Source organism: Amblyomma americanum, chromosome 3 (assembly GCF_052857255.1).
Source record: "Amblyomma americanum isolate KBUSLIRL-KWMA chromosome 3, ASM5285725v1, whole genome shotgun sequence".
Classification (NCBI taxonomy): Eukaryota; Metazoa; Arthropoda; class Arachnida; order Ixodida; family Ixodidae; genus Amblyomma; species Amblyomma americanum.
The window spans coordinates 101,378,734-101,505,288 of record NC_135499.1 but is presented as its reverse complement, the minus strand read 5'-3'; the positions used below and the strand labels follow the sequence as shown (position 1 = coordinate 101,505,288).

The 126,555-nt window shown below is 47.6% G+C and overlaps 2 protein-coding genes across 2 annotated transcripts; both read right to left on the bottom strand.

Annotated features, from left to right (window-relative positions):
- Positions 1 to 65,784: 65,784 nt before the first annotated feature.
- Positions 65,785 to 98,325, bottom strand: LOC144123933 (uncharacterized). Its single transcript, XM_077656644.1, has 16 exons — positions 98,013 to 98,325; positions 96,541 to 96,831; positions 94,281 to 94,562; positions 92,303 to 92,495; positions 90,626 to 90,795; positions 89,257 to 89,365; positions 86,380 to 86,712; positions 85,116 to 85,393; positions 77,138 to 77,404; positions 76,083 to 76,373; positions 74,829 to 75,110; positions 72,798 to 72,990; positions 71,528 to 71,697; positions 70,495 to 70,603; positions 69,074 to 69,406; positions 65,785 to 66,479 (listed from the first exon to the last, which is right to left on the bottom strand). The coding sequence occupies exons 1-16, from the start codon at positions 98,180 to 98,182 to the stop codon at positions 66,198 to 66,200; spliced, it is 3,753 nt and encodes a 1,250-aa protein (XP_077512770.1). The 5' UTR covers positions 98,183 to 98,325; the 3' UTR covers positions 65,785 to 66,197.
- A 6,985-nt stretch (positions 98,326 to 105,310) lies between these two features.
- LOC144123177 (kelch-like protein 10) lies at positions 105,311 to 121,106 on the bottom strand. The gene is made up of 8 exons (XM_077656057.1): positions 120,798 to 121,106; positions 119,718 to 120,008; positions 118,029 to 118,310; positions 115,581 to 115,773; positions 112,867 to 113,036; positions 108,609 to 108,717; positions 107,564 to 107,896; positions 105,311 to 106,246 (listed from the first exon to the last, which is right to left on the bottom strand). The coding sequence occupies exons 1-8, from the start codon at positions 120,989 to 120,991 to the stop codon at positions 105,965 to 105,967; spliced, it is 1,854 nt and encodes a 617-aa protein (XP_077512183.1). The 5' UTR covers positions 120,992 to 121,106; the 3' UTR covers positions 105,311 to 105,964.
- Positions 121,107 to 126,555: the final 5,449 nt, after the last annotated feature.

The following is a 126,555-nucleotide window of genomic DNA, read 5'->3' as shown; positions in this document are numbered from 1 at the left end:
TTCTGGAGCATTTGTCGACTGTAATGAGTCCGGCAGGTAGACGTTTTCCAAAACGGGGCGGACCTGGTGGTGTATACTGAATCGGCTAAGCATAGTCTGGCAAAGTCGGTAAGGATATTGCTCCCGCACTTTTGACTAATATAATATTCTCGTGGTAACCTAAACCTATATAGCTCACTAACTTCGAGTATACTGAACTGTTTAAAAAGCTGAGAAGTAGTTTGCAGGTATGGTACGTTAGCAATAATGCGTAGGAATTTCTTTTTTGTTAGTAGTAACTTTTCTGCATTACCCTCTGTGGTTGTGCCCCATACTAGAAATGAATAATTTAGGTAGAATGCGAACAGAGACCTGTATATTATTAACTTCACGCTCTTAGGTAAAAGACACCTGTTTCAATTTACTATCCCTATCGTACTGCTCACTCTGTTCAACACAAAATTTACATGGTCTTCCCACTGCAAGTGTCCTGAAAAGTGTACTCCAATAACTTTAACGCACTGCATACTTTCAATCTTTGAAGATTTAAATATTATGTCAGTCATCATGGCCTAGTGTTTTAGGGTAAATTGTGTTATCCTCACGCGGATTTTGCTACGCTCATATCTCCGGTCACCGGTGGCAGGTCATGGGCCAGATCATGCGCTACAGCACAGCCTTTGTATTAAGCTTCCATGTCCTGCCATGTTTTAACATTATGCATGGTTTTATTTCTAACAATTTACTTACTCAAACTTAAAGACAGGTCGCAAAGTCATATTATTACTCAGAAAGTTTACAAGTCCAGCTTCCTTCGAGAAAAATTTTCGAATATTGGAATATTGTAAGGCACTGTTATAAAAATATTGAAGGCAATAGCCCATTCTTTCCATGCGAGCAAAATATTCCTTTTAATGTTTTTTTTTCTCCGTCGCTTGATAGAGTACTTAAAACTGCCATAGAGAACTAATGGGCAACGTTTTTGACGAAAGCAAAAACGTTAATTGCAAAAAATGCAAGCCTGCCGAGTGGAGATCTGCGAATATATTGGTTGTTAAAGTGCGTCTTAGAATATATTAAAAAACTGAGTTCATTGAGTTTGAGTTTGAAATTGAGTTTGTCCAGAATTTTTTGGTTTGAGGTGTGCTTGCCAAGTGCTTACTCTATCGTGCAGGAACCGATCATAAGCATAATTTGGCAATACTTAATGAACTACTCTATTACTCTATTTAAATCTGTAACGTAACAAAAGGACTTCCTTACCAGCACTGCTTACAAGACCGGCCATGATGACGACGTAAGTCAAATAAACCTGATTCCGTCTTTATAGCGGAGGTTTGTCATAACGCCTTTCACTTTATGATACGATCATGTAGAGTTGCGCAGATTTCGTTCAATAAAACACGACGTAAGTCGTTTTACTTGCAACGTATATGTGCAATATGCAGACACGGCTGTGCTGCCTATGAAGTTGATAGAGAAGCTAACGGCTGGATGTCTAATGCAACTCACTTTTAACTGTGTTAAATTAATTTCCTGGTGTTGGGTAGATAGATAAAGATAATTACACTCAGAAAAATTATGTCATTGTGTAAAACCCGTTCTTTTCGTCATTATTGCGCGAACTAATAAGGATAGCACATTTGACTTCGGTATATCTGTCTATGAAACAAACCCTGATTCAATTTTGTTGTTTTTTTTTCAAAAACAGCAATTGTAATTACGCTGCTTGTTCTGTGTTCTTTTTTAAAAGAAGCCGTAGTATGGGCGAAAATCCTTCCGTGTTCATCCCTTCTGTGCCTACTATATTGTTAGCAAGTGAAAATTTTCAACCAGTTGTTGCGTCCGTAACTCTTAGCACACATGGAATAAAGGCATCTGCTGAGTGACGTTGCGGTCAAGAAGGCGAGTTGATAAGATGATGAAGGTTTGACGTCGTGCGACTAAGACACGTGTTAAAAAAATAAAATCTAACCTTAAAATTGTGCTCCTGTAACACCGTTATTCTAAACGAAGTACTTAATCCTTTATATTCAGGCATCTTTGAAAGGAAAAGCCATCATATTTTTTTTATGATGGACGCCACTCATCTTAACCTGCCACAAAGACACCTCAGAGGACTTTGAGAATCACGCCTTTCTGTTCAAAGGCTTGCACATGGAGCTAAAGGGCACATATTCGGAGCCGCTGCCGCGAGGTGCATTATGTCTAAAGGGTGCTGTCGGAGACATTTGGAGGCCAAAGGAGCAACTTTCAAGAAAGCTGTAGTCTCATCGAAACTAAGTGGAGGAGGTAACGAGAGAAAATACACCTCCTGTTTAGAAATGACGAAATAGAGAAATAAATATCCGACTAAAAATATTTTAGAATGCTTTGTGCGCATAAAAATCTCACCGAATTTCAAATTTTCTTCCCCTTCGCCACCCAGCGTTCATGGGCCCTCATTTCCTCAGTAAATTCATTCATTCATTCATTCATTCATTCATTCATTCATTCATTCATTCATTCATTCATTCATTCATTCAATCAGTCAGTCAGTTATTTAAAAGGTTATCTTGATTTAATGATTGGGTAGGTTTTCATTTTTCAACCGCCTATTTAGGCTGTTAAAGTTAAGCTCCATCATTATGTGCCCAGATTTACCAGGACCACAAACAAAATCTTTGGTTGCCGACCGAAGGGGCTGTCAGCAGCTTGGTTATGGAATCCGTGATGAATTGAATTCCTCGGCTCCATGAATAAAGAAAACACTATGCTTCTATTTTGAAACTTTCACTTCTGACACTTTCAAAAGAGTGACTAGTGCCAAATGTTAATGCCCGTTCAACCACGTATTGAGCCTGGGTCAGAGCACCTTTCAAATTTCCCTTCCTTGGTGAAATGAGGCTTCGCTGCTTGAGAGCCCTTACATGGCACCGTGTGACAGAGCTATAAATGAGACTAGCTCCTCGTGTAAACTGAATGTCCGCGCAACTTAAAACATATATGTAGTGGATTGTGTACAGCTAGTGTAATTTTGAAGGCATTCAATTTAGTAGCGAAACTTTAGGACTCCATGGTGCGAATGGCAACGGTCCTCCGTAAAACGTTGGTACGGAAGCATGAACTTCTCCTGAGTGGCCCTCGAAGTCCTCCACAGCAGGTATTTTCATTTCCCTTTCGCTTCCCTTTCTTCATCTCTCTGTCCTCCTGTCGGGCTCCGCGGGAAGTGGAGTAACAGAGGTGCCCCAGGCATAAAAAACTGTAGGGGACATTTAAGCTCCTACTTTAGAATATGACGCGATAGCTTCAATGGGTTAAGCCTCATATCTGCGGAATTGGTCATTCTCCACTTTGCATTCATAGATCACTGGGAGTCCTCATAGCAATCCTGGTGCATCGGTGCCGCGGTTAAGCGATGCGCCACTGCCCTTGCAGGCGGGTGTTTCACACAAAGCCACCGGCTGGGCTTGTGAGATCCGGGTATCGCTTCCCGAGCGACCACTGGGGATTTCCACGGGAAATTTATGCGCACACCATCGCCGCCGAAGACGATGACGACACCGAGATTTCCGCTTAATGGCACCCTTAGTGCTGTCGCATAAAAATCTGCCCTAAGTACTGCATTTGAAACACAAGAGATGTCTGAAACATGATTCAGAAAATGAAGTCCTTGAAATACAAAAATGAAGAAGGCCTTGTTACGACTCATAAACATGGCCACTTCTGTAACTCCTGTGGTACAATTAGGGATTTTTCAGAATAGTCTCTCGCCGACTATATCCTCGATCCGAAATTCGTCTACCTTAAGGAGGAGGAGGAGGAAGAAGACAAAAGGCAGGGAGGTTAACCGAAAGAATAATCGGTTTGCTACCGTACGCGGGGAGAAAGGGGTGGGGGGAAGCACAGCAGTGCACTTCATGCAAATGTCTTGCATAGTATTCACAGTGAAACACCCTCACAGGTGCTCCGTCCTCGAAGCGTTCTTTCCATGTGCTGTAATGCGGCGTCGTGGGCCCCTCCTGGGCGGTGACATAAGAACAACAGTTAACAATACGCCATCATCCGTTCAAATTGCGCAGCGGAAGAAGGCGCACTGGGTAAGTTCCTAATCGCAGCATGGTGCTACCCGATGCAACAAAGTGAGGAAGCTGGAAAGATGCCCCGACTGCGGCATGCGGGGATCTCTCCTCGATTCCTACAATATTCATCCAGCTAGATTTACCGCCGCCGACTTGGCAACTCCTGCACGGAGTGCCTGCCGCAAGCCCCGGTCGTAAAGAGCCCGTTAGCAGAGTTTCAGAGGAATGCTTTGAGTGCCCAACAAGTTGTACTCACCTAGTCTATTGTCATCCATTAGAGGACGTCCAGCGAGAAGTTAGCGGCGTCTTCCTTAAATATTCCATTTGCACCGCCGTATGCTCTTCAACGTTAGCGATAACTTCGAACGCCACGCTAAGCTTACTCCGGTATTTACGGCGAAAAACATCGCCGATAATTGTCGGCGGGCGTTCCACGAGCATTGCCGACTTCGGTCTCGTATAATCGAATTAATGATTGATATTTACGGCGCGTCAGCGGAAAATTGCGGAGCACGCAAAACGGTGGTGGGTGTTGGGGTGTTCTGCAGTCCTTGAGGGCTGCCATCGCACGCGGGAAAAACAACATTGCGACCATAATAACACTTCCGCGACGCTCAACACGTTTACAACTCCGTTCTCAGCCCTGTCATGTTCCTTTAGTGTGGAGTCGCAATGTTTACAGCATGCTCTTTCCTCACTCCTTTCCGATGCTTTTGCCAGCAGCACCGACAAAGAAGGCAAAGATAACAGCGCGGTCTTCCATTCTTCCCCTCTGTATGCGCTTTCGACGCCGCTTAGGTGATACGCCTGTTAGCCGCAAAGCTCCGAAAGCAAACTATCCTCGAATCTCACATTCTTCCTTGCAGGGGTCTGAAAACAAACGTCTCGACGACTGAACTTCACGCGTATCAACCTCCGCGAAAGCCACGACACGTGCACCCGACAGCGACAGTTGTTGAGAAGCCACCAGACCTCGAGACCATCGCATGCAAAGCGACGACTGCTGCTGAGACGTCGACATGTGCAAAAGCGCCCATCGGAGAGAGAGAGGAGAAAAGATGGCTCGCCGTGCCTTTTGGGCGCGTGTCGGAAAGGAGAGAACGCACCCACAGGAAAGGTAAGCGGGTGGCGGAGGAGGGGAAGGAAGGACGGCGAAGGAGCAGGCACGCAACGGAGGACGAGTGAGGGGCGGAATACATCTTAGTTTGCACGTCGGAGCCGTAAATAATTCGCGCCGGCGCGTCTTCGCCGTCTCGCGCCCATAAAACAGAGTTAGCTGCCGCTGCCACCGCCTCAACGCTACGCCAGGTTGCGAGCGGAGCTGAGCGGCGGTAAGGAAGAGGGCGGTGGGTGGCACGGCTGAAAATGCAACTTCAAGGGGGTGGCATACGCCAGCGGGCTTCTTTTCCTTCACCCTTCCCTTGCCGTTCGCTCCTTTCTCTTTCCAGCAACGAGCTACTCCTTCTCTCTAACCGGAATGCGAAAAAAAAAGCATTTAAAAAGACGTCCGCGGATACGTGCCTACACAGACTTCTCATTCGACATTTCACGTCTTCGGCGACGATATGCTTACGAAATCGGCGCCCTCCTCCGCCCTCCTGGTCCGAACAAAACAAAGAATAACGTATAAACAAAACACAAGGCAAAAAATGCGCCGACAAGCAAACCCGACGTGTTAGTAAAGAACATATGCACCCGCACAAGCATCTGGAGATCGGCTTATTGCTTTCTTTTTGTTTTCTTTAGACGCGTAGTGCAGGGTCGCAGAAGTCTAACAACCGCCGGTTACAGCTACCGGAAGGTTTCAGTGGCGGCAAGAGTGGAAGAGAAGCGTCGTTAATTTTTTATTGCAGCGCACGTTGCACAAAGATCTGCATGTTTTCTCCGTCTCACAAGGAAGGCGAGTGCGGGAGCTTTGAGTTCCCTCTTGACCGACTTACGCGCAGCTACATGGGCTCCGGGAAACTTCTCTCACGGTGCGAGGAGACTCGTAGCACGCGCCACCTGGTTGTCGGTCCGCGCTTTAAGTGCAGCGGCGTGATCGCCGACGTGCGAGGTGGCGAGCGGGAACAGGGCAACGGAACGAACATAAGTGGCATGGCGTTTGGAGCCGTACCACCACTTTGTTGCCATCTGACTATCGTAGATATGCATAGCGCAGTTTCAGCACAGGCAAACCGAGAACTATTTTGTTATTCGTTCGTACGTGAGAGCTGTCATTGGTTTTTTTTTTTTGTCTTGACGCTTCGTGTGCTTCACTGACTGCCTGGTACGTGCGCTCCCAACGTGGCCAGAAGAATATCTTATTCCACTACACGGCAGCGCACCGTAACGATTCAGCTTTGCTCGCGTCTGTTTAGTTCGGCGATATAGTCTTTTTTTTGCATGACCACTAAATTCAAGGACAATTTTTACCTTGTACATGGCACTCTTGGCTCCTAGGTGGTCTTAGGCCAGAAATAATAATATCGCTTTCTACGGCAATCACAAGAATGATCTGGATATTTGAAAGTAGGTTAACCCCGCCAGCGGTATTTTCAGAGGCTTTTGCGGGGCTACTCGTTAAGCTTCGAAGGAAATTGGCGTTGGCAAGTGATTCTTTGTCCCTCCTACGGTTCTATCTTTCTTTGATGGCAGCGCTAAATAATGCGGCTTTGCGTTCGCTTTCTTGCAGCATTGTAAAAGAACTGGGATCATCTCCTAATATCCGGGCCCATGATTGTGATAATTTGATATCATTCATATCATTCATTTCGGCCTTTAAAACCCGCATATCATGCAGAGATTTTATTGTACCTTCCCACGATGTGTAACTAGGACGTTCTACACTCTATAGTTCTGAACTATGCTCAGCTCGGTGGCGAAATACTGACTTGCTCAAGAAAGAATTTCAAATTCCGGTATAGGCAAAGCAGAAGACAAACAAACAAGGAATAGCGACATCTAGCGTGACTCAGCGCTGAGTGCAATTTAAAAGAATGTTTTTATGAAGCAACCCCCTCTATTGACCTTACAAGTTCGTGTTTGTTTCTTTTCCCTTTGTTTGCTGTCCCAATATCGGCTACTGTGTTCTGTTCAGCCCAGTACAGTTCTCTTCTTCAGAAGGCTCATAGAAAGGGCAAAATAGGTTGTTCTTTAAGGGAGTCCCCGGCAACCACCGCAGTAAATCGCAAGAAAAAGACTTGCACTCCGCGAACGGTTGCTCGTAAAAGCTTAACGCGAGCTTCATTCAACCGCACAAGGCAACTTGCGCAGCGGTCTAGACGAGCGAAGAGAAGCTCTTGTACCCTCTCTCGTTTGACCGACCTTATTGCCCGCTTTACCATTCCTTTTTTTATTATTTTTACTCCTCCAACGCTGCCTGTCAGGAGATGTATTCGGGGTGCCCTTTCACAACCAACGCTCGGCTGTTCCGGACGAGTTGTTTCCCCGCTCCAAAGGGGACCTTGATTTTCAAACGAATCAGCCGTTCAGACGCTTTCGACAAGCTCCTCTACAGGCGCTGAAATATGAGCCCAGCCCCGGCCAGTCTGTCTCCCTGACGCGTTGCACAAACTGGCACTCCTCGCTCACTCTCTCTTTTTTTCACTCTTCTTCTCAGTCTTGTCTAAACGAGGAGCACGCCGCGCGGGAGGCAGGAGCACCAAAGGAGTGGCCTCACTCCGGTTTCACACTCACTCCAGTTGCGGTGGCAAAGCTCGAACTACATGAGCGATGCTTGGCGCATACAGCAGTTTAACCTTGACAGTTTGGGTTGTTTCCAGAGGCTGGCATTTCTGCGAAAGATTAGATCGGAGTGCCCCATGCCTCTGCGTATCCCTTATTCGGGGCCGTTATTATTCCGCGGTCATATTTGTTTGTTCTTTCAGCAGCCCAATAGCGCTCCGATTCATGATGCCATGCTGGGGAGAGCATCTGGCGACTGGCAGTGACGGAATAAGATAGATTCAGCCGGCGTCGCCTTTGACGTTCTCCAATACAAAATCCAGCACTGCGCCGAGTATGCATACGGCTGCCGCTATAAGCCCAGAGAACAACGGAGTTAGCGTTGCCTAAGATCGTAATGCAAACTCTGTGAGCCTGACTACTCTATGTTTGTTAGCTAACAGCTGCTGAAATATTTGCCTCCAAAGATACCTTGATTACGACCTCCTTTTTCCGGTGTTTCAAAACCTCGATACTCCTGATCATCATCCAGAAGGGCAGTAGCAAACGGTTTTTGACAACGCATGCGCAGAGTGCCCACGCTAGGCTAGAACGTGCGGAACGTTCCCCGTGGATTCAAGAAACAAAGATCTGACTGCACGTGCTATGTCCAACGCAATATCTTTTTTTGCATCACTTTTTGCTTGTGTGACGTGTACGCGACTATTACTACTTTGCAGTGACATTTCTGACGTTGGTTCCTTCTCTTTTCAATGCACTGCGTAACGATACGAACCCGCCTGTTGGGCTCAGCGCATCAGCTGTACGTAGCTGAATTTAGTGTTAGCGTTACAAGATGAGCCATGAAAGCCTTTCGCTGGCCGTTTGATAACGCAATAAATGTCTGCAGCGCAAAAAAAAAAATCGGAATGAATCAAGAAATACAGCTAGTCGCATAAAACGCCATGTGCATTTGTTGGCTACAGGAACGCGTCTTCCAAGCCCACAAACGAATGAATAATTAAGGATTAATTCGTGGGAACACGATAAACGCAGCAGAATAAAGTACCTCTATAGAAATCGAACAATTCACTGCGGTCCTACAAAGCGAGCTGCCCCGTTTTTCCCTTTTTTTAACGGTCCTCTCAAAAGATTCGAAAAAAAATTGCATAAAACAGAGCGGCAGCCCTGAGCAGGGAAGCTTTTCCAGGCTTAAAGCCAATTCAAGGTAAACGAAAATGAGGTAAACGCTAAAAAGAAAGAAGCGGATTAAAGGAAAATGTATTGTGCGCAATGAGGTAAAAAATACATAACAATATACGAGCTCAGAGTCAAAATCGCCATACCGCCGTTCGGGATGGAACCAGAAAGAAAAAATACAGAAAAAAACAGGATTTAGGGTAGAGAACCCCAGGCAATGCAGGAAGGGGACAAAAGACGGCCGGCGGTAGGGGCAGAACAATAAATAATAGAGAAGCAAAACATGGGCACGAGAAGCAAAGAACAGCGGTAATATGACAAAAGCAAATCGAGGAGGGAAATAATTACCTAGCAAAGGATGTTAGTGGAAAAAACATAAAGATGACAACAAAGTAGTGCAAAAGAGCGTATAAGAAGACAGCGATTGCAGAGACAAAGAGGCGTGAAGAAAATAAAAAAAGGAATAAAACAGACAGACATTCAAAAAGGGTCATATAGACTCCACAGGAAAGAAACTCGATGTGCTGTAGGTATATGAAATGAAAAAAAAAAAGACAGGACAATTAGGTAGGGACATGACAGAAGTTCAAAGAAATCGAAAGAATCAAGCAAAAAGAGAAAAATACATTTGTCAGGAACAAAAGAGAGAAGAAGCAGACTGAGGAGGAAAGTTGTTATTCAGTAAGAATTCGCAAGAACGAAAAATAGCGCCGAAAAAGCGAACCCGGCAATCCCAATTACGGCACTGTGAAAATACGACAACCGGCCGATTAACAAATTACGCTAAAATGACGTGCAAGAACGAGGAGTATAAGAACACAAATGAAAAAAGAAGACGTAAAGGAAAAGAAGTTGCGAAGATGGCGCGAAATACTTCACATTTTGAAAATACAAGAAAACACGCACCTAAAAGGGGAAGGGTGTACCAAAAGTAACTAAAGCACACAAAATACAAGAAGAGAATCTGAAGTGAAAAAAAAGGAACGATGACAGCGGAATGTAAAAGGAGAACTCAAGTAAAAGGAGAACTCAAATACGGGAACAAAAGAGAAACAAACACGACAGGACCGGCACCAACTTACAAGTGAATTTTATTTCGTGTAAAACCTGCCTTTTTGCAAGCCAACACGGCGTAACAACCGTGAAATCACGCATTCGCAAAGTCACGAAGCTAGCACACGCCGTACAACAGATCACTGAAAGAGATCTAGTACATGAAGCACAATAAGTAACCACGTAACATATTTTATCACGGCCATGCGGAAGAAAAAGCCAAAAGACGTGAAGAAAAATATAACAAACAGCTCTACACAAGTATGAAAATCAAACGATCATGACCACGCAAACCCTTAACAACCGAAAACTCTACAACCGCATGAGGAGTGATACCAGATGACCAACAAGAAACGTGGAAAAAAAAGTGCAGAATGAAGATTAAGACCGAAGCCGCGTCAAGTGTAGAAAAGGGCAAAGGCGTGATGAGTGCAAAAACCTTTAACAATCAGAACCGCTCGACCAGTAACCATATGAATGATATCCGATGACCAACAAGAAACATGAAAAAAGGGAAAAAAGTGAAAAACAGGCTCGGACCAAAGTCTGCCTCAAAGGCACTAAAGGTGCCCATGTTGAAGACTGTGAGTGACACATCAGTAGAGAGCACGTCCAGTGCATAGATATCAAGGGCTTATAATGCTATTACCTTGGCGAGCAGCTGTACAACGAAAACGGGTCATGGAAAGACACTACCCATGCAGGAGGAATGCACCGCGTCCCAGCAGGGCAGATTCATTACTACACCGCAGTCATGGCGCATCTCACGGAGCGCGAAGAAAGCATACCCAAAGAAGTCATGCTCTACACAGAATCCCTGAGCCACTAAATGTGGCGATAATAGTAGGTTATTTGCAGGGCCCTCCGTCGATGCCGTCCATACAAATTATGGAGGAAAAAAATGTCAGCTTATATGTGTACTTAGGCCATATGCGGATATGTGCGCTAGCATGATGTGCTTCGGTGCTGCGCTGCTCAGCTTGGTTAAGATTGTTGCTTGTGTGGAAACTATTTTTTCATGCAAATGTGAAGAAGAACATGGCGGCACCTGCCATAGCACCTGCTTTGGGCCGCTGCACCAGTGCTCACCTGCTCACCGACAAAACCTTGGCAAGTAAGCCACCCGGTGGGCAGGTGAGCAGTGGCACTGCAGGTGTTATGGCAGGTGCGGCCATCGATGGGACTTGGTTTGCTTGGATTGGGTTGCCACCCAAGTTGCTCTTTTCAAGCACCCTCTCACGATTAAATGGACTGCCACCTGAAACGGTGTGCAGGTTGCCCATCGGTTTTCTAAGGCCGTCTTAACTGCTCGAAGGAAAGACATTAAAAACGAATTTGCTACGCATCGGAAGAACGCACCATTAGCTTCAATCTTTTCATGAGAGTGCCTCACAATATTCCAATATTCGAAAATGTGCGCTCAAAAGTGCCGCACATGAGCATAAGAACGCCGGGTCCCCGCTGGTTCAAATAAACAGCACCGGTAGAGAGCTCGCCTCAACACAGTGTACAGACCACACAATGTGCGATGCAGTTGCGGCCGGTCCGAGGGGCAAACCTTCGAAGCTCCAAGATTTGCTGGAACAAACTCGATCAACCAGCCGGCCCTGTCTTTAAGAGAGGAAAGAGAAAAACCAACACCGCTCCATAATTACCATTGCTCTAAGTAGACTCTTCAATTCGCGAATAAGGTATAACTAAGCCGGCAACGAGGGTGTAGTGTAAAAGCGCTGGCTGGAAATTTAAAACGACGCAGAAATTGATAACGTTCAAGAGCTGCTCAGAGAAGTGCAGCGCTCCGGGTGCGTCGCCTCTGTTCGCGGGAGACACGTCGTTAGGAAAAAAGGGAGGGGGGAGCCTGCCGGTGCCTTGTTTCTCGAGAAACAATTCTTTCTTTGATAGGGCCTGCAGCTCTTGAACGACGATTCATAAAATACAGAAAAAAAATGCGACAAAGAAGACCGATACGTACTGGGGAAGACAGAGGTGGTGTTGTGACGGAGGACCGTGGCGTTTTATTTACCGAAGGGCCATGATGAATGGCTGTTTCACCGGGATGCGTTCCGGAGGAAAGTGGGGGAGGAGGGTGGGAGCCGAGAGTTAGTCCTCTCTCTATATCTCTTTCAGTGTGCGCAGCTCCTCCCTCTCTGTGCAGGTGGAAAGGCCGTGGTAGTTCCGTCGGGTGGTGACGCTGCTGAGTGGTGTCGACTCCAGGCAAGCGCTTTCGGGAGCCAGTTTGTTCGGACACGCTATCATTAACCGCCGCGCTCTGGTTCCCTAAGGTGTCTGGTCTCTGCCGCAACCATCTTGAGCCCGCTGTTAACAAAGCGCAAAATGTCTCAATTTACGAGTCTTCCTGACTTTCCACAATTTCTTGACTTGCTATTCGAAAGACCCGCGTCCTCTTTCATTCCTTTCATCGTGCTGTGAATTATCGTGTAAATTACGTTTCATGTACGTATCGCGTTTGTTTGCAGTTGCGTGCTTGCAGACAGAAAGATGACCCGGAAGCTCTCCTCATAAGAGTTAAGGTTTGTCTGGAGTAATTCCAGTCTTCAGTTTTCCTTTCTTAATTTCGTGCTGAACAATGTCTTCAGTAAGGTTGAAAGGTGTGCTTAGCTTGAAACGGAATCCCTACGACGCGGCTCACGAGTCGACGATGAAGACTAATTCCAGATGTGCAGGCGTTCCACCTTTGTCGTGATGCGACTGTTTCGATTACTGTTGTTTACCGTTTTTTTATCGTGTTTCCTGTTTCGCATCATGGTGTTTCACCCGGCCACAGTATTTCAGGAACGAGTGGTTTATTTGGAAATTTATGAGGCAGCCAAAAGAACAGGAATGGTCATTCTACTTTCGTATTTGGCGTACTCATAACTTCTGGAGAAGCACATATTTTCAACGGGAAGATATTTATCAATGCAATTTTCTCGTACATTATATGATTGCGCCACAACAATCAATATATCCACAGATCTCTACAACGGCACGATGGTGTTTTTCTGCTCTTTATTGTCAAATACAAACCCCATTGTTTTTTATGGCACTCTTAACTACTCGGTGGGAGCGCAAGACGAGCATTAAAAGTAATTTGCTACGCATTGGAAAATTGGATCATTCCTATCAATATATTCGTAAGAGTATCTTACAATATTCCACAGTTGCCTAACAATAACTGCCAAAAACTCACCCCATTCGTTTCTATCGTAGTCTTGACTGCTCGGTGCAAGCGCAGGACGAGTTTTTTTGCTACGCTTCAGAAGGTTACACCATTTCCATGAATTTGTTCATTACGGCGATAGCTTAAAATATTCCGCAGTTGCCTCACAATTAAAACTGATGTCCACAATAGCTGGACTTCTAGATTTTTTTGGTTCCTATTTCGCGGCTATTTTGAGCATACATTGCATTAGCTGCAGCACTCTGTACCCCCATCAAGAGGGCGCAGGGTACCCCACTCCTACAGGTTAGAATAGAACCAAAGTAATATAACTCAGGATCCCTTGTGGATGAAAATAAACTATTGCGTACGAAAACGCTCAATTCTGCCAGCTTCCTTCCTTCACTACCACTGGATTCCCTATTCGATTCTACAAAATGCCTACGGAGCAGAACGGTTTTCTTCATTTATTTTTCAACGTGCAAGCTGTCGAAACTAATATAAATGCACACGTGCTCATACTGTGTCATGCTCGAAATTTGCATTCACAATATTGCTTGTGCATTTCGCTTTTACATTTATCGCCTTTCTATTGCCTCTTTGAATTTGCTTTTCCCTTGGGCTTTTGGTGAGTGGGTGGTTCTGGAAGGTGGAGGTTGGTGTCGGTGGATGGTGGGCCGTTTGTGACGGCTAGTAGATGGGCGGTGTGTTTTTCCGGTGGTTGCACCTCCTGGTGCGCACCGTAGGGTACCCCGGATGGTGCCCGGAAGGTGGAGAATTCACCAGACAGACCGATGGGCAGACAACGGGTTTTTTCACCGAATGAGAATTACAATGCTAACAGAGTAAAAATAACTAACATCCGAGTTTTCCCATCTCTTGTTTTTAATCCGATGGCATTAGAGTTGTCGCCACACCAAGACCTCACCGATGTCCGAGACAAAATTTCCTGTTTGGTCGAAGGAGGTCACGTGGCAGTCTGACATCATCAAAACTTGCCCACTCTGACAGATGGCAATCGGTCCACCGGAATAATAGGTACCGTGACCTTATGAAGTCAATACGACTTGCCCACCAGATTGCGAGCAACCTGCCCACCATGGCACATGAGGATTAAATAAATGATTGGGGACGTCACCTTATGACGTCATCCCAACGTATTCACGGTGGCAGGTGACAACCGGCCCACCGGACTGAGATGTCACTTGACCTTGTGGCCTCATCTGTCCATTAAGCTGTGTAACAGAAGTGGACCGGTTGAGTGCTGATGAGTGTCTGAGGAGAAACCCTGAAATTCATAAGAAATTGGCACGGACATAATAAACTAGCAACAATGAACATCTTCAATGCTATGGCATTCCACTCTTAACAAAACCAGTCAAAAGACGGAACACACACGACGACTGGCGCACACCATTTGTCGTGTGTGTTCCGTCTTTTGACTGGGTTTTTTTTTCCAGAACATGTACCAACTGACCCAGATTTCAACTCTACCACTCTCAACAAGTCCACGATTGTTGGACATAAATTTCATTTGTGAGGCAGGTCTTTTATATTGTTAGGCACTGTTATGGAAATATTAAAGGTAATGGTCAAATGTTCCGATGCGCAGCAAAATCGTTCTTGTAAACTTTCTCCATCGATCACATCGAATAATCGAGACTGCGATAGAAAACCGGAGGGGCATGTTTTCGAGGCTCGCAAAAAATGGCAATATAAAGAAAATGCAAGCTTTCCGAGCGGCGATCTGTGGGTATATTGATTGTTACAGTGAAATCTTACGCGATTTATGAAAACATTGCATTCATAAACTATTTCCCGTTGAAATATACCGTTGTCCACAATTTCGGGGTATGGGAGCACTAAGTGTCCCCCAAGTGTTTTTTTTTGTCATGATTAGGTTGCAGTTGATATGAAGACAGTTTCACTGGTTGTGGATGCGCCTATCCTCCTTCTACATCAAGCAGTTCGATCTTTTTCTGAAGCAGTCACTATTTAAGACGCTAAAAAGCAGGAGAAGAAAAAAAAGGCGACATGCACGCAGCGACAAAAGCTGTGGTTGTTCCGACTGCCTTCCATTTCGAGTGGCTACCGATTATTACCCGTGCTCGAATAGGTCGCCTTCCATTGCGACGCAACCCTTATGTCTTCTCTGCGTACAGCGGTCGCATTTCTGGCAACCGCCTGAGGTAGAGTCATGCTCACTTGTTTGTTTTGTTTGTTTTGCTGTAGTTGGGATTTTATTCCTACAAGCTGTCTTCCTGCTTGCGGCGCCTTGTCCCCATATCAAATAAGGCTTCTATTTTTGACAGTGACGAATACACAAAGCAAAAACAAGTTACAAAATAATTTTCAAAGTACTCTGATATCTTCCAGATAGGAATTTTTGAGTGATGATGCCCCATCTTTTAAGTAACTCCAAGCAAAGTAGTCCAGAGGTGTCATGTCAGACGACCTGGATGGCCATTTCACGGGCATTGGCCGTCGTATACGCCTTTGTGGAAATTTTGGGGGCGCGTTACTGCTGAGACAACAAATCAGTGACCCTGGTGAGCAGTAGATCAGAAAGATCAGTGCTCTGCTGTCAGCTTTCGGTCGCAAAAATATATCCGAACAAAACGCTTTCGAGAAATTTGCACGAAACACTGAGCGGTCATTTGAATGAAGTGGGAGTTTTACACCTCAAAGATGCACGTGGTAGCGGAAGGCTCCCGATAACTTCGACCACTTAAGCTTTTTTTGCGTGCACTGACATTGCACAGCACGCGGGCGTTTTGCATTTCCCTTCCATCCAAACAGTGCTGCCGGCGCAAGGATTTTGTCCTGTCACTAGTAAATAAGACAGGAGCTTCGACTTCGCTGATTATAGGGGATCAATTTTAACTTTATGGGGCGTCTTATAGGTGGCGCTCGGGTTTAATTTTGGCTAATATTGGCTTCGTTTTGGCGCTGATAGAACACTCCCGCCGTGCCGGCGGGTTTGTGGCACCGGACGCTTCCGCCTCAATTTCTGAAAGCGCGCGCATGCGCCGTGGCATGCTTCGTGGTTGTCTAGTTCGTAGCGCAGAACTGGCGCGTCGCCTGCGTGTCCTGCGCCGCTGGTCGCCACAGCAGTGGTTTGCGGCAGTGTCGACAGGTGACTTGTTAATGTGGTTATATCTGCAAGGACGATAGTGAAGAGGGGAAAGCGTGCACAGAGCCGCGTAGGCGAGCGATGGGGAGCGGAGGGAGAGAGTAGAGAGCAACGCTTAGTGCCGGACGCCCACTGGACGTTCGGGTAGCAAAATAGCGCCGGCCGAATGCTTTGAACCGTGGAACAGCACGGGGTTCCTGTCTATCTTACTCAGTGACAGCTACAACGGGATCTCCAGCCGCTCTCCAAAGTTACTTAACGACAGTAGTGAGTCCGGACGACCACTGATACTGGCGCTGCCCTTGGAAATGGCAATGAGGATTCGACTCCTTCCAGTAGCGAGCAGAGGGTTTGTTTATTCGTGCGTTTTGCCAAACCACCATTGCTAAAGAATTATGTGTCGTTTTACAAGTGTACAGGTGTACAAGAATGCAATTGAAAAAATCACTCTGGTTTCCAGGGTCTCATGACCCCGTATATTTATTCAGCTGCACATGAAGTGAATGGAGGCGGTGCTTCAGCAGTGTGCGCCACTCTGACGACTTTGACTCTCCAGAATCTTACCTCACGCTTGTTTGGAAGCCCAGAGAGAATAATGATAATATTCGTTTCGCTATACAAAGCCAAGACAGCACACCTGCTCCGCGTCATTGTAAAGCTGCCTGTATGTCCCAGAGTCTTGTAGGTTACTACAATTGTCGTCGGACTGGGTCGCCTTCTTGGATGGCGTTGCCGCAGGCTGTCTGCAGCATGCCAGCTGTTTCGATGCGATGTTTGCACAACCAAAGCCACGCGTGCTTTCTCTCAATTAAAAATGTCATATCTGCTGTGAAAAACAACTTCGTCTACTGTCTCAAATAACTGGCATCACGATTACAGAAAGCAAGTCATTTCTTACCACTGCCTAAAGTGTTCAGGATCATCTAAACGAAGCGACGATGCCACAGCCGTGGCCACAGCAAACATCCCCCGCTGACCGAATCATCCATTTTCTTTTCTTTCTCCGTGACTAATGAAACTCGTGGAATTTGCGTTTTTCGAGCTTGAATCTCTTGATCGCGGTCGGTGAATTTTGCTGTGTCACGCGCGCGGATTGGCTGGCGCGGACGCCGCAACCACCGCCGCCATATCTGCCTACAGCGGCATATCGGCCTACAACGATCGAGAGCAGCCCGGTGGCGGTGCGCGCATGTGCTTATAACGCGCGTTTATTTGTATTTCGTGGGCATTATTTAGAGGTGGAAAAAAGGGCGCACATGAAGCTGACTATTGCAAAATATTGAGCCGGGGCTTCTAAAGGTGCTCTCCAGTTTTCCTAATTATATTAACTGCCCGCAGCTAATATTCCTTTCATGTATGAAATCATTCCCAATAAACTGATAAACTGGTCGTGAAACGAAAAACTGCATTCCATGCGTAATGCGACTGCCAACAATACGAAACCGATTTTGCTCGCTGCACTCCTTAACTTTCATTTATTTACTCTTCAGCTCAAGTTAGCTGGTACACCCGGTGTGGAATACAAAATACAAAAATAGTCATTTCATTTGCAGTTCAAGTACATGAGCTCCACAGATAGTTGCAGTACTATAGGCAAGGTTAGGAAAGATGCGTCGATTGTCGGCTCCAACGGGCTCAAGAGAGCGCAGGCTGCACGAATATTTTAAGATGCGCCTTGTCCAGAGTAAACAGAATTTCAATTTCTGAACAAACACACTGGGACATTCAACATCTATACTTCCGTGTGGCTACCTGTCGCACTCTTCTATATCCAACCAACAAGAAAAAAGTCTTTGTGTCGCAACACCATACAAACATCTCAAGACTCGAGGTATGGCTGCTCTTAAGCGAATGCTCATAATGGAAACTGAGGTATTTTTTTATGTATGTTGATATGATCATAGTACAAGAGCAAAAGAGGTTTCACGGCTGACACACACGCGGACAACCAGACAGTGATTGGGTTCCTCCACGCCCGCACATGTAGGTGGTGTTCACAGTGCAAGGGTATTCTGGGCGGGTGAAAAGAAGGACCATGTATTGCACCACTAGCGAGGGATATGCACGGTGGCGCTATTAACAACTGGATCTCTTGTGCTTCTTGTCTCGCAGACGTGATACTTAATGTAAAAAAGGACTCAGAAATATCATTGAGTAACGTAGTTTAGGCAGGAAATAAAAAAAAAAGACGGCAGAGGCACTTAAGACTGCTTACGTGTCAGAAGGCGTGAGACCGCCTGCTCACTTTGAGAACGCAGTCGCCGCGCGCTGCGTCGTGATATAACCCGATGCTACGTAGCTGGAAATTCTACATCTACATGGCTCTGCGTAGCCGCCTCCGCGACGCCACCGCACTCCTTCTGAGCTGCGCGCTAACTTCGTGAGGGCAGTCGCCCCCATTCCCCACCAGCTGCCGCATCGGGTTGCATTCGGATGTGCCGACCTTCTGCATGAGGACATTCTCAACTTTACATTAATACATCCCTGTTGGTGAGTTCTCATACCACTCCAGGAGCAGTGGTTAAGCGGTGTGCCACTGCCCTGCGTTGGCAGGTGTTGCATCTGTGGGGTTTGCGCGATCAAGGCTAGATTTCTCGAGCAACCTCACACAACCAGTAATTAAATTAACCGCCACCTGCCTCCTTGCATGAGGACTTCATCTTCTATGAGTACCATAGAGCGTTAACACACACATAAACTGCTTTTCGCTCAATTGGGCAAATAAGGCTTGCGCCTTAAAAGAGCAGATAAGGATAGTGAGGTGTTTGAAGTGTGCATCAAATTTTCGACGTTTGGTAATCGAATCGAGCTCTGACATCTCATTTAATGTCTGATAGCTTCTCGAACAACACAGCTACATTAGCCACACTCAATAAGGCTCGGACATTTATCATTGCAAGGTTCAGTTTTTAATGGTGGCCTGTTAGGAGCCAGAGATTCTTAGCACCCTGCTCTGCGTCACAGATCTGACCACTGATTGGTCAGTTGCTGTCCAGACACTGGGCTTTAAGCGCCGCGGCTTAAACGGTGTATTCATGTAGGAGGTTGTGAGAAAGCGCTACACCATAATGTCGAAGTCCTGTTCTGAAGAGGGGTGTCGTGTTTTTAGTTCTTCCCTCAGTGAGTCTTTCTAGTGTAGTTGAAGCTTAAACTAACATTGCCTCACTGGTCCTCGCTTCTGTTCTCCAAGACCGTGCAGCACCCCCAGCGGGAACTCGGTGTTTTCTGTTTTGTTTGTCTTTTGTTGGTGTAGAAATCTGGTGGCTGCGAGATCCGAAACTCGGGCCTCCTGCCCACCAGGCGGATGCTTTATGTCCTGGTGAACGCAAAGTTTCTATTTGGCTAGGACTAAGGCCCCTACTCATCGATTTCGCGGATATTTGTCTGAATCCTGTTTGACCTTGAAAACTGAGCCTCGAACCGAAACAGTCTTTTTTACTTGCCAATAGTCAATAAATTTATTTTTGTAAGTTCAACTGAAAGGTTTTCTGGCTAAAAGTTGACTGTCCAACTTGACTGTGGCCAGGAAACCTCTACATGGAGTAGCAACGGGAGGTACAGGAACTTGTCAAAACAGTCGCACATACAGTAGTTAAACTATAAAAAAAACATTTCACACATGTGCATACTGACAATAAAAGTCTCTTGACTAAATGGAACAAACAAACAAAACCTCAAACTGTTATACACATGTTTAAAATAAATATTAGCATCAAGGAAGTACAACTTAGCAATCTGCAAGTGGTCACGCAAAACCACATTTCAACATAATATTTTTGCTTCTCAGTTTTGGTGCATCCCGTTGCAGGTTTATACGTCTTTGGAACATTGGGAAGGTTAAAAGACAACATTTGGAGCTTATAATTACTGCCAAAATGAGTTCTCACACTGTCTCACGCGCTTTTCGTAAGCCTTTATTGTCTCCGAAGCAAAAGTGGCGATGCAGAGACTCGGCTTCGAAGTCGCGCCTTTTGGGTTGAAGTCAGCGTAAACAGCTCCCAATGCGCCCGCGTGATGAAGAAAAGGCAGGCACTGCAGCGCGCAGTCAGAATTTAAGACAAGAGGCATCAAGAGCCACTCTCGTAAATTGCGCTCCCGTAAGGGCGCCATAAACGCCTCTCGAGGGGCCTCCTTAGCTGCTTCCACTTTACGGTGCCGTCGACCCCTCTCTGCTCGTCTCCTGCGATCAGGGTCAGTCAGGGTCACTCGTGCAGATGAACTCTTCCACGCAGAGTACGCTCTCGTACTCTGCTCACCATTGTCTCGAGCCAAGAATGGCGAAAGCGTTTCGCAAGTGAACCCCCGTTGTGTCTGCAGACCATTCCCTGTCACTTGTGCACAGGCGAAATTTGTAAGATGTCGCGAAAAACCCGCTGAACAGCATTTATTTTCTCTTCGTGTCATGCATTAAACCGTAACATACATTCGTTCACGCGTAAAACGACATTGCTTGGTTTCATGCGCTAGCTGTCTTAGTTGCTGACGTACTCTCGAGTATACTCTGCGACAATTAAGGGTATTATCGGCGCCTGGAGCTGTTGGTCTTGATCGTAACGGACGCGTGATGACGAATTTGTCGAAATCGTGCTTGTGAGAATTTTCTACATAGGTTGAACCCTTGACCTCCAGTTTTGCGTCAGGTAAAACTGTGCTGCTTTGAAGAGGAGGACCCGCCGATTTAACGCCAAACACCGCAGTCTACATTCAGTAGGTTTCAAGGCCTGTATAGGGCGCCTCCAGCCGTGAAATGTAGTGGACAACTGAATGACAATAGGTACCCCACAGCGTCACTGCAATCGTTCAGTAATGGGCTTTCTAACTCAAAATTTTCTTCTTGTGCACCACATTTTTTTATGAGGCGCATCGAACTCACTGATATTGACTTATGTATCGCACGTCTCGATAAACGCAGAAGTGCTTCAAGAAAGTAAATGTGATGCCCAACGCCGCATATCATAGCTATCACAGAACCCGGCAGGTTCATTTAGAATATATATGGACAATCGGGCTAATAAAACTGCTTCTTCCGAACTTGGGGTCCTATTTAGCAGAGGCTGGAATTAATTATGGCGCAACATTGGTAGCTTTTGGACATCTGGTGCTGCTGAGGACCGGCTGGCGGATTCTATTCACAGTCACGTGGACCGCTTATTGTAACGAAGCGTGCTTCCGGGCCGAGACTAGATAGCCGCATTGAAGAAGTGGACCAGCTGGCGTCGATGAGATGCATTGATCAACTTGATTTATTAATGATAGGTCCGAATCATTAGCTAAACTTACACACTGAGGCAAAGTATCTGAGGTCACATTGCAAAACAGTCAGTCATACCCATGGGCGTGCAGTATCTCTCGAGCGGAGGTCCGGAGCTGCAGCCGGAAGGCAGCCGTTCCTCTCTCGAGCTCTCTTGGCGTTGAAAGACCCGCTCTTAAATATACTTCACTAGCTTTCTGGCGACCCTTCTTTCGACCAATCAAAAAAGCCGTTACCGGAGCCAACCAGAGGAGCTCCGACAGCATTCTGGGGACCTTTTTGGGACCAATTAGACCAATCAGGAAAGTCGTTACCGGAACCAATGAGAAGCCATCATTTCAAAACATGCCGACAGCAAGCACATACACTTAATCAAACCAAAATCCGCACGAAACATCCAGCGGCGCCAGCTCGCACCTTTGTAAGAGTAGAGACGGAATGCGCGTGCGCTTTTGTATGTGTGTTGTGAGCCAACCATGCGACACGGACACCTACTAACCAAACGCATAGCGCGGAACACGGGCCAGGGAGACCCTGCACTGCAAGACCGAGGAAACGGCGCCAGAACGCGACCGAGGATCCACAACCAAACACCGACTCCGCAACCTGATCCGACCGCTCGCAGCGAACGGACGTTGGGGAAGCATGTGGGGTACTCAACGGGGGAGCCGTGTCTTCTTCTAACCAAGAAGGACGCAACTGACCGAAAAGAGATGGCACCAAAGACGCACTCTGCTCGTCGCTTGCCGCCTCCAGAAATTGGCGCGCAAAACTTTGAAATTCGCTATTTGACAATATGCATGCGGACAAAGTAAACTCACACGCGTTTTCTGCGATGCCAGTGCACGTTAGAGAGCCACTGGTGGTCGAAATTTCGATCCCTCCGCATTGTAACGTGCTCATACTCAAATCACACCTTCGGCGCACAAAACATGGTGCACACTAAAGTTTACGATTACATTAACAAAACGCCAGCCAGACTGCCAGGCACTAACACTCCAGGCAAGCATGATTCGACGAAGTGTATTTTTTATTCTAAGCTGGTCGAGTGCTAAAAACTTTTCAGTTGGCATTTAAGCTACAGAACCTCTCATCAGCAGCACAAAAACTATGCCTGAACTAAGATCAAGCGAAAATGCTGCAGTATGTGGCGGTCAGACAATTCCCACAATGTAAGGTTACTTCTATACTGCGCAGCCAAAAAACATTTGATTGGCTTCCACGCTTCATGAGAAAACCGTGGAACGTTCATCATTTGCAGCAGCATACTTCAGTCTCTAAGCTAATAACTTACTAAAATAGCTGCTTTTAGAACAAGAGCTTCTTTTCTTCAACAACATATTTGGCGTCTTTCAGATTTAGCCATGAAATAACATTGTTTCCCTTAAAAAATCATGCCAGAAAGAGGCATGTCGCTGTGTTACCTATGGAACACCGCTTTTAATCCAAATATGTGACGCTTTCAAAATACGGTACTTGATAACCACGGTATCCGACCTGCTCATGACTACAGCTCCAATGTCCATTGCCTGCCTCGCGCAATAGATGGTCTCCGCGAGAACCAGAAGGCTCTTTGTGTTACGGTTCATATCACTGTCGAAGAACCTGTCATCTTATTCAGACTGCTGAATCAAGCGAGAAGCGTTCACAAGGAATAAATATCGCACATTACGAGAGAAGCGGTGTGCCGAAAGCCACTTGCCGGTCTTCGCCGCTACAGTCATCCTCACCGACATAAGCGCCCCTTCGCCGCGCGGAGGTGCGTCCGCCTGTTAACTCACGAATATATAGACGCGAGCCACAAATTCCCACTCTAAATGCAAGTGGCGTCGGCGCTTAAGCTTATTGCTTTGATCGCTGCAGTGTTCATGTAATGCACTCCATTGCAACTTAGCAGACACGTATCGAAAGATCCAGTTTACTTCGTAATATGTCGAAAATAAATTACCAAAACACTGAAGTTCAGGATTATTATACAGGAACACGTTTAGATACCTGTTAAGTAAGTATTTTTAACAGTTTTCGTCACGCCTTCCTGCCCATACAGGCACACTCAGAACTCTTCACACAAGCTCCAAATGGAAGGACCTGCATCCAGATCAGGGACAAGGACTACAAACAAACAAAACAGCTGAATCGTCAATTGGCAAGAGTGTTGTTTTAGTGCCTTGGTTAAGGTGAAGACGTTAAGCCCAAGAAAAGCGTTCAACACTCCATTCTATCCGCTCGGCCACCCTTGGTTCAGGCACCGCAGCCAGCGATGAAACTCTCCTCTGTCGCCTTTGGCGCGGTTTCGGCCATTTTGGGAGAAGGTCTTGCGGAACCAACGTGTACGCTGTAGATGAAAACGCTTCATAACGGAGCGAATATTCCGTTGAGGAACGGCCTCCGAGCCATAAATCGTGAGCGGAATATGAAACGCCTTTTAAGCCCTTGCCTCTCCTGTCCTCTTCCCACTCCATAGGCCGTGCGCCGGAGGTCCTCGTCTCGTTCTGTGCACTTGCTTCGGTGAACTCGCCCATTGTGGGTGTTGGTTTTTTCGTCTTGTTTCATTGTTTCGGGACTTTTTTTTTATACTGTTTTTCTAACCTCCGCTCTACTGTCGAATTCTGCTTATGAGAAACAGTCCAACTTGGCGTGTTTGCCTTTTCCTTAGCTGCCGCCGGAGGGTTTTGCTCTCGTTTCACAAGAAACAACGACTGGAATGGGCAAATAAAAGCGAAAGCGATTCCCATAACCTTCTCTCCGTAGAAGTGAATGGAGAGGGGAGTGAGAGGAAGGGGGCTGGAGAATCAGAAGAAAGGAAACGTAGAGGATTTATTCTTTTCGAGTTCGGTGTCCGGACCGATATATGGAACCACTCCGAGGCCGTTTCTCGATTTCTGAGGAAATAACGCCTCCGTAGCCGACGCCTCTGGCGCCCCGACAGGGCAGGGACTATGAGGTCACGAAGAAAGCGTCGCGTGGGGTTTTTTTCGTTTCTCTGCGTTGTTTTTTTTTTTTGGTTGCTCTTACTTTTCGGCCTCTGTTCCTTGCGTGTTACACAGTTTTTGAGAGCGAACAGAACACGTCGTTAAATTGTTTCACTTACTTGCGCGCGAGTATTTTACCTTTGTTTTTCATTGTTTTAATTTTCTTCGGTCTAAAACCGTGCTGCTGAGGACATACTAGAAAGTTTGGTTATCCTTTCTGCTTCAGTGTACCTAGATTTTCCCGAGTTTATTTTTGTTGGATGTTGCTTGCTTTTAGTTTACAGACTTATGCCTCCGCTTAAAGACATGCTCCATGATGCGGTGCCCGAATCTACATTGAAATGAAAGCCCAGTCTTTATATGTGAGGTGTGCACAAGCTCTGTGCATGGACATGCTTTGCATTCGCGACGATTCCGCCGGCAGCAAAGATCCGACGTCAGCAACCACATAACTTACAACAATCATGTTGAGACCGCCAAGATGACCATCAAAGCACACTCAACTGAAGACTTTGCCTACTTCAACGGTGGGTGGCGGAAATGAGTTTCAAACATAACGGCACGCTTTGAAGAAATCGCTGTCGAATGAATGAATGAATGAATGAATGAATGAATGAATGAATGAATGAAAATCTTTATTGTTAAGGAGGATTCTTGCGGCGTAGGTCGGGCCCTCAGTCCAGGGCCCCAGTGGTCTTTGCAGTCTTTCGAGGCCTGTCGATCAGCTTGAGCTGTTGTTCAGGCTTCGAGCAAGACAGCGCACCCTCCCACTGCTCTGGTGTTTGTGTGTTGTTTATTAGCGCTGCCTGCGTTTTCTGACAGCCCAATGCAACGTCATAAAGTTGATCACTGTCGAGTATCAGATGCACACAGTATGGGGAGTGGCAGCTTGCTATCACTTCCCTCCCATTTCTTCTCCTTCAAATGTGACCAGTGCGTCCCTAACGCGGTACTAACGCAGAGATGTCACCTTACGTCGTCTCTTCAAAACAGCCGAGGCTATTTCAATCCTCCCTGGATGTGCAGCCCGAGCACCGCACATTTGCCGACGAGCCTCTCTCGGCATTATAGCCAATATTTGAGGTCGCCCTTGTTCAGCGTTGAAAAGTAATTAATAAATCTTCATTGTTGTCCGTGATGTTTCACAGCTGCTTGGAAGAGCGTACCAGCCAGAAAAAAAAAGCTTAGGAGCTTGAGAGCCCTTTTCCACTTCCCACCTATTAGATTATTTTCAAAAACACGTATGTTGATGTTTGTATTTGTATGATAAAATATCATTCGGTATACGCTTCACCTCACCTGGACAAGAAACGCCTCACCATACACTGCCCACCCATAGGTATATAAGCTGCCCTGCGAATCAGTTTAGGAGGGTTGGTATAAGTTAGCAGAACTCTAACTTAGCAGAGCTTATAACCAACCTTAAAGAGTTAGTAAGACCTAGTACGCCATTAGGTGGAGAAAAAAAAGTCCTGTTTTCCATGGGATTTGCGAACTTAAGTTTCATGGTGCACACCAATTTATCTAATTTCGGTGCCATCTTAACTTATTTTATTGACTTTCTTCACTTTTTTCACCCAGTGTTTAGATTTCGCTGCAAGCTAGGCTACCGCGAAAGCATTTGATCCCAAAACCTTATCCAACATTAAGCGAAATCAAAAGAATACGAGAAAATTCGCGGCACACTAACCAGCTGGGCGTGCGTGCATGTTTCTTCAGCCGTTCTTAATTTAGATCTCAATTCTTTTACCTCAAGTTTCACCTACGCTCTCCAGCTACAATCCTTGAGATTTATTTACATTAATCTTTCTTCCATTGGATATTGTCACAGGCCAGACGGAGAACAGTCGTAGACGTAGAGGGGGACCGCAGAACGGCCGAGGTTTTTAATCGCCCAGAACAGAGCCAGCTCGAGCGCGCCTCACGCGAACGCGACCACTTCGTCCTCGTCACGGCTTAGCGCGCAGGTAGCTCGAGCCAGGTCCGTGGCATTAGTCCCCCGAAAAAGAAGAGCATCGTCCCGATGCGAGGGTATGTACAAAGCAGAAAACGAACAGGAAAAGCAGGAAGACAATGTTTAAAAAAGAAACGAACAAAAAGAAACAAATTAAAACGCAGAACCCGAACACAGTTTAAAGTGGAGCGTCATCGCTGTCACGCGAGAAGTATGGCTTAAGTCGCATTACATGCACAATGTCAGTCCGTGGTTGCCGACGACCGGTAGCCACAGTTCCACGTGGAACAACCTCATAATCCACGTTTCCAACACGACGGAGCACCTCATAAGGTCCGAAATATCGGTGCAGCAGTTTTTCGGACAATCCCTTTTGGCGGACAGGGGTCCACACCCACACACGGTCACCGATGTTGTAGGTAACCTCCCTGTGGCGCCGGTTGTAACGTCTGGAGTCCGTGTCTTGTTGAGCTGTGATGTGCAAACGAGCAAGCTGGCGAGCTTGCTCGGCTTGTTCGACAAAGGAGCCCGCATCTGGTGTCAAGTCATCATCCACGCACGGGAGCATGGCGTCCAGCATCATCCGCACTTCTCTGCCGTAGACTAGACGGAATGGTGTAAAGCGGGTTGTTTCTTGAGTCGCAGTGTTGTACGCGAATGTGATGTAGGGGAGTATTTGGTCCCAGGTTCTGTGCTCCACATCCACGTACATGGAAATCATGTCGGCCAGTGTTTTATTCAGGCGTTCTGTGAGCCCATTTGTTTGGGGATGGTATGCTGTCGTTGTTCGATGGCTGGTGTGACTCAGCTCAAAGATGTCGTGGACAAGCTGAGCTGTAAATGCCTTCTCTCGGTCTGTGATGACGACAGACGGAGCGCCGTGTCGAAACACTATTGCACGCATAAAGAAGTGCGCAACTTCGAACGCTGTGCCTTGAGGGAGAGCCTGCGTTTCGGCGTAACGCGTCAGGTAATCGGTTGCAACAGCTATCCATCTGTTTCCTCCCGACGACAAGGGAAATGGTCCGAGGAGGTCCATGCCTTGTTCAAAGGGTATGTTAGGAGGCATGATAGGGTGCAACATGCCAGGCGGTTTCAGAGGCGGCGTCTTCCTACGCTGGCACTCACGGCAGGTCCGTATATATCGCTTCACACATGAGGCAAGGTTGGGCCAATAGTAGTTCTGCCGCACTCTGGCAAGTGTGCGCGTGAATTCAAGGTGCCCAGAGGTCGGCTCGTCGTGGCAGGCGAGAAGGATCTCGTGGCGGAGGGCGGCTGGTATAACCAGAAGGTAACTCTTACCACTGGAGGCGGAGTTTTTCTTATACAACACTCCGCCTCGAAGACATAGGGATGGCAGCCTACGAGCCAGGTGGGAGGGTATCGAGGGATGGTGACCTTCTAGATGCTCCATGAGCAGCTTCAACTCGTCGTCCGCACGTTGTAGTGCGATGATGTCGGACGACGTGACTGCACCAAGGAAAGCTTCGTCTTCTGCGTTACCTTCGTAAGGTTGCACGGGTGAACGCGACAAGCTGTCAGCGTCAGTGTGCTTGCGACCAGACTTGTAGATGATCGTGAAGTCAAATTCCTGTAAGCGTAATGCCCAACGTGCTAGGCGGCCACATGGGTCCTTGAAGTTTGTCAACCAGCACAATGAGTGGTGGTCAGTAATAACCTTGAACTGCCTGCCATACAGATAGGGGCGGAACTTTGTGATGGCCCATACTACGGCCAAACATTCCTTCTCAGTTGTAGAGTAGTTACACTCTGCACGGGAATGTGCACGGCTAGCATAAGCGATTACTTTTTCGACACCGTTCGGACGCTGGACGAGAACCGCTCCAAGACCGACGTTGCTGGCGTCCGTGTGAATTTCAGTGGCGGCATCATCGTCAAAATGGGCTAGTACTGGTGGTGATTGTAGCCGACGTCGTAGATCGTCAAAAGCAGTTTGCTGCTCGGCACCCCATAAAAATGGCTCCTCATCTCGTGTCAAGCGCGTCAGAGGACTGGCCAGCTTAGCAAAGTTTTTTATGAAACGTCGGTAGTACGAACAAAGGCCTAGAAATCGTCGGACGGCTTTTTTATCAGTGGGAACCGGGAAGTCCGCGACGGCAGAAATTTTGTCAGGGTCTGGCCGGATGCCCTCGGAGCTGACGACATGCCCGAGAAACTTCAATTCAGTAAATCCAAAATGGCATTTTTGCGGCTTTAGAGTAAGATGAGCTGATCGGACGGCTTCTAACACCACTCTGAGCCGCTGCAAATGTTCCGAAAACGTTGTTGAAAAAATGATTACATCATCCAGGTATACTAGACATGTTTGCCATTTAAGGCCGGTGAGCACGGTATCCATAATTCGCTGGAACGTTGCTGGAGCACAGCAGAGTCCGAAGGGGAGCACACGAAATTCATAGAGGCCGTCCGGGGTGACAAAGGCGGTTTTCTCCCGGTCCCTCTCATCAACTTCTATTTGCCAATATCCGCTGCGCAGATCTACCGAAGAAAAGTATTTTGCTTGGCGCAGTCTGTCGAGGGAATCATCTATACGAGGTAGCGGATAGACATCTTGTTTTGTTACGCTGTTAAGTTTTCTGTAATCCACACAGAAGCGCAGCGTGCCATCCTTCTTTTTTACGAGAACGACAGGAGACGACCAGGGACTATTCGATGGCTGGATTATGCCGTCATTGAGCATCTCCTTCACTTGCGTTTGGATGGCCTCCCGCTCTCGGGGAGATACGCGATAAGGCTGTTGATGTATTGGGCGCGCGCCATCGTGCGTGACTATCCGATGCTTAGTGATGGGCGTCTGACGTACCTTAGACGACGAGGTAAAGCAGTCCTTAAACTGCAGCAACAATTCTTGCAATTGCTGCCTTTCTGCGGGCGGGAGGCCCTCGTTTATGTGAACGGCGCGTACTGCCTCTTCGTCAACTTTACCAGGCGTGTCTTCTAGGCATGCGAAACACTCAGCCACCTCTTGGACGGGGTCGACGTGGGCGATGGCTGTGCCACCAAATAAATGGCGGTGTTCATTACTGAAATTGGTCACGAGGACTTCAGTGCGACCGTCAGATAGAAAGGCGAGCCCTCTTGCTACGCAAACACCCATGGTGAGCAAAAGAGAGACATTTGGCTCAACAACACGTTGTCCGCAATGTGGCGCGTCGCAAGTGACCCTAGCCAGAATACTCGCCCGTGGAGGCACCGTTACGGCATCGTCGGATATACGCAGTGCGGCTCTGCAATTCTCGGGGGCGGGTTTGGTGGCAGCGAGTTCAGTTGAAAATGTAACCAATCGATTTCGAAGGTCTATAGTCGCGCCATTTTCTCGAAGAAAGTCGAGACCGAGAATGACGTCTCGTGAGCATTCAGGCAAAATGAGGAACGTTGCCTAGCCTCTGGGATCCGTTAAACCAGCATTACGTCTTCGTCGTCGTCGTCGTCATCATCGGTATCGTGGTCGTCGATTCGGGAAGGGTCAGTCGGCGCGTCGGTGGAAGCTTTTCGGCAATACGGCGTTCGGCGGCCTCGCCTCCAAAGGTCGCCTGTTCTAGTTTTCCCGGTGCGGGCTCGAGGACCCACGCTGTGCACCAGGTCCATAACCGGACTGATGAGGCGACGGATGGCGAGGTGAGGGCGATCGGCACGTTCGGCGCGGAGGAGGTGGTGAACCACGCCGGCGGGTGACGTATTCGTCAAACTCCTGAGGCTGTTCGGCATGCCGCGGACGGGGACTACCTGCAGACAAGCCTCGCAATCCCAGAGGCCGATATGGACACCGCCGGAAGATGTGACCGGCCTCGCCACAATGGTAACACAGGGGACGTCGGTCTGGCGCACGCCAAATATCGGTCTTCCTCGGCGCCTGTCCTCGAGCTTGCCACTAGGGCACCGGCTGCTCGGCGTGTACTGCGACTACCGAAGGGGCATACGGTGGCGCGCAGGGAACCGGCGCAGGACGGCGCAGCACGTCCGCATACGTCGCTGGCGGCCAAGCAGCTGGCTGTGGTGGCGGCTCTACTGGAGCGACGGGCGATCTGAGCGCCTGCTGAACTTCCTCCCGAATGGCGCTAGTCAGAGAGTCCACAGGAAAAATCCCCTGAAGTTTCTGCAGCTCCTCACGGACCACAGAACGCACGATGTCCCGAAGGGAGCTTGTATTGGCCCCCGAAGCAGCATCCAGGGGGTGTAGAGCCGAGATAGGGTTTAGCTGCCGGTCGTAGAAATTGTACTGTTGCTGGAGCGCCCTCTCCATGAGCACAGCCTCGGAGAGGAACTCGGCGACTGTTCTGGGCGGGCTTCGCACAAGACCGCAGAACAATTGCTCTTTCACGCCTCTCATCAGGTGTCTAAGCTTTTTCTCTTCCGTCATGGTCGGGTCCGCTCGGTTGCAGAGGCGCGTCACTTCCTCCACGTACATCGCTACGTTCTCGTTTGGTAGCTGAATGCGAGCGGTCAATTCACGCTCGGCCTGTTCACGGCGATCGCTGCTGGTGTAAGTCTCCAACAGCTGGCGACGAAAGTCCTGCCACGTCGTTAGACTCGTCTCGCGGTTTTCGTACCAGATCCGAGCGGCGTCTTCTAAGCTGAAGTAAACGTTCCGGACCTTAGCACTGTCGTCCCAGCCGTTGAAACGCGCAACGCGCTCGAACTGATCAAGCCAGTCTTGTGCGTCCTCCGAGTATCCGCCGTGAAAGGGCTTCGGGATCCGGGGATTTTGCAGGCTCACAAAAGAAGCAGGTATGAACGGGGCGCTGTCTGACCTTGCTGCCGTGGTCGTAGCCATGGGTGCGCTCTCTTGAGGCTGGAGTCCGAATTCTGGAGACAAGCCGCGGAGCCTGCGGCTGACACGATGGACGGGGGTTCACACAAGAGGCACCGGGCTTGTGCTTCGGCTCTCCTAGGAAGGATGGAGCATCAGCCGAGAATACCCAGCACCTCCACCAGATGTCACAGGCCAGACGGAGAACAGTCGTAGACGTAGAGGGGGACCGCAGAACGGCCGAGGTTTTTAATCGCCCAGAACAGAGCCAGCTCGAGCGCGCCTCACGCGAACGCGACCACTTCGTCCTCGCCACGGCTTAGCGCGCAGGTAGCTCGAGCCAGGTCCGTGGCAATATTATTAATTCTACTTGGCTTACGCAAGAAAACACTTAGGCATTAACATTGGTTGAAAACATATTCAGGTAAGCATTGAAACTTCGGAAACAGTTAAAGAATTGAGCTGGTTACTGAAGACAAAAGGCTAAGCTGTAACTGCTCGAGGGCAGCAAACGTTAAGAACAATGTGCACCAATAAACAAATACAAAGAATTATTGGGCTTCGAAAATGTATTCTAGACTACTGCGAGAAGTCCGACATTTCACAGAAATTCTCCTCCAAACGCAGCCTTCTACAAGATGGACAGTAATAGCAAGGTGGACAGTAATTTCGGATCTAAAATAAAAACTGACTATACCTAGACGCAGTGAAGTTGTTCTGATCACGTTTCACTGTGAATTTCCCTATGGTTACCTATGGTTAGTTTATTTTTCAACCGCATTGTAAATGAGTGATCTGATCACGTTTTGAAGGTCTACAAGGCAACAAATATTTCATATCTATCAGAGACAGCTTTAGTCATCAATACGAATCACGAGTTTCTAAAAAAAATAAATCTGCCAGTTCTTACGCAATCTTATCATATAATGGCTTCTATGGGCTCGTGTAGGGGCGGTGGGGTTAGTAGACCTGGGTCTAAAATAAATGTGCACGAACGCTTTTGACAGGTTGTATATTCGGTGACAAAACTTCCACAGTGGCTCGGTGACTTGGGCGTTTGGCTGCTCAGCCCATCTGAATGGAAGCAAAACGCGAAAACTCTCTAGCGTTGTCCGATAGCAGGGCACGTTAAAGAACTACAGGTGGCCTAAATCGCCTCGAAGGCCTCCACAATGATGTCTCTCATACAGCACGTGCGCACTGGGGAAGTTAAACTAGCCCGTGCCGCATCTTTATCTTCATCGTCGTCATAAATACGCCCACTTCAGGAAAAAGGCCTCTACTATATCTCTCCATATAACCTTGTCCTGTGCCATCTGCGAACGCCTAATTTCCGCAAACTTCCTAATATCATCCACCCACCTGTTTTTCTGCCGCACCCTGCTACGCTTGCCTTCTCTTGCAATCTACTCCGTTACCCTTAAGAACCATCGCTTATCTTGTGTCCACATGATAATGATGACCTCTGACCTAATGGCACATTTGTCTCCAAATTACACGCTCTGCCCAAGCCCATTTCATCCTCTGTCATTTCCATTTCAAGTCATCAACCTGCGTTTGTTCCCTGGCCCACACTGCACTCTTCCTATCTACAGTTACACCCTTCATTTTTTTCCACACCTCGCTGCGTTGTCCCCAATTTAATCTGAACCCTTTTCACTAGCCTCCACGTTTCTTTCCTACATTTTAGTGAAAGTAAGATGCAGCTGTTGTGTACTTCCCTTCTGAATGATACTGGTAAACTGCCATTCATGATTTGAGAGTGCCAGCCAAATATACTTCTCCCCGTTCTTATTCTCCTGGTTATTACACTCACGTGATATGCAACTGCGATCACTACTGGCCCAACGTTACCACCCACAACGGTAAGCTACTTATCGTAAGCCCCTGTTCTCTTCCGAGACTGTTGAAAATGACTTTACTTATTTTTCATATAAATTTTTAGACCACCGTTCCGCTTTACCTCTGTAGGTGATTGATAACGCTATGCAATTCGTCCGCTCAGTTACGTAACAAGGCAATGTCATCAGCGAATCGCATACTACTATAGTACTCTTCATGAAGTCTTATGTTCACCTCTTCACAATCCAAATCTCGCAGTACCTCCTGTAATTAAGCGATGAATAGTATTGGAAAGACTGTGCCTTCCTTCCTGACACCCTTCTTGATTTTAAGTTTATTACTTTCTCTATGAAGGACTTTAGTGGTTGTGCAGCGCTATACTTATTGCCTACTCGAAATCTATAGAGCCAAACGTAGGGGTTGTTTAGAGTCTGCGCATTTCTGTCTCATCTGATCGATATAGAAATTTCCCATTGATTTCTCTGTCACCTTATTTCGTTATCACCTTATAGAGATGTCGCAACACCACATATCACTGTTGTATTTGGTGACATCTCACCTGCTCGCGTCTTTATCATGCAGTCTATTTTCGTGGCTTGCATGTAAAAAAATTGATTAAAGAACGCGAAAACCACATACACCGGAAACCTCTGTTCCATGAACGCAAGCACTGAGCTCTTCGCTTCTTTGTCAGCGAGACGCCGGCTAGGGTAAAACGCAATCGCCGCTTTATCGAAAGTCACGTCACCGCGCCACGTGTTCGCTAAAGGAAAATCAGATGCCGTACAAGTTGACTCAACAAGGCATTAATTACTGTCATGGGCCTATCGCTGACATCACTTTTTTTTTCATTCCGATCTCACAATCTCCTCCCCGCGAGTTCTGTAAGCTCTGATTGAAAATAGGCTCCGTGCTTCTCTTTTCCGTCAACGTACGCTTCAAGCATGACTCAGAAGGAGGCATTCGATCGAGGCGACAGAGCTGGCTAATCGTTAGGTGGACGCGTGAATACGTACGAGACCGGCGGATGACCACCGGAACGAGAGGTCCGGCGATTGAACACGGCTCGGGAACGGGGCTGCCTGCCTTTCGAAGCTGTGGGCTCCCGGAAAGGGGAACCACAAACCACGCCTGTCATGCGCCACAGCTGGTCAGCGGCGGTGCCATGCAAGGGGGGAAGGGGGGGGGGGGTGCAGCGGCGCGTCTCCCTAAGGAACAGCCTGCCTCGGCGGTGAGTCAGCTACGAACCCGCCTCTGCCGATTAGGCTCGCCGCATCCCCTTCGAGCTTCCCGTTTTCCCCTTCCTTCCCTGTCAAGGCGGCAAAACAAGAGTCTGGTCAGAGTAGACTTGCTAACCCTCGGAAACCAATTTCGGCCGAACATTGCTCGGGATTGCTTGCAGCGATTGAACCCATCATTCCGTGCAGTGTTTGACCGGACTGGCTCCCGGGTAGTTTGATTTTTTTTTTCTTCAAGAACAGCACTGCGTGAGATAAGAGTGTTCCTATTCCCTGCGGAAGGACTTTTGTGAGTGAAATGGGGAGAAATCGTAAGCGTGCACTGGAAAAAAGAAACATTGTCGACGCGCTTGTTTTCGTACCTTGGACTCCCTTACTCACTGGTCTGCTCTACTTTTTTCACAATAATACCAGGGGGGGGGGGGGGGGGGTAATGACGAAGAAAATACGAAATTTAAAAGCAAATTTATTTTGGGCCTTGCACTTTTGCGTTCGCAGGTCGCCTGGATAATAATTCATATCCGTCTCTACATTTGTGATGGTGTGCCCCTCCCAGGGGTCTTTAAGAGCCAATAAATGATGTTGGTTATGATGATGATCCCTGTCCGTTTTTTCGCGTCGCCCCTTATATGTCATCAAACTATGCCTAATAGCCCGCGTGCCAAGTTTCCACAAGCGCCACTTTAGGCTAGTTGGTGTGACATGGCGAATAGATCAAGCGCGGGAGAAACAGAAGCGGTAGAGACAATACACAGTGAGAGACACTGTGGAGCTTCCGCGCCTCTGTCTCGCGTCTCTCCCGCCCTGTATCTCTTCGCTTCATTTCTCCACTGCCCTGACCTGACGGCGACAGCAGTAGACGCTGGTTAGTCAACGTCTTTCTCGAAAGAACCCTACGACACAACGTCCGCATTTTTCTTAGTTCTCGCATTCTGATCTAGTAGCGTATAACGGCTGTGCCCCGGACACTGCGTGGCAGTCGCAGAGTTAAACAAAGCGCGCTGTTTAGGTGGTAACACAAACTGCAAAACTCGCGGCAGTGCCTTCCCACTCACAGAGGGCCATGGTGTCAGGGTAAGAAATAACCCTACGACGCTATCGGCACAAAAAAGCGAACAGCCTGTATGTGGGGTTATGTACGGGGTTATATAACGTTTATTTTATCACTTAGGTCATATCATATTATCAAAAGATGTGAAGCATGACTTCCAGGAGTTTTCCTGCGCCAGCGCCGGTCCGTTTTGAATCTACAGGTTCTGCCTGCAGCATCCTTCTTGAAACATACACGCGTCAATTGCAAGGCTTAAAGTAAGAAGTACAATAGAGACTAAAAGACTGCAAACACGCCCAACTTGAGGGCAGTTGCCTGCAATTGCTTTCCGCTGCACATGGTACCTATATGACAGCCAGAGACCAAAAGCAGCGAGCTACTGTGTAAAACGCCGCTTCCTCTTTTAGTATTTATTAGTGCACAAGAAAAGCATATCGGGCAAAACAGAAGTTCTGTTAAAAGAGGGGAATGAGTGGAACAGAAATGCGCGGCAACTTTCTTTCACTGTGCTTTTTAAAGAAGTCACGCAATAAAGAAAATGCGTAAAACAAGTGTCAGTAGCATACAGATCCGACGATCAAGTGCGATCTCCAACAAGGAGCGCAGGCGCAGATCAACGCCTCCGGCTACAAAGATCAAGAAGCAGCGCGATGAAATTGGATTGGCTTGCGGGGTTTATCCGCCTCCAGCCCGGCTTCCCCGCCAACCTCACCATGTGCGCACCGCTCCCCGACTTGGCCTCTCGCTCTGTAATCACGCTCTCCCGCGTTTCCCCCCTCGGACACGTGGGAGGAGGAGAAGGGGGGGAGATCGCTATTTCGGGAACAGCTGTTTCTTCCCTTACGTCCCATAAACGTAAGGGACGTAAGTCCTTACTCTGGACTGCACCTCACTACTACCGTCCGCGGTGACCGGCTATAACCGCGATCTTACCGTAACCGAGTTGTCAGACCTTTTACCCGTAATCTACAGCCCCGAGCCGTCGGCCTTACTAAAAAAAGGAATGAACTTCTAAAACGGCCAACGTGTCTTAAAACGGCAATGGCCCGCGGAAGCGGAGAGGCGCATAATTCGATTGCCCGAGCCGAAAGTGATCGAGCGCCTTAATCATGACGGCCAGACTTAATTTCGGGAAGAGATACAGGACGGCACCGGCTGGAATGCCTCGTAGGCAAGATTTGAGGCTCCTCTGTTGAACTTGCGCTTCGTGGATCGAATGTGAGCTGGCGAACTCAGTGTACGTATTGATTTCTTTTACGTATCTTCCTTCTCCTCCTTTTAAGGCTGTCGGTGTTGTCCTGAGGCTAGAGGCTACCTCACTACCTCCTAGGCTCTCAGATTTCGTTTCAGGGTGCTTTCCTTCTTTCTTTTTTTTTTAGAGGTGGGGGGGAAGAGGGGTTTGCGGAGCGAAGTGGAGTTGTTAATAAGTAAAAGGAGTTGGTTTTGGTACTTCACGAGACGATAATTACTGTCTCGGACACTGCCCTCCACGCCACCGCAAATCGAAATTTTTGACGCCCAATGCGTCTTCACCGCATGCTTAGTGATTATGGGGTAAATTATGTCTTCAAATATTCAATCATCATAAACCTTTCGGGCTTTCGTTTCTGATGTACAATCTTTCACAAAAATATACAGTCCAAGAGGTTTGCTTACAAGCCTTTCAGCGGGGCTCTTTAGCACATCTGACAGTCCTAAGCTTTGGAGGATTGAGGACTTAACTTCCTCCTGGCTTCGTGAGGTTAGGATCCCTGAGTATGCATGAGCAGCCGCACTGCAGGGCTCAGAAGCGGACCCCTTGGGTTGTATACTTTTTAAAAAGACTGTACACTGCCTCGTGTCATCTTCTTCTATAATCTCGGTTCAGTGTTGTTGAGAGGCCACCATTACAAAATTTATTTATACTTAAAATACCGTTCAGATAAATAAATACAACGAACAAACGGCACGGTGCTTTTATCATCCCAATTTGTGACCGCTTGATTCCTAGTGTTTTAAAGCAAATGGTAATACAGAGTGCACTTTCCGTGCAGAAAACTTACCCTCAAATTCTTCGGGATCGCTGCTGACGTAGAACGTGCTATGAATCCTTTTTTGAAATAAGTGGGGACCAACTCTTCAATATGTCGCCTTTCCTCAGCTCCTATTCAAACCCTTTGTCGGTGCTTTTTGGCCACGTGGCTTAGACCTAGTTTTCTTTGAAGCAGGAAGACACGGCACCTTTTTACCCTATCTATTATTAATACCCAGGCAGCGCTCAATGTATGCGTGCACCGAATACGTGAACGGGAAGTATGGCACTGAATAACTAGGTTCCGAACCCTCAGTTATGTGAGCGGCTCATGAAAGGACACTTTTTTTTTTCTTTCGTTTCAGGCAGGCTTCCTTTTCCGAGGGAAGGTAACAATGACACCGCGTTACTGAAGGTGTCGATATTCGTTGGCAGTAACCAACCGACCGTCGTGTTTGTTTCCAGGAACTACTGGTCAATAAAATGTGAGCGTAATATGCTCTGCGGTGATATTTGTGTCGGGAGCTCTTCTTAGGGTTAACATCATCCGGTGTCGTCAACCGTCGGCTTCGCCGCCGTGGTGTGCTCCATATGCGAACTCGCGCAAAAGTTCCCGAAAGCCTGCGTCACGTGACTCGGGGAAATTTGTTATCGGAAAAGGTGAGGAAAAGGTATGAAGGAGGAAATGAAAGAAGAAGGAGAGAAAGAGGCTCAACAGTGTTGAGCATAGGTCTAGTTGGTAAGTCATCATGTCATGCAACGCAGAACAGGCAGTTACAAGAAAAATCTGGACGAACACTAGCGCGTCAAAGATAGGTAGTTAACGCATAAAAGGTATAAAAGAAGGTGAAATTTACCTGGGGTACAATATACGGCTAGTTGAAAGGTAGTTCGTGCTCGTGTTTGTGCAGTCCTTTTCCTCCCTGTCCCTTTTTGTTGTCCTATGCATTACCTGAAGAGAAAGAGACGCCCTAGTGGAGGACTCCGTATTATTTTGACTACTTGGAGTTCTTTAACGTGCACTTACATCATGCAACATACGAGTGCGTTTTGAGAAGTGGGCGCACTTGCGGAAAGCGCTGAAAGGGGGAGGTAGAGGGAAAGGGAACGAACGCGATGGAGGTTTCGCAGCGATAGCTGTTAGCTTAGCTTGTCGGTTGTCGGCTTCGCGTTGTCAGCGGGCGTCGGTAGGGTCCTGCTCTCAGGCAAAGCAAGGTTCATCCGAGATCACGTGCTCATCCCGTACACGCACCCCATCAAGTGAGGCGCGCGTTCACGACAACCCGCATCAGAACGCCTCTAAACACCTCAAAATACCTTTCCGGGAAAACAACCTTAACTTTACTGTATTCCTTCGCTGGTTTGCCCGCACGCTTAAAGGGACACTGAGGAGAAATTGAAGTTGGCTTGTATCGATAGAATACCAGCTCCTGATCACAAAAACGCCGCTCTTTTTGAAAACAAAGCTCTTGTAAGGTAGAAAATAGAAAAAAACCAAAATACAGGTATCGCCACCACAGGCCAATCTCGCAAGTACAAGCATGGTGACGCCATAGGACAAGAGACGCCACCTTGGAGGAATTTTCCATCCTACATGGTTGCGCGAATCTCTGAGGCTGACAAAAGAAGATTGCGCGGTTCAATATTGAAGTAAGTTTTGTTTTAAAACCGATAGTGCACTTTTATCACACGAAAAAGGCAGACAAAAGAGAACCTGAATGTTTAAAGCAAAGAAAACCGATGCTTGGCGGCACCACAGGCGGCCAGGAGAGTTTCGATTTTTTTAAGGCGCTTCGCGTCTATGAGCTTTGCACGCCCCGTGGTTTTTGTTTTTGTTTTTTTTGACGCACCTCGATTTACAACGCCGAACAGCAGAGGAACTCCAAGTGCCGCTTCAAGTGCTAGTTAACCTTTAAAGAAGCCTGTTAAGGCTTGTCAGATGATCGCCACGGTCGGTGAAAAGCTATGATGGCACGATGGTCGGTAATCGTACAAGGCAGCACTTGTGTCTTCGCACGCTCGCCCGGCGAAACATTCCCGGCTGTGCCGGTCAACTTCAAACTGCTTAATGGAAATCGTTTATTAGGGACGGGAGGCAAGAAGGTACAAGGCAGTTCAGAAAAATTGCTGTTGGCCTAGCTCTGTTAGGCCAGGATATAACTAGCGAAAGCACGGAGATTTCTGCATCATAAGAGTGCTGACTACATGCGCCTTTATTGACGTCTGTAACTTGAGCCGTCGTGGCGGAGTAGTAGCGTCTCCGCCTCAAACGCCAAAGGTCCTGGTTCGATTCCGAACCTCGGCACAGGGTTTTTTTTTTTTTCATTATTCAGTGAGTGGGCGGGGGGTTTCAGTGGCTCCCATAGATGCCGCCACCGAATACGTTGGTTAGTGGTTAAGCGTAGCTCTGTTAAGGCACGTTTATGCTCCGGCATAACACGCGCGCATGCGCTGCACGGCGACGTCAGGTCGGCCAAAGCGAGACCCTCTATACTGCGCTTGACCGCCGACGCGTTCGGTCGGCTTCGGCGCACTCTGACCGCACTGGCGGGGAGACTTGGAGCATGTCTCTATTTCGCGCCGAGTGCGCCAGCCGCCGCCGGCCCGGCCAGACCGATTTGGCTCCGCAGCCGAGGTGCGCGTTGTGACGTAATTCAATAACTTCGGCAGTTGGGCGGAGCTGTTCTTCTCGAGCTCTCGGCTAATTTTATCCATTCACGGTACACATATCTGAAGATACATGCAAGTGGACGAGAGAGCCCGATCCAGTGGACCCGTTGGATCTAGCGGAAGCCGTTGAGCACCTATCCGTTTTTTGTGGCAATAAGAAAATAAATAACTTGGCCCTTGCAACCGTGGGAGACCTCGACGCCGCCTGCTACCCCGTGCAAACCGCGCCGTTCAAGGAATCCCAATCCATTGGCCCAAAGCCCTGGTCAGCCTCCGATGGGCGCAACGCGCCGACCTTGTCCTGGCGCCTCGCGACTCCCCGCACTGGGTTTACGGTATGTATTTATTTAGCAACGGCTGCTCACTGAGGAAGGGGGAAGCGACCCGCCGGCGCCTAACCTAACCGTGCTCCTCAAAAGCATCGCATGCTCTTTGGGGCTGAGGTCGCTGAAATGCAGGCCGCAGATTTTGCGACAACTACGTCGTCCGGTTCGGGAATGGGATCCATCGCAACGCTGGCAAGACGACGGGGAAAACGTAAAGAGAGCGACGGTAGCGACCCCCGATAGATGCATTCAACGTGCGGCGGCGGTAGCTTTCATTTCGGCAGCTGCTAGACCGCACCGGTAGCCGCAGAAATCACGGAGTCTCCGTTTACGTCACGTTTCATGTCACTCCGTTCTGTGTCGTCATAAGAGTTCTCCGTGTCGTCATAAGAGTTCTCGAGTTTGAATCGGAGCGGCGGGAAAAACTTTTTCAACTTCGAATCCAAATTTCTTTGAAATAAATTCATCTTTCGCTGCCGTACAAGCGGCAACAAAGCCATGAAATGCCGAACTATCAGATTTTGCAAACGAAAAAAATTTGATAGGGTTTCTCCTCAGTGTCCCTTTAACGTTGGCGTCATAAAGTAAAAGCAATTCGTCGGCGCCTTCATGCTTAAAAAAAACATGTTTAATGCGAGCTCTTTAACAGTGGTTTTTCGATGTGATAATAGTACAGATTTTATACGCTCACTCAAAAAGTATTATCTTAGAAGTATAATAATAATCTTGATTAGGGCTGTTTAGTCATACTGATCCGGAGTTCCCGGGTTCGAACCCAGCCGCGGCGGCTGCGTTTTCATGGAGGAAAAACGCTAAGGCACCCGTGTGCTGTGCGATGTCAGTGCACGTTAAAGATCCCCAGGTGGTCTGAATTATTCCGGAGCCCTCCACTACGGCACCTATTCTTCCTTTATTCTTTCACTCCCTCCTTTATCCCTTCCCTTACGGCGCGGTTCAGGTGTCCAACGATATATGAGACAGATACTGCGCCATTTCCTTTTCCACCAAAAAACCAATTATTATTATTATTATTGTTTAGTCAATTGAAAACATCCCTTTGTGACGTCTCTTTCTTGCTCCATCTCTATGCTGTGTCATGTTCGGCCATGTTTACTTATAAGTTTGTTCAGGCCGCATTCAAGCCAGCACGATCCAGATAAAAATTTATTCACCATCATTTTGGTGCACCAATTTTTCCTTCCTATTCAACACCAGAACAGAGTGCTTCTTGGCTTTCCAGGAAGCAGAGTGTATCACAGAGTCCGTGCAAAAATATTGGCCACAAAAAAAAAATAAAGAAATATGTCTTCGTACCTTTCTACAGATGTATATTATTAACAAATTATTAACATATCGAGAACTCAGGAAGACATCTTGGACATAGAAAAAAAGTAAGGAGATCATATTAGGATATTTTTCTATTATTCGCTTTCTTAAAAAAAACATACCACTACATGAAACGATTTCTACTGTTGCTACTACGATTGTTCCTCAATTCAGCGATATTTGAGCGCTTTTGCAGTTCTCGAGAGCTGCACAGACATACTCCTTTAATTGAAATGCAAGCGAGGCGTGCTATCGCAAGCTCCAGGATTGTTTGTGTGCAGCCTTCACAGCATCAAACTCCTGACTTTCCCATTTGTGCCTTCCCATCTTCAAGAAAAACATAACTAAGCTTCCTTCTTTTCTCTTCATACTTGCATGACCGAAGCTTCCCTGGCTGCCCTAATCGCCACAGCCTTCTTCGTAGCTCACAATCTCGAAACGCAAAACGCTCGCTAAAATAATTCCCCACTCGCCCGGTTGCGTGGCGCGCTGGGCGGGCAAGCTTATTTCAAAATCCAGGCAAAGGTCCCGCCAAATATGCCTGCTAAAAAAAAAGAGGCATGCTCGCGCACGCATCTAGGCTAACTCGCGTTGACGTAAACGCCACATCAAGCTTTTATCTTTGTGACTTGGGGCGCTACATACAAAGAGTGAGAAATAGGAGCTTAGTTGCTTTGTTACTGTGCACCTATTAACCTCGCGAGCACATCCACATTCCAGAATGACTGTAATATTCCGCGAGAGAATAAACTTTTCCGAAGAGGAGACGAAAACGAAACAACAATATCTGAAGTATAACCGACCAAGCAGTGCATCGGAAAGGAAAAATAAAATAAATGACTAAAACAGTCCTCGATTCAATTGCAATGCCTATTCGTCGTAGCGTCTTCACTCGAGAAGCTTGCTTACGGATCGCGCCGGCTCTTCTCGAAGCTGTCCTTTGTGCGTCCAAGGTGGAGGGGCAGCGGCTTCTCGGCTTCGGCTACGGCTTTGACTTCCTTTCTTCTCTCGGCTCGACGGAGCTCTTCCAACGCGTGGGGGTCGTGGGCGGGCGCCGGGAGCTTCGGGAGGCGCAGGCACCCCTCGCCTGCCACTCGAGCAGATCCCGAAACTCTCGCGACTGATCCCGATATCAGTGCGCGAACAGAAGTTCTGTCAGAACAAAGCCGGCCGCCCTAAAAGAGGGCGCCACTTGAGTCTGCAGCCGAGTAGTTTTGAAAAGGGAAAAAATAAAAAACAGAATTTTGTTTTTTGCTCGCACGTTTGTTTGTTTATTTGTTTCGACAAGATCAGCTCTCACGTGCACTACTACTTCGCTTGGCTTGCAGCCTTCTCGGCGCTTGCTCCCTTCACTTCTCGACTTTGCCTGCCTGCCTGCCTGCTTGCCAGAAGTCGGCAGAAAGTTTAGAGGTTTGTCAATAGCGCGCTTCGGGCGGAAGCTTTACCGTCGCAGCAAAAATTTCGAGGTCGCAAGTGAAAGGTCGTTTTAAAAGTGATGTGAAAGGCAGTCTTGGCATTCAGGAAGAAAAAAAAGGCATTTGCGCGAAAATTTTGCAACCCCTGCGAATTATTGTCCGTCTTTAAGGGTCATCTTCGGTCACACACACTAAACTTTGAGGGGTTCTGTTTACAAAAAATATTGTCGACGTATAGCGCCTCGAAGCGTATTGACGTCATTTTATTACTCTTTCTCTATTTTTAATCAGCTGCTCAGCACGTGGAGTCAACCCATAGGTTGCAACGAGGACAAAAGCTCAGTTGGGCACATAAACATGTACTGACACATGAACTGCTAATTACTTCTGTGAAAACAATTCCTTGACCTTGCTTTCCGCCTATCAGCCAGTTTCTTAGTGGTTGTGACAACCAAGCAGGAAATGCTATCTGTTCTTTGAGATAAATGCACCGTAAAATGAAAATAAATACTGCTTAAGGATAGCGGAAAAGTGATCGCGCATAAAATGGCTTTTCTTCGCAATACATTTCAAGTGAAAAGTCAAATACAATGTTTACCATTTATTTTCCTAGTTTATTTGTTGTGCTTATTGTTCTTTTATCTTATTCGTTTTATGTCTTTTTTTGAAAAATATATGCAAATAATATTAATTGACTGCCCAGCACTAACTCTTGGTTTTCTTTTATAATTGTTGGCACTTACCTTGTACAGCAACCGGTTGTGCATGTAGCCAGAGTGCGTAAGACATGTTAGTGCGACCTTTTGCGATCGACGCAAAATTGAAAAAAACAAGCGGTAATGGTTTAGCAAGGCAAACTACTAAGCTATTAGGCTAACAGCTGCGCGCCGCCATTACCTGGAAAGTAAAACGCTTGCAGAGTGACGCTAAAATTCACCAGCGCTTACGCTTTCCGGGTAAGCTGTAGAACTCAGCGAGAGCTGTGCTGAGTTGTGCCTGCTTACCAACCATCTGTATGGCCTCGCGGAACGCCAACTGGCTGCTATATAAGAGGGTCTTAATGACATTCGCTTTGAATCGGGCAATGGTACGTGAGTGCCAGCTTGCCTAGTAATTGAAAATGAATGTTTTTGCTTCAAGGTTTAGGGTATTTAGATTAGCGCCACGAAGTGACTCAGGCTATGGGGGACACAGTAGTTGAGAGCTCCGCTTGGAGTTCTTTAACGTGCCCTGACCTCGCACAGTACATGGGCCTCAAGCATTTAGCCTGCGTCGAAATGTGACCGGCGCACTTTAGCCTGCACTCAGCGATATCGCCACTCTTTGTGTCCGGCTCCACCTGCCTCCTAGGTGGCGCATGGGCCACCCAGGTCACGTGACCTCGTGACGCCTTCACCAGTCGCCCATCGGATTGTGAGAAATCTGTCCACCGTAGCAGGTAATCGGTCAATTAATGATTGGTCGCGAGAGGTTGCTCACAAAGAGGAACCGAAGTCTCATAAGCCCCACCGACGACACCACCTCTCATTGCAAAGCAGGGGCATATCGCTTAAGCGTGCGTTGTGTTGGGTTTTATGGCACATAGGCAACTAAGGCCATCATGCGTCAAACGCTCTGCACCACTGCACCAGGAGTGGTATGACGACCCTCAGCGACATATGAATGCAAAGTAGAGAAGGACCAATTCCGCGTATATGGGCATTAGTAATTAAGGCTATCGCGTCATACCCTTAAAGTGGAGCTTAAGTATCCTCTTCAGCATTAGTGCGCAATCACGGAGGCCCTCACTCACGATTTCGCAGACCTTTGTCTGAGGCCTGCTTGACCTTGAAAACCGAGCTTCGACCAACACCTAAACTGAAGTGGAAACCAAAATACTAGTCCACCTAAATCGCATTTGGCTTAAGCACGCTAAACTGTCCGTCATATTTTTTTTTTTACTTTCAGTTCTATTGTGGTTCCTTCCCATTCTTATCTGTCTTCTACGTTTTGAGCTATACCATTCTGATTTCTGTGACGGTTCAGGAAATTGTTCTATTCTGCTTTTACGACCCCTGTGGTCTCTGTAGCTTTGTCGTCTCTATAGCTGATGTGCTAATTTTACTTTCTCTATCCCTAAAACCTACAGATTCTTGAAAGCTGACCATGTCATCTTTGATATCTGGATGCATGCCTTTAAATTCTCTCAAGACATGTTTGATGTGTTCCACACTGCTCCCTCGTGCTACACAGATATCATCTCCCTGTTCATACTTATTTCTATATTATCGGGTCCTGCGGCAGCCTGATCTAGCCTGAAAAAGGAGGTCACTGCCTTTTGCATTATCATACAGCGTTTCCTTCTGGATATCGTTCTTTAATAATAATTAATAATAATAATTGTTTTTTGAGGAAAAAGGAAATGGCGCCGTATCTCTCATATCGTTGGACACCTGAACCGCGCCGTAATGGAGGGAATAAAGGAGAAAGTGAAAGAAGACAGGAAGAAAGAGGTGCCGTAGTGGAGGGCTCCGGAATAATTTCGACCACCTGGGGATCTTTAACGTCCACTGACATCGCTCGGCACACGGGCGCCTTAGCGTTTTGCCTCCATAAAAACGCAGCCGCCGCGGTCGGGTTCGAACCCGGGAACTCCGGATCAGCAGCCGAGCGCCCTAACCACTGAGCCACCGCGGCGGGGCGAATATCGTTCTTTCCGTCTGAATTCACGAAAAATGGTTCTCTTGTTCTTTCCGTCTATAAATTCACAAAAAATTGGTCACTTGTGCAATTGTTTCTACCAGTTCGCAGTCCCGGTTTCAGTAACATTCTTTTTCCTACTGTAGCATGTGTAGCCTCTCGCATGCATTCTAGTACGCTTCCACCCCCACCCCCCCTCCATGTCTGCGTCTTTACTGCAGAAGTACCTGCAGACTTCGGCTGCCCACCACTTCTCATTCATTCTCATTAGTCTCTCCTCAAACGATAATTTGATCTGTGCTTCCCGTGCTTCAAAGGACGGCCAACACATTTGGATCTTCCATGAACCCACGCAGCTAATCTGTCAACCTTTCTTTGGTTAATCTTACTCTTTGTTCCATACTCAAGTTCAAGTGACTACCGTGTTCGCAAATGTCAGCCCTGGAGCCGTTACACGTATTAGGCTACACAACTCCACGGCCTTCGTATTACTTCATATCTATCATATCCCCACAGTGCTCTATGCTTCATTATGGCTACGTTCGGAAACGTCCCTTTCGGAGACAGCTAACTGACCGAGGCAAGTGCCAAAAGCGGATGCGGCGTCTGTTCTTGATGGTTTAACAGCACCACGTCGCTATTAAGCATCTCCTACATATTCATCGCGTCTTAAGCGGACACAGCTCAATCACAGGTTGAGGGGACGATAAATGTGGATGGATGGATGGATGGATGGATGGATGGATGGATGGATGGATGGATGGATGGATGGATGGATGGATGGATGGATGGACGGACGGACGGACGGACGGACGGACGGACGGACGGACGGACGGACGGACGGACGGATGGATGGATGGACGGACGGACGGACGGACGGACGGACGGACGGAGGGAGGGACGGACGGACGGACGGACGGACGGACGGACGGGTGGGTGGATGGATGGATGGATGGATGGATGGATGGATGGATGGATGGATGGATGGATGCATGGATGGATGGATGGATGGATGGATGGATGGATGGATGGATGGATGGATGGATGGATGGACGGACGGACGGACGGATGTATGGATGGATGGACGGACGGACGGACGGACGGGTGAATGGATGGATGGATGGATGGATGGATGGATGGATGGATGGATGGATGGATGGATGGATGGATGGATGGATGGATGGATGGACGGACGGACGGACGGACGGACGGATGGATGGATGGATGGATGGATGGATGGATGGATGGATGGATGGATGGATGGATGGATGGATGGATGGATGGATGGATGGATGGATGGATGGATGGATACGGCTGAACCCTTTAAATCAGGCGGTGGCTCAAGCCACCTAGCCATGACTTATGGGAGTACTATCTGTCAGCGCCATCTCGTGCTAAGCATGCAGACTAAATGTGGCGAAAGAAGACGCAATGCCTTCTCGCGCTAAGCAGTCTAAAACCGCATTGGTCGACGCGTGCTTCGGTGCAAAAATCTCCTACACACATCAGTCGCAGAATAAAACGTCTATAACGTGTTTAGAGCAACATAGAGCCCAGAAGATGTCATCTTGTCGCCACTGCATACAAGGTTTAATATAATAATTGGTTTTTGTGGAAAGGAAATGGCGCAGTATCTGTCTCATATATCGGCGGACACCTGAACCTTGCCTTAAGGGAAGGTATAAAGGAGGGACTGAAAGAAGAAGAAAAAGGTGCCGTAGTGGAGGGCTCCGGAATAATTTCGACCACCTGCGGATCTTTAACGTGCACTGACATCGCACAGCACACGGGCGCCTTAGCGTTTTGCCTCCATAAAGACGCAGCCGCCGCGGTCGGGTTCGAACCCGGGAACTCCGGATCAGTAACCGAGCGCCCTAACCACTGAGCCACCGCGGCGGGTGGCTACAAGGTTTCATGCTGACTTTCTTACACAACGCTCAGTCAGTCGGAATGAATGAAACCACGTTTTTTCCGCACTGGAATCCTCCAGGAGCCCTAAAATCAGAGAGAGAGCGAGAGAGGGGGGGGGGGGGGGGCGACGGCAGCGAATATGGTGCACTCACAGTTAGAAAGCGAGAGGGAAGGAAACGAATAAGTAGTGTACCTTCTCCTCGAATGGAGGCGCTGCTGGTCACAAGGAGCGAAGAACTGCACCAGCAATGCGCCACGTTTTAGAGCGAGCGAAAGCTGTACTCCTTCGGGTAATAATAATAATAATAATAATAATAATAATAATAATAATAATAATAATAATAATAATAATAATAATAATAATATTATTATTATTAATAATAATAATAATCTTTATTTCTCTCTTTCCACAGAATACAGAATGAGAGCGACGTAAGGGTAAAAGCCGCATGCAGCGGCTTTAAAAAGTCCCATTACGCCCCATATGACAGTATGACGAGTAAACAGCTTAGTCATGGCAAATGCAGAGAAATACTGGGAACATTGGAATACATTGCGAATTTTGTGAACGTATAAAGGCAAAAATACAGTAGGGATAAGTAAGAAAATATACGCACAAAATTGACAACAGACAAAATTGGCAATGACAAAATTTACAAAATTGACACCATACATTAATTTAGGAGTGGCAAAACACATAATTAACTTATTTTTGGATATTTCTTCCAGTGAGATGTTATTACGTTCAAGTGTGTTAAGGTAACAGGGAAGTTTATAGGCGCTTGATTGAAATCTGTACACAATCCGACAAAACGGTGTAGACCAGGCGGTGCAACGGCGTACATTGTACATGGGCACATGGCTTTGAAGGTTGAATAGTATCAACATATCTGCGTTGTTTGTTCTAATAGCATTCTTGTACATAAGAATTAATTTGAAGCCATAAAGATTAGGCACTTGAATGATGTTAAACTCGGAATAATAGCTTTCTGTGTGGGCATACCATGGTATGTTAGCAATTAATCTTATCGCACGTTTCTGAGTAACAATAATCTTGGATAAATTATGCTTCGTACCTGTGCCCCAGACAGTGTGGCAATAACTAAGTATTGGAACTAAGAAAGCGTTGTAGATTAATAGTTTAATTCTTGGTGATAGCACATACCGTTGACGACATTGCACCCCATTCACTTTGTTTATTTTTGATCGTATGTTATTAATTTAGACATCCCAAATAAGCGATTCCGAGAAAGTTACTCCCAGATATTTGATAGTACGCACGATTTCAATATAGTTGTTCCCAAACCTAAGCATAATATCTTTTACAACTTTGTTTTTCGCTCGAAATACTATGGCTTTAGTTTTGCTTGTGTTCACCTTTAGGTAATTTTCCTGCTACCACTGACACATGTATTGCAAAACCTCATTACCTCTAGAGGATAAATCATCTTCTCTACTACCCGTAATGAGCACCGTAAGGTCATCAGCGTAGGCAGTAAGGTTCACCGGTAGCTTAGTGTAAAATATATCATTTAAGTAAACTAAAAATAACAAAGGGCCTAAGACAAATTCCTATTTCGATGTGGATGAGACAATGACCATCAATGCCTCAGAAGGCAAAACCGAACTTAATTTCGTGGTAGTATGGCCCAAGCTATAGTAGTATGACCCCGTGATCATGACTATGACCATTAGATACCTGACATTGACCCTTGACCTTGAAATTTGTTTTAAAACAGTAGAGACCATGCTTAACAGAGCTTTCGGTCGTTTAACTAGGTTCAAGTCACGTTGAACCCCCGCCATTTTTTTCTTTGTTAAAACTTTCTGTGAGCCAGTTGTAGGAGGGGGAGCAGAGCAGGGCACAGATGGTAATCGCCACAGGGCTGCTGCGCAATACTAATCGTTTACTGTTAATGCAAATGGGTAGGAAGGCTTCATTATTTTTTGTTAATCTCTTGAGTGAAGAAAGCGCGACCACTGGCGGGAGAAGGTCCAAGCATTTGTGATATTTTGGGTCAAGCGGCTCGTACCTTGAGGGACAATGAATATAGCAACAGTGAAACAGAAATCTCCTGCTTTTCGGTAACTAATAGCATTGCCTACTCATCCACATTTTTCTTTTCTCTTACACCTAATCACTGCCACTGCTACAAATCTTATGAGTTTACCTGTCGCTTCTTAGTCTCCTTGATAATGTAGACAATCACGTGTCTCATTATTGGATTAACGTGATAAGTTGGGCTAGTTGGTACGTAATCCTGGTTAACGAGCGCAAAAAGACGAAGATACTTTCTAACTATAGCTCTCCCCTTTCTTCCCCTCTCCCTCTCCTTTTATTCCCGCTAGCCGCAGCTCAGTTGCTTCAGGTGTAGATGGCAGATGACGCGGCTAGCAACATCTTTTCCTTCCATTGTAAGCTTGTTTATATATAGCCACTAACACTAGCAAGCAGAGAAGAAGACGATTGCTGTGCGCATGCGCGTTGCCTTGCTGATACCGCCGAAGTGAACTGTTAAACGTTGTGACATTCCTTGTGTGTGCTACGAGGTTCCGCGTTCGACGGCGCGGCGTAGACGGAGACCCAGATGACAGCGGCATCATCAATTACCCAGCCATGCTCTTTGAGTGACGACCAGAACGAAGGGGTTTAAGCCCAACCGGGCCCAACCGGACCCGCCGCCGCCGCCGCGGGGAAACGGGCTTATCCTCCCCAATTGGCGTGGCGGTTCCAGGGGCGGCCCTCCCGAGCACATTCCAGGACAAGGGAACTGTCAGCGATCCAGAGCGCGCCTTACCTTGAGGAGCGAGTGTCAGTTGATGGATGAAGAATGGAGGCCGGTGACCCGCGGGAACTGTCAGCGGGCCAGAGCGCGCCGTACCACAGCCGACGCTATGCGCTACCGCGAAGACAACCTTCTTTCCCTCGGACTCAACACGTGAGGGGAGCGAGACGATAAGTGCGGTGGTATGTTTGTGCGCCCAAGTGAAAGCCCTAGCCCCCCTCCTTCCCCTCCGGCGTCGGCGTCCTCACCCTAGGGAGTGTGGAGAAGAGGATATAAAAATCGACAAGCAGTACGGAAGAAGAACGCTCAGGACGACATCGTTCGCCAAGAGGGCCTTCAGCGCCGAAGCCCGACGGCGTGCAGCTTCTGCCAGCAACCGCTCGAGCCCAACTCCGGAGCCACTCCATCGCCACCATGAAGTCGTCGGCACGTAAGCTCGGACGCCCCAGCCTCTGAATCTTAATCATGTATAATTATTGAATATATCTGTTTGTTTAAACTGAGCCATACGGTGTCTCTTTGCCTCTCCGTCCCGTGTGGACCTGCGCATTATGGCGGTCATCACACTGGTGTCAGAGGTGGGGTCTCAAAAGCAAATGTCCTCTGAATGCTGTGACATTCATGACTTCAAAATTGTAATCAAAAGGGAATCACGGGACTGATTGTGGGACTTTTACCCCCATTTGAGAGGCTTGAGGCACTGGAGGGCTTGAGAAAAAAAAAATGACTGTATCTGAGGGAGCTCCCACTCCACAGCCGTCGCTCGGAGCAAGCATGCTGGCATTAGGAAGCGTCATTCCGACGTTTACGGGAGATAAGACAGGGGTTCCAATCTGCGATTTCTTTTCCATGCTAGAAGAGATTGGGAAAATGGGGGGATGGTCCGATGCTCAAATGCTGGGAATGGCGAGGTGTAAGATGGCAGGAGCTGCTCATGATTTTGCATGGCGAGACGAAAAAGTAAAATCCACAAAATCATTTGCGGAATTTAAGAAGCTCGCGTTTGAGCATTTCGACACTGAACCACGTCACGTGCGGGTACAGAGGTTCCGTGACGCCGGACAGATGGTAGGGGAGGACGTGCGAACATTTGCGTCGCGGCTTCAGCGCCTAGCACGCGATACGTTAAGCAGGGAGGAGGAAGGAGACCAGCTAAGGAAGAAATACGCGGAGGATCTACTTAAAGAGGAAATGACCGCTTTGTTCGTGGCTGGTCTGCAAGACCCCGTGCGCCGGATCGTGCTCTCGCGCAAGCCGAGCAATTTCGACCAAGCCGTGGAGGCCGCATTGGATGAGGAACGAAATGAGGCGTTAACGACCGCCGCAGCGAGAGTACGCGTCATAGAGAGAGCGGTGCTCAACCCTGAGGTTGCTCTCTTGAGAGAGCGGTTAGATCGCTTGGAACAGCTGCTATCTCAGCAGGTAGAACGCCAGGTTGAAGCGCGCGCTCAACAGCCCCATTCGCTGGAAACCGGAGACCGCCACAAAGCTACAGGCGCGGTATGCGAGATTTTGAAGAAATCGTATGCTTCGCTTGCCAGGGTCGCGGACACATCGCCAGGTTCTGCCAAAACGTGCGCCGTGGGGAGCCACAAAGAGAAGCAGGCGAGACAGCCCTAAGCAAGCCTACAGCAGGGCTCCAGATACCGAGACAAAAAACTAGTTAGTCCTCCCCAGCCTGAGGAGCGTGGGGAGGGAGCAGTGGATGATGAGGTGGTGGTAGTTTGTGTGGCCGACGAGGCATGCCCTGTTGTGCGTTGCAAGTTAAATGGTTGTTGCATGGAATTGTTGATAGATACGGGGTCAAAGGTGACATTGCTTAAGGAGAGCAGTTTTAACACGCTTCGAAGGAAGGGGGACCGCGAGGTGTTGGAAGCGTCTGGTGGTATGGCAAACAAATTTGTAGGCATAACGGGGGATCCTCTTGGCATAAGTGGACTCTACCGGTTACACTTCTCTCTCGGCGGAATTGCATTGGAGCACCCCTGCTACGTATGCCCGGACACGGTGTCTCTGCCAAACGGAGTGTCAGGTATATTAGGGCAGGATTTTTTGAGAAAAGGGAAGGTAGTAGTCTCATTCTCTGAGGAAGAGGTTAATGCGGGCGGATCAAAAGTTCCGTTTTTGAACAGGAGAGGGGCTGAGATTCGCATTACCGATATTGACACCCGTCAAACAGTGGGATCATTGGAGAAGGTATATTCGCGGGTTGCCGTCAGGATGGTCGATGAGGCGGTCGTCCTTCCTTGGTCGGAGCACATTTTGTACGCGTTTGTGCCTTCAGATGTAGAGAGCGGCGCCGTTGGAGTGCTGGAGCCGGTCGACTCTCTCAGCAATGGCCTGAAGGCAGCCGCGTGCCTCGTGACAGTTAATGACGCCCACAGAGTGCCCCTACGGGTGGTTAACTGTAGCCAGCAGCCACTGAGCCTTCCCAAGAACAAAACATTGGCTTTCTTCACCTCTGCGATAGAGAAACGTGAGCCCACCGATACGGTACTCGCAACTGTAGAGCATGCTAGTCCTTCGGCTGCTCCAAAGGTGTCATTCGATCTTTCTCACGTAAAATCCAGGGAGAGGGAGGCTCTGGCTGGTTTGCTGAACGACTACTCGGAGGTATTCGCCGCGTCCAACCTGGATTTGGGCTGCTGTGGCGTTATAAAGCACAAGATAGAAACCGGCACTTCATCGCCCGTTTACCAGCGTGCGTACAGGATTCCTTACTCCCAACGTGAGGAGATGGAGCGGCAGGTGCAGGACCTGATTGATCGCGGCATTGTCGAACACTCAAAGTCACCCTGGGGAGCACCAGCACTATTGGTGGAAAAGCCAGATGGCTCGTATCGATTGGTAGTGGACTACCGCAAACTAAATGCCGTAACTCGCATCGATCCATACCCCATCCCCAATATACAGGAGACGCTTTCTCAGCTGGGCTCTGCCAGGTACTTCACGGTAGTGGACATGGCGGCGGGATTCTGGCAGATAGCAATGGATCCGGCAGATGCCGAGAAAACAGCATTCAACACGCCCTCAGGGCACTATGAATGGAAAAGAATGCCGATGGGTCTGGCCAACAGCCCTGCTGTCTGGCAGAGAACCGCTGATGTTATCCTGGCAGGTCTTCTGGGGAGGCTGTGCTTCGTGTATATGGATGACATTATCATATACAGTGACAGCTTTGAGAACCATTTGCGCGATATTGAGCAGGTTTTGGTGCGACTAAGAGGAGCGGGTCTCAAGCTGAAGCCCTCTAAGTGCCAATTCCTCAAAAACGAGGTGAAATACCTCGGGCACGTTGTTTCAGCTGACGGCATGCGACCGGACCCTGAGAAACTAAGGTGTGTCTCGGATTTTCCATCCCCGACTAGCGTCCGCCAGGTCCGGCAGTTTCTCGGCCTGATCGGTTACTACCGAAGGCACATAGAGGAGTTCGCCAAGCTCGCTAAGCCGCTCACCGCCTTAACAGCCAAAAATGTCGCCTTTCGCTGGGACGAAAACGCGGAGAATGCTTTTGGGGCCCTGAAAAGGAAGCTAATGAGTGCACCGCTGTTGCGCCACCCGGATTTTAATTTGCCCTTCGTTATGGCCACAGATGCGTCAAAGTTCGCAGTTGGTGCCGTGCTATCTCAGGTTATCGAGGGCAAAGAACATCCCGTTGCTTTTGCTAGCCGACAGCTGAGCCCCACAGAGCAAAAGTACGGAGCTACGGAAAGGGAGGGCCTCGCCGTTGTCAGGGCAGTAAAGCACTTCAGATGCTACCTTTACGGCCGCAAATTCAAGCTAGGCACAGACTGCCATCCTCTGAAATGGGTGATGAGTGTCAGGGACCCTAGCTCGCGACTCGCTAGATGGAATCTACACCTGCAGGAATACTGCTTTGAAGTTGAGCACAAGTCAGGAAAGACGCATCTGAATGCTGATGCATTCAGCCGCACAGCTGCCGTGGCAGCTATAGATGAGTTTGTCCCCGTAGTCGACCCCGCCGAATTACGCACAGAGCAGTGCAAAGATCCTGACCTGAAGCGAATAATCGAAAGCTTAGAGGGCGCACCGTCTCACCCCGAACAGCTAGGTTATTTCATTGGCAAAGACGGCACCCTGTGTCGGCGCACGAGGCCAACCAGGAAAGGGAGACCAGAGAAAACCGCTTGGGAGAGAGTCGTCATACCTCGGTCGTGGACAGAAAGGGTTCTTTGCGCGTTTCACGATGCGCCATGCGCCGGTCATTTTGGCGTAGCGAAGACACGCAGGCGTGTGGAGCGTTTGTACTTTTGGGGTGGCATGCGACAGGATGTTAGAGACTACTGTGCGAAGTGTCATTCCTGTCTCGAAAGAAAAACACCCAAGGGACGAAGACCAGCTCCAATTCAGCCGTTCCCTGAGGTTTCGGCTCCCTTCGAGCGGACAGGTATGGACATAATGGGCCCATTGCCCACGACCACTTCCGGAAACAAGTACATTTTAGTATTTGTCGATCACCTTTCAAAATACGCGGAAGCGGTAGCACTCCCAGATCAGAAGGCAGACACGGTTGCAAGAGCATTTGTCGAACAGATCGTGCTCCGACATGGATCCCCGAGGCAACTCTTGACAGATCGGGGAACGAACTTCGTGTCGCAGCTAATGAGGAGAGTTTGCGAGCTGCTTAAGATCGCTAAGAAGCAGACAACACCGTACCATCCGGCTTGCAACGGCGCGGTGGAGCGACTGAACCAAACCGTGGTCGGGTTCCTGTCGCATTTTGTTTCGCGCGACCAGCGGGACTGGGACTTGTGGCTCCCGTATGCAATGTTTGCCTACAATTCCGCAGCACACGAGAGCACGGGCGAATCGCCATTCTTTCTTCTCTACGGCCGAGACCCGGACCAGCCTAGTGAAGTGCCAGAGGGCCCCCGTCGTGTCCCATACGCTTCACTGGACGACTACAAGGTGGAGCTAGAATCGCGCTTGCAAGTGGCGAGGGACATCGCAAAGGAGGCCTTAAAGAAAGCGGCGAAGCGCAGGAAGGAGGTGCACGATCGCAGTGCTAGAGACGCGCCGTTTAATGTGGGGGACAGCGTGTACATTGAAAACTGCCAAAGGCAGATTGGGCTAGCTCGTAAGTTCCAGACGAAGTGGAGAGGACCGCGCGAGGTTGTCGAGAAGCTTTCTCCGATAAACTTCAGAGTCCGAGACGTGAACCGGCGCTTGATAAGGATACACGCAAATCGCCTCAAGTCGGCACCGGTTCAGTATTCACGAAATGAGGAAAGGGAAAGCGCGGATTTTGATGGGGACAGAAGTGAAGCGGAGCGCGCAGATAGTTCGCAAGAAACGCCCTCTCCTGCATTTGTTCGGCAGGCGCCAGAGGTGACGGCCGGAATGCCACCGGATTTACTTCATGCATTGCTAGAAGAAGAAGCGCGCGAGGTTGCCGCGCAGATAACGCCAGGGGAGGCTCCTGCCACGAGCCCTCGCGAGTCCCAAAGCAGACAAAGGGTCACAGACTTACTTAGTATGACTCATGAAGGCCGATATCCGCTGCGAAATCGGAAAGCTAAGTCGGACTAATGGCGTAAACAGAGCGGAGTTGTGAACTGGTTAGAATTGTGTAATGCCACAGCTCATAACATTGCTATGTGCTAATGTGTTAAGTTATCGGAGTTGGTAGTTAAACCTTTCAGTCATTAAGTAACACCTTCACAGGAGAGCATGCGGAGCGCATGCAGAACCTGCCCTAGTTCCTTTCGTTATCTATATTTTTGTCTGTGCCGTGATCGTGCTAGAAGTGGGAGCTCCTTTGTAACTGTGGTAAATTTATTTCGTCCAGTTTGGACTAGAAAGGAGAGGCTTGGGTGCTGAGTTTCATGTTTATCTGTAAAAGAAGATCAGTGCTGCCCCTGGAGACGCCAGTTATGACAGCGGAGGCATATGGTGTTGTGCAGTGGTGTTGAGTGCAGCGAAAAGTGTTTTGTCGGACGCACTGTGCGAGGCGATTCAGAAAGACAAGGGGAGCTGCGTGGACTCAAATGTTCGGAGAACATTCTTCTGGAGGGTGAGCGAGTGTGACATTCCTTGTGTGTGCTACGAGGTTTCGCGTTCGACGGCGCGGCGTAGACGGAGACCCAGATGACAGCGGCATCATCAATTACCCAGCCATGCTCTTTGAGTGACGACCAGAACGAAGGGGTTTAAGCCCAACCGGGCCCAACCGGACCCGCCGCCGCCGCCGCGGGGAAACGGGCTTATCCTCCCCAATTGGCGTGGCGGTTCCAGGGGCGGCCCTCCCGAGCACATTCCAGGACAAGGGAACTGTCAGCGATCCAGAGCGCGCCTTACATTGAGGAGCGAGTGTCAGTTGATGGATGAAGAATGGAGGCCGGTGACCCGCGGGAACTGTCAGCGGGCCAGAGCGCGCCGTACCACAGCCGACGCTATGCGCTACCGCGAAGAAAACCTTCTTTCCCTCGGACTCAACACGTGAGGGGAGCGAGACGATAAGTGCGGTGGTATGTTTGTGCGCCCAAGTGAAAGCCCTAGCCCCCCCTCCTTCCCCTCCGGCGTGGGCGTCCTCACCCTAGGGAGTGTGGAGAAGAGGATATAAAAATCGACAAGCAGTACGGAAGAAGAACGCTCAGGACGACATCGTTCGCCAAGAGGGCCTTCAGCGCCGAAGCCCGACGGCGTGCAGCTTCTGCCAGCAACCGCTCGAGCCCAACTCCGGAGCCACTCCATCGCCACCATGAAGTCGTCGGCACGTAAGCTCGGACGCCCCAGCCTCTGAATCTTAATCATGTATAATTATTGAATATATCTGTTTGTTTAAACTGAGCCATACGGTGTCTCTTTGCCTCTCCGTCCCGTGTGGACCTGCGCATTATGGGGGTCATCACAACGTGCTGCAGACGCCACTGGCAACACGCTCCCGTGTTGCTCTCAACCTTTTCGAGTCCTGTGTATTTCGCGGCCCTTTCTGGGACAGAACGATGTGTGCGCTGGGAGAGGTTTCTCTGTTCCCCTGAGCTGTCCCGCAACCTTGGCCATGTAGACTAGCGGACTCCCCGGGTGTCTCAGCTGTCGGTTATTTATTTATTTATTTATTTATTTATTTATTTATTTATTTATTTATTTATTTATTTGTGACATCATTCAGACTGTGGAGCATGTACTAGTGGTGTGTCCAGTATATCCGCGCGAAAGAGTAAGGTGGGCCGCTTCCTTGAAGCGTTTAGACAAAGGTCGGCTCTCGGAGGACTTGCTGCTAGGAGCTCTGCCACAGAATTGGAAAGCAATCCGGGCGTCTTCGCATTTCATGGGCGACACGGGCCTCGACTTGCGGTTGTGATGCCTTGAAATGTACGTGCACATGTTCTCAAACTCTTCTCAACCTAGCCGTCACATTTAATTTAATCCGGCCACCTGACTTTCTCTAGCCCCCTGCTACTCTAGCCTTCCCTTGAAACCTATTTTTTTGCGCTAAGGGACTATCGGTTTTCTTTGCACTGCATGACGAGTCCATGCCCATTTCTTCAGATTCAGATTTCACGATAGTACCATAATATTAAATCTACATTGGTGGCGTTGTTTTGTGCATGGCTTTGTGCGATAGGCCGTGCCAGTCAGCTGGTTCACAGAACTGACACAAGAAACCAGCAGGACCATCCCGATTACATTTAGTGCAGGACAAACGGCCTCTCCCGCTATTCTCCAGTTGGGTTTGTCCTGCGCCTCCTGCGAGCCATACTACGCAGCGTAGAATAATGATAATCGGAAACGCGTCTCGATGGGAACAGTGTGGGTACCTTCATACTTTCTGCGTCTAGTCCGGGGCCCCCGCGGAGACCGCCGCCGCACAGCCTCCTTCTATGAAGGCAAGCTCGTCCTTCAGGATCGTGCTGGTCTATGCAACCTCCTACTCCTCCAGTGTGGGATTTTGGTGTGAAGGCACTGCCGGGGTACACTGGGGTAAATAATGTAGCACAATTCCAGCAACGTGGAATCTATCCTCATAAGCGATGGGATGAATTTTGCTGAGTACGGACAGACACGGAATAGAGCCTGTCTGAGGCTTTCGCATCGCCTCCTCTCCAGTGGGATCAGGATGAGCCGGAGGGTATCGTCTCCTGCTTCCCCTTATGTCGAAAATTCCTCACCTGACGTCCTAACTGCTTGACTGACTCTCCGCCATCCTCGGATGCGTTTTTCCTCTTTTGAAATCCACTCTGTTGCCAAAATGATCCATCCGTCATGTTTTGTTTGCGTTGCACGCGCCACGCAAGTGCATTTTCTCTGCTTCATTTGCGCTGGAATATTATTAAGCTGGTTAGTCCTCTCGTCCTCTCTGCTCTCTTCCCGTCTCTTAACGTTACACATATCATAAACACCGAAAGCTATTGCTAGGACTATTTAGCACCGGAGCAGCATTACGCCGACCAGCTTATTCTGTTTAGCACGAAATGGTTGTCACGGATCTCCCCGGAGAATGCTGAGGCCGAAAGAATGGACTAGGCGACAGATGTACCCACACAGACGCACATTTAATACACCCTACGTGACACACACTAGCACACAAAACTAACTAACAAACTAACACAAAGACTATAAATACACACAACCGGGGAACACTGCTACCATCGTCTACTACTAGCGTTCTACTATTAGCGGTCGGCGTTCGTGCTCACGGTTCGTTGCTGATGCAGCGTTGCGTGGGTACAGTAGCCGGCGTCGAGGTGGCGTTCGAACTACTCAGGCTGGCGTCGCTGGCGGAGTCGTTGACTGCGTCGTACAAGCTCCCGCTCCAAGCGCCAGCAGAGGTGATGCTGACGATGTTGGCGTTGTGGACACCATCTGGATGGGTGGCAACAGCGCTGGAGGCACCCCTGGCCGTAGCAGGTGGTTGCGTCATTCGTTGACTCCCCGGAACGGGCGCAGGAACCTCAGGAAATCTGCGGTGCGACGGCGTAGAACTCGAGATCACCGGAGCAGTAGCTGGCGTTGCTCTCTTCCAGCCGAGGCGTTCCTGACCTGCCGGAACCCCCGCTTCTCTGTTCTTTCCCCCTGTGCCTCGCTCTCTGTCGCGGTTTTATAACCTTGACGTTGGTTCACGTCATCCTTGTCGTCTCCTCCGCCAATCATCTCTTCGCACCTCACCGAATACTTCTTCTTCATCTTGTTTATTCTTTGTTTAATACACGTCATCCATATCGCCATCCTCGTCGTCTTCTTCAAACCTCTTTCGCTCAAACTTCTCTCAAACTCCCTATTATATGTGACAATGGTACTGCAAGGATCTTTAGCCACAATTGGTGTTTCCGCGTTCTTCGTCTTCTTAAGGTGAAATTGCGCTGCGTCCACCGCTTGGCACGCGAGGTTATTGCACACAGTGCTTAGTCACGAGATAGCGCTGTCAAACCGCTTCGAAGTGATTTGCGTGGTGATATAAGTGAGACTTGCGGCATTGCGGGGTCTTTTTGTGCAGTACATATTGATTTCTGAAGAGATTATTGCGCGTAAGCGCTCTGAAGATCGGAAGCGCAGTCAGCGTTGTCGTGGTGGTGGTTCAGTTAGCGTCTCGTGAACAACAATCTTCCATCAACCCCTAAACCTGCGTCGACTTCGCCTTAGAGAGGGACCTCCTCACCAACAGTGTTGGGTGCATCAGCAATCACTTCAGCGGTCGCAAAGCGGTTCCCTTAGCGACTAAACAGCTCTCGCTGAGTTCTGTGACTTACCCAGCATGGACAAGTAGTAGACATTTTTTTTATAACTTCCTTCGTCGTGTTCAAGTTTATTTCAAGCCTTTTTGTTGGTATCCAAGAATCGGCGCCATAGGTAAGTGCAGAGAGGATACAGCTCCTCGATAACTTCGAGTACAGGGATACTGCCAATCAGGGATACTGACCTGAATGTCAATAAGGGATACTGACCTGAATGTGGCTGCCAAATTCACCCGAAATCGCTGTAATAATATGTTTATAATGATTACGGATTATCTAAACTGCTCTTGTGTGAATAATCTACTGCCACTAAGCGTTCCTGGAAAGTTCTGAGCAGGCCTTTTCGCATAGAATCTCCTAGTTTAAGTAAAGCTTGAGGTTTCCACTGTTTTGCACTCTTTCATTTTGCACTGTTGCGAGCTTCGGCCAGCTTAAAACAGGCCAGGACCCGTCGCAGTGCCTCTGTCTCTCGGCCGAATATTTTTCAAAGAATGCCGTCACATTGACAGATGTGATTACGGCCTAATCGCGCCTTCGGGTTCCATTGAAAAATGAAACTATATAAATGACCCGTCATTGTGACTACGAACGAGAAGAGTGCTTTCATGAGATTTTCCTGGCGGCAAAAAAAAACTTTCGCACTTGCTCTAGGGGAATGCTTATTATGAATAGACTGTAATTCACTTTACTTTCGGTTTTCTTCTCACTTTTTTCTCTGCTATTTCGTACGAACTCAAGTGCACACGGTGACGATACCGTGCGCTTATTGAGGCTGCCGTGTACAATCCACACGTTTACAATCGCATTCACTCTTCTCTCGTGTGCGAATGCTTGGACTAGCCGTGTAATTGCGCTGCGCTCCGCGATACATCCATCTTCACAACATTCCAGACTGCGCTTACGGAACTCGAAAGCACGGCGCTGGCAGCAAGAAACCGTTGCACGCTCTCGATTAAGTGGCGCTTATGATGGCGAGAGCTTCTTTTCGCACTAGATCCTCCCTGTCCAGCCGGTCCGCCAAATCAACGCTTGAAGTAGATTAATCACAGAAGAGGTGAATGTTTTCAGAGATTCGAAGATCATTTCTCTTCTGTCTTGATCATCGGTGGATGCCTCGTCTCTTCACTGGTATTAACTCAATTCTCCAATGGCAGCGTTCGTTCTTCTCGAGTGAAATACCGGTGTTCGTTCACCGCCAAGAGATTTAACATGAAGCGGCGTGTCTACAAATGTCGTATTTTTCTCGGCGCCGCCGGAGCCATTCATTCTACCGCCATATTATTTGACGTCGCTTTTCACGGCGTCTGTGCCTAGAACATGCGCAATTATTCTACACATAGGATCAGCAATTTTCGCCGCAGTACCGGAAAGACTCTTTTGGTTCGCTGCCGCCCTCAGCGCAGCATGCGACTGTGTAAATGAAATCTACAATCACTTTCCAAAATTATTGCAGTAGACGTCTGTGTCCAAAGCGGGGCGCATATCACATGTAGTGGATATGTATCATTTTCACGTTGTTGCGTTAAAGGAAAATTGTTTTGAGAGATGTTTTGATTTTTTTGCAAATAACGCATAATTATAGGAAAAGTGTGTTCATAGCAACGCAGGCAAGCGTCATGGGCGGAAGGAAAAAAGAAAGAAAATGTTTCTTACTGTACAGAAAGCATGCAACTTGCTAATTACCTTTTGAAACGGGCATAAGTTACGGAGAACGACAGAACGCGTTCTTGACTTAAAGTGGTATACTTCAGCGGTATAAAGATGCAGCGATGAGAACGTGTAAAGCAAGCATTATTTAGTTAGTTGTTAGATTGCTGGTTGGTTAGTTAGTCGGTTACTTGGTTACTATCTAACTAGTTAACTAGTTATTCAGCTAATCAGCTAGCTAACTAGTTATCTAGCTGGTTAGTCTCTCCCTCCGTTCCCCTTCCCACGTGTAGGGTAGCATACCGGGCGCTGCCTAGTTAACCTCTCTGCCTTTCCGTCTTTCTCTCTCTGTCTCTGTCTCTCTAGTTTGCTAGTTATCTAGCTAACTAGCTAATTCGTTAACTAGATAACAAGTTCACTAGTCAGCAAACTAGTTAGTTAATTAGTTATTTAGTTAGTTAGTTAGTTAGTTAGTTAGTTAGTTAGTTAGTTAGTTAGTTAGTTAGTTAGTTAGTTAGTTAGTTAGTTAGTTAGTTAGTTAGTTAGTTAGTTAGTTAGTTAGTTAGTTAGTTAGTTAGTTAGTTAGTTAGTTAGTTAGTTAGTTAGTTTCATTGATCTGTTTTAATAAGCCAGGAATATAATTTCTGAAATAGGCAGACTGGCTATCTTGCACAGCCAATTCGAAGACGAGTAGACTGGCTTGCCCCGCCGCGGTGGCTCAGTGGTTAGGGCGCTCGACTACTGATCCGGAGTTCCCGGGTTCGAACCCCACCGCGGCGGCTGCGTTTTTATGGAGAAAAAACGCTAAGGCGCCCGTGTGCTGTGCGATGTCAGTGCACGTTAAAGATCCCCAGGTGGTCGAAATTATTCCGGGGCCCTCCACTACGGCACCTCTTCTTCCTTTCTTCTTTCACTCCCTCCTTTATCCCTTCCCTTACGGCGCGGTTCAGGTGTCCAAAGATATATGAGACAGATACTGCGCCATTTCCTTTCCCCCAAAACCAATTATTATTATTATTATTATTATTATTATTAGACTGGCTTTAGCTTTAAAAGTACTAACGAATGTGTACGCTGTAGTTAGGCACTTCCATGTTTTGTACATGGTAGTTTCTTTTGGGAAAGAGGCGTTACGCTAGGTTGCTTCGAAAGAAAACTGGTTACAGTTCAGAAATTCATAAAGATTTACCGTGTGAAAAGACTAGTTAAGATCACTGGAAATGTTAACACAAAAATATTGCAGCAGAGAAGAGATGGAAGATATAGCTACGACGTTAAATATTTCTTCTTGTAGCAAGGGTGTCAATCTGAAAGGGATTACATACGTTTCATTGAGCGTCTTGAATAATTAACCTTCAATTTTTCTAAAACCCTCCTGATGAGTTAGGAGCCTTGATTATCAGTGTGTGTATATATGTCATAATTTTATGTGTGCCAAAATGTCTGGATTACCTACCAGCCTACTTTCCGCTTTCTTCCCGTACGAAGCGCTGAGCGTGCCAGATAAGCCGAAACAAGGAGTAATCAGACGCAAGTGAAAGCAGATGAAGCCTCGAAGGTGTATCACAAGCAATTCCGTCGCTTTTCTGCCCTGGAATCGTTCTGCAATGATGCCAGGGCGTTATGATCGGCTTGCTACTCGTACGCAACTAGAGTTTGCCAGAGCCAACCTCACTATATTCAACCTGTGCATCAGCTATCCATAAATCACTGCCACAGCCGTAGCGTTTACATTTTTTTTCTTTTTTTTCACCCGCCTTCCTCAGTTGAGAAACCTGAAACAAACAGTACACATTGTTAAAGATTTCTTTTTATAAACCTCTCTCAAATTCAGTGCAGAGCTGTCCTTCCACATGCCACACGTTTTTTTTTTAATGTTTACAGATCGTTGTTTTAAACCGTCTGAGGTGCGGTCTGAGCAAGTAGATTTTACAGCATGGCGGGCATTATGTACTTTTTTTTTATTCGAGAAGTGTGCCATGAGGCATAAGTTGAAAAAGGAGGGGGGGGGGGGGGAATGCACAGGATTGAAAGTTAAAAGGAGTGAAGAACCGTTGCGCTGAGATAGTCGCACAGGTTGCTAATGAAACGGTTGTTCATAGTCCACTTCGCGTAGTCACTTTCGCGGCTCCACCGCTGGCCTACCTCCCTGAGGGGCCGTTTTCTGATAGCAGCCGTCGCTGGGTACGTCCACAACAAGTGCTGCACATCACAAATGTCCGGTGCAGCGCTACAGTGAGGGCACCTGTCAGGTGCTGGCAGATCTTTGGCACGCCACCGATGACGGACAGATGGTGTCAGAGCCGCCCCTGCCCGAATCCTGCGCACGGATACCTCCTCCTGCCGAGTAAGACTACGGGGGAGAGGGTGTGAAGACGGAGGAATTAGAGCGCGTGTTCGCTGGCGCAGAACTTCGGAATCGTAAACATGGGACAGGAACGGATCTGGGGAAAGAGGGGAAGGTGGCGGATCGTCTAATGTATGAGGATGAGTCATAGCATCCGCTTGATTGTTATGTGGATCCTGGCCATGGCCGCGAATCCAGTGTATGCGCACAGGACATGGATACTTTGCGCAGAGCACATGAATTGATTGTGAAATCTGGAACGTTCGTCGAACAGCCTTAAGCTGTTTAAGGGCGGCGCAGGAGTCGGTGTAAATTTGAACTGTATTGAATGTTGGATCGAGCGGAAGGGAAGCAATGGCATTATAAATGGCTCGAAGTTCCAATGCCACGGGAGTGCACGTATCCGCAGTATACGTCGCGCGAGAGTTGAGATGTGGATGAGATGGACTATACACAGCAGTAACTCCCCTCTCTGAAGAATGTGATGCATCCGTGTATAATATGCATCCTTCAGGCAGATACGCTGCTGATACCGACGGGGAAACAGTGGGGCGATTGTCAGTGAGCTGGCAATAGGACCACGGTGGAAGTGTCTTTAAACGATGAAGTTTGAGACTGTTTTAGAGCTCTCTTTGCCACCCGTTGGTCGATTATTGTGTACTTGATAGAGCTCAGTGATTAAATGATTAATTAACTAAAATTAACTGTTTTTTTACTTTTGATTTTAGGAGCCAAAATTGTATTTAAAAATTGAAGGCCGTAAGCATAAAAGCTGGTTACAGTTTATAAATTTTATTTATCGCCAATGCATTTAGAAATATTTAACGTCAAAACGAGCATTTTTAAACTCGTAACGCTTCCTTCCCGCGATGCACATTTTTAAAACGCCGTCGCTGGGTGTAGTATTGTCGCGGAAATGACGCTAACTGCTTCTACGGCATCAGACAAACGGCTTCAGTATTTGCTGCATTAGAAATCCAAGCAACGCCATTTTAAAAATGTGCATTGCAGAAAGCATCCTTAACGGGCTCAAAATGCGCGTCTGTGACGTTAAACATTTCGAAATGCCTTGCCGGTGAAGAAAACTTAAAACTACAGTAAGCTTTTAAGTTGACGGCCTTCAATTCTTTAATCTAATGTTGGGCACTCAAATCGAAAGGTAAAAAGTTGATTAGTTGATTAGCTCTATCACGTACATAATGCCCGCCCTGCTGTACAGCCCACCTGCACAGACGAACGATGTATATCTCGCAGAGTTTAAAATAACGATCTGTAAACTGTTTGAAAAACACCAGATATAAAATCGGCGCTGGTGAATCTCCTTGTCTAAGGCATTAGTTATGGAATGGCCAAATACCGCCAAAGCGTGGTAAGTGTAGAAGCAGTGTGTTCAAGGATGGGGGTAACAAGTCCCACAATTCCCACTCATCTTGCTCCAGGTGAAGATTTGATAGCCAGAGCTGTATCGCTACTCTTAGTATATACCATCTAGATAAATGAAGATAATAAACAGAGCGAAGAAGACAAGGACACAGCAATATGATGGCAGTGGCTGCGGTTTAATCATTCACGAAACTCGGATGGTCTGTAGTGCTAAGTTTGAGAAAGCGCACATGGCGTTAGTGTTATCCTTACCCAACGACGTCGAAAACCATTGCAACTAAGAATTAAAAGCGCCATAATTATTCACGTCTGAAATCAGATCAATCTACAAAAAGGCGTACAGGGAGCATTTTGTTTTTTCTGCGCGTCCGTATTACAGTGCGTTAGGACTAGTCGACAAACTAGCGGTAACAATTTAACGATGAAATCAGGTCCCAGTATAAGCATCGAATCAAACCAATTGCTACACCAATAAAACGTTCGTCGTGACATATAACTACAGCAGATATAAATTTCGTTCGTTCGTCAGCACTCGTCGCCATTGCTCACGCCTCGACGACGAATCAGATTCGCGAATTATGAATCCCTGTTAATGCGTAATTATCAAATGGGCGTCGTTCCGCCTGTGCGTCCAGCTATCGAATTCTAAACCTGAAGAAGTGCGGCCCGGCGCTTCGCGTGTGGCGAATTTCTACGAGTTCTTGTCGTTATCGCGGCCGAGGTGCCGCGAGCGATGCTTGAGGATGTCGAGCATCTTCTGTCGCTTCTCTTCCATGAGGTTGTCGCGACGCTGGTGGACGTAGTCGCGGATGTTTGGTAGCCCCGAGATGACGCAGGCGGCAAGGGCCGACCGCGACTCGTTCATGTCCGTAGCCTCGAACCACTGATCCGTGGTGGGGTCGTAGCACTCGGCCAGGTTGGTCGTGCTCTCGCCGTTGAAGCCGCCGATGGCGAACACCAGGTTGTCGATGATCTGCGACGAACAAGAGTGGAGTGCAGACGGAAAAAGATATGTGCCCCGAGTCACCACAAAAAATAGGCCTAAAGCCTCTGGTGCTTCAAGGCGTTTGGTTTAGTGTGAAAAGGGAAGAAACTATCTGGCACGCATCAGTGCAAACCGATTTTTGTCGTGAGTGGCTGCTACGCAAGCAGCCTTATCTTTGCCGATTTCTCTCCGTATCCGCGTCTCACCGCACTTTCTGTTGAGTTGAACTTCAACTTGAACTTGATCTTTATTTACCAGAAAGGCTGATGGGTCACCTGGGTTAAACCTGTAATCGAACAACTTGACGAGGCCCAGGCAACCCTTATAAGGCAACATAGACGAGACCACTAAATAATAACAATACTATTAATAATGACGAAAAAAGGTTAACATGAAATATTTAGCTTTACAAAAAATAAGAAACACTTACAAGTAGGTCAGTAGCAAATGTGTACACAAACACTGCATTTTTGTTACATATTGACACAAATCGCATGAATGATGAGAAGGCATCTTCGAGAGCAATTGGATCGAAACTGTGAAAGAATAACTAAAAATCACTGTAGTGAAAAACTGCATTACAAGTTGGAAAAAAGCTGTATCAGTTGAACAGGCGTTAAACATTTGATGTGTTGATATTTGTTTATTATGGACGGAAGATTGTGACGTAAAGACTGGAGCTTGTAATCGGTGCGGAAAAGGGGTACGAGCCGTGTGTCTTTACTGCGTGTGTTTAGGATGCTAGTGTGATGCTGCAATGGACCAGTATTTGCTAAATGTGACCAAGAGCCGACAAGTGAAAAGTAATGTGAGCGCGACAGTGTATTCATACATGTAGTTCACATGAAGAGTTTTGTACTGCTGGAAAAAATGTAGGGTGGAAGAGATGATCTATACAAAATATATGACTAATAGGCTTTTATTGTAGCACGAGAATTTTGTTCAGGTTATGTTTAGTTGTTTTTAGCCACACCAAGCTGCAGTAATTAATTTTTCAGGCGAACAAAGCTAATCTATTTGAAGTTTTATTTCTACCGGAAGAACAGCGCGTGTACGTGATATCGACCCAGTTGCAGAGGAAAGCTTCTTGCATGTTTTCTCAAAGTGCAAATCCCAAGTTAAATATGAGGAGAATGTAACGCCAAGAATCTTGTGGTGCTCTTTTTAACTTCCCTTTCGACTCCGTATTTTTGTTCTGCCGCACTCAGGTGCGGCGCCTGTTTTCTTGTAGCCTTAGATTGGCGCTTTCCCGAGAGTGTAGTGCATGCTTGGCTCCGTTGTTCTATGATGTGCCCCTTTTGAAGCGTTGTTTCGGTCCGGAATAAACCGTAATTTTATGTGCTCTCTGTGGGAGTGTCGAACGTGGCGCGAGACCATGACTCCCGGGCCCCGTTCCCCGGAAGGCGAATCCTTTAAAGTTAACAATAAAAACAAGTCCCAAGCTAAGTCCTTTCTTTCATATGAGACCAAAGATTGCTCACCTCTCACGACAGCAACGCCGCATTGAGCCACTACCAGTAGCAGGCGTTGTACCACTTTATTATCGAACTTTCCGTGCAATTAACAAACCTTGAATTCCCTTCCATGCCCGCCCTCAGCAGGCAAGAGATGCGATCGGGTACTGAAAAGTACTGCTCCGCACCACTTCACAGCTTACAAAAGCCCTTTGAAGGCTCTAGTTTGTTTGGCACTATCTCTTTCTTCTATTGCTCTTTTAATAAACGGCACAACAAGGCCTAGAATCCTTAACAGCGTGGCAAGAGTTGTGTAACATGAGACACCACGACATATACCCGCACTTTGCCCCGGACACTGAGCTATCTTTGAAGCGTCGTTATTTGCGCATCAACCTTACCTAGGCCCACGGAAGATGCTTTATTTGGCGCTATCTCTTTCTTCTATTGATTTATCGATTAGTTCACGTCACATTACGTCGTTGCCTGTCTCTCTCTGCAGCCTTGCCACCAACTGCCACAAAGCGCTGACAAACTGCTGCGCTTCTTCTTAACACCACAAGGCCTAAGCGGTCCGCATAGATACCAGGATCGCGCACATCAATGTCTTCGGCTATTTACCTCAAATGCACAATGAAGAATTAGACTTTTTCTCTCATTCCACATGTGTTGCCTTTCGCATTTAAATATTTAATGCACTCTCAGCGTCAAACGAGACGCGAACCCGAGAGTTGAAACGGAAACTGCATGAGCAGAAGATATGTGAAGAATTTAGCTGAGTCATTGTGAATACTGGCGCATGGAGGTGTTAAGAGAACTCGCCTCCACCTCTTCTCCAGTAGCTTTTTGTGTACGTGGTTGCAGTTTTTTGTCTTCGCGTTTAATTCGACGATGATGGTACATCACAGCCAGGATTTGAGGAAAACACGTCGGTGCAGCCTCCCATAGTGTGGTAGCACTCTAAGGTCGGACTAAGTACGGCAACTATTGTTGTCATGCGCTTAATCGATGCTCTTTTCTCCTTGTATTGTTGTGCTTTCGCCTTGATTCAGAATGGACTAGTCTAAGGTGGCTGCGCAATGGACAGTACCGCTCGATAGAGACCAAAGGGCCGCCGCTGCTACTCACGGCCACGGCGAAGTTGCTCCTGGGCGTGTACATGTTTGGCAGCGTGGTCCACATGTTGGTCTCCGGGTTGTACTTCTCGGCCGACGCCAGCCTCGTGGTGCCGTTGAAGCCGCCGATGGCGTAGACGTAGTTGCGGAAGCCGATGCACCCGACTCCGCTGCGCCGAAACCGCATTGCCTGGATGGCCGTCCACTGGTCGGTCGTCGGGTCGTAGCGCTCGGCCGAGCTGAGGCACTCGTTGCCGCTGAAGCCCCCCGTCACGTACACGTAGCTGTCGTGCGTGGTGGCGCACGCGTCGCTTCGCTGCATGTTCATGGGCGCGATCATGGTCCACTGCGAGTGGGGATAGGGCATGGACCTTCGCCGGTTAGCTCCAGAGAAAGGACGCTTGTACCAAAGCGAACTTAGAGGAAAACCTTTTTTCTGCTGGAATCAAGACCAGCTTTTTTAACGTCGTCAACTAGTTCTTTCTTTTGTCGGCCAGTAAAAATCACCGTGCAATGCTATGGGGACATTTTCACTTGTAAATGCGTAAAACAATAGAGTGATATGGTGCAAACGTGCTGATACCGGGGAAGCGTGTTGGTACTCCGTTCGGGTTTTGAAGTCCGAGTTATAAAATGGGTCTGGTACTCGCATCGACTTGTTTTGAACACCATAAAAATTAAGTGGAGTGTATCAAGCATTCAAAATTCATGCCGTGGTTTTTAGCGTTCGGAACCCTTTTGGGAGTGGTGAAAGCAGCGCAAACTGTTACCTACAGTGATTCAGGAGCCTTGTAATGAAAATTATTTTATTAATTACTAATAGAGAGCTTCTATCAACCCTTGTTTACTGCATTCCCAGCCCGCTATTTGTCGGCAAATTAATAAAAGTGTTTCTCTAGATTTTCTGGCCTTGTGAGGGCCCTGTTCTTTCGTCTCACGCCTGCGTGCGTGCATTCGTTCGCATGCCGCCAGTTAATGAAAGAACAGGTCACCTATTTTATTACTCGTCGCTGGCAGCGTATCCAGAACTGCGCAAGCATTCAGGCCCGGACATTCCATCTTACTAGAGCGGGGCAAGGGACATGCCGTTAAATACCCAGACAGTAATACGATGCGCACCTCTGATAGAAGCAATCAGTTGTTGCACGAACTAATATGTTTGTTAACAAAGCAGTCAGCAATGAAGACGCCTTCTTTTTATTTTATCTTTTTTCCTCTTCATATTAATCGTACTAAGTGCATCATAATGTGGCTGCTCTTTTGACAAATGCAACAAAGAAATCGTTCTGTTTTGACAAATGCAACAAAAGAAATCGTTCTAAAAGGAAGCAAGAAAACAGTACCTAATTTAAGGAGGCATACGGTGCTAGGCCAGTCGGTGACACATAATAGGCCTTTGTGCTATTACGCGTCTCTTTTGGCTTATTCACTCACCTGGTTAGTGCGGTGGTCGAACTTCTCAGCCGTGTTCTGTCTGTGCCGGCCATCGTATCCGCCCATGGCGTAGATGATCTCCTTCAGTACGGCCACGCTGACGTAACACCTTGCGACGGTGGGTAATTAAGGATTAAAAGCAAAGCTAGCAAAGAAGATGGTCCGACCATCAGAGTTATGAGAGCACATTACTGGTTACTATTATCTACTTAGCATAGAGCATCCACAGTTAGCGGAGAATAGGTGCAGTTGGGGAGCAGTGATAGTAAAGTGGCTGGTGATTGTTGTAAGGATGATGGTCATGATGGGGTTGAAACTCCTGCTATTTTTAGCCGTTATAATCTCCATATGTCTCACAGCGGAACTAAGTAAATAGTTTTTGCAAGTTGCCTTTTTTATTTTTGCCAGGTGAGTTTTCCGTTGCAGCACGAATTGAAAAAAAATGGCAAACATATGATTCTCACTAATTATTTTTAAAACATGACAGATAATTTTGCCTAAATTTTATAAACGTGCGAAAGCGGAATTGCATGAACGCTGTTTTTTCCTGTTACCTTACTGTTGGCTTTCGAATGTTGGGTTATCATGCTGTTTTTCATGTCGTAAATAGTATGGTTTTAACGTAGTTAAACTGAGTAGGACGAGCGAAAACGATTGAGGCAACACCGCCTCAAAGGCAACCACATGAGAAAAAAAAACGCCACGAGCTGCGCGCGTCCATCACCGCTGCGTGGTTGCTCGCTTGATTCCGTCGCCAATAGCTATCGCGCGTCGGAAGTGGGGACAGCGGAGCGCGCCGGCGAAGTGGTGTGGGCGGGAGTGTCGGCCAAACGGGGGCCCTGGAGTGTAAAGGATGTGGTGCGATTGCGACACCGTAGGCAGTGATGGCACAAACTTAAAAACACCGCAAGATCTTTCTCGCGGTTTACCCATCGGAATAGCTAAAGCTTTGCCTTCGCAGGCATTTAGGGCGTACCAAAAGGAAAGGTTTCAGCTCCGATGGATTCCTGGGCGCCGACATGCAGCCGCGTACCTTTTAACGTGCATGGGGGTGACAGAGCGCCACTTTTTGGTGTGGGCGTTGAAGCATCGCACGCTGCTGAAGTAGTCCTCGCCGTTGAAGCCACCGATCACGTAGATCTCGCTGCCGATGGACACGCACTTGTGGTACGCCCGGGGCCCCTCGGGGTCCACACTCTCGACCTGTAGACGGAGAAGCAACGCAAATGCTTATTTGTCACATGCATAACGCAGTTATCATATGATGTGCCTCAGTATAAGCAACTTTAGTGTAACTGGCACCTTGTTGCGGTCAAAGAGCACGAAACCCTCGATTGTCTTCATGCAAACGACATGCAACCTACAAACACAAGGGCCCGGAGAGCGTAGTGCGGAAATGTCCACTAAATGCTCATGTCTAAAGAAGCGCGCCTTATGAATGTGCCTGGTCTCACGCTTAAAAAAAAAAACAACGCAAGTGCCAGCGCAGTCTTTCACCCCGTTAGCCGCGTGTAAGTTCCCACCGCCTTTAAGTAAAACAGACCCGCTGGTTTCTGCTTTTTAAAATGTTGGTATATACAGTAAGTGTTTGCAGCTTAAGTTTTGTAATATTCACATCCGCAATAAAATCGCCGAGGTGACGAGAAAGGAAACACGGTAGGATGTTGTCACGGTGACGTCAAATCAGTATTTGGGGCCCAGACAGATTGGCGTGAAGCGAAGTGGACTTATGAGCTTAGCAGGCACCACCACGATACCAGCCTGGGAGCTCAGAACATCAAAACCACAGGGCTAGAAGCTGTAGTGATTTAATAATGACGTAATGGGCCTGAGGTTGCATAGAAGCCTACGCAATAGTTATACTTTCAGTAGGTAGCCTGAATTTTTTCTAGTTTTAAGACCAACTTTATGTTCACAAGCATTAAATTTATTTTGGAGCATCACCGTCGTTATCATTTTTAGAACTTATCAGTTTATTAAAAGTATATTGTTTAAGAACGCATGTGCACAACTACACTTCGTAACAATTTGCTGTTTATCTAAGCCTGCGATTCAAAATGGTGAACAAGGAATAATGCCGCAGTAATGTCTCAGTGAATGCACACACTTAACACTAATCACACTTATCAAACGCAGTACGGCATGAGACATTAAGAAAAGCTTCTCCGCAGCGGCTTTAGCTAAGAACAGTTGGTAAATTTCGCCATGTTTTGACGAGCACATAACTACCATTGACTTGCCAAAGTAGCTTAACAGAAAGCCTCTGAAAGAATTCGCTAGGGTTCTTTCAACTTGACACGCACCTTGATCCAGCGGTCCGCCTTGGTGTCGTAGCTTTCGATGTAGGCCGTGGGGCCCCCGGCCATCCAGCCGCCAATGACGAACATCACTTCGTGAGGAATGCGCGGCCGGGCAAACACGGGCGTCGGCACTTCGTCGTTGTGGACAACCACGTCGAGGTCGTACAGGAATCTCAGCGTGTCGATGACCAGAGGCCTGCCCGTGAGGAACAGCGCGTCTCTCGTCAGAGATGAGCTTGATTACACCACGTCTGTGTGTATCCTTTCCTGCTGGCCTTGTATAAGCAGAGGGGCCTTAAGCATTGCTCGCCAAAGCTGCCATTTGTTTGCCTCTCCATATTTGCCTTCGTATATTCATTATTATTCATTATTCTGGCCGTCTTATAGGGCATATGCAACGCGTCTGATGTTCGAGACAGTCATCAAACACCATGGCAACCACCTTTCCAATTTTTTCTTGGCAATACACTCTTTAAGACGCTTTTTTTTCTCTCTTCACTCACTAGAGATCTGGTCAGTGGTAGTGTTTTGCTTTCATTATCTAATGAAACGATCCTTATTGCCGGAGGGTTGAGGAGGCTTTAAATATACGAATGCATGAATAAATATATATTTTTTAAACCAGGCCTGAAGCCGCCTTTTGGGGAGATGAGATGGAGTTTTGTATTTGCTTTGGTGCTCTCTTCATAAGTGCAGGGAAGAGGTGTGGGATAGTCAGAAAGTTAGGGGGAGGGGGGGGGGGGGCTTACTTATCATTACCTGTGACACTGCGATAGCGCAACACCTCCGCGCAATTGTTACTGTACTCGCAACATAGCACACGATACATGCGGACAATAGAGATATATGAGCGCCGTCGCCATTTTCAGGGACTTTACACAGCGCGCAAAAACCGCACCGGCTTATGACTCCGTGCCAACGGAGACTTAGGCTCGTTCGTATTTTGCAGAGTGCAAGTGTCCCCCGCCCGCAGCGAGGCTCCTCTGATAACGTGGTGCGTGACGTAATGCCTCTTTCAGTCAATGGTAATTAAGTGACAGAGGACGGGTTTTCTTCTGAATGAGGATTCTATTACTATGGCAGCAATAAAGCAGGTGATGGCAGTTAACATCTTCCTGCACATTCAGCGTGCAACCTATACCCCGCTTCACAACTTGCTCAAGGCAGAGTGGAATCCGCTAGCGCAAGACGACGGCTTCCAGGCCTCCACAGACGAGTCGCGAACGCCACGCGTGACAACAGCGCATTTGTGGAAGCTCCTATCATGCACTCGTACCTTGCACTTTTCTACAGGCCGTGTTAGCTAAACTTCTTCATGTATCATGGGCGTTTTCAAACGAAAAATCTAAAAAGAAAAAATAAAAAGCTGCATATTCACCGAAGGCACCGTTTTTTGCCCTGCTCAACTTCTAACCGTTTCCAGCCAGCATGAGAACTTTGTGTGCATATGATATAGCATCCATTCCACCTCAAAATTCAGCACTTTCAGCACCGAGAGGTGTTTAAATAGTGGGCATATAACTATATTAACCTAACGAGTACAATTATGCTTTCGGGAGAATAAATCTCCAACAGTTATCTGCTAAAATCATAGGCCGCTTGATGTCATCACTACCAAGTGTGCTCAGAGCTTCCGGTCTCATGTGTTTGCCGCGAAGAGCTTTTTTGCTCTGTTGTGAAGGCATGAGAAAACAGTGCATAGCTCAATCCTTGCTTCAGGGCCGCTTTCGGGTAGGTGTATTTTTTATCTGAAGTATACTGCTGAAATGTGCGTCAAGATTTATTCTCCCTTGTGACCTCGTACGTGGGTTACATAAATGTGGACCGATACACAACTCAGTAACATTTGCCTTCACAGCCATAGCGATTAAATACATTAGTGTCGCGGACAGAAAATTTTGCTCCAGCACGAAGCTGGAACAGTTGCTGCAGTCGTCAGCACTTGATAATTTCTTCGAAACCTAGCTCAAGTACGACACCCCTATCTCTGCCGCAACACGGCGTGTAATGTTGCCGCTGTTGCGCGAGACCCACCGGCAGGACTCGTTGTCGGAGACGAACTTGTGCGACTTGATCTTCTCCACGAAGAAGTTGGTGTCCACCAGTCCGGTTCGCACGCAACGCAGCAGCCTGGCGATGTGTTGCTGCCGGTTGGCCGAGTCGTGCTCGATCCAGCGCACGACCGCCTTCCACACCGTCTCCTCCTTGATGACGTTCAGGTTCTCGTCCGACAGGATGGCCTCCACTTCGTCGATGTCCAAGTTGAGTAGCTCCTCGCTTCTCTTCGACACCTCGATGAAGTGTTGCATCATGTAGCTGAGGCGGACGACCACAACGGTCACAGCTGGGTTTAAGCAGCTACATCAAGTCGCTTTGAGTCAGCGATGATAAAAATTTCCTCACATCTGCTGCCTCACATCGGATCAGAAAATAATTTTTTGTCGGTTAAATCCACTTTGATTATAAAGAAACGGGTTAGCCTTTTTAATGTGAAAGCCTGAAGTTTTATTTTCAGAACAATTAAATTATACCGGCCAACCAGTCTGTAATGGCGGCCATTAAAACTGTTCTCTGGTCCTTTCAAGTTAAGCAACAATCGGTGAACGGGGCGTGCACGGTACCTCGGCGTTTACTAACGCCTCAGACGCGCACAACCGTAGATTGCAACCTCACCGTGTTCAGTGGCATGCGATTTGTTCTTGATGTTCAGGGTGCACTGCGTATTGCGCATGACGATAATATTGCACGTTATGATGTTGTTACAGAGCACAATTATTCGCATAAATTTTAACATTGTTTCAGCACAGTTTGCAATCGCAAAATATATTTTGACACCTGGACTCAAATATCATCTATCCCTAGTACTTCGTTCTGGTACTAATATCTGCATTTTACTGAACCCTACTGCAATCTCTGGCCTAAAAATTTTGATTTTATAAGTAGGAGGCGTCAAGCAATCCGCTGTTGTCTTGTGTGCTGAACAAATGCCGCAGTCGTGCAAGCTATTGAACCGGCGCAAAAAAGTACTCTACGCACTGTCTCTCTGCATTATCTGTCAGTAATAGCCATTGATAAATGTCAGTGTACCCTGTCTTCAAAAGATCAGAACACAATCAAAGGAAGTCGACGGGGATCTTTAGTAAAAATAAAGCTTTTGCATAGAAGAAACAACAATGCAGTCAACAAAGCGCGAGCACAAGCTTTCGTAAGCAAGCTTATATGGATGTGCCGCGTTTTCGAACATTTTTTTATAGAACATGTCCATCGAAATTAAAAGGTTATTCTCACTTGTAGGCCTTGGAGGTGAGGTCGAAGCAGTTGTAAAGCTTGGCCACGTTGTGAATGGAGATACAGTTCTCGGGCGACATGATGGAAAGGAGGAAATCGCAGCAGTCTTTAACCATGCCCATGACGCAGAGATAGTCGGCCGCTTCCAGCAGGCTCTCAACATTGTCGTAACCCACCCATGTGACCCGCTTGTACGCAAACTCTACGATGATGGACATTGTTGCTTTGGACACCCCAGGCACCAGAACTTCCGTTCGCGCGACCTTGTTCAGTGGACTTCCAAAAAGTGCCCTGGGGAGCATTCAAGAACAGGCGCACTAAAGTACAAATAGAATGCATAGAAGAAAAATAGCCTACCGCATGTAGTAGACACAGGCAGTGAGTTATCCCCTTCGCAGCAGCCTTAACAAAAAATTATTTTCCTTGAAAGGCGGTTTTTTCTTCCTTCTTAGCTTTACTCAGCACTTAGTTTCATAAAATTGGCACTCTTCGTCTCTTCCATGTCTCAACACTATTCTCTCGGAAACAAGACACGTTCTTGTGGCAGTGGAAACTCATGAGCAAGTTCTTAAAAGCTCAGATACAGGCTGGACCACTCTTACAGGGAACACCTGAGCGCATGGATATGCGGCTCGCTAAGCTCAGGCTGCGGGAGCATCATGCCGCTGAAGCGCTGTCACAGTGTCTCGGCCCTTTTATACTGTGTTGTCACCCAGTCTATGGAAAGCGCCCCCACGTTAAAATAAATGTCTCAGGCTTATATTCACGAAGCAAGGAGGTGCGAGCCAGCGCCGAGATTCAAAGAGGATTCCAATAAGACACATCCATCCATCTAACGACGCACTCAAGTGTTCTCGCTAAGTGTGGTTCACCCTCTACGTCCACGTGAAAACATAGCCGCCACACGTCAAATCATATTACTATTGCCATCATTCAGACTAGATTGCGGACATCTTTGAGTGTTAACAGTGCTGAGTTGTTTAAAGAGAATCCGCTGTGACAACGAGTGCACCTGTGCAACCGGCGGAACGCGTTATGTGCGCGCGTGTTCCCACCTGAAGTACTCGCTGCAGCTGGCCATGACGAGCCTGTGCACGGGGAACTCGCCGCCGTCCGAGGTCTTGAGCATGCCGTCGCAGAGCAGGCCCGCGCCGCGCAGGTCCCACAGGGCCTCCAGCGTGTCCGGGCCGAGCGTCTCGTCGGGCCCATCGCCGCACATGCCCGTCATGCTGGCGCGGCGCGCTGCTGCTGCTGCTGCCGCCGATGCTGCGACGTGGCCCTCGCCGCCCTGCCCGCAAAGCCACGCGGAGGGATCGCAGCCTCTTCCTTGTCGTCATCTGCTGCGAAGCTACGCAACCACGAAGCTACGCAAACCGAGTTTACAAAAAAAAATTGGATCATATTTCATGTGTATTTATATGTATCTACTTCTTACCATCTCACGTTCACACAAGGTTATATCTGCAGAACTGGCAGGGGCTTTTTACCGGTTCTGGAAGACGAAAATATGATGATGATGATGATGATGATGATGATGTTCTCAAGCTGAATGGCACGTACCCACGGTGGGGGATTGGCCAGGGTGCATGATATAGGAAATGAGGTCTGCATTTTTTTTCTTTTTAACATAAGTTTTGTATTACCAAGGCAATGAAGAACAAGAATAATAATCTTCACTCGCGTATGGCGTCGAGCCGAAGGGAAGCAAAGTACTAATCCTTTTGTCTACAGTCTTTTTCGTCTGCTTTAACGTTATATGGCGATCAAAAAAAACATTAAATCTCAGTAATAAATTTTATTGTTTCGGTGTCGTTGCATTAAGATGCGATTCAGCAGCTAATTGTGCACAATAGCTGCAGGCAGCCTTGCTCAGTACTCTGTTCTCCTCTAAAGAAACAACGTGGTAGGAATGAAGCTCTTCTCTATAAAACTCTTTTGAAATACGCAAGGTTGCATTTTAGCAAAAACTGCGCTCTCAAGATTACATACAATAATCACTTTCCTACATAATTTCTCTACTCTGTATTTCGATTAAGAGCGAACATGAAGCTGCTCTGTGTTTCCGCGAAAAGCTAATCTCTGACCTGTGCTTGAACGAAGCTCTGGGCAAGTTGGAAAGAATTCACTGCAAAGTACCAGCGCATAGCGACGACACAGAAGGAAAGACGCACGTCTTAACAGAGCGCTGCAATCGGTATGGCACACTGGCAGCTGAAAGCACAATCAGCATTACCATCAATATTACATTCTTTGACACAACATAGCAGGACGGCCTGCCGAAGCGAGTAATATAGGTCGACCACATAAAGGCTGAAGGCACTCTACCTGACTCGGCTATCTTTTGCAAGAAACTGCACCGCTGTTTCTGAATTCTTGATTATGAAAGTCTTCGATGCGCACTTGCTCAGATGTTGCTGAAAATAAAACAAAATTTCATGCTGCCAAGCTCCCTCCTCTCAAACTGTTGTACGAAAGGGCATGTCTTGTTTGTGGAACTTAATCGTGAAGAATACCTGAAGCTTGAGCCGCTCTTCCTTATCAGTCCCAATGACAAGTTTTTGAAGATTCGAGTCCCCCACCAGGAGCCTCGCTTTGTTGTGTGTCGACAATAAAGGTTTGTTCATACACCTTTCCTTGTGCGTACTCGAAGAGCGCTGGACCTTTGCAGTGACTCCCTGAACTGTTCACTTATGATTAAGAGAGTTCCACTCTTCGCATCACGCGCACAAAACTACGTGGGCGTGTGTTCTCTTGAGGACGCACATGCGCTTAAGTGTCGTGAGTTCAAAAGCAGCTGAATGTTCTGTAGTACCTAGCAAACAGGGCACAATAGAAGCATACGTCTTCATGGCCATTACTTGCATTTAATAATTTCTGATGTCTCGCCAGCATAGTGCACCCCACTTTCGTTTACTGGTTCTATATTAAATCACATGCTACCACATTACCACATTAGGCGAAACAAAATGAGAACGAAACATGCCTAGTGTTCGGCAAGGAAACTGAACTTGGCGGTGCTGCGTTTTCAAGAAAACTGGTTTCATCACACTGCAAAAGCTTTACCGCTTGCTGATGGTTGGCCGCACTGCTCCGCAATGCCCGGTCGAGTCCCTCAAAGAAATTTACGGCACTCGCTACACAGCTTACCACACTCCGTTCCCCTTGGTGTTAACACGATTTCTAATGGCAGTTTTCTTATCAATAAAATCGTAAAATAGAGCAGCAATAACCAATATTTTTCACGCGTATGGTCGGTGTCTTAATGATCGGTTCCTAAGTTATCTACTAATGAGCCAAAAAAGGCAATAAGCTCAGACTCTGCCCGATCGTGAGCCGACATCAAATACGAAGGTGCCTTGTGCCCTGCTTCACTAATCTCTTTTCATTTCTGCTTTGGCTTTCCTGTAAAGCGTCTTAACAAAGCCAACTTTTCAAAGTACTTTTAACGCATTGTTTCGATGCCCAGTCGCCAAATCTTATTGATGGCGACTCAGTAAGCTTCCAAGCATAATAAATTTGCAGTCTATTGTTTATTTTCTTTATTATGCGCCGTTTAATGCGTTAAAGTTAGTAGCTGCACCGTAATGAGAACGTGTCCGACGTTGTCCGGCGTAGTGTTGTGTACACTCGCCACCAGCTGCCAGGTGGCAGCGGCAAGAGACACCTGTCACCTACCATGGTTGATACATGGTAGGGCCACCTGTCACCTGACGCTGTCGGTAGGAGATAAAAGGAAGTAAGGAGATAAAAATCCCTGTCTTTAATTTTAAGTGGAGGAGAGAGGGGCTCGAAGGCGGTTCCAGAGAGAAGAACCCCCCTCCCGAAAAAAAATGAGGGAACACTTAAGCTCCGCCTTAAGGGTATGACGTGATAGCATAATGGGTTAATTCCCATATATGCAGGAGGTCATTCTTTACATTCATAGATCCCTGGGAGCCCTCATAACCCTCCTGGTGCAGCGGTGCAGTGATAAAGCGATGCGCCACTGCCCTACGGTGGCAGGTGCGTCCCAGGTTGTCTTCCCGACCGCACAATCATTAACTGCCCCCTACCATGGTGGGCAGTATGCTCACTATCCAGTAGACAGGCTGTGATAACGCCGCAAGGTCACGTGACCAAGGTGGCCCAACTGCCTCCTAGGTTGCTTTGTGGACCACCTGTCAGAGTCATGCCCGTGATTTTTCGCTCACAACACCGATGCCGACAACGCCGACACCCACAACGCCGACGGGGCCTTAACGCTATATCGTTGAAGTGATATGCGAAATTTTTAGCTTGTACGGCCGTTTTCCAATTGGCCTGTTCTCAGTTGTTTGGGCGAGTGCCCAAAAAGTCTATAACCTCATACCGTGCATAGTCATCAGCCCACAACAAATACGAAGGCGTCCTTGTACCCTGCCTCGCTATTCTCGTTTCCTGTAAAGCTTTGCCGTTCCAGTAAAGCTTGCATCGCCACAGCAAGCTGATTTATGCTACAAAGCCAACTTCGCAAGCACGTTTTCTACGTTGTTTTGAGCCCCAGCCGCTAACTCTGCGGTTTTGTTTATTTTCATTATTATGCGCCATTTAATGCGTTAGCATTATAAGATACACTGTGAAGAAAACATGTCCGGCGCTTTCCGGCGTAGTGTATGCCAGCCGGCAGGTGGCGAGAGCCACCTGTCACTTAGCACGGTTGGCACATCGTAGAGCCACCTGTCACCTGCTGTGGTGGGCATGTGGCAAAGTGGAGAGAAGCAAATCCTTGTCTTCACTTGTAAGAGGAAGATGGAGAGACCAGAAAGTGGCTGCCGTGAGACGAACGCCCCCAAAAAAGTGGTTGCAGAAATCACTTTATAAAATGGTTGATGACTAGTGATGGCTAAGAATGACTGCGCAAAACTGAGTACTACTAAGAGCTGAATGAGGAAAATAAAAAATAACTAAGAATAACTCAGAAAAAATGAAAATGAGAATGAATTACAATGAAGAGGAGTAAAAAATTGAAGAATGACTGAGAAGAAGAATCAACCTCTAGTCGCGATCAAATCCCAACAAGGTCTACGCTCTTTTGCCATCTAAACTACGCAGTCTCCTCCTTGTCGCATGGCACTCCTCTGCAAGCTAACATAAACGCCACAGCTCATTAGGCCGAAAAGAAGCGGTAGCATTCCGACAAATAGGCAGGGAAAGTACGCCAAGAAACGCCTCTGCTACAAAAATCGATACTTAGTGCACAAAGGCTTCTAATTCTGAACCATTGTAAAAGCGTAATGCGAGAACGTTTTGACAAAATTCTTCGCGTAAGGGCTGCCTTCTTTCTGATTTATTGTGCGTGTGTGCTTACTCCAAGGGGTCCACTATTTTTGTAGACAGACAACAAAATTGAAGACCGTTTTCATTTCGCAATGTCTTTGAGTCGTATTCCCCGAACAAGCAAGCACTTGTCCTTTGATTCACGCGCGACTAACTGGCCTCCGCCCTTGCGTTGCTAACACCTGATCGAGGCAAAGCACTGCACAGTCCTGCCCACAAATTGTAAAGAACAGTAAATACGTCTGGAAAAGCAGCGCGGTGAAATAGATATAACGAATCTTTCAGCCAAGGAATGGTCGTCGATTTATGTGCCTAGTTTCCTCCATAATTTTTTGTTGCCATAGCAATATCACTAAACTATTTAGTTTTTGAAAGAGGCCCAGATGACGACCGAAGAAGAGATGGCAAGACGGTGTAGAGGAAGATGTAAGGGTCAATAACCTCAAGAACAAAGGATTTAAAGAAAATTGAAGGCGACTCATCGGAAACAGCGATCTAATATAAATATGGGATAAGGCTGCAAAGGAACAAGTTTTAGCCCCCATAATTCAATTTTTTGGATCCAGCAAGGTGAGGATCTTTAAAACAATCGACCTTATACCCACTGGCTGGTTCAGTTCTGGAGGCAAAAAAAAGAAAATATATGCACGCTGGGTCTGTGTTGCTTCCGATCAATCCGCCATTCGTTTTCAGCTTGTTGGACGTGTCTAAAATAGAGTTAATAACTGCTTTTATAGAGCGCATTGCAATGAGTGCGTAATTTTTAACGTCACCAGATGCAATACTTATCTTGCAGCTGGCATTTCCACCGTTGACGTTAACCTATTCATGCCAAATGAGCTCCACCTAAGCTGCAAGGTTTTTACTCCATTTCCCGCCCACAAGCTTCCGCACATAGCTACCCACCTAGGAATTCCTGGAGCATTGCAAAGCAGCTTAGTTTCGCCTCGTGCATAAGTAATGTACAGTACGGTACTCATTGGTATGGTAAGCGACGGTGTTATATGGTATAGTATAATATGGTATGGTATGGTATAGTATGGTATGGTATGGTACGGTATGGCACTGTGTGGTATGGTATGGTATGGTATGGTATGGTATGGTATGGTATGGTATGGTATGGTATGGTATGGTATGGTAGGGTATCTCATGCCATAATATGGTATGGCGTGGTATGATAATCTCATCGAAAAGCTTCATATCGGTTATCACAGACGCCAAAGTGGAGGGCTCCAGATTAACTTCGACCAAATTAAATTTAACAAATCCAAAACGCATTATTAGGGCCGCCAAGGCAAGGTAGCTCAGTGGTTATGGCTCTCAGCTGCTGACCCGAAAGACGCGAGTTCGATCCCGGCCGCGACGGTCGAATTTCGATGGAGACGCAATTCAAGAGATCTGTGTACTGCGCGATGTCAGTGCACGTTAAAGGACCCCAGGTGGTCGAAATTTCCGGAGCCCTTCACTACGGCGTCAGTAAAGTTGCCGGTGATATTGGTCCGGTAGTTTCCAGAAACTGGATGCACAGGTTCAAACGTTTCTCGATGAAATGACATGCAGGCGAAGCGATCTAGTGAGAAACAGAGAACTTTTTATACAGGCCACTTACAGATAGGTTCAAGATTCAGTATACGGCCACAACTATCCGCGACCAGTCTAGCCGACCGTGTGCACAAAGGCGAGGGACACCGCGTCCCAACAGTCGAACAGGTGAGCCTTGCACCAGCTCTCAACGGTCGGTTCCTCCGCGCTCGACCAGACCGAGCGCCTGCCAGCTAGGAGTAGCTAGAGACAAAACCCCTCGGGCACGGACACCTTCGCGGGTTTACCCCGAGATGTCCGCGCCCCTTTCCACACGTAAAAATAAATTGTGCTAACTGCGGCTCCTCAGTTTTAACGATTAGAAAACCTCAGAACTGATGTCAGGGTTTTCCCCTCACTCCAAAATTCCTCCCTACGCGGTTGCGCATTACTTCGCCAAGTGGACCGGATGCACGCTAGACGTCGGGGGCTATAGGACACCTTCGGTTCCTTACCGTGGTGGCCTAGTACACAGACCGTCGCGTAATGCGACAAGACCCAGACCTGTCTCGCTTGTTGATGGCTGGTGGAGGCTCACCCCCCCCCCCCCCCCCCCCCCCGGGAGACGGGATTCTGAGAAGCCGGGAGACAGCGGCCTAAGGTCGAGGCTGGCAGAGAGCCCAGCCGTCTGTAGTGGCAAGAGAAACCGCAAGAAAGAACGGGGAGGCCAACCGAAGGGCAGGAGTGTTCGAACTGCTCCTCCCCTTTTGACGGCGCACACCAAAACAAAACAAAACGGGACGCGCAGCCTAGGCCATGGCCCTCTCTCGGAATGTTCGCAACGCATGTACGAAAAGATGCGACAGCGGGCTCAACCCTACAGCGTCACTCGTAGCCTGAGTCGCCTTAGGATGTTAAACCCCCATGAGCCATAAACCGAACCGCATTGTATGAGCATCTGTCGTGTGGCTCGGTGCATACTCGTTAACGGAAGCGGGTTGGAAAGCGACGCACAAGGCGAAGAGCACTTTTTTTTCAGTTAATATATGAGCGCTAGCTTTATTTGCGCCTCCAGCGATTGCAAAATGACTGGTAGAGGAGGACTCTTTGGAAACAAATAAAACCACCGAGAAGCTACGGTAATATACAACGTCATAATTTCGATCTGACACATGTTTACACTCACTACGCGTGTTTACACATCAGGCACAAGGTTTCGTCAAGTTGTGAAAAGCAATTTTTTTCTCTCTTTCAGCATTCTTTCACAGAAAATAACAATGCATCATATACACAAAATGGTGAAAAACCTAACGGCAAACCAATATATCACAGTGCGCAGCTGGCCGAGGTGAATATTTTGAGCTCATTAAAGGTTAACAAGCGGCTGTTTATGTCATGGTAAGGTTTTAATACGAAATGCTCGTGACAAGTTTCGCACCGTTTCAGGCGTCGTAGACCGCACTGCCCTCCTCCGCCGCTCTCTCGGTCGATGCAGAGATTAGAAAATAATGGCGTGTATGAGCTGATAAAAGGCAATGAAATCACCGTTCATGTTGTGCGCATCTGCATTTATCGGAGATATTTAACTATTTATGAAGCTTGAAAGAAACCACTAAATAATTGTGGAGAGGCATCGCAGGCAAAACCGCTGACATAGGTTGGCTACCACGAATTTCGATGGTTATCCCCACGTAATTATCAGGCCTACTATAGTCGAATACAAGTCAAGAAAAAGTGGCTTTGCCCCTCTAAGGGACCCCCTTCAAGCCAATGACGTCGTACTATTCTCATCAGCCTGCTATCGTCAGCAGCGTGAGAATGCAAAGAGTGGCGTGACAACGCATAGAGGGGACAGCGACAGTGCAGGGTAGGAACTACTCCCTCTCATTCGCCACTGCCTGCATTGTCACGCTAGCATGTTCGTGAGACTCGATCTACGCCAATGGCTGGAAGGGGACAAGTTGCTTTTTTATTGACTTGTATCCGACTATACCATCAATCGCGTCAACGCTGCGTCCTTGCGACAAGTGGTGTGCGAGCATATTTGACACGCTTGCGCGCACTTTGCAAGCTTTTTTTTCAGTGTCAGTCACATCTCCGAAACACACTTGACACGTCTCACGCTTTTCGTTGTGTCCAGACGACATCCAATCGAATTTAAACCTTTACCATCGTAGACGCGAGTTTTCGGGTCGGCGCGGTTGATGCTGCCCTCACATGACCCTGTCGTCATCACTATTCAATTGGCGCGACCGTTGACTCAGAATGGCGAGCATCTTCTGTCGCTTCTCTTCCATCAGGTTGTCTCGGTGCTGGTGCACGTAGTCGCGGACGTTGGGCAGCCCGGCTATGACGCAGGCCGCGAGCGCCGACCGGGGTTCGTTCATGTCGGTCGCCTCGCACCACTGGTCGGTGGCCGGATCGTAGCACTCGACCAGGTTGCTCGTGCTCTCGCCGTTGAAGCCGCCGATGGCGAACACAAGGTTGTCGATTATCTGTATGGGAAAGAAATCGCAGACAGCTGTTACGGTCTCTTCTCATATACCCCTAAGGATACGAGAGGAAGACATCCCTCTAAACTCACAATTTCTCTTCACCGCTTGATTCTGAACCCTGCATCCCGTCATCATAATACGGCTAGTCTGTGCAAGGAACGTGATGGTGGAATTAAGCAGGCTTTTGCGCATCATAGTTTTGCATAGCTTCGTGGCAGTTATTAAGAACTAAAGAAAAAAAGGCAACAACTGCAAAATTATATGAGTGTTATAAGACTTTCATAACGTTTCATGGATACTACTGAACGCGCGCTGGACAGAAAAAGCGCTCCAGAAAAAAATAAACATTTCTTCAGGCATAACAGCGGATTTATAAACAAACTGCAGCGCGGCCGAAGACCAAAGACTGCAACACTAGAACCAACACCCAAACATGCTGCATCCGGTCGCAGAACACCACGAGACACCAACGGCCTACCCGCCAAACTGTGAGAAATTACAGAAAAAGCGGCATAATCGTTATACCACTGCTAAATAACAAAAACAACCATTCTTTCCTCATTGGTCCTGCAAATCTCAACCATGATCCATATTCTTCAAAGTCTTCGGGTACACAAGAGTGAGCTGGCAGACTACATTGTAAAAACACAGCGTAAGGTACAAGGATAAGAGATTGAACACAAAGCTACGCGTGTGTTTCGTATAGCTTTTGTGCTACTCTATGTCTCAGTATCTTGCGCTGTGCTTCCACAACGCGTTAGATCAAACAGACATACTCAATCATCGTGGCTGGAAAGCCGCGTAACTGTTTTTAACTATTTTTTCTGTGGCTGTTTCCAGGTCCATCAAAAGCCTCGTGGCGGTTTTCATTTATTTTTGGCGTCGGTGTTTCGGTCTCTATAGCGAAAAATTAAAGTCCATTCAATTTCTGCCCGTACAAATGAGCAATCTCCACCTATTGGTGGCTGTCAAGGACAGGCACTCACGGCCACGGCGAAGTTGCTCCTGGGCGTATACATGTTGGGCAAGCTGGTCCACGTGTTGGTCTCCGGGTTGTACTTCTCGGCCGAGAAAAGCCTCGTCGTGCCGTTGAAGCCCCCGATGACGTACACGAAGTCGCGGAAGCCGATGCAGCCGACGCCACTACGCTTGTAGCGCATGCTCGCGATGGCCGTCCACTGGTCGGTCGTCGGGTCGTAGCGCTCGGCCGAGCTCAGGCACTCGTCGCCGCTGAAGCCGCCCGTTATGTACACGTAGCCGTCGTGAGTGGTGGCGCACGCGTCGCTGCGCTGAGAGTGCATGGGCGCGATCATGGTCCACTGCGAGGAGAGGCAGCGCGAACAGGCAGACAGGATGAAGTTACTTGCATGTCTGGTCCCACCCTAGCCACGTTTCTGTGCCGCCCCCTTTCCGAGCAGGTCAAAGGCGCGTAACCCAGCATTCTGTATTTCCTGTAATCCAGCATGCTGAATCAGTCCTAGTCTAGTACGTCATAGAGGTTCTGGATTCGGAGTGGCCTTGTGATTCGAGCATCCGCTTTGCATGCCGGATGTTCGGGATTCGGGTCCCAACATCACCGGGTATCCACACGGTTTCTGGTGGATACCAGATTTCCCTGGCTTAGTGCTCGGCTTTGCTGGGGTTAAATGCTTCTCGCCTTTATTTTTTACAAACGCGGGTTAATGACATCCTAGGGGGAAAATTGAAAAAGAAATGGGCTTGGACAGAGCACGTAATGCGAAGACAAGATAATTGATTGTTGTTAAGAGTAACGGACCAGATACCAAGAGAAGGCAGGCGTAGCAGGAGGCGGCAGAAGGTTAGGTGGGCGGATGAGACAAAGAAATTTGCGGGCATAATGTGTCTGCAGCTGGCAAAAGACGGGATTAATGGAGAAGTATGGGAGTGGCTTTTTTCCTAGATTGGATGAAGGTAGTATAATGTGTGGAAATTAGTGGTCTTGTGCGGCGACAGTCCCGCATCGTGAATGTATCTGATGGGTAGGCCCAGGAATGCGGGCAGAAAGGATGCCCAGCCAGACTCAGCAGACATATAGCGCGCGAACTGGGGGTTTAAATAACTGCTGAAGTTTGCGCACCGTGCATACAGTGCCTTCTCTGAAGATTAGAAGGGGAGGTAGAAGTAGGGCAGTTTTCATTTGTTTGTGAACCATGGGTAAACTTGAAGCTTCGCTGTGGCGGTGCTCCGAGGAGGCACAGAGACAGACCTTGAGCCGTTGCCTAGCAACAGCCGCAGCTAGGCGGACGCCGGTGAAGTCACTGGAACGGTAAAAGTACTGCATTCGTCTTCACTCGCCGCCGCGCTGGCGCGCCAGCGCGCGCTCCCTCCCGATTCGTTCTCCGCGAGCAGATGGACATTCTCCGCCATAACTGGTCCGCTCGCTTCTTTCTCGCGGCTGCCGACACACAATCATCCGTAGCATCACGTAGAACTTGCTCTTATGAGCTGAGGTAAGCGTGCACAGCATTCCCCAGTAGCGTATTGGCGTTTGTGCGTTTGAAGCCTGCACAAAGACATTGAAGAATGCCTGGGTGCTGCGCTTTTGGGTGCAGCAATCGGCGGGAATCGGGCAATGCGCTGTTCCCCATTCCCAGCGGAAAAAAAGACTCCAAGCGACGAGCTATATGGCTCCACGGAATCCGGCGGGAGAAATTTGTTCCTACGAACAATACTCGCATGTTTTTTTTTTTTTTCGCGAAAGTACCCGCGATTTATACACAAGCAAAAATTCAGGGCGGCACTTAAATCTTAGGCGGCTCAAACGATGGTAGCGGTAGTTTTCCAGTTCCAGTGACTTTAGACGCCGCGCGCTTGCCGCACCATCTAACAGGACGTCACCCCGCGCGCCTCGCCGCGGTGCCGCCCTTATCCGCCCTTACGTGCTTAAACGCTAACCAACGTATTCGGTGTCGGCATCCAACGTTTATGGATATACTTTGGTGGCATCTATGGGAGGTACTGAAACGCCCCCACACTCACTGAATAAAAAAAAACCTGTGCAGAGGCTCAGAATCGAGTCAAGACCTTTGGCGTTTGAGGCGGAGACGCTTCCACTCCGCCACGACGGCTCAAGCTTTAACCATGACTAAAGGCGCATCTAATGAATGCACTCTTCCGATGCAGAAGTCTCCGCGCTTTCGCTACGTATATCCTGGCCTAACAGAGCTAGGCCATAAGCAATTTTTTAGTAGTCTCTTTCATCATTCCGATTGATCGTGCGCTGACGCCACTGCATTTTCTAATATAGAACTTGCAATTACACAGTGCATGTCATGGGGGTGTCCTTGTCAGCAATATCTTCACCGCATGACGAACATTTTTCAGTAGGAGCCATTTCAAGGTAGTACCGAGCGGTTAGAACACAACATAAAAAATGGAAATATCGACAGCAGCAGCAGCAGAAGTGGCGACAAAAATATATGCATAAACTGGTAATAAACTGCAAGCACTAACCTGCAAAAGTTTGAGGGTGAGTTAATAAAACATCACTAATGCGAGCTCGAATTCTAGTGCGTAAGCACTAATCTGATGGGTACCGACCCAGAGCAAAATTTGTTCGCCCAGTGCGAGCGCTCCATCCCACTGCACGGCCCACTGATCATAGCAAGTATCCGTGATTTCGCACTGAGTCGATTGTACTAAACATTATGTGTGGTTTTTTCTCTTATGCTTATTTATCTCGCCCTTTCTAAGAGTAACGCACCCCACCCCCCTCGGCATTTTCTCATCAATACAATCTGTCTACGGGCTCAACATCCAAACGGACACGGAGTAGGCAGACCAACGATAATGGCTCAAGCCCGGCTCACTAGAGACTTTCTTAGAGGGTGCCTTCCTGGTACCTGGTTGGTGCGTGGGTCGAACTTCTCAGCCGTGTTCTGCCTGTGGTGGCCGTCGTAACCTCCCATGGCGTAGATTATGTCGTCCAGCACGGCTACGCTTACGTAGCACCTGAGTAACCAAATAAAAATCTGTCAGCAGGATGACAAACTTAAAGCCAAAAACTGAGAACCCTGTGCCACGCGAATTTAAGATTACGCTGTGTATTTTTTCTTTGCGATTTTAGCGTGCGCTTTAAGAGTGCTGCATGTAAATCAGCGCATAAACATGAACAACCTCAATTTACGAGAGAAGCTCACAGGACAGGCGCTGTTTTTGGTAGACAGCAAAACATTGCCGGTTCGTTATGTAGTATATTCTTTCCTGGCGGACTGCGCGTAGTGTCACTATGTTGTCAATCGTGACGTCACTGTGTTCCGACCACTCACTCAGCGAGGCGCGTAGCCATGGCATCTTACATTGACGTCATGCATGACTCCAATCAGCTTGCTGATCAACACGCGAGGAGATACGACAACGCCGCAAGGCTGGAAAGCGTGCCCTTAACAGCTGTCGCTGTAAATTAGAGCAGCAAATAACTCCGGTTGAGCACACTCAGCTGCTGGCGGTAGAATAATTAGCGCTAATATTTGCCTTCTGGGCAAGAAGCTTTGATGCAGGTTCTTATTATGCAGAAAAAAAGGACTGCTCATGCACCTTCGGGAGAGGTCCTCCTCCTTTCCTCAAACTATACCCTCTCCAAGCGCCTAACTAGCAGGCAAGATTTCCTCTTTTACCTTAACCAAATATCTTTCCATGAGCCTAGCTTTCCGCAACAGTGTATGTGGAGACCTAAACTCCAGTCTTGGAATTATAACAAATACAAGAAATTGCTTCAAGTGTCAGAGCACACTTGAGGTGCCGTGCGACCACAAATATAGCATTCCAAGGTAACGTGACCCCGCTCAGCATTAACATATCGTGACCACTTTTTTCATTCAGCCACACTGTATTCACATGCCTAATAACAGACTCGAAAAGTGAATTCAAATTACGCTCCGGGGTACCTCGGAAGTTTGTTAACTCAATTTCGTCGTGACAAGTACTAAACTCGAAGAAAGCACACCGAAAGTTTTTTACAGCTTGAGTGCTTCTGAAATAATGTCATGGGATGCAGCAAACTGTCGTTTAAAAGTTAGCGATGCAATATCAAATTATTTCTTTGGGAACTAAAATATGCCTGTGATGAAATAAGCGGTAGTCAAACCCATGGCAGTAAAGCCAGACGTTCCCATTGAACGAAAGAAGCAATAAATGAAAGCACGAAGACGAACACACAACATTAGATCACTGAAAGCTCTAAGTCGAGGCCTTGAAATGTTGCTGGCGCACCTCTTGACATGCATGGGTGTGACGGAGCGCCACTGCTTGGTGTGCGCGTTGAAGCACCGTACGCTGCTGAAGTGCTCATCACCGTTGAAGCCGCCGACGACGTAAATGTCGTTGCCAATGGCCACACACTTGTGGTACGCCCGGGGACCCTCGGGATCCACGGTTTCAACCTATGTGCACACAAAAAAATTAGGGGAACCTTCACCTTTTGAGCATATGACGCGATAGCGTTATGGGTCCCGTCACCAACTCTACTTGATCTCATTGGCATATCACCCGATCACGTGCTGTACTAACGTTACCACATCACATGTCACACCAATGTCTCGTGACACAAGCGTAGAGTCGTACGCGTACACTCATTCCTCACTGACATGCACTTTGCTTCTCGCCTATACTACTCCCTTAATTAGGGCCTCTTTAATCATACACATACTCATTAGCATACTGTCGTACCACATTATTTGAATAACCACGTGACATGCATAATAAAACCTCGTTTTATCCAAGCAATCGCAGGGTCACGGATTCAATTTCCCACTAATTGCTCCAATTTTCCTTTCAGCGCAGTTCATTTATTCACAATTTAGGTGACATTTTAATAGCTTTTTAATTCCGAATGTGCACGTGTGACGTTGAACGTTTTCAACTAGTCCGGAGTTTCCAGACTCAATAACGCCAGACGCCGACGGGATGATGACGCCAAATAAACTTCCAGCTGGAGATTCAGCGCCTGCCTTTCATGCCGTGTCTTTTGGCCAGAGTTCAAGAGTCTAAAATTTTTGGAAAGGGTGCTTTACTTGTCTACATGTCGTATACACCGATTTTATTCTATATTCCATCCTCGTCTCTTTTTTTCTTCGAAGCGACAGAGTTTCTGCCTAGAGTCTCTTTAATCCTTTGTAATTAATGAAATTATATTCCCGACATATTCTTTTCTTCATTGCAACACACGGTTTTGAAAAGAAAGAAAAGTAAGAAAAAGAGCACTAAAACAAAACAAAAATTGGGATGCGCAGTGGACGGCAGAGTTTCGCGTGATCGAAAATGATTGCACATTATTGGTGAAATTCTCGACAGTGCGTCCAAAAGGTGAACCGGCGACTGCAGGCCGTGAACCGAACTACAAAGCTTCACAAAAAACCTAAAAAAAGAGTTGCACTTTTTTCCTCCACAAGCGAGCAGCCAGTAAAAACGAGCTGGTATCGTTTCTGACGTCGCAGATACGAGGTTATTCTAAAGAAGGGTATCGAGAATAAAAAACAAATAACATAGGAGCTACGACCATAAGCATTTACAGTCGCCATTTATGTAATTTCTCTTTTATTCACGCTAAATTCTTTCAAACCAAAACATGCACCAACTAGCTTAAACAAAAGTTCAACAAGTGCAGGGTTGTCTTTTAAATTTCGTGCAACCGAGGATAAAATGAGGGTCCTTACGGTAAATTTTAAAGTCTGTTCGCAGTCAAAAGCAAGTCTTTGAGTAGCTGCAAAACTCGGCATGAATGACTGGGAGAGAGGAGCACCGGCAGTACACAATTCATTAAGATTCCAGAAGGTTTTAAAACTTCAGAAGTCACTTTTTGTGCGCTAAGAGAACACACATGATGTAGCAGAGTCTTGAGCAGAGCGTGGACAAGGTTGCTTAGACATCAAGCAATAAGCAGACAGGCACCCTGATCCAGCGGTCCGCCTTGGTGTCGTAGCTTTCGATGTAGGTCGTGGGTCCACCGGCCATCCAACCGCCGATGACGAACATCACTTCGTGAGGAATGCGCGGTCGGACGAAAAGAGGTGTCGGCACCTCGTCGTTGTGGACAACCACGTCGAGGTCGTACAAAAATCTAAGCGTGTCGATGACCAGAGGCCTGGACCACAGAAGAAACAACCTCTTGCTTTAGACTAAGGGGAAGAAGAGCACAACAGTGCACGACACGCTCGTGCATGACGCTAAGTAGTGGCTGTTCTACTGACGCCTTTGAATTAAAGTAAAAACATTCTTCCTTAATTACAAAGGTATCTGCAGTTAATAAGCATTACAAATCATTCAAGTGCTTCTCCATAAGTAAGTAATGTAGCCCCTTTATCGCTATGACAACTACACTAAATCAACAGGGAGAAAATTATTCGTTCAAGTGTTCCTTTGCGTATGCAAGAGTGAAAGCCCACATGAACTCTCGACGACCGAATTTGACCCTTACTAGCGATTACCCAGAATAGCGTCCAGCACCTTGCGGGGTTCTCCATGACATAAAAATTGTCAGGGAAGGTAAATGTTGTTTAATTTAGTGATCGCTTCCGAATATTAAAGAATTGTACAGCTGCTGACAAGACAAGAGAAAATGTTAAAGTTTACTTATATTTTCATCTATCGACTTCTAGAAACGAGAACACATTTGGTGGCTACATTGTAAAGCAAGAATGGTTTCGCCAACATACCCCTTTCAAATGTAAAAAAAAAACTTGTTAACAGGGTAGAAGGTAATTTTTTATGCGGTTAGAGCTTTTTAAGGCAACCTTAAAAGGTATCTAGCACCTAAAAATGAGAAAATTAACCCACGATTATAAGCGGATTGGGCTTTTATTCATGAAACTCCCCAAAGACGATATCAAACATACATCAAGTTAAAGAAAACTTGGGCTTTGGTATAAAAAATATAAAGCACTTCCCTTCATAAGGTCAAGCACAAGTAAGCGTCACACTTTCCGCAGAGTGCAAGCGACCTAGAACGCCATTCGGGAGTGTCCTCAAGCACGACCTTTTGATAAAGCGATGAGAGGCCCCTTGTGGGGTATCATGCCGAACTAGTGAGATGGGCTTATCACTATACTCTCATGAAGGTGTGGGCTAAGCAAGAATAGGTCAATTTCTGCTTTAGAGATCAAAAATTGCATTTTTGCGCACCCAGACGTTTGTGTGGGCAGCGCCGGAAGGGATATGAACGCTTAAAGAAGACAGTATCATGTAGGGTAAGGCACCGCATGGAGTTAAACGGGATTGTAGACACTATTTGTATTTGTGTTCATTAGTTGTATTGGGTTGTTTGTTTTTGTTTTTTTCTGGCTAATACATGGAGGACAAGCCGGTCGTTACCGCGTTTCTAATGAAAACCTTGTTTCTCTTCCTATGTTTCATAATTTTCCCAGGAATGAGATGGCGGAAAAACCGCCACTTCTAGATAAACGATATGAGCTTATACAGCATACAACACAGTAACTACTACCAGTTTAACCATTTTCACAGTCGGTCGGGGACGAGAGAAAGTTAGGTGAGCAGCGAAATTGCCGTGATAGGGCAGCCGCTGTTCGAGCCGTCCAGGGCGGTTTGGAGATAAATGGCCGATACTTTTGTGGCACACAATGCAACCGGGCTAGTGGCGATGATGACTGTGACGGGGAGCCCAAAAAATATAAGTAATTGGCTCAATATTGCAACTGGATGGTTTCACTAAGCTCCTTTGTAGGACCGGCGTTTGCCAATACAATTCCAATATTTAGACCATTACTTGTGATGCTTGGGAAGAGGAGGCACTGATTCTGTAGACATGTCCGCAAAGCTACGAAGCAAAGAAGCCGGGGAGTAATTGACCCCGGCCAGAACCACACGATGCGATCGTGGTGCTTAGGGGAAGACCTTTGTAATATGCACCCACCTGCAGGCCTCGCTGTCGGCGACGTACTTGTTGGTCTTGATCTTTTCGACGAAGTAGTTGGTGTCCACGAGCCCCGTGCGCACGCATTTTAGTAGGCGCGCCACGTGGTGGGCCCGGCTGTCCGGTTCGTGCTCGATCCAGCGCAGCGCCGCCTTCCAGACGCTCTCCTCCTTGACCACGTTGAGGTTCTCATCGGAGAGCACGGCCTCCACGTCGTCCACGTCCAGCTGCAGGAACTCTTCACTGCGCTTGGCCACCTCGACGAAGTGCTCCATCAGGTACCTGCGAGAGAAGGCGTGGTTACCGGTCGGTGACAGCGCTCTTCTGATGGCAAGCATCGCCCCCAGCCACTCTTGTCGACTCAGTCATACGTTTCCCTCAACCAGGCGCAGCACGACCCACGGCGCCAGAAAGCCGTTCAAGCATTGACAGAGAACAGACAATCAGCGCTGTCCGCATTTCTCACATTGAATGGAGAGAAAGCAATCGCGCAAGCGGAAACAAAAGCGCTGGTTGGAAAGTAAAATAATTATGCGAAAACCGCAACAAAATATTATGTGATTCACCGAGCTTCGGAATCGACGCGTGCTGTGGACACGGCATACACCCTTAGTGACTTGTCGAAAAACATACACTCGCCAAAGATGCAGAAAAAACAAAAAAAAGATTGACGTTTCTGCGCCCGTACGGGTGCCTTGATCACAATGAACCGAAGGACGGGAAAGAAGCTATATATGGGCGATTTTTCGAAAAGACCGGAAGTATATTATCTGAGAGATTACCACGGGTCCGGTTAATCGCATGTGGCGTTGACTGAATGTAGAGTGATTCCATGAGCTTTCCTTTGCAATCACACCTGCCGCGTCCCAGTTAATGGCATGGCCAGCGTCCCGATGATGTTCCGCTGAAACGTTCGTGAGAGTTGTGCCTTGAACGACGTCATCTTGGTGTTGCTGGAGCCTGGTCTTGAATTCTTATGCATCGGTGTAGGAAGCGGCAAAATCAAGACAGGGGATCTTGTAGACAACCACTGAATAAATAGCTGGGACAATAGGATCCTTAACCCGCAACAGACGTTGCCTAAGTTTACATGAAGGAACGGAGGCCACGCGAACGTCGTCGTCAGAAAAAATACGAGCAGGGTATTCACTCACGTCACGGGCATGCGGCATCGCCACCTTTTGCGGATGTCACATTTCGGTTTGTCGAGGCAGAGGCGCGCTGGTAGTTCGGGGTTCCTTGAGAAGATTGACAAATAATAAGCCCCAATCTGCACCGCTGCGGCTTATTTTTCCGAAACAGCTGTATCGGTGCCCGGCCTCGCCCCCTCAAATCGCGTCTACTCCCAGTACCATTTCGATCACGTAACCACAAGTGGCACGCCATCTCGAGAGCGCCGATTTGCTTGTCTGCACGTCTCTTATATAGCAAGGAATCACCTGGGCAACAGAGGATTTGTGCATGGCTGCAATGCTTTCCAAAGGCAACATTGCAATCACACATTTGAAAAATAATGTTCGCTCAGCTTGGATGCAAAATTTCATTACATCAGGCGGCATTTGAACACCCGTGGGTGAGATAGACAACATGAAGAAACACTTGGGCATTTTATGGGCTATATTCGAGTGCAACGTTGTCCAGCGTTGGGACATTCGAAATATGACAGCACTGCATTTGGCAGCATCCGCTATCGGGGAACGCGGAACTTTCCGGTTCCGGCATAGAGCGGTGCCACTGCTGTATACTCCGGAACAATTCCTTTATAGAGCTGCTACGCTACAATGAAAAAAGGGAGCGGTTCATTACGTTATACCTACTTCGCATTTAATCCACTGACAATCCACTGATAAAAGGTGTTAACAGGAGAGGCGCCGGTTTCTTTGGGCATAGCGATTTCCTACAGGTGAACAGTGAGGGTGCGCTGCATCCAAGCATTTTTTAATGGCAGAACTTTTTTCTTTTTTAACTCATCCAAGGCATCAGACAGAAAAAGAACCACAACTGACTATCTTAATGTATCGAGATGACACATATGCGTATGCAGGAGACCACATTTGCTTAGGCCGACAGGGGAAGCAATACTGTCCTGCTAAGAGACACAATAAATAAGGTTAGAGACGTTTCTAATTTTCTCACAGGAATTGCAGTTAACGATTTCGGGAGTGGAGTTTGGGGTAGGACTGGGTAACACGAGACCTTGTAAAGAAAACAGCACGGAGCCAGGACGTAGGACACCAACCCTACCCTGTTGGGCTCCCACCTGTAGGCCTTGTCAGTGAGGTCGAAGCAATTGTACAGCTTAGCCACACTGTGGATAGAGATGCAGTTCTCGGGGCTCATGATGGAGAGTAAGAAGTCGCAGCAGTCCTTGAGCATGCCCAGGACGCAGAGGTAGTCGGCCGCCTTGAGGAGTCTCTCCACGTTCTCGCAGCCCACCCACGTGATACGCTTGTACGCGAACTCCACGACGTTGGCGAGGGCTTCGCTGGACACGCCGTAAACCACCACTTCGGACTGATTTTGCCTGTTTAGACGACTGCTGAAGAGAGCCCTGAACGTAAAAGGCGGAAAAGGGAACGAAATTGAACATGACAGCCCAGCTCTCACTGCGCCAATCTGGATAGAAATTGTAACCGACTAAATTCTTAAGCTACGCTAGCGGCCTTAAGATGGGTAATCATTATAATCCAGATTACGTCTACCATGTGACAAAGGTCGCTCCCATTTATCTGTAATTTGCCCTCTCCCGCGTCCCTGGGGACGTCTCATTAGGTACTCTCATCTTTTCACATATCTCTCTCTCTCTCTGTTTCCCCGGCCTACGTTATCCGCTCTTTGTTGCTCAGGCAGGTCATATTGCTAGCTTGAGTTTGTTTGCTCATCACATCTGCCCTTTCTGGCTTTGAGAACTTTCTCTATAATTTTCCATACCCAGGTCACGGCGCTGTACAAAATTTAATTTTAAGCCTTTCCGTTAGCTCCAACGTTTAATCCTAATGTATCACGTTACCGGTAATAAATATCAGTAAAGACGGAGTTCATTAGCCGGCAGTCACCAGCTGCTATTCAAATACCAGTGATAAGTACACTTCGAGATTTTTTATAAGTAGCTTTAGTCTAGAAGCATGATCTCTGTATTGCTTTTCTCATGATCTTTCTATTTCATGCTCTATTGCATGTGGCTTGCACATGTTTATGATATATTTTATTCACGAGTGGCAGCTGACTGTTCGCTCTGATATTGCTCGTGCTAGTGCAATCTGGTATTATTATTTAATATGCACGCTGTTTTTCTTGCGGAGTGCGAGCAAAAGTTATCCGAAATTTTAACACAATGAACTCCCGGACAAAACGACAACTAACGGCGCTCTCATATCGTATGAACATCTTTCCTTCTCTCTTATTGCTGATCCGCTAACATTTTTCAAGTACACAGAAAAAACTTAACCAACAGCATGGTTCACTGAAATGAATGTTCGCTGGCATGTACCTCATAGTGAAAATCATCAAAGACCTAGCGTCTTCGTTTCGACGAACTGCCGTTCACCAACAACACACATCTATTCTACGTGTGCACACCCTAGTGCAATTCCTTAAGATCAGTTCGTTGTGGGCACGTGCAGAATCTTATTGCGAGCTGCTTTTCAGAAATGACGTTCCACTGGGGCTCGCCGCAATGAATAACACAGCCAAGTGCCGAGGACGCACGGCGAAAGCGGGTAGGCCACCGACCTGAAGTACTCGCTGCAGCTGGCCATGACCACCTTGTGGACGGGGAAGTGGCCACCGTCCGACGTCTTGAGCAGGCCGTCGCAGAGCAGGCCCGAGTTGCGCATGTTCCACAGGGTGTCCATGGCCTCCCGGTTGAGCCACTCGTCGGCTGTGTCGCTGCTGTTGCCCATCTCGCTGCCGTGCTGCCGACTGGCATCCGCCGCGGACGTCGTCCACGCCCCCAGCGGCGTCGGGTCCGGAGGACGCCGAAGCCGACCCCGGAACGGACAGCAGCGACACGGCCCCTCACGACGCGCTCCTTGACTTCGTCCTCTTTGAGCACTGCACGGCGGCGGCACCATGGTCATCGCTAGTAGGCCACATTTTCTGTTCTGCTCATCCAGATATTGTCAGGAGCAGTGATCCACCAGTTGAGGACGGGGTGGCGACGCTGTCCAGTTCCCACCCGGAAGACCCGCCCAGGCTGGTGAACCGGGAAAGATCGGAGACAAAAGCCAATTGGCTCCTAAAATGAAGGCCCACCCAACTAACCTCAGTTTATTCCGTTCGTTAAATGTTTTTCACGCACACGCACCTCCGCTACAAAGGGGGATGGCCACACAAGCATCAGCATCAGATTTTTTCGAGGGGACTTCATTTCCTCCGAAGGGTGCAGTACACAAATTTGGTTTCGCCTCCAGACTCGTTTTGCAACTTCTTAAAAGGTGATTTTGGCTCAGTAGCATCTAAGAATCGTGCCTAAAAGGTAGCACATACCCCGTGAAATTCGTGAACGATTTGCGCGCGGTTAGTTACTGGTGCTAAAAAAAACATGGGGGAAAAGTTTTGTTTTCTGAAATTGGATTTTCTGCAAGAGGAAACAAATCCATTCCGCCAAATAAAGGTTAGGATTGATAGAGTTTAGTTTTGTTCTCACCTGTTCTCATAAAAACTTCCTTCCATTTCCCGGTAGGCAGCGCTGTTTAACATTTTTGGTTAAACAGATTTGGTCTATGATAATTGTAGGGGAAGCTCTTTGTTGATTGAGGCCAGGACGGGAGTTTTGCGGACTAAGACATATAGAGCCAGGTACCACGAGATAGACACTTTGTGCGTTGCGTGCGGAGGAGAGAAGGAGGAAACGGCTGAACACTTGATACTTTTCTGTAAAGGGCTTCACCCTACAGTGGAAAACAGTGGGGCTGATTTCTCCAAAGTATTGGGGTTTATAAACGGTGAAGGGAAAGTAGATTTTAAGCGGGGAGAAGTAACCAAGCGAAGGTTATCTGATTGGTGGCTAAAATCAAGACAACAGTTAAATTTCATAATTCACGGCAAGGTGGCTTGAGCCACCGCCCGATTTAAAGAGTTCAGCCTCATCCATCCATCCATCCATCCACCCATCCACCCATCCATCCATCCATTTATCCAACCGTCCGTCCGTCCGTCCGTCCGTCCGTCCATCCATCCATTCATCCATCCATCCATCCATCCATCCATCCATCCATCCATCCATCCATCCATCCATCCATCCATCCATCCATCCATCCATCCATCCATCCATCCATCCATCCATCCATCCATTCATCCATCCGTCCATCGGTTTGGTTTAAGGTGTTTAACGTGGGAAACTGACTAGGTTGCAGATTCCTTAGCAAGGGCCTCTCTCTGCGGCCAAATTATTGCTGTCCTGCCAACCTGTGCATATACAGCTGCGGTGAGGTTTCGCAGCTAAACAATATTTCAGGAACTCGCACACCCGTGACAGCCTGATCTTTCCTGAAAATACAGTCTTTCTGTTAGCAACTACGTGTCGCGCCGCAAACATCGTTACAGCAATCTTCGTCCACATCTGCTGGCAATGCCACTATCGCAGCTAACGCTGCTCTTTAATTTTGACGACTATACAGGGACCTGGGCTCGAATCTCTATCTGCGTACCTTTCGAAATCGCCGATACGGGCATTTTCTAAAGGGCCTCTAATTAAAATATGAACCTGGCTCGCAGCTGCTGTGGCTTCTCCGTGCGCTTTGTCGACTGCTGGTTTCATCCGTAGTGTGAATTATTTCAGCAAACAGACGGTCTCCTGGCGACGCGATGTCATGGATTCGTCCACAACCTTATCGGTCACGAGAATCCGTCCTTAACCGCGGCCACTGTTGAACCTATACCACAGCCTTCGTTTTTCTTGTGGGCGACAAAGCGACCACGATAGCTGTACCGGATGCCCTCACAACAAGGGCTCCCCTAATCTCGGAACTCCATCATCCCAGTAGAGAATTTCTCATAAGAAGGTAACGCACTTGGAAGCGTCATCTTCCAGAAAGGCATGGTTCAGCGTTACTAGCAAGGAAAGACCCGTATAAGCACCGTCGATGAGCACCCACACCGGCGAACTGGAAAATACGATGGCGCTGGTTTGGTACGCTACCATGGCGGTACAGGTCTGCCGGCTTTAGGCTGCGCTATTTTCCCCTCACGAAAATAGGTTACGCAAAATCATTGCCATTATAACTGGAGGAATTTGGAAAGCGTGATTAAAAATGCAATGCGACCCTTCCGGTGCTAAGCCGCGCGACTCTGATGTAGTGAGCGAACAAGCCGGTCGTTGCGTGGTGGCCGCACTGCGGGTCATCGCTCCTGATCTACGTTGGAGTGACTTATTAGAGAAGCACAGTACAAAAATAAGCTGCATCAGATACTTCTATGGCTTTTGACTTTTTGTCTATCAAAGCAGCGCTGCCAATCAAAATTACACGGTCCTAAGGAACCCTACAGGCAGCATTTTTCTGATTGTTAACATATTTATATCGCGAACTTGACTGACAAGCTGCAGAGGGCGCTGTATTGGAGACCTGAGGACTAACCTAGTTACACAAACGGTTCTTGACCAGGCACGAAAAGCCTGGCGTCAGGGCGGCTTCAGTACCGATATAACGCCGTTTTGCGTACACCCTGCTCTGTTCTTGGAAATTCTAAACGCTCAAAGTGTGTATGCATGCTTCAAGCAACACGTAAATCTACACGCTGATTGGCGAGAGTACTGCTAAATGTGCACACTGCACTTGAAACTTGCACACTGCACTTAAAACTTACAATGATGGCACATCACTTCACTTTCTACAAACGTAATTTCTAAAAGCGAATAGCGTCAAAATCTAATCACGTCCATGGGAGCTCTCCAAAGCACTTAAACCGTACTCGACAAGAAACCCATGCTTCTGCACGTTGAAATAACATTGCATAGCTGCCTCTCTATGTACAACATGTCATTGCAACAATCCCAGAAGAATAATTAGAATCATTTTTATTTATTGCATCAATGCGTTACACAAATATCAAAGAAATAGAATTTTTTTTCAGACAGCATAATGCATCCAACGGGAATCAGCAGTACTCATTTCATTACTTTTAAACCAGAGGAAATCTTGAAGATTTCCGGGATAGGTAGCCAATGATGCGTTATCTAAACTTTCGTAGACGGTGCGGTTTGTGAACAGGCCAGCCGTTGCGTACTATCGCGATCAAAAGTTCACGGGACGCAAGCACGAGAAAAGCAATTATTCTGGCGCAGTCACGAAATCCATTCGCCTGAAATGTGTCCAGGTATGAGGCAACGTTCATGTTCTATACGCTGGTAACAGCCCCGCATCACTGAGTTGCGAAGCATAGAGTGCTCTTTTCAAAATCTAAAAGGCATAGCAGGAACTTCTTCAGTGTTGAAAAGGCCCATGCACACTCATGTGGTGCTCCCTGCCTTTCTGTTCATTCCAACGTCTTAAGTCAGCTCAGACTTTTTAATGCAGCATGGTTACAACTTGAGTTTTCTCAGTCTCAGGTATACAAATCTACTTATGAAACACTCCAAAGGCCTCCAAGCGGTCTTGAAGAATGTTACAGGGGTAGTCTTGGTAGTGGCCTGCAGCCTTTCGCAACATCAAAACCAAAGCGCTTGCTTTGCATGTTCGAAGCGCAAGAAAGACGAAGGCCGAGGGAATAAATAGAAAACAGACAGTACTAGTGAGAAGTAAAGGTTTTCTAATACATGAACATTTATATATGCCGCAAGAAAAAGATACAGTACAAAGTCCTGTCAAATATTCACCCTTCTTTGCGGAAGGTTTGCACAAAATCTACCCTTTCCATGTCTGAAAACCAGCACTCTGCAATATGCCTTCAGGCAGGCCGTCTATCAACTTTCAAAGCTCGTGTGGAATTTAGCACTGTGAATGTTAAGGCTAGTCAATACTCAATTTCAAGATTCATTGCGCAACAAACATAAGACGACATAGGTGAGAACGACTGTGCACAAGCGCTGCTAGCAAGGTAACTGTGCATTGCATGCACTTGTGAAATGTTGCACTCTCCTTGGTACCCGTTTCCTTGTTACGCTATCAATGTCAACATCATGTGAAATAGTTGCATGACGTCGCGAAGCTGGGTAGCAACCAAGTCTACAATAAACTCTTTTCTGAAAACACGCACCCCGTAAATTTTTGATCGCGATAGCACATGCCTCTGTTGCTTCAGTGTTAGGGTATTGGGATGACGTCCTGAAAGAGTCAGCCGGCTGCCCTTGTGATAGTCGCAGTCATTACGTTGTGAATGGTCTCTTATGCAAATTGTTGTCCTTTGATATCTCGCGACCCACTGAACAAACAGAATGTCAAAACATTGACCCCATGTTTTCCTTCGGGGTAAGACGAATTTCACCGACAACTTGGGTGAATCGGAATGTTTAGTAATTGCAGGCAGGGGGGCTCTTGTTGCATTTGCTTGTTTTGACCAATCAGTGGTGGTCATTGTCTTTAATATGTGCGGCGCGTTGTCACGGCATCATGAGTGACGTTACTCGTGCGTCATGCGTGACGCAGTGACCAATGAGCGTAGCTCGTTGCATGCTTCCATGTGTGATCTCACTCCCTTTCTCACCAATGAGTGCGGCGCGTTGGCAAGATGTCGCTGTAGAAGCACTCGGTAATTTCGTGTAAACTCGGAGCTCGTGTTGCCTTCACACCCGCCAGTAAATATTTACATGTAACCGCTTTCTAAAGAACACACGATACTTGTATCAGTTCTACGCCAGAGTTGTTACTCCCGGCTCAGGCTTTGTTTTGCCCTGCCCTGTCATGACTCGCATCGCCTGTCAAGCATTGCCCTGGTTGCTGTTTTAGGGCGAAAGCACTGCTCTGATGGGTAAACCCCTGAAATATCTTGCGATGGTTGTGATTGTGTGCCAAGTGAAATAAACAAAGATAAATCAAATAAACATCCGCGACTGGGATTTCATCCCGTGGCGGCACAAACAGATCAGCTCCGCAGTTTCACGCCTCGCGTTAAACTGCAACACAGTCTCGCGCTTCTTCTTCTTCTGCCTCTTAAAACATGGCACATACCCACACGGGGGGATTGGCCAAGGTGTAGTGGCATAAACAAGGAAAAATTTTCATAGGAGAATACGACATAATTTTAGCACTAGGCGTGAATTTTGAAAAAAAAATGCATCAATAAAAACGACAGATGAATATTTAAAATAAAATAGCAACCAGCATTTTGGTTAAAAAAGAAGAGCTCGATCGTCTTCTTCATCGACTAATACTACTATCAAACTAGCATTCGCGCTTTGAGCTATGTGGCGGTAGATAGATGTACGCTGCATGTGTTGGAGCGGAGCGTTGTCCGCAACACGGCACTAGAGCAATGCGAGTTGGAGTGGACAGCATTGCTGCAGAAACACGGCACTGGAACCTAGGCAGCCGGCGTACATTGTATAAATTGGCACTGACTACGAAAAAGTTCAAGACGCGCACCTACCCTTCTGTAAGTGCGCATCCGACCTTTTTTCCAGGTATAGCTTGTTAACCATACAGCAAAGTTACAAGAAGAAACTAGCAATTTATATTAAGAATCTCGTTACAGTGAACAAACATGATTTCGAGCAACAATATCCCATATCAATATATATATATATATATATATATATATATATATATATATATATATATATATATATATATATATATATATATATATATATATATATATATATATATATATATATATATATATATATATATATATATATATATATATCAGATACCAAATTTATTAAACATTTACCGCCGAATTCTAGATTTAGCACTTGAAAACCACACACGAAACACTTTTAAAAACGACGTTTATGCAATGCTGCCTTCATAGGTGAACTACACAGTTTCCACCTTTGTGTTTTCTAGTACATTTTCAATCTTATGCTTTATACTGTCTTTCCTTCATGCAAGTGTATTTTACTTTTAAGTTGCCTCCTAGGCTTTGTTTTGGTTGTGGATGACTTCTGGGCAAAATTTGAAAACCTGTTGCTGTTTGTCGCTGAATGTCATTGTCCAGGACTGCAGGCCCTTGTCAGGTGTTTGCAACACCTTTATCCTGTAAGTCTTAGCTTTTTGTATCTCATGAACCAAATTAAACAAGTTTATTATAGTTTATTATCATTATAACTGGCTCCGAGAGTCAGTGGACACTTCAGTCGCGCTTTCCACCTCCAAAAAGCTGCTTTCGCACAATATTTCGTGCTCAGCAATGCTGAACTGACAGCCAATATAAATTACCTTCCTTGTCTGTTAATTTGTATACATGTCCGTTTCTCTCTCCGCTTGTTTGCTTACTTATTTGTGTTGATCAAGAATTGTTGTGGGTCATGGGCATCTGTGGCAAAGAAGCGCCATTGCACAAGGTTTTCTACTCAAGGTGGGGTCAAAGACCCACTTCCCAAGCATTTCCCCCTAAAGAAGCTAAGAACCAGGCAGGGAAAAGCTTGTACCCATTGCATCACTGGTGGTTACCCGGCGGCACCGGGGATCGAACCCCGCACCTGCTGCATGCGAGGCGGGTGCTCAAACCGCCAGGCCGCCAATTGTTTAACAACCAAGCAATGCACAACATGGATCGGTAGTCCGTTGTAACGGTCCGCTTTTGAGCCCTGAATTATTTCCAATTGTTAGCGTTACGATTCTGCTCCACTCTGCTCATGTCGTCTTAACAACTACATGCATAATTATGATTTCAGACCTTCAGTAAAATGCAGAGTACGATTTTACTTTTTGAATTATGGCAGATTCTGTTTAAATACACAGCGATATTTCACATCAACGTATAAAGTCGTCGAAATGCGTCTGTGTGTTGTATTGGTATACATCAGCAAGCGATAAACTACCGGGACAACAAAGGTCCAGTTTCATTTTAGCACAGATAGCAACGCTTTGCAGTCAGTCAACTCAACGTTACGTTAAGTAATCTGCCACACAACATGAAGGCATGAAAACCATAAAGAAAACTTCATTTAGATTTAGTAGACGAAGTAACAGTAGTCAAGGCCAGCTCATAAGTGGAAAAAATAACGTACGAAAAGGTCAGTTCCCTAGGAGACTAAAGGAAAAATAAAATCTTATGCAGTGAGAGTCCTAACTACTCCAGAAATGTTAACGCAGATTATCCTAGAAAGCCTACGCGACATCGTTAGAATCGTAAGATTCCGCATCAAAACTTAAAAAGATTACTCTTCGACCGGCGTTCATAACACGTTGCATTGAATTTTCTCTAGTATGAGGCTGACATCACCTGCAGTCTGTTAGGACAAGCAACAGTATTCAATGTTTCATTCAGGAGCGAAATTTAAATATGATGTCCACATATACCAACACGCCTGGCTCGTGTTCATAGTAGTTCACTGTTCGGCGCTGTTCACAATGTGGGCTGCGCAGCTCACTGCGATCTATGTGAGTCCTCACATAACCAGCCCACTCAACCCAGAAATCGTTGAAGCAGTCAGTGCGGTGCTATTAGGTGGCCGTGCAATCCAATTTTGCATCAGCCAATAAACCATGAGGACAACTTCATTGTGGCAGTGTACTCTCCAATTCCCACTGCGGGCAGGCAGGCATGTCCAGGGTCACTCGCAGGACACAAGCACTGGCTTAGCGAGCCCTCTCGACATCTTGAGTCCGGGGCTGGGACCGCTGCCTAAGGATTTCGAGCATCTTCTGTCGCTTCTCTTCCATGAGGTTGTCGCGGCGCTGGTGCACGTAGTCGCGGATGTTGGGCAGCCCGGAAATGACGCAGGCGGCTAGCGCCGAGCGTGCCTCGTTCATGTCAGTGGCCTCGTACCACTGGTCTGTGACCGGATCATAGCACTCGGCCAGGTTAGTCGTGCTCTCGCCGTTGAAGCCGCCGATGGCGAACACAAGGTTGTCAATGACCTGCAAATCGACAAAGTGAAGAACATCGATAAGCTTCAGGCTATTCTCACAAGCTCATTCATGCATGGAGGCTGTGTCTGAAGTCACAACAAACGACGCAACCCCTAGCCCCGATGTATATTTTCTGCTTAGCGACTTCGAAAAGAGAAAGGCATGGAGCTTCGCAGTGCACACTGAGATAAAATATAAATTTGTAACAAAAAATTGCAAAGCACGGTCCGAAAAGCAAGGCTCTCTTTTAAAAAAATTATTCCAGCTTCACTGACTCAACGTCGCGAACGCCGATGTTAACAGCGAATCTGCCTGGCGTTTGGCTTCTCTCGCTCGAAGCTCGGGATCTTCCGTCCTACGCTTGCCTATGGCTTCGGTATCCCTCGCGCGGGCTCCAGGATTTGGCCGACGACCCCGTGCGCATTCACGCGCCAACTCTCGCTGGCGCTCCCGACGGGCGGCTTCTTCCGGAGAGCGCGCGACTTTACCCATTTTCCGAACATTCGAGAAACAACCGCCAAGCGCACTCGTCTATATGTGCGCGCTCCTCCGAACCAGCTGTTGGGCGCGTGCTCTCCAATTGGCCGACTCCTCTCCTACTCCTCTCCTTAACTCCGCCCACCTGCACCTGCACCTGCTACCCCTCTCCCACTACGCTCCACCTGTGCTTGGCGCTTGCTCTCCCCCTCGCTAGCTTATGCCCTTTCCACATCGCTGCGCCCGCGTTACCACGCCTTGTCCCATGAAAGCTTCGTCCAGAACAGCTTCGCTCTTAAAATACAACCTGTGGAGCCTTCACCCTGTTTGCAGAGTAGCATCTCTACATCGGCCTATAGGTGACATGGTACGCGGGCTTCAACATACCAGACCTTCACATGGGTTGTGGGAACGTTGGAAACATTGCTCTTATTATTGTAATACCGTTCATCCTGCCAGCAGTTACTGCGTTTAGTGACCAACTAATTGACTGGCGCCTCCCGACTTCCAAGCATAGATTATAAATGGGAACTTAGACCATGCGTTTCTTCTCAAACGTGAACGCGGTGCCACATGCTCTGGTCTATCACGATCATCGAAATCGCGGATCGCGTAGAAACGAAAATAATTCGAACGGGGAGCGTAGCTGCAAGCAGAGACAGCCTTCGGAAGAGATTATCCAGGAATGAATTCGACGCCAACGACAAGAATATTCCCGTAAAACTTGTTCTTCCCCGTCCGCCGAAACGAAAGCGATAACCTGCACGTTGATCGTCTTAGGCTGTAGCGTGGCCAATGTCGCTAAAGATCATTTCACGCTCGCTGCAGCGGCAGCAAAGTGCCACTCACTGCTACGGCAAAGTTGCTCCTAGGCGTGTTCATGTTGGGAATCGTGGTCCAGATGTTGGTCTCCGGGTTGTACTTCTCCACCGAGCACAGTCTCGAGGTTCCGTTGAATCCGCCCACCGCGTAGATGCAGTCGCGGAAGCCGATGCAGCCGACACCGCTGCGCCTGAAGCGCATGGTCGAGATGACGGTCCACTGACCCAACTCCGGGTCATATCGCTCGGCCGAGCTGAGGCACTCGTTGCCGCTGAAGCCCCCCGTCACGTACACCAGGCCGTTGTGCGTGGTGGCGCAGGCGTCGCTGCGTTGCATGTGCATGGGCGCGATCATGGTCCACTGCGAGACCGAGCAAGCCACAACAGGCACACACTTTCAAGTGGCGGAAAGTCTAACAGCTTAAGGGTAAGGGGAGCACATCATTAAAGATGTGCTGCTACTCCGCTGCTGTTACGTTGCTTTTCGGAATTTTCGCGAAGTACAAGCGCACTTATCGACACGCACAAACTCTCAACCCTTCAGATAAAACAAGGTCACTTCCTCGCCTGTCTCGACAGCACGCGCTGCCGCAAAGCGGAAAAGCTGCCGGGCTTTGCTTTTCGGTTTTGATACCATACCTAAAATGCTCCTTGTCCACTGCGAACGGCCTGTGTCACTGGGCTCTCTCCTTGATATAATGTTTCTAGCCAAAGGAGATTTGGCAGAGCACTGGAAGCACCTGCAATCGCCGGGTAATTATCTGAACGTGACACGTCGTTTTCCTTTAACAACTAGCAGAATAACGCGCTCCCTTTTCTTCACACATAGGAAATCTGATTGAACGTATTTCCTTCCCACTGAAGAAACATAACCACACTAACCTAGTATAAGACACTAGAAATAATTGGCGATTGAGTGAGCCAAAGGGATACAGTTCCAGGTAGCGTGTTTAAAGTGAATTTCAAAACTTAAGCTACCTTTGCGGGTTTAAAGCGGAGCGACTGCTGCTAGAAATTATCTGGGCCAGAGTATAGCGACAGATTCCATCATGACGCCTCACAGCCTTTCGTACCTGGTTGGCGCGGTAGTCGAACTTCTCGGCCGTGTTCTGTCGATGCCGACCGTCGTACCCGCCCATGACGTAAATGATTTCGTCAAGCACGGCCACGCTCACGTAGCACCTGGAGGAATAATGAGTGCGCCAGTGTGTGTGTGCGTGTGAAACAATAGTTATTTGAAATTGTTAACACACTAACGCATTGACAAATATGAATTCATGAGATAAATTAGAGGAGTGTAGAAGTGAACTTTCGACCATTGCGCTTTTGCAATGCACCCCATACGACCCAGTTAGTGATGTGTGGAAATCATGTCCACAGTTTGTTTATTTAGAGGTAAAAACAATGGCTCTTTATGGACTAATAATAGGTGTTGTACACAAAACACTCTTAGGCGATCCTCGGTGGATCGTTTGAATGCGTGAGCAGCCAAACTTTCGTTATTTACTATGATTACGCATTAAAGTTCGTTATACATGAGGTGGAACACTTAGATTTTTTTTATATCCGAGGTCAGCGCACTAAGTTCGTTACATCCGAGGTCCAGGCACTCAAGCTCGTTATAACTGAGGTAGCATACTTAGGTTTCTTAAAACCGAGGCAACACACAAACGTTCCTTATATCAGAGGTTAACACATAAAGTTCGTTATACCAGAGTACATAGGTTGGCCCCCTTTCCCTTTCGCGAAGACGCCGTTCGGCAAAGAATGAAAAAATGAATAGGAAAAGCTGAACCGCCATTTTTCAATGGGAACATGTTTCTCGGCCTCGCTAAAAAGCGAAGTGGGATAAATAAACAAAAACTACGAACAACGCGATCAGAAGCACCCCCACCGAGGAAAAACAATGAAAACGCCCCCGCGGAGGCGCAGCGGAAGTAATAGGCACTCGGGGTTCGGCCACGACGTGAGTAAGGCCACTCCTACAGCTATCCGCCTTTCTTTTGAAATGCTGATAAGTTTACACAAAAAAAACGGAGTTAGATTTTTTTTCGCAGTTGTTGATGCTTCCACTCCCCCGATCCGGCCTTGAACACAAGGTCTACACACGAAAGATCGTTATAGCCGAGGTGGAATAACAAGGTTCGCTATATCGTAGATAGAATACGAAGTTCGTACATGCAGTATACGGAGTTAGTTCGTAGTACGGCGGGCCACCTGCCACTGGCTCCTGACAAACGTCGGTCGCAAATATACTTACTGGTTTTCAACGCCAAATCGCGGAAAGGCAGTGAACTTCCATCACCCTACGTAATTTCAATAAATTCTCGGCAGAACTGACCTCTCCGTGCAATGTCCATGTCATCGTACATTTTAAGCGAGGTGTTACGCATACATTCTATGCATCCCGCGGACAAGCAGGAAGAAAGTGCACATCCATAAACAAACATTACCTGCTTTTACGAGAATTTTTCTTTTCTATATCATCGCTGTGCTCTCAATGCGGCCAAACATTTGGGATACTGCCAGCTTTCTGTCCTCTCGAAAAGGAATCCTCAGGACTAACTCAGCCAAGCTACACAAACCGCTCCATAGCACGCATCCAAGTTTGAACAGGCATCGCCTATCAAAGACATAATCTATCGACCTTCTGCTTTCAGCTCTACTGAACAGTTAGCGTGACTCGTGTTCTTACGTAAATGTTTTAAGTGTATAGTTGTCAGCATGTTGCACAGTAACACCTCCCACACATCAGCCGGAAAAGCCAGGGAAATCTTCGAGGCTTTTACTATATTTACAAAAAACGATAACAAATAGTGTAGCCTGTCTCTAGTCTGAAATCAGTAAACCAGTTTCCTTGGACTATAATCGAAATTTGAGGCATCATATTTCCTTTTCAGAATTTCTTGGTGCACATAGTTTATAGTGCCTTGATTTTTCATTCTCTAGGTTTTTATTTACTGACAAAGCGAATGCTATTTACAGCTGTTCCCATTGATAGGGCGCGTATTTGTGCAGACGACGGGCCATAACAAAGAAACACACATGGCATGTACAGAGCGCATGTACAGTACTCACGGATTGAAATAGGACATTCGGAGCGCTAGCCTTGCAGTGCCACGCAGGCATGTGGTAAGCCACAGGCCGGCTCATTGGCTACTGGAAGGAACAATTCTGCTTTGTAGATGTTCTCCCTCTCGCGCCATACCACAATGCACCACCTTGGTTCCATGAGCGTCTACGGGCGGCGCTCCATGAAGCGACGGCCACGCGCTCCGAATGTCCTATTTCAATCCGTGAGTACTGTACATGTGCGCTCTGTACATGTCGTGTGTGTTTGTTTGTTGTGTCCCGTCTTCGCGCAAGTACGCACCCTTTCAAAATGAACCAATTCGCCCAAACAAGTTCGACAGTTGTTTCCGTTTATCTCATTTTACTTTTATTTCTATTCTACGCGTGAATTCGACGTCTGACTGCACCTTTTATACCCCTTGGCGCAGGTCCCGCCTTCTGCTTTAAATATGTCCCTGCTTTGGGAACTACAGAACAGCTGCAGCTAAACAAATGCCCGTGCCTCTTCCTGTTCCGTCTTTGCGCTGCTTTATCAGGTGCTCAATTAGGCGCAACCGCGTTTACATTTTAATTCCACCTGGCAGTGCACTATGGCGAACTCCAGACATTATAACATTTAGCATGCCCCGTACCGTGCTACCGTTACCAGTATACCGGAGTTCCTGGAGCCCGCGCGCAGCCAATACGCATGCTCGAATCGCCTTGACGGCGCCAGCTGCGGACCCGCCTGCAGCATCGGGACGAATCAGCGCGTGTGCACTGGCGATGGGCGGGCTCCAGGTACTCCGGCAACGGTAAGTGTACCACGGTAACACGGTACGAGGTATGCTAAAGGCGCCCTTTAGCGCAAAGCGCGATGTGGCTTGTCCGGGGCATCGTCAGTGACGTTTGCCACTTAAGCGACACCGAGACGCGAAGAACCAAAGGCGGCTCGTGTATATCGTGGTTCGGGACCTTTCCTAACAGCCCCTTTATATACTATGCAAAGTGGAGCTCGTCACCGCCTCGACTCAAAGGTGCTACCAGTAGAGTATATCTGTGTATCTATTAGCCATCATACCCCCTCCCCCTCTCCCCCTCAAATTTCTTCAAGCGCTATACTTCGTTCCAGGCGCGTCTGAAGCATTTATATGGGCACCTTGCTCCACCTACGCACCCTTGACAGAACTGGAAAATGATTCCACCCCGAGCAGAGCACTAAATAATGTGGTGGTCGAGGTCCAAGTCCTGCTCCTGGTCCCCTTGTTTGCGCTGACCTGCCCTCATATAACAGATGAAAAACAAAATTCTAAATTTTGTGCTTCAACGCCCCGAAGTGACGCGTGGATAATGAGGGATGCCGTTGTGGAGGGTTCCGGGTTAATTTGCGCCACCTGAGGCTAAATTCTAGGACCACCTAAGTGCGCTGTGCCCTGGCACACACAGCATCCAGGTATTTTTGCATTTCGCCTCCATCTAAATATGGTCGCCGTGGCCGAGATCGAAGTCGCAACTCTGGGATCAGTAACCCAAAGCCAAAGCAACTGAGCCACCCCGGCGGCTCATTTAGCAGATGCGTTTTCCTGATCCTCAGAAGCCCGCGAAAAGACAAGACGCTTCCGACAAGCGCCATTAATTAAGGCCTCACTTGAAAGATCGCACGCGTGTCTGACTATACAAAGCTGAAGACTTATGTTCCGTTGAGTATGCTTGATACAGGGGCTCCCAACTCAGGCCAGTGATTTTCATCTCTGGACTTCGGTTACCATAACAAATAGGGGAATGCGTTTATAAAAATCTCATGATCACCCGCAGTTGGGCTTTTCTATAATAACGCTGCACTTTTTCCGAGTTGATGTACTGCGAACTTACCTTTTTTTTTAAATGGCTCCAAAAGATCATTCTTCTTTCTTAGCCAGCAGGACTACCTTCATTTCATTGAAATTCATAGAATTTTTATTTAATTCTTCATTTAGCATGCGGCATTGGCCATAAAATTCGTCCATTGGTTTGCGAAAAGTGACACCACTAGAACGGAGCATTCTCATTGGCTGGAGAGAAGTGACGTCAACAGAAGAAATCATTCTTATATAGAAGACGCCATCAGACCGGAAGTGACGTCGCTTCCAGTGAAGGCATGAACTGCTGTTAATCCTATCCCACTGCCAACGCATAATGAAATTAAGTGTCCCTGTTGATCTTTTTACAACCTGTCTGGTGGGCAAATCGGACCGGTGAAACAAACCGCTTCCCTAAACGAGTATCGAATACCTCCCCCACCTCTTGACGTGCATGGGTGTCACCGAGCGCCACTCCTTGGTGACGGCGTTGAAGCACCTCACGCTGCTGAAGTAGTCCTCTCCGTTGAAGCCGCCGATGATGTATATCTCGAAGCCCACTACCGCGCACTTGTGGTAGGCGCGGGGTCCGAGGGGGTCGGAGATGTCTACCTGCCCAAACGTAGAAAACGTTATCCTTCAATTCTAGACTCACCCATTCCGCTCTTTGTTGGTGTATTTATTACATTTCCCACGTTATCCTTCGCTATCCGTCAGCTTTTAACTAACACACTGTGTTCTCTATTGGTGTATTTGTTCCAATCTCTATGTTATGCTTCGTTACTTTTCACCTCTTGGTTCGCCAAGTGTCTTCTTTATTGCTGTTTTCGGCCATAGTCTACGCTATACTTCGTTATTCTTAAACTCTTCACTCACCCATCGTATTCTTTTCTGGTGTATTCAATTCACTGTCTACTTGCGACGGTTAAACTAGAAGTTTTGGTACTGCCCTCAAACGATAGAAAATTGTGGTTTTAGTGTGCTTTCTAGGGTAGCAGGATAATACCTCTGAAGCTATTTAGAGGTGGCTGTATGCTAGTCCACTGATGTCATGCTTTATGATGCGTCCTCAACTGCTGACAAGTCAGTCGGGACCAACGCCTCTTTCAATAGGAGCATAATCAAGGACTCTATCCGGCTGAAAAGAGATGCTGAGACATTGAAGAAACTGAACAACGGGATTATGACAGTAACTGCAGCGTAAGCTATCGTCCAATTTATATATTTTTTTTAAATTGGAGGTTACTACAAGCCCTTAAAAAGGCACTGGAAGCCGTTCGCCAAGCAACTGTCTCAACACAGCCAAATGATAAAAGAATTGCGACCATGATTAGCAAGGACGGCAGAACAGCCTCGCAGCACACTGCATATTCAATGCAGACAACCTCGAGTTCGATAGATGACATTGCGAAAAACGTGGGAGTCGCAGGAACGTGGAATCGAATTTGGTACTTTGCTCTTTTGACAATGACAACAGGATTTAAGTCATGAAGTGTCGAAATTACAATAGCGCTTGAGAAGCGGGCCTAGCTCTCTGGGGAGAAAGCTGCATGCGTCTCCCATTATTAGACAGTTTTAGTATAGCGTTTGGGTCCTTTGCGTACGCAACACGCAAGACTGTTGCGCACGCTAGATCCAAAGCGCGAACGACGCTTTTAGATTAGCGTTTGCGGACCGTTCCGCAACATGCGCTCAGTGGACAAACAACACACAGTTCAGCACGTTTGAGTAAGTACCTAGCGCCACCACACGTCAGAAAAAAATCTCTGAGGCCGATTTGATCCAAACTAAGCCACGGCAAAGCGCGCTTTTTGCCGTCTGCTATTTCTTTGGGGGATGTAGGGTGGCTAGAACATGCAGATGGTTCCTCCAGCTTCCACGTCATGCCATCAAGCATCCATGCCCTCAAGCCATACAAAAATGACACAAGCGGCCGTTGCCATGACGACAATGTAAACAGTCTGTTGTTAGGCTTACAGGCTTGAAAATAGAAGTGCTATCTCAAAATTACCGAGAACTTATCACATATAACATTGTGTCCGAGTGAGATAACAACAAGCGGAAGCAAATGCAACCATTTACAGCCAGTTGAGCGCCGAATAACGCAATGACGACATATTTTAGAAACGAAGCGGGAAAACAGGGTGCCGCCATGTTGCCTCCGTAAGCCCCGCAAAGAGGATACGCTATTTCCAGAAAATTGCGTGCGTACGCTAAACGCTAAACTTCCTTTAGCGTTCTGCGCATGCGCATTCTGCATACGCTATTTTATTGCGTACGCGAAGGTTTTGCGCACGCTATACTAAAACTGTCTATTACCAAGAATATAGCAAGTACGAATAGTGTAAGCGCAATGTGTACAAACAGTCCACCTCCCTAGAAGACCAAGGAGCCGCTAAGCACAGGGAAAGTCGTTCACTTGGGCCTAGATATACATGAAATTGGGCGTGAACGTTTCCTTACAAAGGCGACTTTTTTAGTCGGAAACCACAATACATAAATTAACAAGACCACTCAGGGCACTCTGGCAATTGAAACAGGCAGACACCGAGTGAATTTTGAACCAGCAGAGCGATACAATGCACCTTGTGTTAGCCAGATAAGACGCTAGTTTTGATATGGGAGACCCTATGTCATCAGAGTGTATACGTTACTACTCCGATGGCCTCGACTTCCCCGATTTGCACGCCCAAAGTAAAGAATGAGCTTGTGGTAAACCTATTCAGGCTTGATCCCTTAAAGATTCCTACATGCGACGCGCTATAAACTTTATTGACGGCCGCGAAATAAATCACATGACACACAAACCGCGTGTTCTGTGGTCGTCAATAAAATGTAAAACGCGTGGCGTTTATGATCTACAACCGATTACGCCCAGTTCCCCCGCTTTTGCTTTAAATGTTCTTTGGTAAGGTGTTCAAAATTTCTTCTCCTCTACTTTCTTTGATCGCAACAGCGTTTAAAATTTAATCTCTTTTTTTCACGCTCAGTATGAAAACTTGCGATATTTCACATGTTGTGGTTCGACTACATCATTCGTGGTCCTAATACATGCACATCTACTGACCAAACTCGCTGGACAGTGTCACAGCTCAAAATAAATGTTGGCGTCTGAATTCCTCTTTGTTCAGAGCGGAACAGCACAAGCAAGCGCACCTTGATCCAGCGATCCGCCTTGGTGTCGTAGCTCTCAATATAGGCCGTGGGTCCCCCGGCCATCCAACCACCAACGACGAACATCATCTCGTGCGGTATGCGCGGACGCGCAAACAGGGGCGTCGGCACCTCCACGTTGTGAACCATAACGTCGAGGTCGTAGAGAAAGCGCAGCGTGTCTATGACAAGGGGCCTGCGCACCGCAATGTAAGGCATTCTCCTTTTTAATGTAGCGAAATGGTACAAAATTTGCATTCAAAGAGGGGCATTAAACGCACCAGACTCATCTTAATTTTCGGTGGTTTTCCATCTTGATTACCCGCTAATCCTCTCAACGTAACTCTTCAATTAATGTAGCCTCCCTCTAATAACAAGATTCATTTAAATCTCCGAGTTGACAGCAAAACAGACTCCAGTTGAAGAAATCGCCCTTTCGGACTAGTTCGTGCGGTACTGTGTCGCTGCAATGCCCAGACTGGCATCGCATGTAAGAAAACAGAAAAGCAGGCTTGTGAAGTGGACGCTACATTTAACCCCCACAGCGCATTACCACACCAAGACAACATGTACAGTTGAACCGCATTACAAAGAAGTTGAATGGGCCCGCCGATTGCTTCGTCACAGCCGTAGCTTCTTTATAGCCCGTGAAGACCGTTTTTTCAAGGGGAATGATCATTCCTTCGTTATATCCAATATTTCATTAGAAGGAGGTTACACTTTAATACGCCGCAATACATATTGACTAGAGCATACACAGACAGAGACCATAGTAAGAGAAAGAGACAGGACACACGCTAGCCTTTGTCATGTCTCTTTCTCTTACTTTGGTCCCTGTCTGTGTATGCGCTAGTCAATATGTTTCACAGCTACAACCAACTAGCCCAAAAGAAAGCCTTAACGCCGTATTACCACGACGCGTGTATCACAATGTGAGGACCGCCAAATGCTTGCGCTACTGTACATTGTGCTACAGGCTAAAGCGTGTGAAGCGGAAGGCTTTAGGCTTTTGGCAAAAATCAGGGAATTAACATGCAAGCATTCGTAATTTCACAACTTCATAATGAATTGTGTATATGCGTTCTCGATAGTGTTCCTTCACGTCAATTACTCGTATTTGTGTCTACCCTCGCACAACCCGCACACGTGATCCCCTGATGGCTGCCTTCAGAATAGAGGATAAAAGGGGTATAAGTCATAACTATTGTCACTGTCTGGACTACTCGTAGCGAAGCACCATAACTATTAATCATAGGATCCAAGCAAAGTCAAGTTTTCATGTAAAAGGACACTGCAAATTATGGCCCCGTCTCATAGTGCCGCACTAATAATGTCCAACGCTTAATTTAGCCCTGCAAGGCGCTATTTTAAACGTCCGAGAAAACTGCACCACATGGCTTTCTGTAAACGCTTTGTTTTACATCTGCTGTTTTCGTCTTCTCAAGGTGGGGTCAAATAGCCATTTCCCAAGCATTTCTAGTATATGCTAGATGCATATAGTATAAATGTCGGTGAAATGGGTCTGTGCCCCTACCTTGAGAAAACTAAGACACACCTTGTGCCATGGCGCTCTTTGACCACAGACGCCATTGCGCCATAAAAATTCGTCATCATCATATACTGAACACGGTGAAGTTGTCAAGCTCGACGAGCTCAGCGAAAAGTTCGCAATAGGCCACCGACGTCCAAACCACATCCTACACAGACCACACTAAGCTGCAGTCGAACCATGTGTGAAAATAAACGCATGTAATTCGGACGGTGTCAGTTCCCTCACAGCCACCAGGCTGACGCGTCACACGGACAGTAATATACAGGCGCTGTGTTCAGGTAAGCAAAACCCTATCCTCGTTCTTCAGCCAGGAAAATTTTGCCACCCAGGAAAGGCATCCTTTAACTAGGCAAGTTTTGATATAACCTGTAAATCAAAACGCATAATTCGGGATTACTATCGGAGAAAATTTTATAAGATTTTTATTACATTTTGGTTAAATGCCTGCGGCATTCTTTTGCTTTATTTTGCAAATATTTATTTCCGTTCTGTTTTCACAATGAATATTTACTTTTGGCTCGTATCGCTTATTATTTTTGTATTCTATTTTAAGATCATCATATGTGGCCTGTGAATTCCTCACTTAAATACATTTTCAGGACTGAATACTGCGATTCTCTTTGTTTATGCATTACTTTCTCATTCAAGAAATAGGTGTCTTCATTTGAAATTTTATGAAATGCTGTGTAATCATTGTCGTCCTTCTTTTGTAATCTTGTGTAATGCTCTGCAACCGCTGTCTTCCTTCTGTGCTTTCAGTTACCTGAAGGAGCCGGGACCTTTCGCCAAGCTGTTGCCGTTGCTTTTTTTTCCCGGCTCCTCCTTTCAAGGAAAAGAACTGACTTGGAACTTTTCCTGAGTGAGGCACACGTGTCAAGGGAGCCAGCTTTCATACCTACCTGCAGGCCTCGTCCTCCGCCACGTACTTGCAGGCTTTGATCTTCTCGATGAAGAACTCGGTGTCCACGAGTCCCGTGCGCACGCATTTAAACAGCCGCGAAATGTACTGCTTCCGGTTCTCGATGTCGAACTCGATCCAACGAAGCACGGCCTTCCACACCGTCTCCTCTTTGATGACGTTCAGGTTCTCGTCCGACATGATGGCCTCCACTTCGTCAATGTCCAGGTTCAGAAGTTCCTCACTTTGCTCCGACACTTCTATGAAGTTCCGCATCAGGTAACTGCGCATAAACACGCTCCTACATTTAGCACCTTAGTGTGATAGGCTTATCTCTTATCACATTACCTAAATACTATACGCGCGTTGCGTGATCCGCCACAAGAATGCATACAGTTGCCATTTACAGCAGCCCAACGAAGAGAAGCCATTCTTCTGACATAGCCACTGTTCTTTTATTGTGACTGAAGTGAGTCAAGCATTCCAGTAGATTATTTCGCTTTGCTAAAGTTTAAACGAAGACACTTATGGTCATGCGACATTTGATCGCGGCTCGCCTGAAAAATAGCGCACGGTTACTGACGAGGTGTATCCTACTTCGTATATTTATAGTAGAGCGAGAGCAGGAAACATAAGATTCTTCACAACGCGAAATGAACAAGCTGCGACAAGAAACCAGTTCGCTATAGGACATGTTCGATTTGTGTTCCTTCGTACATGTCTCGCCATGTTGAGCCAGGGGATAGGAACCACTAAACAGAATTCACCTATCCATCCCAGGCACCACCACCTTGGAAGCGGAGGAGGCAGCCTTAGCACTAGCCATTGTCTCCAGCCCCCCTCCAACTTGACTAGAACCACAAACATCATCACAGACTAGCACTCAGCCTATTTGAACTACAGCAAGGGCCTCGTGTCCCCGTAAGCGGCCAGGGTTCTCATACACCACCGCTTTATCCAAATTTATACTAGTATGGACGCTTGGCCATGAGTCACTTCTAGATAACCAGCGTGCACACGCTGTAGACAGCGCGAGCACCACCGGTGCACCACGAACTGTCATCGACCGCAGTCCCTCACCACAGCCAGTACCGAATCGATAAACAAGTTTGCTCCAGCATCAACGCTTGGTCATGCACAGATATCTGTCACCCCGCCAACGCCTCAAGCGAGAAGCCTCGTCTGGCAACTGTTACAAACCAATACACATACTCATCTTAGTTTCCTGTGCAAACTACACCCCACACTGTACCCTAATATATGCCCATATAGCAATGAATACCGTTGCCTGTACCATGCCACTGGACGTACCAACTCATAACGGCAGTTTCCCATAGCGCCAACCTCGCCCAGTGGGAATTCATGCTTTCCAGCTCAACCTGAAGACTAGCGCGAGCTTGTAGGCCGGGTCAGGTTGACGCTAGCCACTCCAAAAGCCTTCAATTTAGTGCCCCTTGCGACGGGGAGAACTTGTTGGATAAAACAGATATTTTACATCTCCTAAACATCTCGTATTTGGCTTTTTTTTTCTAAGATAACGGCGAACTTAGATTTTGATGTAAGGTTCTACATTACTCTGCGCATACTTAAGGCAGTTTCGGTCAGAAGCACGGCGACATCTGCAACGACGCCGCTCGCAAAGTTGCATTCCTTAAATAGGACCGGCGCTTCCGCCCCCTCTCACTCCTACTTGTAAGCCTTGGCAGTGAGGTCGACGCAATTGTAGAGCTTCGCCACGTTGTGGATGGAGATGCAGTTCTCGGGGGTCATGATGGAGAGGAGGAAGTCGCAGCAGTCCTTGATCATGCCCATGATGCAGAGGTAGTCGGCCGCCTCCAGCAGGCTCTCCACATTGTCGCAGCCCACCCAGGTGACGCGCCTGTACGCGAACTCCACGATGATGGCCATGGTTGGCTTCAGCACTCCGGGCACCAGAGCTTCCGCGCGCTCCGCCTTGGACAGGCGGCGTCCAAACAGAGCTCTGAACAGCGGATGTGCCGTGGAAGGGAGAGCGACGCGCGTCTGACACGAGATTTACATAAGCAGTTGAATCGACCAGTCATTTTGAGTATCTCATTCCCCTTAAGAATAATTTCGCGAAACGTATTGTTCAAGGAATACTGAAGACGATTCTATGCCTCGGACCATACGCTTCTGAAACTTTAACATTATTTTCTAAATCTCAATATATAAATATTTCAACTCTGTGCATACGCCCTCCGTTTTCTCGTGCTGTGATTTCCATTATGAACGCTTAACAGCTAACACGGCCTTCTGTTTGAATCCGTATATGTAATGAATTTTCATTGTATCTAATCTGAAATTATTGCCTCGCGAGCAAAGACAGTTTATCTGCTCCATCAGGGGTCGCTTCAGTGCACCATGCCCCCATCGATAGCGAAAGTCATACCACTGTCAATATTCATTAGGAGCGTTGGTGCACCTTTGAAACGTTTAGCGTTGTGTAGAAAGCAGAACAGCGGCAAAGGTTATGAAGATAAAAACACACTAGTGTCGATCAGTGCTCTCTCCTTCCAAGAAAGCTAATTACCCTGAACCTCATTAAAACAGCCACACGCACAACAGCGGAGCACGCACAACAGCGGGGCGTGAAAGACTAGATTTACGAAATAATGACTATGAACGTTATGGGATAGCACTCGATAGATCAGCACGTGTGTTCTCGTCGCATCTGCGCAGTGCGCCACTTCACGTGGGCTGACGGATGTTCCCGTGACCGGGACAAAGCGTTGAGCTGCACGTGGCACACCTGAAGTACTCGCTGGAGGTGGCCATGATGGCCCTGTGCACGGCGAACTCCCCTCCGTCGTCGGTCTTGAGCAAGCCGTCGCAGAGCGTGCCCGAGCAGCGCATGTCCCACAGCGCCTGGCGCACCTCAGGAGGCAGCGACTGCTGCTGCTCGGCAGAGGCGGCCGCGGCGACGGCCACGCCGCTGCTGCCCATGGCGGCGACCGACCGTGGCCGGCCTTCCCAGGCCCCGGGGCACCGTCAGCCGCGGCGCCGGCGGCTCCTGGCTGCAGCGCACACTCCGCAGACGCCGCCCCCACAGGGCGCCCTCGTCTTCCTCGTCCTCGATGCCTGCTTCCTTGACGGGAAAAACTGCAGGTCGCCAGTGAACGCGTTTCGATCATCGCCGCCACAGCTGTGCTGAGCAGCTCTCTTGAAAACGAATTCCAAAAGGTAAAAGGTCACTGTTTAGCTTTAATCACATGTGAGGCGTGTTTCTCTATTTACAGTGAACGCAGGGAACGAAAATGTTGAAGTGCGTTCTCGATGGAAAAGAAAGGCGGTGTGATGATATTTATGGTTGGGTTATCATCATCGTGTGGCATGGGGTTCAACTTCTCGATGCCGCACGTGGGCTATGAGGCACGTCGTGCTAACAGCTTCGGATTAGTTTTGCCAGCTCGGCCTTGTCTCACGAGCACTAATTTCGCACAGTCATCATCATCATCATAAGCCTTACTACACCCACTGCAGGGCAAAGGCCTATCCCATGTCTCTCCAATTAACCCTGTCCTTTGCCAGCTGCATCCACCCTTTGCCTGCAAACTTCTTAATCTCATCCGCCCACCTAACCTTCTGCCGCCCCCTGCTACGCTTACTTTCTCTTGGAATCCAATCCACTACCCTTAAGGACAAGCGGTTATCTTGCCTTCGCATTACATGCCCTGCCCAAGCCCATTTCTTTCTCTTGATTTCGACTAGGATGTCATTAACCCGTGTTTGTTCCCTCACCCACTCTGCCCGCTTCCGGTCTCTTAACGTTGCACCTATCATTTTTCTTTCCATGGCTCGCGGCGTTGTCCTTAACTTAAGCTGAGCTCTTTTCGTTAGCCTCCACGTTTTGCACAGCACACGGCCTTGATTTCCGTCTTCCATCCACCACGGCTGAGATTCGATCCCTCCCCTTTGTGCTCAGCAGCCGCACGCCATATCCACTCAGCTACCGGGAAGCATAGAAGACTAAGGAACAACAGCCAGAGCCCGAGGAGGGGAGTTTACCCACATGGCCCTATAATCATCCGAGTCGAAGTTAGACGGCAGCAAGGCTAGCCAGGCGTTTGACGGCTTAGCCATATACGAGAAGAAAATCCTGTAGCGGGAGAGCAAGTTGTTCAAGCACAGACCTGTCGATTTCAGATGTCATAGCATAATACGGAATATTGCTTCCGTTTGCCGCCGTAGGTAGGCATGAGCCCGAACGGTTCCTCATCAGAAAAAAAAATATTTCGCAACATTTGATCCCGTGCCCTCTAGGAAAGCAATAGCTAGCTGGACGCACGATTGAAAATGCGTTTGTATGGAACCTAGAAGTGCTGCCACATTTAGTGAATCTCCTTGCTGATTTATCAGCTTCTAAGTGATCATTAAGCTCGAAGATTAGGCGTGGTCGCGCCGCGTCAGAGGCACAGAAAGTGGTTCCTCCTAATGCAGCTTTAATGTTTCTAGATTAGTTTTCCTGGCCACCCGCCGAGCTGGCGCACTGGCTGAACCGTTCGGCGCTTAAGGGAGAGGCTGCTTGATGAAATCCCGCTTGCAGAGGCCGCATTTGGACGGAGGTCAAACGCACAAACATCTCTGTGCAGGGCAACGCCAGTACACTTTAGAGAACCCTAGGTCGAAGAAACTAATCTGGAGCCCTCCACTACGGCAGCGGAGAAGAACATTCGCGAAGCTCGCATACCATACCGGTTTCTGGTAGGCGACCTAACCGCACCGTCCGCGTTAGTAACTCTTCATAGACAACGGCCACACCCTTCCTTATCCATGTCACTATACGATGGTTCCTCCAGTGGCCCCATTTACAGGTATGTATTGCAGACAAAGCTCAGCTAGCACTAAAGGCGACGTAATTCGAATAAAAAAGACGCGCCGAGCTCGACCACCGTTATATATTCCGACATGCCTAAAACTTCCGGCATATATTCTTATATGAGAAGCTGAGCGGTGAAGCGCTGCAGAGCGAAATCTCCACAGCGAAGCGAGTACTAAAAACCGGCCACAGTAATCCAGCGCCAGTCAGGGCTCGGACAAGTGTGTTTTTTTTTTTTACCTTGCAGCGTTGAGAGTGGCGCGCGGGTAAATTAATATAATGAACAACGGGTGCAGCTCCTTCTGTCTAGACTCGCCGTCTTTTTTTATACCACTTTTTTTATGCTTTCTCTTCGGAAGGGTGAGGAAGCGATGGTCTTTTTGAGAACCGCTGTCCTCATGCATGTCGGCCTGGCGCGAATAATAAGTTTAGAGCCACTCATTAAACCTCTCTTTTAATTGGCTGCTGGGGCCAGGAGGCTCTCAGAGTTGGCTTTCCTTTAATAAGCAGCCTCCGTTTGACACCGCTGAAAGTATTAATTAAGAACGGCAATTAAGACGCGCCGCTGTTCTGTCTTCATCAGAACATTCTTTATATTACCGAAATTTTGTTTTGTTAAAGTACTTTTTTTCTCCCAATTTCTAGTTCGTGCCAGCGTACCTGCCGATTCTTGCTTCTCTTTTGTTGATGCCTTCTCCTATCATTTTCTTCGTTCATTCCTTCATGCACCGCATCATCAAAGAAACACCATAGCGTAGCATACACGCTGTTATAAAGTCTATGAACGTCTTTTAAGTTCTACCACACTTCTGCACACTCTTACAGCCCCCTCCCCCCCTCCGGTCCCCAATTTTTTCTCTACTTCATTTGCTCAGTCACGCTAAATTCCGCGATGAGGTGTGCTACTGGCAGTTTTACACGTAAATATAGTCTATAAATACCTCATGTTTCTCAAGTTTAACCAAGTGTTGTCCCAACTGTTGGAGGGCACACAAAGTTAACGGGCGAAAAATATATTTGACTGTAAATGTCGATGAACCATGACACGACGTACAATTATCCTGTGGTAAAACTGTGAGGGACTTACGGTGTCGCGTAATCAGCAAAACAGTGGTAGCTGTTGCATGACAATCACCGCGACCAGCAAGATAATGTAATAGTTTTCGTGCGACTTCACCATAGGTGTGGTATAACAGAGCCCCCCCCCCCCCCCCCCAGAAAAAAAAAAGCGGAGCATAAATATTTGTGTCGGTGCTAAAACTATTAGCGACAAAAGTTTATTATCAAAAGGGCGAACAGGAAGAATACTCGTACAAATACTGTTTAAATTCATGTTGCGGGTACAAACAGTGAACGACATCCGACCCGTTATTCTTTGTCGAATTCAGCTACAAAACTCTCTGAAATCGGTTTGTGCCACACACATGCCTCTTCTCTGACTGACTGCATAAGAAAGACAGAGAGTACTAAAATCTGCCTGGGTGATAAAAGAAAAACAATTCACTGAATTCACTCAAACAGTGCCAAGTTTCATGCTTGCTCTCGCAGTATGTGTGTTTCGAAGATAGCCGGCAAGCTGCATTTCTTCCTCTCGCTTCAGCAACTATGTTTCCGATGCTTTCGGCCATTTCAATAGCCTCGTCGACATAGACCGCGGGACTACACGAAATAACCTATTGTCCCTTTCAAGCAAATTTTGCTTTGAATCTCTATACTACCTTTAAATTTAACGTTTCATTGCCCCAGGATTTATACCTGGGGCAATGAGGGCAGGCAGGCATAATTCTGGTGTAAGAAAATTTGCATAATGGACTACAAAAAGAGCGTGGCGGCTTGAGCCCTCAACGAGGATTTCTTTAGTATGCTTGCTTAATTTAGCGCTCTGAAGTAGTGGATGGCATGAACGCTTCGCAAAAATGAAAATTCATTATGTTTAACGAGGAAAATAAAGACGCAGTTATTTTCCTACTCTCGGAGGACACCTGAATCACGTTGTGAGGAAATAAGAATTTTATACGTGGCACAAATTAAAAGGTGCCGTTTCACAGGGCTGCGGATTCATTCCGATCACCTGGGGCGATCCGAAGTGGCAAAGAACACAGACATTGTTTGCATGTCGTCTTTAATGAAATGCGGTCGCCACGGCTGACATTCGGTCCGTCACCCTCGTGCTCAGCAGCTCAGCACCGAGAACACTGAACCACCGCGACGGCTGTTGAAACAACGGCTCCGCCAGACTGACACCCCGCCCTCTTCTAAAGCGGTGGTAGCATTAGAGCTTTCGCTGTGGCAAAATCCCGTGGGATGTCAGGAAACTACCTGATCTGTCGATACAGTGATGAGGTAACGGTTATCACGTGACCACAAAGAATCAATGATAGCGCGCCGCCAAATTTGGAAATCCATCACCACCGGAGGAGCTGGGAGGCTGCGGCAGTATCGACTTCTATATACCAGAGACTGCAAGCGTAGCAGAGGGCGTCAGAGTGTCAAATGGGCGGATAACGTAATACTTATTTAATAAAAACCACTCCATGGCCAAGAGCGGGAATCCAACCCACGGCGCGCGAACAGATCAGCTTCGCTTGCCAGTACAACAAACCACCAAGCCATCGCCGCAGCTTTCTTTCTTTTTTTGCGTGGAAATCAATCTTGCTGACCTGCCAATAAGGTTTGTAAGGCTGGTTGGTTCATTCTGAATGAAAACGATAAACTTCCGAAAGGGTTAACACAAAAAAGAACACACACGACACTTAAAAACTTACAAACACGACACTTACCTGCCAAATACCTTAAATACAGGAGTAGCTTTCCCCGATGCCGACACACATTCTCATGCCTTCTACACCTCCTTCCCACCGCACATTAAAATTGCGGGAGATACATACATGCGTCAAGAACTGGCAACCATTCAGGAGAATGATCGTGCGCTGCATATACACCCCGCTCCAAAGCGCACTGTTCTCTGATTGGAGCCTTAGTTGAACGAGGTGGTTCGGCGTGGCAATCCATCATTCGGCTCTTCCACAAGCTAAAAAGTCCAGTCAGCACTAATAGGTCACACAGAATTTCGGAGACCTTAAGTGCAGGTAGGAACCATATAGTGTAAGGCGAGATCTTAATGTCCTTTTGATTGCACGTTAAACTATGTCCCAGAAAAACATTGCATCATGGCACCACACAAAGCAATGATCGATCGTCTCTTAATGGCAAAAGCCCCCTTGGCGTGAAGACAGGCCTTTATGGCTAGAGTCTGAGTAAAAGTGTGGAGTTTAAAGGAAACGTTTTTTGCAGCAGACTGAATATACATCCGCTGAACTCGCTCCAATACACTAGAGTCCATGAGCCCAAGGTAAGGGTGCTGATACACGGGCACAAGGAATAAATACTCTATTAGTATCTCTGTCATCTGCCTTCTTTTCAGGTAGAACAAATATTGTAACGCAAAGCGGACAGAGAGGAAAAGAAATGTATTAGCAAATTCCTTCAGGAAACACCACAAGGCTCCCTCACGGACACGACCGAACATCCCGCGTTTTGAACTGCCGGTCTCTTGCGCTGTGCTTTGGATGCCGTCGTCTCCATGAGCTTCCACCCACGCAAATGGACCCACAACGCACCGCCATCCCACTGCCCTTTTAAGGTGACTTAAGCGGCCTCATAATTTTTAGTCGCCTCGAATGACCATCTG

What these genes read in the sequence shown, in the direction of transcription:
- LOC144123177 (XM_077656057.1), bottom strand. Translation starts at nt 120,991, where the DNA reads ATGGGCAGCAGCGGCGTGGCCGTCGCCGCGGCCGCCTCTGCCGAGCAG. An exon ending in GCGGAGGACGAGGCCTGCAG is followed by an intron (nt 115,774 to 118,028) that starts GTAGGTATGAAA and finishes TGCGGTGCGCAG; the next exon opens with GCCCCTTGTCATAGACACGC. An exon ending in GGAGCAACTTTGCCGTAGCA is followed by an intron (nt 106,247 to 107,563) that starts GTGAGTGGCACT and finishes GTCGATTTGCAG; the next exon opens with GTCATTGACAACCTTGTGTT.
- LOC144123933 (XM_077656644.1), bottom strand. Translation starts at nt 98,182, where the DNA reads ATGGGCAACAGCAGCGACACAGCCGACGAGTGGCTCAACCGGGAGGCC. An exon ending in AGGCGGACCGCTGGATCAGG is followed by an intron (nt 90,796 to 92,302) that starts GTGCCTGTCTGC and finishes GTGTGCACATAG; the next exon opens with GTTGAAACCGTGGATCCCGA. An exon ending in TCGACCCACGCACCAACCAG is followed by an intron (nt 86,713 to 89,256) that starts GTACCAGGAAGG and finishes CTCTCCTCGCAG; the next exon opens with TGGACCATGATCGCGCCCAT.